At 38.5% G+C, this 144,179-nt stretch overlaps 7 protein-coding genes across 9 annotated transcripts; 4 read left to right on the forward strand and 3 right to left on the reverse strand.

The window, feature by feature from the left end:
- Window positions 1-41,982: 41,982 nt before the first annotated feature.
- On the reverse strand, window positions 41,983-42,846 carry rps29 (ribosomal protein S29). The gene is given in 4 exon segments (XM_041976285.1): window positions 41,983-42,090; window positions 42,202-42,301; window positions 42,735-42,807; window positions 42,810-42,846. Coding segments are annotated over 4 exon segments (219 nt in total). The 3' UTR covers window positions 41,983-42,081.
- Window positions 42,847-43,862: 1,016 nt separating this feature from the next.
- On the forward strand, window positions 43,863-48,878 carry mgat2 (alpha-1,6-mannosyl-glycoprotein 2-beta-N-acetylglucosaminyltransferase). Its single transcript, XM_041976284.1, has 2 exons — window positions 43,863-44,032; window positions 47,081-48,878. The coding sequence occupies exon 2, from the start codon at window positions 47,330-47,332 to the stop codon at window positions 48,737-48,739; it is 1,410 nt and encodes a 469-aa protein (XP_041832218.1). The 5' UTR covers window positions 43,863-44,032; window positions 47,081-47,329; the 3' UTR covers window positions 48,740-48,878.
- A 3,185-nt stretch (window positions 48,879-52,063) lies between these two features.
- wdr20b (WD repeat domain 20b) lies at window positions 52,064-58,793 on the reverse strand. Its single transcript, XM_041976078.1, has 4 exons — window positions 58,494-58,793; window positions 56,460-56,642; window positions 54,943-56,337; window positions 52,064-53,779 (listed from the first exon to the last, which is right to left on the reverse strand). The coding sequence occupies exons 1-4, from the start codon at window positions 58,740-58,742 to the stop codon at window positions 53,723-53,725; spliced, it is 1,884 nt and encodes a 627-aa protein (XP_041832012.1). The 5' UTR covers window positions 58,743-58,793; the 3' UTR covers window positions 52,064-53,722.
- hsp90aa1.1 (heat shock protein 90, alpha (cytosolic), class A member 1, tandem duplicate 1) lies at window positions 57,820-65,189 on the forward strand. 2 transcript variants are annotated; one of them, XM_041976076.1, is made up of 12 exons: window positions 57,820-58,008; window positions 60,870-60,973; window positions 61,714-61,863; window positions 61,967-62,333; window positions 62,449-62,582; window positions 62,696-63,001; window positions 63,115-63,280; window positions 63,468-63,658; window positions 63,746-63,893; window positions 63,995-64,263; window positions 64,355-64,688; window positions 64,793-65,189. In XM_041976076.1, exons 3-12 carry the CDS (start codon window positions 61,714-61,716, stop codon window positions 64,900-64,902), a joined length of 2,175 nt encoding a protein of 724 aa, XP_041832010.1. In that variant the 5' UTR covers window positions 57,820-58,008; window positions 60,870-60,973; the 3' UTR covers window positions 64,903-65,189. The 2 variants fall into 2 exon arrangements, with proteins under 2 accessions (XP_041832010.1, XP_041832009.1); XM_041976075.1 differs by lacking the exon at window positions 57,820-58,008 and having other exon boundaries at window positions 60,783-60,973.
- Window positions 65,190-65,534: 345 nt separating this feature from the next.
- Window positions 65,535-70,705, forward strand: hsp90aa1.2 (heat shock protein 90, alpha (cytosolic), class A member 1, tandem duplicate 2). Its single transcript, XM_041976074.1, has 11 exons — window positions 65,535-65,692; window positions 66,982-67,131; window positions 67,277-67,643; window positions 67,727-67,860; window positions 67,997-68,335; window positions 68,448-68,613; window positions 68,706-68,896; window positions 69,217-69,364; window positions 69,474-69,742; window positions 69,833-70,166; window positions 70,288-70,705. The coding sequence occupies exons 2-11, from the start codon at window positions 66,982-66,984 to the stop codon at window positions 70,395-70,397; spliced, it is 2,208 nt and encodes a 735-aa protein (XP_041832008.1). The 5' UTR covers window positions 65,535-65,692; the 3' UTR covers window positions 70,398-70,705.
- Window positions 70,706-71,567: 862 nt separating this feature from the next.
- On the forward strand, window positions 71,568-97,840 carry ppp2r5cb (protein phosphatase 2, regulatory subunit B', gamma b). Of its 2 annotated transcripts, XM_041976079.1 has the most exons (16): window positions 71,568-71,696; window positions 72,246-72,305; window positions 76,361-76,523; window positions 88,731-88,930; window positions 91,576-91,686; window positions 91,785-91,877; window positions 91,972-92,102; window positions 92,190-92,249; window positions 92,385-92,493; window positions 92,606-92,659; window positions 93,304-93,474; window positions 93,567-93,694; window positions 93,783-93,884; window positions 94,008-94,080; window positions 94,264-94,380; window positions 96,147-97,840. In XM_041976079.1, exons 1-16 carry the CDS (start codon window positions 71,670-71,672, stop codon window positions 96,279-96,281), a joined length of 1,734 nt encoding a protein of 577 aa, XP_041832013.1. In that variant the 5' UTR covers window positions 71,568-71,669; the 3' UTR covers window positions 96,282-97,840. The 2 variants fall into 2 exon arrangements, with proteins under 2 accessions (XP_041832013.1, XP_041832014.1); XM_041976080.1 differs by lacking the exons at window positions 71,568-71,696; window positions 72,246-72,305; window positions 76,361-76,523 and adding an exon at window positions 84,116-84,303.
- A 29,503-nt stretch (window positions 97,841-127,343) lies between these two features.
- Window positions 127,344-129,136, reverse strand: LOC121634145 (thyroxine 5-deiodinase-like). Its single transcript, XM_041976641.1, has one exon. It carries the CDS (start codon window positions 128,700-128,702, stop codon window positions 127,896-127,898), a length of 807 nt encoding a protein of 268 aa, XP_041832575.1. The 5' UTR covers window positions 128,703-129,136; the 3' UTR covers window positions 127,344-127,895.
- Window positions 129,137-144,179: the final 15,043 nt, after the last annotated feature.

A 144,179-nucleotide genomic window follows, 5' to 3' on the forward strand; every position in this document is an offset into this window, starting at 1 on the left:
GTGCACAGTACAAATTCTAGTGTGGGCGATCTGTATAACTTTCACAAACACTGCCTCCGTAAAAAATAATATCCATCCTTTGTGGGTATGTATTGTCTACATACAATGCTCATTTTACTCCCCCTTGAGCTAAAGGAAGTTATCAATATGCATAATGAGTCAATCCCTTGGCCCCCATTAGAACAGAGCGTCTGCCTGATCAACTGTACTGCTGAACTCTACACTTCTTCAAATCAAGCTGCCTCCGTTTCCCTCCACGTCTCCACAGTGCCATCCTCAGGGCTCTGCTACACCCTTTTTATAGCACGTCTTGACAAACCATCTCTGGAGTTGTGGTGTCCATGTGAAGATGCTTTTCAATGCACAAAATACTAGCTGACATAATCCCCTCAAACTGACCCAAATAAATAAAAGAAGTTTATACAGAATGACACTTCTATGTTCCCTTCAGTCTGGTGCTGCCTCCGAATTTCACCCTCCCCATGTTTCATTACTGCTCACTGTGTAACCATGGGGAGTTAAGCGTTGCTAAGTATGTTTGTGTATGCCTACTGTGCTCCATCTTTACAGACAGAAAACACAGATTAAGTAGCGAACTTCCAAATCTGTACAGCCACATCATGCAGATTGTGTTTCATCCTCCATGTAAACATGGCAAACACTGAAACCTGTAATACACTGAAAGGATTGAATTCAGAGCTTAGCTTATGCTTTTGTGAATAAAGACCAAACTCTACTATTGACAGTCTTTCATCAATACAGCATGAAGCAATAACTTTAATAATCCTGGGTGTTGGCTTGTTTTGAACAACCTAGAAAAAAGGAAACCTTGGCATTTGAAGTTATTTCAATGCCCATCTTTATTAGTAATTCTTAAACACTGTACTTTTAAAGCAATACAAGCTAAAATGTTTACAGTACATATGATGGAAATAAAATGTGGTGTGTGAATGTTCAAGTGAGATCCCCAAAGTAACATAATCTGTAATCTAATTAGCTTGATGATAATTGTAATAAACTGGAACTATGATAATATTTAATAAAAATATGGATATTCCAACACAAGAAAACATATTTATCAATGTTACAATCATTTTATAAAAACATTTTGATTTAACTAAAATATATTTGAGTTGCTCTACTGGATTGAGAGCTGGTAACTGTGGAGGCCGTTAGGCTACAGAGAACTCATTGTCATGTTCAAGAAAGTAGTTTGAGATAATTTGAGCTTTTTGACATGGTGCATTATCTTTCTGGAATAATGTTGTGTTTAGATGTTACTCAGCTGGCATTAAAGTGCTCAGATGTTCTAAGGAAATATCCTTCAACACCATTACACTAACTCTGCTAGCCTGAACTGTGGCTAAAAGGCAGGATCCATGCTTTTGTTGTTTAAATCAAATTCTGACCCTACCATCTGAATGTTGAGATTAAGATTCATCAGACCAGGTACCATATTTCCTATTTTGTTGAGCCTGTGTAAAATGTAGCCTCAGTTATGTTCTTAGCTGACAGAAGTGCCACCCAGTGCTGTTTTCTGCTGCTGTAGCCCATTTGCTTCAATTTTTTATATGTCGTGTGTTCAAAGATGGTATTCTGCATACCTTGGTTGGAACCAGTGGTTATTTGAGTTACTGTTGCCTCTATCATCTCCAACCAGTCAACCAGTCAGACATCAGCAAGGCGTTATGGTCCAACTGCTGCTCACTGGATATTTTTTTTTTCGGACCCTAGTGATGGCTGTGTAGGAAAATCCTAGCCCATCTGACATGATGTCACGTTCAAAGTCACTCAAATCCCCTTTCTTCCCCATTCCGATGCTTGGTGTCATCTTCAGCAAGTCATCTTGCACATGTCTGCATGCCTAAATGCATTTGGTTCCTGCCATGTGAATGATTAGTTATTTATGTAAAGAAACAACTGAATAAAGTGGCCGGTCAGTGTGAATTGAGATTATTAAACCAAGTTATCGGTGAAGATTAACGTACAGGACTTACAGGCCTTAACAGTGACTTATAAGCCTTTATTAACTAAATGCCAATATAAAATTTGATGAGCAAATTGAGTCTCTAAGCATCATTAATTCACATGAATTGCATTGCAGAAGCATATAAAACACAGTGGCGACAGTTGTGCTTTGCATCCAGTTTATTTGACAGCCTTTTGGGGTTGAAATGTGATCATAAGGTTTAAATAATATGTGGTAAATGGTGCAAAACAACAACAACAACAAAAAAGGCACAGAAATATCTTTATTGAAAACTTTTGTCTGGCTGTTTGCCATCAAGTCAACCTCAACATCTAACTGCAAAATCAATACAAAGTCAATAGTGGAACTGGACCTGTTTTATCAATACAGACAGCTTGTCTCCCGATAGCTTCTCTGACTGTCATTGCAGAATCATTTAATGTATTTAAATGCCACTTGAAGACTGATATTGTATAACTGGAATGGTAGGACTTGGAAACTGAACATGTTCCTACTGACATTAATAAAATATATCTACTCACAAACAATTACTGAAAATCAGTCAGTGCTCCAGACGGTCAACAGATGCTTTGTGCATATCATTTTGCCAGCTAAAGAAATAAGCCATGGTTTCACTGTTTTAGTCAAGTGCTTAAAATTGAGGAAAAAGGTTTATTCTATTCAATACGTGGGGTTATGCCAATAAAATTACTAACGTGTAAAATGATGCACATCTGGCCAGCCGGCTGTTCAGATGTGTCCTGCTGAAAATGTATGGCACGTTCTGAAGAAGAGAATCAGAAAACAGCCACAGTAGAGATTTACATTTAGTATCTGAAGCTCTTATGATTAAAGCATGTCATTAAAAGGAAGTATGTGTGGAGCGATTGAAGGTGCCCTGTTTCTTGGGGTGTGCAGCCAGAACATTGGGGTGGCTGCTAGCCTGTACCGGGTGGTTGTCTGGAGGGATCCTCCGGGGCATGGCACGCGCCCTCTGCCTTTGAGGGGGATTTCCTCTGCTGTCCTCTGGTTGGGTCTGGGGTGGTCTTCATGGTGGGGTGGCTTGGGCTCATGATGTGATATATATTGTCACATCCCAGTTATTGTATATTGTATATTGTGTGATATCCCACAATATACTATATACCAACCTTTTTTGTGTGTGTCTTGCTGATATCAGATTCTTTTTTTTTCTAAATAAATAAGTCTGTTAATGAACTTACTGACCAGCTTAAAAAAAGGCATGATTCAAATTATTCAACAAATTACAGGTTTAAATATTTGTTCTTAACCTTTCTGAAAATTTGTTGTTTAATAATGTTTGAAGAAATAAACCTGAATGAAAGTCTAGTTGTCAAGGAGGCACTGTTAGAGCTCACTCCTGCCTCCATCTGCTAGCTGACTCTCAAATCAATCGGCCATCTGAGAGCCACATAAAAAGGATACTTATTACTCAAGTAATATTGACATTTCTGCACCTGGAAAAAAATCTTCCCCCAAAAACTGCTTGATTGCCTGCCTCAGCAGGACTTCTTTACAGGAAAGTTGTTATATGTTTGGATTTATATATTTTTCAGCCAATTCTGTGACGGTTCTCAACATGACTGCTATAATATCTGCAAAGCTCCAACCCTGCTTTATCATACAATATACATCGCCTGAATCTGCTGTTTTACCTTCTCCATATTTTCTGCCTTTGTTTCAGACTTTCTATCACTTATCTTTTTCTCTGACTTGCAGCCCCCCTCTCAACTATCCATTGGCAGCTGGATTACCATGTATCAATGCCATGCCAGAAACTGGCTGCCAGATAAAATCATGTTTTGTCTCATACTTGGCAACAGCAGCACAATGAGGGACAACGCCGTGTGACATTGTGAACAAGCGAGAGAGAGAGCCAGGTGTGTCCAGAGATGAGGGTGACAGGAGGTTCACATTGTCCATATGTAACCATCTGTACTGTATGTGTGCAAGTGAACAAAATTCTTGCTGCATAAATGTTTCTCCTTGATAATGTCATAGAACCAAAAACATTTAGCTGGAAAATTCTTTAGGGGATATTTAAAATCAATCCATGACTGAGTGTTAAGCCAGAGTGAGTCATGTGTGTTTGGATGCATATATACAATACATCATTGTCTGCACAAATACATCCACAGAGATGTCTGTATGTGAATGCGTGTGATATCAGTTTGAGGGTTATAAATGCTTATTGTCCCAGAGACCATCGTGAAATTGCAGCACGATGAGAAAGATTCTCTCTGCCTTGCAGGCTGAATATTGGATTTTCCAAAAAGTCAATAAAAGACCTGATAATTAAAGTGAATAAATATTCTCTTCCCTCAAAGCTATTTCAAGACTTGCCGTCTTCAATCACAACTGTGGCTCTTTTATTATTTACAGTATTGTGCTGACACACACACACACACACACATACACACACCGCCTGCATGTTATATGAAAACTGAAAAGAAGTGCACAAAAGGGAAAGTTGCCAATAATACAGACAGCTCTATTAAAATGGATTACTTCTCCCCTCAAAAAAAAAAAGAAAAAGAAAAAAAAAGTAGAAGATTTCTGTCAGGGTTCTTTTTGGAATAGATGGGCTTTTTGTTTTCAAGAAGAGGAGGAGAAGTTGTTTTGGAGCCTTCGGGAGATTTGGAAGAAGAAAGTTGCTGAGGAGGGAAAAGTAGCATTATGAGGGAATATATAGTGCTGGAGTCATTATCTGCAACCCATATATAAGCAAGAGACATTATCCTACTGCATTCTGACATGAGATAACCTGTTAACAACATAATTATCTGGTAAAAAATTAAGACTTAAAAACTTTAGAAATATTGCATTCTTAAATTTAAATTGCTTTCTTAAATAAATGCATTTGCATTAGAACTTGGAACAAAAAGCCAAGTACCTAGTTTATAATTAAAGTTTTATAAACCTGAACGTCTTAACGTACACCTAAAAACGAGGATATAAAGATTACTTCTGGCAGCCATTCATCTTCCTCCAGACTTTTTGATTTCTCATTCTTCTCTCCCAGCTCCCTAATTGATCCTTGATCCTATAATAATTTAATTAAATGATTTATTGATAGATAATTAGATTATTTGTGTACAGATTTCCTGTAGTCCTTGCCTGTCCAGTGAGAGGGTCAGTGAAGGTATCTTCCTGAATGAATAAAATAGCTAAACAAGATCTGAGTGTCTAAAAGGTAATAACTAATATCCATTACAAAAGTAAACAAGAAGTACATCTTTTTGATTGACTTATTCAGTTTACTGTATTTCAAAAAATGACAGCCTCTTCTAGAAATGAGTCAAAATAGAATTTGATAGTGTTACAGTTCAATGCTGTTTAGCCTGAATCATTAAGCTTTTCTATTCCTAGCAAAGTAGTTCTATGGCTTAAACACAATCAAAGCAAATAGTCCAGGCAACAGAGTTTAAAACTTATACTTGATGTTACCAGTTGAAGAAACTTTGGATGTTGGATGTAGGAATTCATGTGAGAGCTTCAGACAATAAATGTTTGATAAGAATCATCATCCCTGAAAAATATTGCTCTTGTCCCTGTAGTTGAGGTAGGATTTCTAGTCCATCATCTTCCCACTGATGAGTAATAGTGTCATGGGAGCTGCTCAGCTGTCCATCCCCTATCTGTTAGTCTTTTTTTATATCTCTTATTTTTCTCACGTTGTTTCTGATTATTTACCAAGCTGCAATCCTTTACACCTAGACAGGAGAAGGTAGATTTGTATTCATCTGGACCTCCACAGAATATGACAGTATAGAAGGACAGGTAGAATTAGTGGGCAGGAATATTTTTAGTGTACATATATGTGTTTGATGAATAATAGTGCATGTGATTGTCTGTCTGTGTACATCCATGTGAATATTTGGATGTTCGTGGGAAGTTTTACCTCCCTTCCACACACCCAACACTGCCCAGACAAAGTTAATTAGCTTATTCATAAGGGTGGGAAGCTGCAAGAGAAGGTAATTGAGGACGAAGCATTCTTACTGATTCTATTAGAACATGATAGTGGAGAGATTAAACTGTGTGGGTCTGGGATTTGTCTCATGTGGACATAGACTCCTGCAGCAACTGGAAGACAGACTCAATGCCTGACACTTACAGTCAATTTCCACCAGGTCCATAAAATCAAATCAAACTTTATTTATAAAGCAGTTTTCATGATGAAGGAAACACAAAGTGCTTTACATGAAAAAAGCAATTCATGCATATTAAAAATAAAAATAAATGTTTGTGTACCACCTTCCAGCTGCTCTACAGTTTCATTCCGACTCACACCGGGAGTGTGTCAGATACAGAGTGCCCACGAGTGCAGTAGGTGTAACTGGATTCGCAAGATCACAAAATCACAAGAGAATTGCAAGATCACGCGTGATGTCGTCTGTTTACGTGATAACAACCATAAAGAGGGCTGCACGTAAACAAAAGGTCACTCTGCCTGTCTGACCCCTGACTGGTTGTCTTCTAACCTGGTGTCCCCAGTAATGATGTAATATTTACATAGTTTAGCGACTGCAAGTCTGTACAGGGGCTCTTATTTTGAAATTTACCAGGTGCTTTACATCGATTCCATGTCTGTTTTCCTGTCTGGCCCTATACGAACTGCTGAGCTTGACCTGTTCCAGAAGCGTGCTCCATCAAAAACAGACCCTTCAGCAAAGAGCCGTGCACACCCAGTGTAAGCCAAACCATTGACTAAAACAGCATTAACTCCAGAAGCTGCAGCGCACACGGACCCAATGGAAATTGTCTGCCACAAAGTCAGGTCTTAACTTTAATTACTTTAAGTTTACATGAGTATAGAAAGATCTATGTTTGTTTTCACACCTAGTGTAAGTGCTAGACACAGGATGATTTGAGGACCCAGTTCTTTTGGGGGTTGCAACATTCAGCTGGTCCGAGTTTACATTCACATTGCACTTATCCAAATGAACCGAACCTTTTAATAACACATTTCCCTCTTCACCTGAGGGGGGTGCTGCATCAATAATTATTGAGAGGGAAGACAAGACAAACAACGGACAAGCAAACTCGCTCATCTATTGCTTGACCTAGAGCAACTTCTGTTGACATAGGTCATAGTCTGCTTCCTGCATTTGGTTCACTGCAAGCAAACCAAGACCTACCTTTTTAGGTGGGCTAGAGTTTGCTTCTTTGATCAAAGTTTGGTTGCAAATTCACACCTCCCCAAACGAACCAGACTTTCTGAGCTAGTAAACTTGGGTTTGATTAAGAAGTGCTGGTGTAAATACATGCGTTGTTAACTGTAAAATTAGTATTGAAAGTTAAAGCTTTTTTGTTAAATCGGGCTCTATTTAGGATTTACATGTAAAAGCTAGTTAATAAAAATCTTTCACGTATGAGATAAAGATAGCTGGGCTGTTTTAATTCATGCATTATTTCAAAATGTATTATTTCATAATTATTATAATACTTTTTGTAGATTTTTGCTTTAAAGGAACATTGTGTAACATTTTTATGTTATTTACTCACCAAAATCGATGCATATATGTGTTATCATTGGTGTATTATGACCTTTTGTGTTTATTCTAATTTTAAATGTCTTCACTTGGTGTTGATTTTCCCTGACTTTATTCATCCAAATATTTTTGTAGTTAAATGGTAATAATGTATTAACTATCATTGCAGCTAACCTCATAACAGCAAAGTGATGCTTGAGTTCTTATAATGCATTTGCAAGAAAATATGCTAAAAAAAATTACAACAAGACTTTACCATGCCACCTGTTTACCATATGAATTTATCATGTTGACCTAAAAACAGATGTTGGTTGAAATCATGTCCAGTCAATTAGACTATATTGTGTAATAAATGCAAATCCATTTGAATCATTTCCAGCAAATGTATTCGTTTCTTACACATTGAACAGATGCCCACCTCATTTTTTTGAGTGTAGAACTTTGTTCTGATTTAGATCAAATGTATATTATTATAAAGGCCTAAAAGCAAAAACTGGATGGACTCTTAACATAAGCTGAGCATGAATGAATGAATGAATGAATATCCATGCGTGTGTAAGTTGGCATCTCTTTTAAACTAAACATTTATTTCAACCACATTAAGCCTCTTTTGACATCATATTTGTCCCCAGTTCAAGCTGGATTTGACGTTTGGCTTCGGTTTACATGTGTTGCATTGTAAATCATGAAATGGGCTTTTTTTTCCCCCTCTGCCGTTATTCACTTTCTTCATCCTTCACCCACCATGTCATGTCCTATAGTTGCAAGAGGCTGTTAGCCAGCTGAATGAAGAAAAACAATCTGCAGGCAACAGAGCATTTTTCTTCCCCGATTCCCCATCTCTTCTATCAAATCCCTCTGCAATCAAACACATCAGTTCTGTCTTTGCTAATATAACCAACCCTAGCACGATGTAGTTTGGGATTTTATAGAGACACGATTGATATGAAAACCTGCAGCTGTAAATCCAGTGAATCAACTGCTGTGGTGGCTTTCATCTTTTTGGCAATTGGTTTTGTGTACTGTGCTTTTACTTTATGCTGCTGAATAATAATGTCCTTTTGATATGTGCTGATATCTTGAGACTGGTTATGTTTTTTCTTTGTGAAACCCATTCAGACAGACATAATGTAAAAAGACATATAAGGTACCAGTTACAGGTTTTAATTCACTCAGCTACATATTTTTAAATGAATGGCTGTATTCATACTATTACTACTGCAATAAGTACTGCAGTAAAAATAGTTGAATGTCATAAAAGAAAAGTGTGTGAGAACATTGCAGATTGTATGAAATAGAGTACCCCTTGTCTTTCTTAACTCTGATTCAAATGCACTTTTCTTACAACATGGCACTATTTAAAAGGGAAATAAACAAGCTTTCCTACAGTCTAAGATTTATTGCCCAGAAGCATTGTTACAACAAAGACATAATGGAGCAAACACAATTTTAATTTTCTTAAATATAATTTTATTCATTTATCTATTTAGAGGAAATTGGAATGTCTATATTTTATGTTTAAGTACTTGAGTGAAAAGTTAAAAGATAATTGGAACTTATGGATATTATTTACTGGTAAATTAACCAAAGATTTTATTGCAATAATTGGAAGAAAAACTGTTGTATTAATCAGCTATAATATTCTATTAAAGTAATTGGAAAAAAGCCATCAATAGCTTAATTGATAAAAAATAAAATGTAAGCAACAACCCAAGAATTACCCAATGTGAGTGCTTGGATAAGAGTCACACACGTGCCATAGCAAATTAAACTCCCCCTATCCACCCTGCATTGTTATAGAAAACTTTGATGATTTCTGTTGATTTTTTTTTTCTTACAAACCTGAGACAGATATCATGTTGGCGACAATGTTGAACTAAATTTAGTTACTGTGGGATCTAATAAAGGTAAAAAAAAGCCACAGCTTTGTATGAGGTCAGCTCAAATTAACAACACTTATTTAGTATTTGAGCCTCTGTAGGTTCCTCCAAATAAGTGGATTTGGGTTTGCTTAATGATGTATTAATAGGCTCATTAAACTAGGTGAAGAAGGCACTGAGTCATTTCATCCAAACACCCTGAGACATAAATAACAAGACCACTTCTGCAGGGTGGACAGATTTTATTACACAAACATGTTTAAAAAATGATTTTCTCATATATTTAATTTTTTTTATCTTTGGAAAATTCACTGAATTACCACTCAGTAACTAAAGAATTCAGATTTTATTCTTCCAAGTTAGCCCACAGCACTCACATCAGGCAGTGATTCACATGGGGTTGTGACAGGGTTACAGGGTTAGGGAATGAATAATTTCCGTGTTTGAATCATTAAGTTTCGTGCATTTCTTTTTAAAATATAGCATGATTTTTCACTCAGTCTTTAGGCTGGTGAGGGTTAAAAATGTGGCTCAGGCAAGCTTGAAAGAGACAAGGAATATGCTGTTGTCAGTGACTGCAGATTAAAGATGTAAAAAAGATGCAGCCACAAGTCTAAGTCATTCTACATTAAAAAAATATTGGTATCATCTCCATTTGTTCAAGTCTGACTAAGCTATGGCTCCAGTATGGAGCACAATTTTTGCCTAAAATAAAGTTTTTAAGAACCTCTTCAGTACGAATAAAAACAGGCATTGCTGCTTAAAAATTCTTATTTAAAAACCAAAAGCTTGGCCAAGTTTAGTTTTTTGGGGGAATATCTATGTAAATTCCAACCGGTACACGGTCCCATATGTGTACTAGAAAAAAGATCAGGAGACATTCAGAGTCCTTACTGTTTGAATTATTGATTGTATTTGTGTCACATAAGTTATAAAATGTATCAAAGATTTTTAAAAGAGGTTTTTCTTGTAAGTCCCAAGAATTTTTAATCAGACATGGACTAATACAACCACTGAGTTCAGCGTATTAGGCAGTTTGTTTATTTCTTTCAGGCTTACTGTGGCCAACAAATCCGACTCAACATTAATAAGGGCATTTGGGACATGATAGAAGTGTTCCCTTTTTGAGTAGGACAACAGCAGTGTATTTGAGTTAATGCTGTTAAATAATTATGCACCCTGGTGAACACACTCAATAGCAACTGCCACAGTTTGCAGTCAGATCGTTTGCCAACCAATTAGTCATCATGCAATGACTTTAAGCAGGGCAGCTCTGGGTGAAATGATCAATCAGTTTTGTCCTTGCTAAGCACTGAGACCCAGCTTACTAAACTATATACTGGATACTTTCAAAACTGCTTGGAAAAGGCTTTTTGTTCACTATGAGACATCTAAGTTTAGTCAGTGGAGGAGTTAAGTGTTCTGTTAGCTGTTGAACTGCAGGAATAGCAAGTGCAGTGCTTTTCATATCCATTATCTGCATTCAGACTGCACAAGTTCTCACATATGCACAAACACACTCACGGTGCTGAGTGACACAAACTCTTCAGTATTCTAGGCCACTGTCACAGTCTTGACTGAAACACCTTCACCACATTTTTACTTTATAGAAAAGATAGATTTTGAGAGCATAGTTATCCTACCATTCCCGTAACAGTGCCTGATGTCTGATACACTGGAGCCAGGTAATGACATGCAGAATGCGGAGGCAAGGTAATGGATAAAATCTATTTTCTTGTTTCGTACATGCCAATTTGGAGTTGCTGGAGAGAGCCTGCTCGGCTCGACCATCTTCGGTTGGTATATCTGACAGTAATGAGCACATCAATAAGGATCCTAAGATCTGCCTCCTCAGCCATCCTGTCCCTCCCTCCTGATGAATTGAGGTTTCCAAAGACACTCACATCTGGACCAGTTTATAACCATTACCATACAGGGCTTTTTCTGGTAGTAACCCATACTTCTAAGTGGGTGCTTTGAATGTCTGTTTATGAATGAAAGAAATAAAAATTAATGTACTGTTTCCTTTCTAAGGTTGGAAAACAGAGGAATTTTACTGCATCTGGACAATTTCTGATTGCAGCACCAACTACAACTACACCAACTGCGAAGGATGTTGGAAACAGTTAGACAGGGTTTCTTGGAATGAAATGTCTGACAAAAAATTACATTGATATCCATTTGCAAACATAAACCCACAGCCAGCAGCTTGTTTGTGTCAGCTAACAGACATGACAATTCCAGTCCATTTCTGCCCCAACAACACATTTTTCAGCCATTGCATCTTTTAAAAAACCATACACAGTTGAAAAAACATTGCAAGGTCTGGTAGCACCTGCGGGAGCATGTTTCAGTAGGATTCATGCAGATGTCAGCACATAGAGTGTTGAGTCAGTGTAGTTAGATTGCTAGCAACTAGCAGCTGGCTTACCTGAGTACCACAGTAACTAATGGAGTAAACTGGCTAAGAGATTGAAGGTTTTCACACTGGCACTTTACGTCTCATGATTCAACAAAATATCCAAACTCATTTAAGGTTAGAATTTGACCTCTAAATTAATGAGATGCACAGCTTGTATTTGGACAAAGTTTGATGGTCCAACTCTGCCGTCCCGCAGTTCCCATTGAGAGACTAGTTACCCAGCTCCGTAATATTAAATACTGACACTATAATGCCAGGTAACTGCAGAACAGTTTTGTAATGCATGAGCATGATAAGAGCCATGCAGCCAACACAGAGACATTACTTGAAGAGTCTGTCTGTGTAGCACAACTCTCAGCTGTAACTCAACAAAATAACAGTGACTTGTAGTTCTCTTGAATTGTGCAGGTGAACAACATGACTTAAACTAGTTATAGAAAATGTATTATGGCATGTTGCCTGCTGGGACAGAAGCACCATCTTATAGGGAATGCGGTTCCATCATCTCTGTTTACAACCATTGTTGTCTGATTATATTTAGTTTTGAACATGCTGAATGCAAGATCTGCTCATTAACAAGCAGATACTGTATCAAAGTCTGAACGCACTCAGAATCCGACCTGTTTTGAAGCAAATTCATTAATTCATACACAATACTGCAAACATTTGTGTTTGTTGCTGTATTGAGGTAAAAAAAAAACTGCATGTTAGAACTTTGAGCTCACAATGCACTATTTGTGCATTTGTGTCAGTGAGTGTTGGAATATTTGTTCAGCTTTGAGCATTATTACACCATGTTAATAACAAACTGGCTCACGATTCATATTTACATCTATAGTCTGAAAAGTGTCAGCCACACACTGGCTGGTCTCACACTAACCACAAAATGATGTGCTCACACAGGCAGAATTAACTGTTCTAGTCTTGACTCTCAGCAAGTCCCTTGACAAGAGAACTCAGGTCAGTGCATGCAACCTGTGTTAGTGTGTGTTCTGTGAACGAGGGTGTAGATATAATGTACAGACTAAACCACACACAAAGGTAATTGCCACACAAATAACAAGTGAAAATGACATTTCATTTTCAAATTGGATGGCAACAGAGCAGTAATGCAAAATAAAGTCATAGCTATAATGAAATCTCCAGCAAGGGCTTGAGTTGAGGTTTTGCGGCTATATGTGTGATTGTGAGCATTCATCCACTCATGCACTCAGGCCCACTGTGGGCACATCTGAGTGAAATTAATATCCAGACACAGAGAAGCCTCCAAGGAGTTCCAGCAGGGTCGGTGTCATTCAGAGAGGCATGTGCAATCAGGCACACTGTAAAAAGTGACATTTCACTTAAGCTCGGCACCATGCAGCCGGCTAATGCAGGCACGTATATCAGATGGCACCTGTCACAGTGTTCAGCAGAAAGCAATATCACAGATTCAGGTGAATTCTCATAAGTGGACCAGTTCAGATTAGCTGGTGTCCACTACAGGGCTTCGATGAAGCTTTATAGGAAAGGTTTCATGATAGTTCTGTGCAGCAACAGCTATAGGCTGATTACCATAAGGGAAAATGTATTAAGATCTGGATAATGTGGTTCTCTTCTACCAGAAAACCAATCTGATTAAATCCTTTCTGTTCACTGTTACAATTTAGGCGAATGATAAATCTAGCCTATACTGTGACTGAACTTCTTGTCTCCAGGTGACGTGCAGCGCCGGTTATTATCGCCGGTCTGCTATGCAAATTGGAAACTTATCTCCATTTCGTTGTCTTCCGTTTAATAATGATCCTAATTAAGGATTCGGGTCAGGTAGGTGATCGAGCTGTTGTTATCTCCATTGAGTAAACAAGGTTTCTTTCTTCTCATCTCTCTGCTTCATTAGCAAGCATAACACACGGCTGCTTTCTGGTGGCTATAAAGACACAAATCTGTAGCTTAGAGTGGAGACCAGTGAACACAGACATTAAGAAACATACATGGCTTTTGTTTAAAGAAGGGCTATAAAAGCAGTGATTATCCTAGGGCAACGCTTGATTTCTACACCAGCAGCAGTGTGTTTACCCCACCTCAATCTAACCTAGCTCTAGATGTTTAAATCCCATCCTTTTTAACCATGAAAGGGTTGGAAAGGCCCCTTCAGTCATGCTTGTAAATGTTTGCACTTATTTCATCACAACAAAGTGGGAATTTGCTTTATGGGTGAAAAAGAATTACATATTTTTATAGCTGCAATATCGGATTCCCTTCCCACTCCATCTCCATCAAAGAAATACTCTTGCAGATAACAAAAGAAGTCTGTGTGTGTGAAATGAAGCTATACTCATGAATATGTCAACACACACATGGGATTTTAAAAGAGTGGGGGAAAACTGACAAGATTTCTGTGATGATTTATTGGTTGGTTTATAACCCTGTTGTTAACTATTAAAAAGTAAATCTTGTAAAGACTAAACAACACTTACTATCTCTCTTCTTGGTTTTTCTTATCAAATAGCAACCCTCATTGAAGTATATTCAGATAAGAAGAGAAAACACATTTTCTTTCATTTCCAAAACTGATGAAAAGAGGCGTTCCTTCCTCTTGTATCACTTCACCCTTCATTCCCAGTCTCTGTCTTCCTGTGTAAACTGGGAATGCTTTTCATGCTTCATTAAGACTAGCATTGACTTTCCATTCAAATCCATTACCTCATATAGCTCAGTGACACACAGCAGTGATGATGTTCTCATAAGCCCATTTAGGATTTCATTCCTGCCAAAATGAGCTTCAGTGTAATTTGTAAGTAATAATGACATCTGAACCACTGTGTTGCTGCAGTTTTGTTCCTCCTCCCAGTTAATGTTTTTCCAGCTAAACCCAACAGGGATGCTCCATGAGGACTTTTTATAGGCATCACTGTTAATTCTGGATATGACCAACCCTGTAAAGGGATGCCTGTGTTGAAAAATACACATAAAATTAGCACTTACTCCCAAAACTGAGCAGATGTAATACATCAGATCACACATAGGCACAGATGAAGTCCATTTAGGTGACTAAAGGATCCCCGGATCCTCTTTGATAGAGTCTGCACAGGAGGAGATGGCCATAGCATTTATTACCACTGATGAACATCTTACCTGTACATTCTCAGACCTTTTACTTCTTAATAAGCTCAGTTCATCTGAATTCCATTTGGCTGCAATCAGCCATGGTGATTCCAGCGTGTGTCTCCTTTCCTAAGGCTAAATTACGCCTCGTACATCATCATTTCCTCGAGCCTGAGCAGATGCTCTGAGCAGAATGAGGTTGGGAAGGGTGCATCAAATTAATCTAAATAATTGTTCTTAGCTTGTTTTCTGTGGCACTGATCTCAGACACCATAATGAAGTTGTGACCTCCCATGAGCCGAGGCTGGCCGGTGGGCCCCTGCTCATGTTTAACATGTGTCACAAGCATGGTTATGTCGTTACATCTGAGATTAGGAGAGATGCAATGACAGCGCACCCCTGACCCCCAACACTCATAAATCATAAACTGCATGTTGTTTCCTCCAACCTGGTTATAAATCATGCCATAAGGTTTAGAGGTGCTGAATTATTCACATTTTACAGATGAAGCCATTTATAGAAATGTTACAGTTACGTGTATAACGGAAGCACTTGGCAAAAATGAATTAAGGAAATGACTCTTGGGATGTTTAACAAATAGGCATTAGCAGAAGCTAACAAGGTAATCCTGTTATGAAACAATACAGGATAAAATCATACTGAGCATTCAATTTTTATTATTCAGAATACAATATTGATCATTCCTGATAATCCAGTACTAAGGGATGGAGGCCACTGGATCATTTCTAGTATTAACTGAAACTATTTTGTTTGCAATTTGGTTACCTAAATCTAATAAAATAAAATAAAAGTGAAAGAACAAATGTTGCTTGAACAAAAGTCCACCAACTTTTTCCACAGTCACATCCAGCTTTGGTGACTTTTCTGAATTATCAATGCTTCATCAAGCCAGTCTCAAAAGAATATACAAAATGAGCTTTACATTATTTTAAAATATGATTTGCCAATAAAACTTGGTGCAACAAGCTTCTCCTCCACTGATTCAGTTACCCAAGCAGTCTTGATAACATCACTTCCTCAAAAACAGCCTGGGTTTAGTCATTTAGAGAGCAGAATTCAGGCTGTCCAAACTATATATTTTTAAATGAAGCCTGGTACACACATAACGATATTTGGGCTGTTTTTATCCCGATTTTGCCTCTTCCCGACCTCGATCATCGTGAGATTTTCCTGTCCAATCATCATTTGGTTTGCGGTGTGTTACGAGCCGATTTGTCCCGATAATCTGCTCCGAAAGGGGTTGTAGCCGACAATTAGGAGTATTGAACATGTTTAATATTTCATTGCTGATTTCTGAGGAAAGCCGACTACTCGTGCATTGTGGCTACGTGGGTGGTGACGTGGTACGGAATGTAGCCAATCAGAGAGCGAGCTGGCTGGGGAACAAGGAAGTAAATAAAGTTTTTTTTTTTTTTTCTTCCAACTTTTATTCAAGTAACCACATCATAATGCAGCATGACATAAGTATAGTAAACTACAAGTACTAAGAACAAGTCTGAGCAGTAACGATATGAAAGATGAAAGAATAAGAGTTGAAGGTATGAAAAACATTAATTATAATAAAATTAAATAAATAAATAAATAAGTAAATAAAAAATCGGCACAGATTATTGTTACCCCCCCCCCCCCCCCCCCCCCCTTTTCTCCCTTCCCTCACCATTCCCTTCTTTTCCTTTTTCCCTTCCCTTTCCCCCCTTCTTCATAAAAATATTAGGGGATATATGTAATCAATCATATATACATACTCACATGCACCTGTTAAATTGTGAAGTATAATTCTTTATGTTATTCAGGAAGTTGTTTCAAATAATCATCAAATGTATGGGCTTTGCCGGATTTGCAATATTTCAAAGCTTTTTTCAAAAGGAACATTTCCTTTTTCAAAGATTGGGTCAATTTTCAAGAATCTGCGTTTGTGAATTTAAAATTTTGCTATCATAATCAGATTATTAATTCCAAATTCATTTTTTTTATTTTCCGTTCTCAAACCAAATCTAATTATTTGAAAAGTTAAGGGGAAGGAAGTAAATAAAGTCCGTGTTCACACCGTCTCCAATCTGTTATTTTTTTTTTTCAGTTCTGGCTTTTCTGTTAACAATACTCCCAGGACCACCATCATTCCCTCATCCTATATATCCTCTTTCATGCTGTGTGTTGTGTTTTCCAATTGTTACTATGTTTCTTCTTCTTTGTTTCTTGCCGGTTGTTGCTATGGTTCTTCTTCTACGTTTTTTGCCGCTTGTTGCTATGGTTCTTTTTCTACGTTTTTTGCCGCTTGTTGCTATGGTTCTTCTTCTACGTTTCAACGTTTGTATGGCTCGGAGGACTAGATTGTAGATGAGTTGCTGGACAGAATCGTCATGTGTGTGTTGTTCCGTGATTACATTTTCGGAGCACACCACACAGAGTACGATCAAAACAGATTTTTTTATCTTCACGTGTGAGGTCCCGACCAGATAAAAAATCTCACAAGATTAAAAAAATCGTGTGTACGAAGAGCTCTAACAGTTTCATGTCAGTAATGTAAAGAAGTGAACTTCTTGTTATAATGACAAAATCTGTTTTAGTTTTCATTTGTCTGATAGGGTCTCTAAAAACCAGTGTGAGAGAGTTTTGCTTCAAATTTTAAGCAACTCCTTCCTGGTTCTTCTTCTGGAGACACCTGGATAAATTCCTTTTGCTTCCTGACTTTGCACCTTTTGTATAATTCTCCTGTAGGAGAGGAACTGGAGTGAGCCACATTTTACGTGGTGATTTTTTTCTTTTTCATTGTTAGAACATAGACATTCTCTCCAAGAGATCACGCTGTCACACGCATCTTCATGACCAGCACAACACAGAAAGAAGAAGGCAACGTTTCATGTATTGTTCTGTATCATGCTAACCCAAACCATGTAGGCCTATGTTACTGAAAACCTCAATCACGTATGTTTTGTTTTGTTTTGTTTTTTTTTCTTATGTCTAACCGCTATGTATTTTTAATATGTAACCTAACTGTGTACTTTTATCCTCTAAAACTAACCAGTTGTAGGTGACAGCCCTGTGAATGTGAAGGGACTTTGGAAACTGTTGGGTTGAAACACGTTTCCCCTGGCTTCCCCCTCCTTCCTCCTGTTGTGGTCCATGTTCCTGATCTGTTGTGTGTGGCTGTGATGGGCATGCTTCTCCGTTTCCCTGGCGACCAGGATCTACACCTGTACCTCATCTGCAATCAGTGGCAGTATTTATTCCTGCTTGGCCTTCCAATCATCACCAGATTGTTGGTTTACCCAGTGGAAACAGCACTTGGCCAGTTCTAAAATCAGTTAGTCACAAGTATTTACCTGAGCTTTTTCTAATTGCTATTTGTCTTCTCTTCTCAGGAGGCCAGACCTGTCTGCTGCTACCTGCCTGCCTTTCCCAGCAATTCCATTTCTCTGCTCATCTCCAGTCTGTTCTCCCCCAATGGATGCTAATAAACAATTTTCACTTGTAATCTGCTCTGTGTCTGTGCTTGGATCCTGATCTCACCCATAACTCAAAACATCTCCAAGTGTCTTTGTACATTTTTAAAAGCAGCAATCACTCCTTTTGTGATGTGACATGAAGTTGGAGCGTTAAATAGTCATAATTTTAAGACTTTTTACCCCTTTATTTAGAGAATCTGCAAAATTTTTCACTCTGAACCAAGAACTACAAGTATATTTTGATTAAATCAGTGACCTTCTGTATTTATTAGTAGTTATTTGAGATCATTCTTCTGACTTCTGTTTTTTGGACATTCGGTATTTCAACAAACTTCCTCTTAATTCATCATATTAAAACCATCCAAACTATTCAGCCCATTTATAAAGGTGCTCAGAAAAAAACTTAAAATCTTTCATCATTTCAGAAATATTAAACTTTATCAAAATTTTCTGAACCTTCAAAGCTCCATCATGCAAACTCAACTTCAAAATGTATCTCCTCCCACAAAAAAAAATCACCTGGAGACACCTTTCAAATTCAAAATGTTCACAAGACTTTTCAACTATGAACCTGACAATGAGATTTTTGATCGAGTCAAAGGTTTTTGAGAAGAAAAACCCATTCAAATATTATTTTCAGGCATTTAAAAAGTATTAAAGAAAATTCTTTAGTAAAAATTTATCTAATGAGAATCTTCTCTTCAAATAATTCTTTAAAGTTTTCAGTTAATTCAGCCTAAATCACTGAGCATCGTGAGCATTCACATGTTTTATCCTAGAAAAAGCATTTTCTGGTTTCTCTAGATATTAAGTCTTTTAACATTTCCCCCTATTTAGGAGACTAACTTTAAACAAAGTCATCTTTCAAAACCATGCACTGCATATAACTAATGTAAAGCCTATTATGCATATGCCTATTATGTTGGGCTATTTGGCTGAATTTATTAAAGAAAATATTCACTTGTCCTGTAATTAATTTGTGGCTATGTGAAAGACTGTGGCTGGCTAATTTACATTTCATACAAAGAAATTTGGTGAGAAAGTGGAACAAAACTCTTCACCTCAGCTCCATCTCTCTGTGGGCGTAGGAATAATGCTGGTGGTTTAAAACAGGAAAACAAGAGTTTCCCATTTGCTTTAGATCTTTGTCGGAAATCAAACCCCGACCTCTGCAGAGGTTGTGTGTTGCTATTTTGCCTCAGAGCAGCATTTGATAAAGTATATATGAAACAGCAATTGATATTGAAAGACTGAAAGTGGAGGTAGAGGTGAGGACAAACTCAGATGATCAAAGAGATGTAAAGCGGAAGGAGAAATGGTCCCTTCACAGGATGCATCCATACAAAGAGCTTTTATAAATAAGACCTTTAATTCCCTGAACCTTTTTGTTATTATCCCTCAGAGATCCTTTGTGGTATTTATGAATTGATAACAAAAGACAGCAGAATGTCATCTATTTATGGGCTTGTCCAGAGAGCATTTATGTACAATGCACTTACCTCTCGTGCCACGCATTTAGAAAAAACCCAGGTGCACTCATGCACACACATGCAGATTGGGCCAGACAAACATAATCTCCACTGGTTTCAACACATGCACACACACACACACATACACTCTCACTAGCGCACAGCAACACAACATCAGCTGCTCCAAATGAGGCCACTAAATGGTGTGTACCAGATACATAATGAAAAACATACAACTGTGAATTCAGTGGAAAAAAAAATATGTCCTATTTTTTTTCTTGGACTATGGAGTTTGAGAGAGGGAGAGAAAGAGAATGTGTGTGTGGATAAACAATGAGAGATCTTGCTGTTCTCTTTGCAGAAGCATAGAAACATGGTGAGAGTTGCTGTGATTTGCTATGACAGCCATGCCCCAATGCAACATTCATTTAAAAGCACAAAGCTCATTTGTTTATGTGCTTGTGTGTGTGTGTGTGTGTGTGTGTGTGTGTGTGTGTGTGTGTGTGTGTGTGTGTGTGTGTGTGTGTGTGTGTGTGTTAGGGTGCGTGTGTAAAAAGAGTACATGAATACAGAAGAATGTGTGCATTTCCTAGCCAGGTGGAATCAGACGGTGACTTTGTTAAATGACAGATGAGCTTCGAGACCATCTACATACATCATGTTGTGCTACGCTGATCAGGAAGAAGACTGATGGCAAGCCAGAGAAACCCTGAAGGATTTTGGACTTAATTTAACAAGAGGTTGAATACTGTAAGAAACAAACCAGACAGAAAAGCCTGCTTTTTTTCAGCATCATTTGGTTGGTGTTTTGCCTCCCTCCCTTTTGTTGTTGTTTTTGAAATGCATCCCTAGGTCAGACATACAAGCACTGTGCTATTCCCTCCATTTGGTCCCATCTGTTTAACATGGCACATTACTGACACAATCAACAGATCCCAGCGCAGTGAGTGCCAAACACGAGTGTACCAACTGTCACTCTGTATTTAAAACACATTTTCTTTCAACACACTTTGGTGTCAGAGAGTTTCAAGATCTTATTACCACTATAGGACACAAACTTGTGTCTAATGTGTTTTGGTGTGTTCACCAGACTGCCAGGATTTGATCTCTTTAATGTTCTGGTCTAAGTTTATACAATTTTAATAAGTAAATCCCTAGTTAATTGAAAGGTGTTAATGTACAAAATTTGAAAAACTTTACAAGCTGTAAGTAATTACATATGTATTATAATGATATTTTAAGAAAGAGACACATGAAGAGAGGCTAAGCTATGGCCTGACCAAGCACAGTTGGGTTAGCAAGGAGGAGTCTGATTGTAAGACTCTCCACACTACAAGCGCACTGGTTTATTGATTGATTGTAGAAAAAAATGATCTGTAATAACGTCAAATATTAAGAAATGCAGGATCCAGTGGTAATGATGAGAGCAGCTGCATAAATGTGTCAAATTTAGAAACTGGCATGGGTCTCTGGACTCAGTTGTCTGCCCTTCTGTTTCTCCTCTCTTTTTCCCCTATGTGTACTCCAGTGTGAGTGTGGGTGTGTTATGTTGCTCTAGCAGGTTCCTCATCAGTTCATCAGCCCTGCAGTGCATATACCCTGGTCTTTCCTTCATTCCGCACAAGATCGTTATGCATTCAGCAGTGGGACAACTGGTCTTGTAGTTTCATGTTTAACTTAGCTCAGTCTACCCTGCCTTATAACCTGTGTTTATCCTGTTGAGGACTTTAACCAGCTGCAATGCAGAACCCGTTGTTGGTGAAGAGAAACCTTCTCTGGATCTGAAAACATCGAGCCACACCCAGAGTCTTCCCAAGGCCATTCATGGAATTTCCATCTTTGGACATTCAGACCCTTTACCCTAAAACACCATCCCGTCTCAGAGCATGAGACGACTTGCTTGCTTGTGTTCTTGTTTGCCAATCTCTTTAAACTCTAACCAAGTAAAGTTATTTTCTAAACCTAACCCAGAAATATTTTATACAAATAGTGGTGTTATAAACCACATGTAGCTCAGAAGTAAAACAAAACATTGTCAGCATATCTACATGTTGAACTTGTTGTCAGTGGTGATCGTGTGGTGCATAATTGGAACATCCAAGCCCTTTTCCCCACCCCACCACACCCCGTTTCACCATATGAGAAGTCCATAACTGTGTTTTAGAAAAGGCATCTAAGTGGATTCTTAGTGACTGACCAGGAACTGATCAGTCACCTCATTAATAAAATCCCAAACAATTATAGAGTGAAAACATTTAGCTTTAAAAAGGTTTTGTAGAGATCAAGCCAGTGTAGATCCAGTAAAGTATCTTTGGGGGGAACAGAAAATGGTTCTGCATTGATGCTTCCCATCAAACCGAGTAAAGAGCTTAATTATTTCCACAAAACACAACGTGGGAAACTTCCAAAGGACATTATTCCAAAAAAGACTTGAGGCTGTAAGATGCTTTAACAAAGAACACCTGAGCACAGATGAATAGGATATTTACCTTGTTTATTTTTGTACAAGTTAACAAAACACACCAATAGCTTGTTTTTGCTACTGTGTAGACTTAAAATTTGATATTCTAAGAAGTTTTTGTGTGCACCACCAATAATCACACATATAGAAATATAGATGTTTTACAGTTTTTGTTTCTATTAAAACAATTTAAAGTGATTTATTTGCAATGCCATTTTGTAACTCAATGTCCTGTGTTTTGTTTAATATAATGATCTTTCTAGTTTCCATCATAATATAAGCCTGATGTGTTGACAATATTACTGCCATGTGCTGTCTGACGTCTCTTGAAAAATGTTCAAATTATTTTTAATATGAATCACTTTCCTTTTTTTTTTTTTTTTTGGATCTTTTTTTTTTGGATCTTTTTTTTCCTAATTTTGTTTCCTATGTTTTGTTGGTATGAACTCCTCAGCTGCCCTACCTCTGACTGCACTGGCCATGTCTGTGACTCTGAGAACCATTTGTTATGCAGGGTTATGAGATCAAGTGGGTGTTTGTCACTCCCAAACATATTCCTTCCCAGTGGTTGGCTGCCTGTGTTCATGTGATACCTCAGTGAGAAGAAAACAGCATGACAAGCATGACACCGGACATGGTCGTCTGCCTCACAGAAAAGGAATGCACAGAGGCCGCTTCTCTGATTTGCCAACAAGATGGTCAGGCAGACGGTATTTGCTACAGCAGTTTGATTCCACTGTCAGTCTTGCAGCAGCTGCTTGTGCTTTACTGCAGATAAGCAAAATGCACATTGGGAAATGGGGCTGTCTCCCTTTAACACACTCACACGCACATTAGCAGTCACAGCAGGCATGAGTGTGACCCCACACACAGTGTTCAGGCCATCACAAGTGACACAGCTAGGGCTGGAGCCTGGAGGCTGTGCAGTGGTGAAACAGAAGAGAGTACAGCATGTTCCTCACAAAGGCCAGAGGCCACAATGTGCTACTCCCTATGCTTGTCCTTAGCAGTGGATACAGAGGACGGGGAACTGGTGACATCACACGGGGCCACTCACAGTGACTTACAGATACTAATTAAGGTTTCAACCTTCTGCTCTCACTGAGTTTGACTCCTCTCCACCTCACTGCTGACTCTTCCACCCGCGACATTTTGACAATCTCTCTCAAATCTCTTGTTCTCTCCTGCTTGAACTTTCTCTCACCGCTCTGTCAGAGTGAATCTCTCTTACCCTGTTGCATACATAAATATCCTGCATGCAGTGAAGACAGGTTCAAGGGTGAGCCTTAGAGTGCAGATTCACAGCCAATATCATTTTCCTACTTATAGAAAGTTACGCGCAATATATATATATATATATAATATATTTACATAATGATGTTAAAGTTGAGAAAATGATCAAAAACATTTCCACTTTTCTTATTTCTGCCTCTCCTGTCCTTTCAATCTACATTGTAAGAAAAAGCTGTATAAATACAGCATAGAATCCATCAGTGCACCCTGTGTGTATGTTATTTGATCCTCAAAAAAAAACAAAGTCTTTCATTTTACTACAGACACAGGTTGTGCTTTGTTTTTGTTTTTTTTTGTTGTTTTTTTTTTTTTTTTGTCATTTTTAGGTTTTCAAATTGCATTTTTAAACATCTTTGACTGGTAATTTGGCTTCTTGCAGACACTGCAATGATGATAAGAGATGTCGAGTCGTGCACTGTCCGTGTGTCTGACACGGACATCTTTTAACTCTTGAAGATTTGTTTTGCTGCATCACTCAACTTCTCTGGTGTTTAATCCTGAGCTTTTCAGTCTGTCCTTTTATATTTATAGCATCCATTTTTATCCTTTCCAAACAACTGTAAATGGTCAAATCAAGAGAAGAGTTAAAATAACTTGTAAGGTCAAAGCCAGAGATACCAAGGCTCAACTTCACGAGTGTAGAAAAGGAAATATGTGTAAGAGTCATCCCTATGAGCTACTCAGACTGGTTTTACATTATGGTTGTATTATTAATAATGTTGAAATCCTAAAGCAAACTATGATGTGTTTATAGCAGTATTAGCTATACTAATGCTGTGAGAGCATAAATAAAATTGAATAATCAGGGACTAATGTGCAAAGCAATACTACACAAGTTTCCCGCCCTAAAACTGCTTCTGATTCATTTTGTCGGTACACTGTGATACATTCCTGGAGCCATCATTGCCCTGCAGCACCCTGGGGCTAACAAACAACACTTCACAACTTTACTTTCCAGCCAGCGGCAGCTGCATTATGTTTTATGGCACTGTTGCATGCCAGCAACTGAATATCATAACACAGTTTTTAATACGCACTATTGGCTGATTCAGCAAAGAAATCCAAAAGGACATTATCAGAGGTGGAAAGGAAAAGAAAGAGAAAAAGCATCTAAGCAAAAGATAACACAAGAGTTAACATCAGACTGACTTTTACTGGCCGGAGAGAGCTCAGAGAAGAGACAGGATGCAAAACGGATGCTGAATTAGCCTTCACTAAGGACACCAAAATGTGTAAATATGCTAAAGTTCATTAGTGTTGCTTTAAGCCTGCCACATATGAAAGATGGTGAGTTTGATAGTGAAATATAGATTCCTCCAATACACCCGTTTATGTTTTAGAATTGATTTTTGTGTTAAAATATTGACATTTTAGTCATTTGTGGCAAATATGTAGTTTATCACTGACAGAATTACAGCGGGAGGTAACTATAATCTAAAAATCTCATCTTGATTATAGCCATTTGGCAGAAGCTATTACTACTACTTCTTCCACCCACCATAGACATTTTTAAATAAGGCGAGGCGTTGCAGTACAGCAGCGTATCACAGCAGCATGCCACTCGTTCACTATTCAAAATTCACTCATTCTAGCACAGTCCCATGCGAAGCTCAACAGAAATAGCACTGTATGATGTGAGGGAAGACTAAATATAATCGCCACACCACAAACCTCCTTAAACATCTGAGAATAAGTCATATCACAGAATATAATGAGGTTCTGATGAGGCTGAAGAGGAGAAGAGGAGAAGGACAGGTACTGCAAGGGCATGACAGACCTCTTGGAGTCCTTTGATGCTGCAGGCAGGTACTATCAGGTGATATCCAGGTATAGATGGAGACAATGCGGGGTTGTGTAACACTGATGCTGATTTTGAGAAAGAGATTTTCATCTAGCTTTTTTGTTGATGTTTCAAATAACAGGACTCCCCCCTCTTCTTAACACTGAAGCAATAAATATTGTTGTGAAATCAGTAAATGCTACAATAAATAGCCATATTTCTTTTGGTTAAGTCTGTTGATATCCTGTTAAGGGAGGATTCACTCCACATCCACTCCAAGGCATCCCAATCAAGAGTGTTGAAGGGATTAGAGAGTGATAGGTAAGCTGTGAAAGGGCAACATGTGAAATATACCAGGTAAACTTTGTGAAAAAGAAGTTTATTTGGTGAGAGAATAAAGCAAAGGAGAGGCTTTGGTTTTCAGCTGTAGCAGCGGGCGGGTTTCTGTTTGTGCTCCTGGTTAGCTCTCAGCTGGCTGATATGAAGGAGTCTTGGCAGAGCAGTCAGCCAGCAGCCAGCACACCTGAGGAGTAAACATGACGGATGCTGATAGACCCTGACGCAGACAGATAAGCACGCTCCCACAGTCCCCCAGTGCTGTCCACAGCAGTGCAGAAACCTTATCGGGTGGTGCACCATGCCAGGCCCTTCCCTACACCGCCACCATCACAGCTACCGTGATAGGCAGACTTTACCTTGTAATCCCACCCAGAGCGTGACGTATGCTGCGTGGCTAAGCCTGGTGGGGCTGGAAGTCAAACTTGATTCCTGTGATCATTCATCTCATCTCAGTTACTGGCTTATTACATTAATATCCTGAAGGTTGACTACTACACTGACATCAAGTGTAATGATAAACTGCGGATTATCATGGAAAAATGAATGATGAGATGCCAACATTACACCAGTTATATGCTAATCTTCTGTAGGCTGTTTGGCTTTAAGTAATTAAATCAGACACACAGACTTGTTATTGTAAAATATTATTTGCAAGTGAAGGCAATATAAGTTGTAAAAACATGTATATTATCTGCAACAACACAGTTTGGAAGTTAGGTTTCCAAGCTACAACAATGATCGGAAGGTGCTGGCTCCAAGACAACTCTGGCACAAATAGGCTGTCATTCAAACAATACTAATTTGTTTTAAGAAAAGGACAAGTTAAAATATTTGCCTACAAATTACTATGGTCATTGTGTTAAAAAAAAACAACTTTAGTTTGGCCTTAGTGGATCAATCCTAAGCAACTTGGAGTATGAAGTATTTTGATTTCATGCACATTAGCATGAAGACAGGTAAGCGCTACTGACCCAGTGAGCTGCTGATTCAACAGCTTTGACCTATTGTTTTAGATATTATTAATACACTGCCTGCCCAAAGCAAAAAAAGACGCCACCAAAACAAAAAAAAAAAAAAGGTCAAACACTCTCGTTGGACCGCGTCTCGTCTGGACTCATCAGACCACATGACCTTCTTCCATTGCTCCAGAGTCCAATCCAGAGGCGGTCCTGGCTAGTTTTGCACCCTGGGCAAACCACCCATCAGCGCCCCCCACAACTAACCAACCCCATCAACACAACCAAATACAGTTGTCTTCTGTGGCTAAGTAGCAACATATTAGCAAGAGGATAAATAGTGTATAGGCTAGTTTCGTTACATGCATAATTAACGTCACTCATAGAGACCTGCATACCTTTATCTTTTGAGTGTTTCTCCTCTTCTTTTCTTCTCTTTCTGGGCACCTGATGGTTTCTTGGTCTTTTGTCCGTGATACACCCTTGACTCAACGTAACATCATCACCTTTTCCATTGTCAAACCCAGCAGATCATCAGGCCCCTCCTTGCTTTTCCTCTTAGAGTGAGACTCAACCTGCTCACAACCTCTGCAGTTGCGAGTTGATCCCCCGCCCGTCTCCCCCCTGGCTTTTCTTCTAACACACACACAACCTGTATACATGACTCTCAGCAGCAAGTTGACACGATAGTAGAGGCCCATTAACTTAACGTGGAAATTAGCCGTATTAGAAAACTGGCGATTTTTTTAGGGCGCTCGTGTCCCCCAAATAGATTGCACCCTGGGCGGTCGCCCACCTTGCCCATAGCAAAAACCGTCCCTGGTCCAATCTTTATGCTCCCTAGCAAACTGAAGTCTTTTTTTCCAGTTAGCCTCACTGATTTTCTTATGGCTACACAGCTGTTCAGTCCCAGTTCCTTGAGTTTCCTTTGCATTGTGTGCATGTGGAAATGCTCTTATTTGCACTATTAAACATAACCCTGAGTTCTACTGTTGTTTTTCTTCTAACCAGTCACGATCATTTTACATTAGGAATATTTTACAACTACATTTCTTCCTTGAAAATTATGGTTCCCCACCATACACAGTTTTTAATAATGCATTGGACAGTTATTAACCCAATTATAATCGTTTCAACATCTCTTTAGATGTTGCATGGCAATGATTTGGCCCTTCTTAAACAGATTTAAACATCTTTTCCATGACCACGGGATGTATCTTTTGACATGGTTGTTTAAGTTACTCATCAAATGACTTGTTGCCAGCTGAAAGATAATCGCCCTCACAGTAATTATCCAATAGGAGACTCATATTTGCTTAGTTAAATCCAGGTGGTGCCTTTGTTTTGGCCAGGCGGTGTATATTCAAGTGCACTGCAGCATATTGCATTTATACGTCAAATGTATAAATAAAACTGATTTGGCTACACTAGAGGCTTACACAGTGTGATGCAGGCCTCCCCAGGGGTTCTCCAAGCAGCTACAGGAGAGGATTAGGGAATGGAGGCAAAGAATCTACTCAGATTAACATGACAGACCTCTATTATTCTATGAATCTGTGATTCAATTGTCAAAAGCCTCTGAACATATCATGTAAAATTCATTTCTATACCCTGTGTGTATGTGTTTCTACTATACCGCCATAATGTATATTCACATCTATTGCTTGAGCTGTAAAGCCTTGTCCTCTGAGTTAGATTTTAAATGACAGATTTTGTGGTCATTATTTTTAAAAGGTGTTTGGGTAATTTGCTGCCTGAAGGCTACAAAAGCAAAGGGGCTAAGATCTTTTGTTTGATACGAAATTATGTCTAAGGTGCATGCTATTCTGGGTGTTGGGGAGGTGAATGAAAAACACATTGTGAAGTGCTTTGGCATTTAAAAGGCACTCTCTCTTTGGACTATTTACCCAGACTCATTACAACCATTGTGTCTGTCTTTACTTTGAGTAGTCAGTTCTGTGCCTGTTTCTCCTTTTGGAACATATCTGTTAATTTCCCCCATTTGGCTACAACACCCATTAACACATGTTATTTTTACACCTGAGCTTTTCAGCTCCTGATTGCAACTTAAGATTGTCCATTTCCTGTTCTTTGAAAGCCTTAACACTTGAATTGAACTGAAAAGAGCTTGTTAAGTTTAGACTATATAGTCTCATCCACCTGAGGGTTCACAGTTACAAGTGTATAAAGTTAAATATTTCCATGTTGAGCAGATTAAGAAGAAATAGGAAGTCAGATTCTTTACCTAATACTAACAGCAGATGAACTGTTACCCATCCCACCAGTAAGACTTCCTAAACTCCCATTTGGCTTTGTTTTTAGCTCAGAAAAAGCCAACATGATAATGGCTGAATGCCAAAAGCAGTTCACAAACAAGTAGGTGGTATCACAAAAGATTCATTCATTTTCATATATACAGTCTGTAATGGAACTCTGGCATCTTGTCTGAAGTTTAATAATTGTTAATGGTAATCTAATTACTATCATAGTTTGGTTGAATTTCCTTTTTCAGCAACATTTTCATTATGGTAAGGGCTACAAAATGTGCTTAGTTAAATTAATAACTCAATGACTAGCAAATGACTCAGCTTCAGGAGAGGCTTCGGGGATAGAGGCGAAGAATATACTCAGATTAACATGACATACCTCTATTATTCTTTGAATGCTCCATTTTACTTCTTTTAAAGAAGAAAAAAATGACTATTAGGTGAATAAAGACAAAGTAATGCAGATCTGTGATAGCCCATGGTGATTGGCTGCAGTAAAAGATATCACCACTAGCCCTAACCAACCAAAGACTAAAACTGCACCGTAAGACTCAGTAATGCTCAATTTCAATTGAAATAGGTACGCTGTCAGACGTCACTGCCCCTATATTCACCTATGGTTATAGGCAATACATCAACTAGAGGGCAGTGCAGGATTCAGAGGTCACTTCCTAATTTCAACATCACTTTCGTTAGCAATATACAAAATCAAGCATGGTGACAGTGGAGGAGGTCATGATAATGCAAATTCTCAGAATGAGACACGAAATACGGCAGCGCAGAAGACAGTGGTGGTCTTTGAGGCTCTTATATACGTTGCAGCTTCCTTTTCTTCTTTCTTTCTTACTTTCTGCACAACACTGCCTCCATGATTTCCAGTGGTACTGCTCAGTTTTCTGTGTTTAAATACATATATGCAAGCTTGCTGATGATGTACTAAAATATCAAGGAAATGAATGCAGGGGATGGACAGAAGGTTACGTCTGTGTGCACACACTGAACATAAATCAGTTCTTAGGTTGAGAATATACTTGCTTTTTAACCTCACATTTGTATAGGCAATCAGCTCCATTATGAGTGTTTATTGTTACCTCTAGTCAAATTGATCCTGACATTGAACTAGCAGTTATTCACATTCTGCAGCTTACAAACACATAGTGTTTATTTCTCGGGACATACACAAATGACACTTCAAACAAACAGAAAATATGCAGGGCAGCCATGATGAACATGTGTACACTTAATCAAAAGCAATTTTTTTACCTTAGAGTTAATCTAAAACCACTCATGAGTAAAGAGGTCAGCAACACTGATTCAAAGATATTTAGCCTACTAGCAAATCTTTTCCTAACATTACGTGATATCATATTCTGTTCGTTGGCAACCTATTGATGTTTATTATATGGTCCTTTATTCAGAATTATTGTGAGAAATGATTTTGTGAAATCATGAAGGTTGCTGTAAAGTAAGGCCTTAACATTAATCTATAACTCCTTTTCCCTCCTGGTGTCACTAGTGCTTATTCAGACATGTTGAATTTCTATTGACCTGTCTCCATTGATCTCTTTATCTGTTTATACACTCACACCAAATCAATGGTAACCTGGCTCTTACTGATCCCTATCACTCTCAATCGCTCAAATCAGAGTTTGGTCTGCTGATATCCTTTGGCCTCTAAATATGTGGACTCTGCATCATGTTAACTGGTATTGGATCGTCTGGTAGGTGGACAGGCAGCGATCAATAAATCTAGAGACGATCGCAGGATGGCAGCAGCCCCCAGCTAAGAGAGGGAAGGCCAGGCATACTGACAGTGAGACTAATGGGAAAGGTGCACAGCACAAAACAATTCACTACTGTATAGTTTGTTGTAGGTAAGAAATGACTCCAAAATCTCAGCTCTTTTGAGGTTTTTAAAGACGCCACTGTAAAATAGAAAGAGGTGGAGTAGTACATGAATCTCCCACAAGAACACATCGTTACTACTGAAATGACAGCTTTTGAAAAGCTTAGAAATCACCTCTGTCAGTTTGACTGTGGAAAAGACATGCTCTTAGCTCAGGTATCCATAAAGGGAAGCTTTTTACTTCATAAAAATATCCAGCAGCAAGTGCTGAAAGGTCAAAATGGCTGTTCATGCAGTGCCAGTACGAAGCATGCCACATCCCATCCTGAATGTCTGATGATCTGCATTTCAAATGCAGCTTTGAGTGGTGACCAGTTCAAGGGGGAAAAAAAAACAAATAAAAGGAAACTCCTCAACCCCAAGACAAAGGTCATTAACCTGATAGACTTCAAGAGTGAATCTGCATCTGAGGAGGCGGTGGTTTTCTGAAAGCAGAGCAAGTGGAACTGGAAAGCTGAGGAATTTAAATGACTCAAACACTGCATGTTTGTCAAAAAAATGTGTTTATATCCGTTGTGCACCATCTCCAATTTCAATCAAGAGGAAAATGGCCCTATCTGCAATGATGGCATGAGGACTGTGTGTCATATTTAATGCCAGTCATTTTCTGACATGTTGGTTAGTCTACACAGATTTTCTGCGTAATAGCCAGAAGCATAATGGTGATGGCAGGAGTGGGCTTAATAAAAAAAACAAAAATAAGTAAGAACTGCTGGAATTGGGTAAAGCTGCCTCCCTGGTTTTTTCACTGTGCTCTCTGATCCCCCCCGGCCTGTGTCACTCCTACATTATTCTGAAAACACAGCTGCATCTGTCACTTTGTCTCACAGTCCTCCCCCAGAGTTACCCTCCTTAAATATTCAAAAGATAGAGAAAAAAAAAGGTCCAAATTAGAAAGCCTGACAATTACTACAAACTCGACCCAGAGAGGTGTTGTCATGTTAAGCAGCTGCCACTTTTTTCAATCAAATGCGTGACAGTTCATTTTCCCTCCCGTATTAGAGGTGCGACAGAGACGGCGAGGTCGAGCAGAGGCAGGGTGTGACAGTTGGATGGCAAAGGCAGACATTTCACAACTTAGAGGCACAGTGGGAAGAATTAGCAGCCGCTAACGAGATCAGCAGGCGGGCAGCTGTTCACTCATCATCTCGAACATCTGTTTATCCCATCAAACAATTCAGGAATTCACAATAATTCTGCAGGGAGGCACATAACAAATGTTTACATGTTGCTATAGCAAAATGGAAATCATATATCAGTTCCTGCTTCTTCTTCTCTCACCCGAATGGACACTATCTCCTAAATATCAAATTTGCTGAAATGTCCTTGCAAATCTTGTTATATATTCAATCCCATGCAGAATGTCTCAGAGATCCATAGATGTGGGTAATGGAAAATGTTAGCATGGATCATATTCGGGCCAAGAATTGAGAATTTAAAGGTTAACATCTGAAGCAGTGTACATTGACAGACATCATTACTTGCAGGTATTTCCAAAAAGGGCTATTTCTAGTCTCTGAGGGACATTAACACCAAATGTGCCTATGCAGATAGGTGAATACACATCACATGCGTGCATGTCTATAACAGAGGATGATAGCAAGAAACCACCTTGTAAAATAAAGTATATGGAGTGATTGCAAAGCCATGACCTGTGTGAGAAATAAATTACATTCCAGACAGAGCATCACATCCTCTTAGCCTGAGGAGAGCTAAAAGATGAGGTCTTCTCTGACACCATTCCTCTGCAGACTGTTAAATGCCACTATTTGGTCTTTTCCATTTATGAGTAATAGTTTCTTCTGTTGCCCCTGAGCACTGCGCCTTGCTCGGCTACATATGTCAGGCCACTGGCCTCTCTAATTTACAGCAACTCTCCGTAGAACAGTTCGAAGTTTCTGCTTCATCTCTATGTTAGTGCTGCATTCCTTTTGCTTTGGAAACTGGTACTAGAACCGGGAAATAGTTGATTGAAGGTGTCCCATTTGCTGAATGTTTACCAAAAGAGGTTAAAAAGTCTTATGTTTGTTATGGATTTAGTGAGACAATAATTGGCATTAGTGCTAATACAAAGTTACCACTTTTTATTCACAATGCAGCCGTATTGTATTTTGAAGCTATGGTTTGTGAGGTTGACATAAATAATATTATATAATCAACTCTGTAGATTTTAGGAGCCAATCAGAATTCAGCAGGGGCAAATGCCCTGGGATTTAAATAACAGGTTAAAAATTATTTAAGTGATAAAATTTGAGTTTTTTCCTCTTATATATATATATATATATATATATATATATATATATATATATATATATATATATATATATATATATAAATACTCAATAGTTGCAGCCCCTCTTCCTCTGACACATTCCTGTACTGCCACTTAGAGCACATGTATGATGACAGACATAGATCTCAAACACAGCAAAGATCAGGGCTATTTATGTGAATAATGTGTTCACTTTGATTTTTTGTTTTTCCTTTTTCATGTTGGTTGGTGAAAGCTGCTCTCCCGCTGCGCCTGCCCTACTCTTGCTTCACTTTTCTGCTCTGTTAGTACTCTCCACTTCAGTGGCATGGCACGTTCAATTAGACACAGCCCAAGCTGACAGCCTGATCAAGATTGCTTGAAAGCATTCTGCTTTTCTCTTTTTGAGCTCCTCTCAAGGGAACAGCTCAACACCTCCTGTCACCTCATCATCCGTCGGCTGCTCCATGCCTCAACTGTGGGGCAACACTGCCCCCACAGGTGAGTTTAAGCCTTGCGGCATCTTGTGACTGCATGGTTGAGAACAGACTTTGATTTACTGACTTCACAAATTGGCAAATCATGCATGATGTGTGTGCCAACCACCTATTTTTCTTTTAATTTGTCATATCTAGAAAGTAACATATTTCTATCTTCTGGCTCTTTTCTGGTTTATTTGCTGAACTTGCAGGAATGTTAAAATGCTTTCTGTCAGTTTTATGTTGCACAATACAGCCAGTCACACTTCATGAGTCGATACACTGCTCTCTAGTCTGTTAATGGTATAGGTGTGCACTCACCACAGGGAGAGCTAATTGGGATGCACATCCTCTCTTGTTTGACCTTTTCTCTAACTTGTATTACAGCTGCATAATTTAAGTGCTCTTAGTTATTTTCCCATGACTGATTTTCTGTCTCATTGCATTGCATTTAAGAAGCCAGCACTGTTTCAGTCTCATCCTGGGAGATGTTACTGTTAAGTATCTTTTCACATTTGTACCAACCTGAAATTACATGGTCCTGGCTACATCTCCTTGACAATATTCAAGTTTCTTCGTTTTTTATGTGCCTGTTTTCTTTTCTCTGTATTTGTGAAGCATGTGTCTGGCCTTGGCACTCCAATCTTCTCTTGATCTACAATCAGCCTGAACACTTTTCCACCACAAAAGCCCTGTATATCTACCCTGGTTTCTCATCCACTCCTCGCCAGGTGGTTGTGTAAACCCATTTGGTCGTACATGATCCACACAGTGTTATGTTGTTCAAGTCTCTTTTTTTCCCCTCTCTGAACTTTCTTGGGTTTGCTCGTCTGTTCAGCTCCACGCCCAGATGGTCTCAGCCTCTCCCCCTCCCAGCTGAAGCTAACTACAAGCCGTGCTCCTTCTGCCTCACCTCAAACTCATCTTAACCACAATTTAGCTGCAGAACTATAACAGCATTTGTCCTTTTACACCAAATTCCACTCCATTTTTTTTTTTTTTCCCTGACGATACCATATGTCTCAAAACTGAAAACACAAACAGGTGAAAATTCTCACATATTTTGTGACATTCATGCTACGTTTGTCGCCCATTCAGTGGTTACCGCATGGCATCTTGTTAAACTGTTGCCAGCAGGAGCCAGCAGGGCTTTTTATAGCCTTTGGAGTTTAACAGCATTTCATTCAATGGGCTGTACTCATCAGCTTCTATCTAAGGGATTCCTTTGTCCATATCTGAAACCTGAAAACAAAAGTGAAAAATATCATTTCAGAAGGTTCAGCCTTTTACAGATGGCACCATGTGGATTTTGCACCCCTGTAGATTCACACTATAACACTACTGTTATTGATCTTTTTTTCTAGCAGATAGAAACTAAAACAGCAGCTCTGTTTACATAAAAGCCAGCCAGCTAAAATGCAGAAAGACCCCTGGGTTTTCTCACCTAAATTGGTAAATGAGCCACCATTAGTTATATTAACGATCCTGTTGTGATGTGCCAGCCACATGGGGAAACGTTTCTCCTTTTGCAATGAGTCTGTCATACAGTGCTTTATTATTTCATATAAGAGAGCAAGTGAGTCAACCATTTCCCTGTCACTGTGATGGGAAAATATCCTTCTTTTGTCTGTTTGGGTTTATAGATATTGTTCTCTGCTAAGGTGAAAAAAGAACTGAGTCAACAAAACATTGTGTAATAATTAGAAATGATGCTTGTACTATAGCTTGCAGGTTCCAAATGAGCATGAACTAAACATGCCTTTACTTCTGCTTTCTTTATTTTTTAACCCTTAAACTTTGTTTTTTTTTTCTTCTTCTTCTTCTTCTTCTGGAAGCTACACTTTAAACTATATGTATACATATTTGATTTTGAGCATTCTTTTTCTTAATAGAAGAATTGCCTCTTGCTCTAACAATCGAAAGCAGGTAAACCCAGAGGAATGTTTCCATGCCAACAGTGTGCTGTAACATTTTCAATTCTTTTCTTTTCTCCATAATCCATTACAAGGAGGGGAGACCTCTGCGTTGTACCTGGCAGTCAGTCAGAGCAGCGCTGAGACTTTGGGTCCTAAGCCGTCACACAGCAGCTCCCTTCTGATTTGTTCGGACTCATGTTTTAGTCAGTTTGCACACAATAATACTTTTATATACATGTACTAGCTTGACTTGCACACATGGGTGCTCTTAGAGTCTTACAAAGCCACAAAAAATCAATTTATCCACCGTGTACCACCGCTGCACCATACGTGTCACTTGGGGATAACAAAATGGAAGTGCACATCTTCCTGCTGCTGTCACCAAACTGTCTGCAGCATAAAATCCTCAAAGTGCAGCTGTAACACACAAGCTTTCACTGGCAGCAGAAATGCAGCACCCTCATTGTGTCACTAAAGCAAGAAGGAGTAAGAAAATATGTTTTAACTGTCATCTTTTTCCCAAAAATGACAATGATACTTAACAAGAAGTATAAAACTGATGATTTGGATTTAAAGCAAAAAAGGGGGGAGACGGGGAAGGTTTGAAAAATGATGCAATCCTGCGTTTTGGAGAGCAAAACCCACTTTTGATGTTTTGATTTTGAGCATTCTTTTTCCTAATATTTTATTTGAATATATATATTTTATCTGCTGTCGGTGGTTCTCCAAACTTTATGGAAATGCAAAACAAATTTGCTTGAGTGCCCTTTTAACAACACTCCCAGCAGGAGGTTGCTGTTTACAACAAATAGGCTCTAACAAACCAACTGTAAAAGTGGAATTAATTGGAAAAGCGGCACTGCATTAAAAACAGACACAATTCTGCAGGAGAACTTGGGGAAATCATTTTTCGTAAACAAAGTTGTAAAAACTCTACTGTTATCAGTTAAACAAGGATTAGATCATTTGCAGGTTATTTTCATCTCCCTGTATTTACATTTTGCACAATGACAACCTCTTTGGAATCAGGATTAGACAAAAGGTAGCAACGAAAGTTTAAAGCTTACACATATTTATATATGAACATGCTCAGGCTGAGGATTTCTGAGCTGATTTATGGACTGTTTGGCTCCTGTCATGCAGCCAAACTCACTGAAGAACATAAAATCATTCAAAAACTTCAAATTACTTTCATGACTTCTCCAATGACCCTCGCTCAACATAACTGACACACATACACACATATGGACACGCACAGAAAATAATATAGCTTATTGGAAAACATCACAATAAAGTCAAGTCAGTGAATTTTCTGTAGCACATTTAAAAACAACAGCTTTGACCAAACTGCTGTACAAAAGATGCACACAAATCCAGATAGTTGCAGAAAATAGTTTAAGATGCAATAAAAACAAATCTAGAAAATAATTTTAGTCATTAAAATAAGAAGCTAAAGGTTTTATCCTTACAGAAATTATAATAAGCTTTAATACTACATTCTGCAGTCCCGACCTGCCTGCAATACATGAGGTCACCAAATTTGTGACAAAGACTATTCCCCCTTCTGTACACCGTAATAAATGTTAGCAACAAAAACTAACACGTGAACCTCTTAACCACTTTATATCCTCAATGCTAGAAGATCTTTTTAAGTGTTGTCCGAGGGAATGGCAACATCACAAAGTGGTTAAAGCTTTAACCAACTCTCTGCTCATGTGTTGCTGGCCTGGGTTCATATTGTCTGCAATGAAAAAAGGTCAAAGTAGATTACTGTAGTTTTTCTTTTTTACATACTCTATCATACTTCCCCAACTTTTGCTTACTTATGCTAGTATCTCAGCTTAATTTTAATGTCTCTACTGTTCTGAGGTAGTGACAGCAGAAACTCATAACAAGCAGAGACTTGCTGTGTTACATAAAAGGCAGACAAAGAAAGTCTTTTTTTAGGAGGCTCAGTTAAGATTAATTACTTTCCACCATGTCCTGTCAATCGGTCGTCTTGACAGCGCAGCAGAACAAGCTCTTTAATGCAGCGGTGAAACAATTGCAGCTTAGATGAACATCAAAGACAAGACCTTCCACCTCCACAGTGATGCAACATGAAGCACTGGTGTGTTCAGCTCCGTGTGCACAAACAGCCCAGCTTCTTATAGATGCACATAAAAAGTAAGTTCCTAACAACGCACTCTCCTGGATGCACATGCTGGCACTAATAAAATACACTGCTCAAAAAAATAAAGGGAACACTTAAACAACACAATGTAACTCCAAGTCAGTCACACTTCTGTGAAATCAAACTGTCCACTTAGGAAGCAACACTGGAAGCAAATGGAAAAGACAACAGGTGGAAATTATAGGCAATTAGCAAGACACCCTCAATAAAGGAGTGGTTCTGCTGATGTTTTGGTCACTTTTGAATGCTGGCGGTGCTTTCACTCTAGTGGTAGCATGAGACTGAGTCTACAACCTACACAAGTGGCTCAGGTAGGCAGCTCATCCAGGGGGGCACATCAGTGTGAGCTGTGGCAAAAAGGTTTGCTGTGTCTGTCAGCGTAGTGCCCAGAGCATGGAGGCGCTACCAGGAGACAGGTCAGTACATCAAGAGATGTGGAGGAGGTTGTAGGAGGGCAACAACCCAGCAGCAGGACCGCTACCTCTACCTTTGTGCAAGGAGGAACAGGAGGACTGCCGGAGCCCTGCAAAATTATCTCCAGCAGGCCATAAATGTGCATATGTCTGCTCAAACGGTCAGAAACAGACTCCATGAGGGTGGTATGAGAGCCTGACGTCCACAGGTGGGGGTTGTGCTTACAGCCCAATACCGTGGATTACGTTTGGCATTTGCCAGAGAACACCAAGATTGGCAAATTCACCACTGGCACCCTGTGCTCTTCACAGATGAAAGCAGGTTCACACTGAGCACGTGACAGACGTGACAAGTCTGGAGACGCTGTGGAGAACGTTCTGCTGCCTGCGACATCCTCCAGCATAACTAGTTTGGCAGTGGGTCAGTAATGGTGTGGAGTGGCATTTCTTTGGGGGGGCCGCACAGCCCTCCATGTTCTCGCCAGAGGTAGCCTGACTGCCATTAAGTTACCGAGATGAGATCCTCAGACCCCTTGTGAGACCATATGCTGGTGCGGTTGGCCCTTGGTTCTTCCTAATGCAAGACAATGCAAGACCTCATGTGGCTCGAGTGTGTCAGCAGTTCCTGCAAGACGAAGGCATTGATGCTATGGACTGGCTCCAAATCCCAACCTCCATGGGTTAATAAATTTGATTTCCATTAATAATTCTTGTGTGATTTTGTCGTCAGCACATTCAACTATGTAAAGAACAAAGTGTTTAATAAGAATATTTCATTCAATCAGATCTAGGATGTGTTATTTTAGTGTTCCCTTTATTTTATTGAGCAGTGTACATTAGTACAGATTCAGGTCCCCATTAACAGGTTAAACTCACTGCTTTACACATTAGGTCTAGTTTTATGTCTTTTGATGGGATGACGCCCATATATTTATTTTGAATGAGTAAGTTGTATATATTTTTTTTTATTTACTGGCATTTATTTGTTAGTTGTGGCACCCTTGTTAGAGTGGCTACAAAGTGATTTGACCAAAGCAAAGGTTACATGAAATCCTAAATAGTCTGAGTTCTTTTGAGGGGACTTTTAATTTTCCCTTAAAGTCTCCAGTTCTGAAATTTTTGAGGATATTGGTCAAAAGATTGGAATGACCAAGAGAAACACCTTCGGCCTGCACCCTTTAAGCATTAAGAGATGTAAATCAAAGTATTGATGCAGAAGCTGTGCAATTTTCATCTTCATTTTTTCATAGCATTTTATTGAACATATTCTTTTGTATCAGCACGATACTGCCTGGTGTTTGATTTGCCTTGTGTCTGCTGGATCTATCAGACATCAACACAGATATTTTATTTAACATTAAAGTCAGACTATACAGATTAGCGATTAAAATAAAAATGAACTATTGTCCAAATTACTTTCTATGTGCCTTTACAATGCTTGACTTCTGAGCGTGCAGCAATGCTGCCATCTAGTGCCTAACACATTTTTTTAAAGGGACAAAAGGAAACTAATTACATCAATAAATTCAAGCCAAGATCTATATATGGAGCTGCATGGAAACCTGCCTGACTGAGGCTTGTTCAATATTCAAATTAATAATAAGTCTTTATTTGTATAGCACTTTTTAAAAACAAGGTTTACAAAGTGCTGAACAGCACACAGTAAAGTAAGGTAATAAAATCAACAATGAAAAGATATATGCACGAGTACATTTTGAAAATAAAGCAAATAAAAATGTTATAAAAAAGCCAGTCGATAAAAGTGTGTTTTAAGAAGTGACTTAAAAGATGAAACTGATGGTGCCAGTCTTATCTCCTCAGGCAGGTCGTTTCAGAGTCGAGGGGCTCGAAATAAAAAAGCCCGGTCACCTCTGGTCTTGAGTTTGGACCCAGGCACAAATAAAAGGGACCTGCCTGAGGATCTAAGGCTGCGGGAAGGCTCGTGTCAGTAAATCTGTAATGTAGCCGGGTGCCAGACCTAAACGAGCTTTAAAAGTAATCAGTAAAACTTTAAAATCAATTCTAAAACGTACAGGAAGCCAGTGCAGTGAGGCTAAAACAGGTGTAATATGTTGTCTTCTGCTAAAACCAGTGAGAAGCCGAGCTGCTGCATTTTGAACAAGTTGGAGGCAAGATAGGGATTTAATGTCAAGACCAGATAGGAGGGAGTTGCAGTAGTCGAGTCTGGAGGAAAATTAGTGCATTGATAACTTTTTCTAAATCAGGCCGGGAGAGGACAGGTTTGATTTTACTGATGGTGCGGAGGTGAAGGAAACAGGACTGGATGACTTTTTTGATGTGAAGATGAAAATTAAGATTGGAATCAAATATGGCACCCAGGTTTCTGGCAGACGGGGTGAATTTAGAAGAGAGAGGACCGAGACTCTTCAATATGGGCGATGGAGTGAGGAGGGTTGATTAAGATCATGTCAGATTTAGAACTGTTGAGTTGTAGAAAGTTTTGTGCCTTCCAACTGTTCACATCATTGAAACACTAACACAGCAGCTAGGCTTCCAGTGTCCTCTGGTCTCAGCGGGAGGTATATCTGTGTGTCATCCGCATAACAGTGGAAGGACACATTATGGCGGCTATAACGTGCCTAGGGGGAGCATATAAATAGAAAACAAAATGGGACCTAGAATAGAACCTTACGGTACACCACAAGCAATGGGGGCAGAGGACGTAAAGTTATCTATGGTGGCCGCAAAGGTTCTATCTAAAAGATAAGAGTAAAACCAATCAAGTGCAGTGTCTGTGATGCCAACCCAGGTTATAAGACGATCAATTAAAAAAGCGTGATCAATGTTATCAAATGCAGCACTCAAATCTAACAGAATTAAAATGATGCTCTCTCCTCTATCTGAGCCTAAAAGAAGGTCATTAGAGACTTTGAGGAGAGCTGTTTCAGTGCTGTGTAGTGCTTTTTAAACCAGACTGAAATTTCTCAAAGATATCATTTCCATTTATAAAACCTAAAATCTGATCAGAAACAACTTTCTCTAAAACTTTGGATAAAAAGGGAAGCTTTGAGATCGGTCTAAAGTTGTTAAAATCATCAATGCTTAAATTAGGCTTTTTTTTAAAAGAGGTTGGACCACAGCATGTTTAAAACAAGGAGGGACAACACCTTCTGACAAGGACAGGTTAATGATGGATAAAATGCTGGGCCCAACTGTGCTAAAAACGTCTTTGAGGAATTTGGTGGGTATGACATCAAGACTGCATGTGGTTGTTTTCATGTGAGATAAAACATCAGCTAAAGAGGAGAGAGATAAAGGAGTAGAATTAGTAAAACAATTAAAACACTTGGGAAATTCTCTTCTCTTTAAACACCTAAGTCACAGGGGACTGCACAATTTGTCACACTATAGGGGACCCATCTGAATCCATTAACTTTGAGTAGGACCAATATCTCAGCACATCACTGTCCTTGAATGTGACAGGCATGTTATTTCATGTGAAGGCATGCTGACTTGAAAATTAGTCCACTGCTCTTAACTGCAGTGTTCCATTATGACGTACAGCTCAGATTTATCCCCAACAGAGGGTTTAAACTACTTAAATAATCCTAATAAAGTTAATGTTTTTAAATGTTTTGTGCAACTACATAACTTGCAACAGCTCGCTCAGTTTTATCCTGGTATTAGAAAACTAAATAGTTAACTTTGCACTACAGATCATAATCCAAATACACTACTGTCGGTATTCCTATTTAAGTGCACATATTTAATAATCTTTAGGCAAATAATGTTTTTTAATACATCTGGACTGTAGAGCTGAGTAGTCTTTATAAGCAGGTTCTGGAGCTCATACAAATTTTAGAAAATCCAACTAACTTGAAACATCAGTGTAGAAAAAAAGTTATAACTTCTGTTTTTTATATATAAAAACATTTTGAGAAATTCAACTTTAAAACTTTGAATAACCACACAGCTCATTTTAACTGGACAAAGAAAAACATTTATTTATTTGCAATGCCGAATTATCCCATCTTGACCAGCCTTCCAATGATCCTTTAACTCATCCAATGAGACGTCTAATCCAGCTGCACAAAACAGAGACAGAAGCATTAACTGGGGTGAGAAGATAAACAGCATCCACTGCCTATGTAGTGGATGTAAGCAAATAAATTAAATGTATTTTAAGTTCTACTCACCTTAACAAAGCCAATGTCTTTCGCGTACTGCCTGAAGCACTGTCGGCACATGTTGAGACCGTATTTACGGATCAATCCATGACGGTTTGAGCACACTCGGCTGAAATAAAACAAAACATGCCGATTAACAAGCCAATTCTCTTGTTAAAACGAGCCCGTGGAAACAGGCAATGCGATACAGGAAATTACAGTTAGCCTATTAGCATTTGGTTCTATTTGACCAGGACTTCTGTTAAACCCCAAATCATGGAGGATGACACAGACCTACTGCATGAGTTTATACTATTTTGTCTTTTGCAATAGGTGTCATATTCATTAAAAACAAGTAATTATTCCATAATCACTGACTGGCTAACCATACAAAGCCATTAAGAACCGACTCGCATCATATGCCGCCATATTAGTGCAGGATAAGCGCCCATGTGGTGTTGATTTTATCACTTTTTTTCTATCTCAGATATGACACAAACTTCCTAAAAATTGCTCCTTTGTGAGCATTAATCGATAAGCGATAAATCAAGGACAGGACTAACCAGGAGCGGGATCCCTGTCCGAATTTTCTAGGGTGACTCCAATAGAGCTGTTGATGGCCCATCTTGTCTCTTTTCGCTCGAGTGTCGGAAAGGAAGAACGACGGCTGCGCATGTGCGAATGAGGCCTGCAGGTACTCTATTTCCGGTTAGGGATTTGTTAAGTAGCGCCCACTGCTGGCCAAAGTACGGCAGAACATCATGCAGTTGCGACGAGTCAATCAAGAGTGAATCAAGACTTTAAACCAAGGATTGTAATGGAAAATATTTATATGTTTGGTTACCTTATTTAACCTTTAACCTTACCTTAGACTATCTATGTTGGGTCATCTAGGATAAGGATTTTTTTCAGGTGAAAATAAATATAAACATGTAAGTAATGACAGACTTGTTGATAAAGTACCTACAACATAGTTCTGATACTATTTTTTGCATTCTTGTTATTAGACAATTAAGAAAACTGAATGTGGGTAAAAAATAATCCCTGAAAAGCCATAATTTTACGGAGAAATCTCTGCATGGATGTATCTGTAATTATTCTCAGTTGTTTTTTGTTTTTTTTGTTGTTTGTTTGTTTGTTTTTTTGTTTTTGTTTTTGTTTTAGTTTTTTTTTGTTGTTGTTGTTTTGTTTTGTTTTGTTTTTTGTTTTTTGTTTTTTGTCATTCTAAAAAAATGTGTGTGGGCTCTATTGTCACTTTTTAAAATGATGAAAAAAATTAATTATTTTCCATTTTTTTGTTGTCTTATTCCCGCTTCTTCTTTCTTATTATTACCATTATTTGTATGTTTGCATTTGTTCGTTCATCCAATTAAAGGTAACCTGTGCTCAATGCGACAGAGATTATTTTTAATCCCTGTGACGTTGCTATTGAGTTTCATTAAACAAGACATAATAATAATAATAATAATAATAATAATAATAATAATAATAATATATTTGCAATGTTTGAAATATGCTCTGAAAACAGTTTCAACTAAATACGATTTTATTTTCACGTTTTAGTGAACTTGATAAATTAGAGTTTAATTTTTTAAACCTAAGACCAACTTAAAAAACTGTGCAGTAGCTCTGAGATCCCAGATATTTAAGGTATGTACAGACTGCGTATAAGGGTGCCCCCCGCTGGACCAGTGCATTGTGGGACAGTGGCAGGCGGTGGTTCTGGCTCCTTATTTGTGATTTTGTACAGCTAGCCGTCATTTGCGTTTCCATGCAGCTGGCTGGAAGGTATGGAGGAGAATGGGACACCACCGTTGTAATGTCTCTCCGTGAAAGAACCTCCGGACTGCTTTGGTTTTAGGTGAGCGGTGTAAATATTGTTATTGTGTTTCGTCTTGAACGCTGTTGCTGTGGAAGAGGTTGGGTCTAGACTGGCTGCTTGGAAGTTGCTAGCTGAAGCAGTTGCTAACGCGCTGCTAGCATCTTGCTGTCAAAAAGGACCGAACCCGAAAACCCGTCAGTGTATTATTATTGAATTTTTATGTTGCTTTGAAAGCACTTTATGTAAGTGTGCGAAAATATGATAACGGTATGTCGTAATAACGTCGACCGAAGCTGTGGCTGGCATGGTACGTGTTGACAGGCAGCCAATGTCCAGCTGAGGAGAGAAAAACTAACGGGTTGCAGGCTGCGTTACCCGCAGAGAAAGATGATTAGCTCAAACGTAGATGGAGTTATGCGATTTAGCTAATTGCAAAATACATACTGGGATAAAAACTGCTAATTTGGCACGATGCAAGTGTGTGGAAACTATTCGGTTCAGGCTACCAACAGAATGACAGGTACTCTGTAAAGGTGTTGGGCATCTTTGTGTCAAACTGCTGTGGTGTTAATGAGGCATCCCTTCATATTCTTTTAGTTATTGGCAGTTATAGATTGTTTTCACAAACAGTGTTAGCACAGGTATCATAGACCAGTCTCGTATCATTTTGAAGACAGTCAGCTGAGTTTTGGTCTTAAAGGGAAGCTTCACGACCGGCTGAAGACAGATTGTAGGAATCCTGAGAGAACACTAATTTAATAACAAATGAAATATGGTGGTTTGCTAAACAGATCTGGGCAGAAAGAGCCGATCAATATTGATAACGTAGTTAAAGACCAAATGTAATACAGGAGAAAACAGTCAGACTTTTAGCTTAATTCAATAATGATATAATCAAATATGGAGTTTTCAAACCAGTGGCCAGCATTATTTTCCTAAAGTCAACCTTACTACCTGTGCAACACTACAGCATAGACGTTTTGGCCATTCAAAGTAAACCAGAGCTATGATCAAAAAATAAACCTCCAAGAAAGGATAATAAACCGAGAGAACCAGATTTTCTTTTCAAGAATCTAGGAGAAATTTCCACTGTTCTCCTGTGGCTTTCAGCTCATGTCTATTTATATAATCTCAGATAGTCTTAGTGGTGTTGACACTATATTAAACTATCTCAAGGATAAAGCTGGGTCATGACAATGGAGACAATGGAGAACTGGCAAAAATAAAGATTTTTGATCCAGACTTTTTGTTCTGATGGACTGGATTGTAAAGGGGCAGTGGTGAGATCCCCTAGTTTACATGTTAGAGTGTGGCAGGACGCTGAACCCGATGTTGCCCCCATGGGTTTCAGAATTTTGACCGGCTTTTGGATTAAAGTGTTTAGTGAGTAGCCCCCTTAATGCAACATTTCCATTGTAATCAGTATTAGTTTAGTTTAGCAATCTCTTCCTGTCTACAGTAGTCTGTAGATGTCAGCCTATTCCTGAAGTTTTGCTTCTTTAGTGTGATTTTAAAAATGTAAAACAAAGAAAAAGAAACATCAATCCTGAAAGAAAAGCCAGAGAGCAGCTGTGTGAAGTTAATGGGGCTGCAGTTAGTAATTTGTGCTTTTTTCCCACTGCTTTCCGTTAATGTGGTGCCAACTGAACATGTCAGTATCATGTGTGAGTCACCCACATGCTGTTTTTCCATTACATTTTACAAAAGGAATATGGCTAGGTCAGGTCTAGTAAATATAAATAAATCACTTTCAACTCAACACACGTCTGAACTGCTGCAGTTACATGAACAGAGAGGCACACGCAGAAAGGGAGAACTCATCTGAAACATGAGCTGTTGTTCGGAGGATCATAAAATGCATAAATATCAGAAAGGTCAAAACTCAGCTCCTCTTGGGTTTTACCTGCGATAAGTGAGTTGTACTTTCACATCATCTGAAAGAAACAAGCATAAACAGCTTAAAATCTTTGGGATTTGACGTAGCCTATCTCATGTCTGAAAGGGTCTTTGAGCGTGCTTCCAGAAAAAAATAGGAACTTTAAAATTAATAACTGCATATATTTATTTTATTTAATTTGGCTTTCTGACGTTTTTTAATCCACTCCATCAACCCAAAAATTCACTCTGCAGCACTTTATCTGGTGGATTATTTATTGTTCATTAAATCTGGTCAACTTGAAACAGTTTTGAGGAGATAAAAAAAAACACCTAATTTTGTTCATGGATCGTAAAATCCATCCATCCATTTACATAAATATGGATTTTCTTTTGTTTGTTTCATTAAGATAAGAAGAGTTATGTACAGAAGGCTAAATTGGAAATTTATCCTGGGTTTAAATTACATGAGTTTTGTATCCTGGACAGTAATGAGAAGCTTTAGAGAAGAAGATTCCTAATTCCCACACATTCACAGTTGAGATTTCATAATAACCGTGCATTAATCTACAAAGTAAGCTTATCTCAGGTCTATCTGCACTGATCTCATGAAGAAAAAACCATCTGGACGAGATGCTTTCTGGTAGGGGTTGTTTGTTTATGCTGCAACAAGAACTAGAGGTGTAATTTTGACTGGAGGTTTTAATGCTGGTCAGCTGTTCTTCACTTACCTGACCTACAGAGGCGAGAATATTTCATCTTATCCAGATTTTAACTCCTCAATATCAAACATGTTTGATAACTTAACAAGTTGTGAGTAGGGTATTGATAGTGTCTCTTTTCGTGACTCCTGCTAGTTGTTTTATACTACTAGTTGAATTTTAGACCAATCGGATACCTTCCTGATGGCACCGAGGGAAGGAGATCAATCCAAACATTTTAGCATTTTTACTCAGTTTTTTACTGTGTTTGTGAATAAAAAGATAATTTCTGATCTTTAGAAACAGTATAGTTGTGTGTGATGTGACACAGTTCACTGTTAAACATTAGTTTCATACATTATTTTGTGCACATTTGCAATATTCTGATGGTCTAGATATTTTTTAAAATGTTACTATTAAAAATTCTGACACTGTTTTTAACTATATTGCACAGACTTTACTACCATGGTGGACTCAGCTAATTTAGTTTTCTGGTCTATTTTTCATCCAGGTGGCTAATCCACTGCCTCCCAGCAACCATCATGCCTTATGGAATATTCATGGGCCACCAATGACATTCCAGCGGGATCAATGTTTACAACAGCACTTATTTTTTGCCAACAATTAGCCTCCTAATAACTTCTTTTTTTAAATCAGATTTTCCCCCTGTGCACAACACTACAGGTTTATTTAATTTTTTTTATTTTGAGTTTTTCTACGGAAGTCTTCTCTCCTTTTTGCAAGAGGCTGATCATCTATCATGAGATTCAGAATTTACAAGAGGAAGGTGGTGATACTGACTCTGGTGGTTGTCGTCTGTGGCCTTGCTTTCTGGAGCAGCGGAAGGCAGAGAAAGAACGAAAGTGCATCGTTCCCCAAGGAGGTGGAGGTATTGAGGAGGAGCAGCAGCATAAGCAGCAGCAGCAGTAGCATCAACAATCATATCCAGGTGCAAGCTACACCTGCAGTTACCCGAGCACCTGTTCCACCACCTATTATTATACAAGCAAATGACACACACCAAGAACAAGCGAAGGAGAAAGCCAAAATGACTAAGCCAGAGGTAGATAACTCCACTTTAGTTTATCGTGGCATTGTCTTCCAACTCAACTTTGACCAGACAATAAGAAATGAAGAAAAGTTTAAGACAGTACGACAGAAGAATGATCTGGTCGTGTTGGTCCAGGTCCATAACCGACCTGACTACCTGAAGCTGTTGGTGGATAGTTTGCGAAAGGCTAGAGGAGTAGAGAACATATTGCTGATATTCAGCCATGACTACTGGTCCCCAGAGATAAATAAAGTGGTGGCCTCTATTGACTTCTGTCAAGTCCTTCAGATTTTCTTCCCCTTCAGCATCCAGCTGTATCCCCAAGAATTCCCTGGAAATGACCCCAGGGACTGTCCCAGAGACATTCCAAAAAAAGACGCCTTAAAATTGGGATGCATCAATGCAGAGTACCCCGACTCTTTCGGCCACTACCGGGAGGCCAAGTTCTCCCAGACGAAGCACCACTGGTGGTGGAAGCTGCACTTTGTGTGGGACAGAGTCCGAGCACTCAAAGACCACAAGGGTCTTGTTCTGCTGATAGAGGAGGACCACTACTTGTCTCCAGACTTTATCCATCTCTTAAAGCTGATGACAGTTCTCAGGAGGGAGCAGTGCACCGACTGCGACATCCTTTCACTGGGGAGCTACAGCCACATCAGCTACTCCAGCAAAGCAAATAAGGTGGAGGTAAAAGCCTGGAAGTCCACAGAGCACAACATGGGGATGGCTCTGAGCAGAGAGACATACCAGAAACTCATCCAATGCACTGACACGTTCTGCACTTACGATGACTACAACTGGGACTGGTCCTTGCAACACCTGACAGTGTCCTGCCTGCCGTCCTATTGGAAGGTCATGGTGAGCGAAGCGCCGCGGATTTTCCACGCAGGAGACTGCGGCATGCACCACAAGAAAGCTTCTTGCATGCCTGTCAGTCAGAAAACAAAGATCGAAAACATCCTGCAGAGCAGTGGAAACCAGCTGTTCCCAAAAAGCCTCCTGATCACGAAGAGACTGCCAGCCAACGGGGCCGGAGGGGTGGCCCCACATGTGAAAAACGGGGGCTGGGGAGATATCAGGGACCACGAACTTTGCAAGAGTTATATTCGATTACAGTGACCTTAATTGCTAATATTATATAATATTGTCTCTTTTGCATCCTATATTAAAAAAAACTAAATCTTTATGGACTATTCTTCATATGCCTGTTTTATTGGACTGTTTTCTTGGATTGTTTCAAATAAAGACGAATGTTGGATTTTTGGCCTCTTTAAGACATATGTGACATTATTTAACATGTTTCCTGTAATTCAGAGTGGCTTGGAAGTAGGTTGGTAAATAGATGGTAAATGAGGAAATCCAGCTATGTGTTCATCAGGGTGGTCACAAGATCCAGTGGACAGTCCCACTGCACACATGATTAACCTGAGGATATTAATGGCACATAAATTTGCTGAGATTAGACAAAGCTTATTAAAATACCTTGTTCCATTTTAAATAATCTCCCACTTGGCTTTAATAGGTTTCCAGAAATGACCAAAATACTACAGAAAGAATGTAACTGCATGATTGGATGCACAGATGAACTAATATTTTTCATCTAGTTGCCTTGTAACAGAGAAAGCACTGCAGCCTGCAGGGCATAGTTTCCTTTCTATGGCAGTGCGTCACTGTCCTCAGTTTAGTATAACATGGAAAATAAAGCCATAGCATCTCTGCAGCATCTATTTTTTTTTACTGAAAAATAAGCAATACAGCTAGTCAAGATCCCTCGAGAGTGAAACTACTTTCTTATTTCTGCTGTTGCTATTAAAGATGTATTTACATTTTAAGTTCTTCAACCACGACTGCGTATCGATGGTTTCCACTCAGGTCAAAGCTCAATTGATTTTCATCCCTCCTCTCAGTTCTGTGCAATGTTATGTTCTGCCCTCTATTGAAAATCTAGAAAAAGTTCTCATTGAAATAGGCCTTCCACACAATTCACATGCTGCGCATCCTTTTGAGTACTTTGCTGGTGGGCTTCCAGAGACACCGCATTTAATGTGAGGCGTACATCCTCTGCATTGTTCTTTAAGAAAAACGTGTTAAAGTGTAACCATAATGGAGCCTAAGAAAGGTTCCCCACAGACCAAGAAGTCTCTGCAGGGTAAGAAGCCCCAGTTAATTTCTTAAGTGTGAACTTTTAATTCCTAATGCGGTGCTGCTGTGCTGAGGTCATGTGACTGGCACATTGTGCAGCTGCTCTCCTGGTGGAGGCTCAGTAATTGGGCCTGCTCCTCAAGGGAAAAGCTGGCTTAGAATAGAAAAGGGAATAGAGGAGATGCTATGTTGCTCCTACTTGGTCAGTAATAGTTAACTGATGTTAGAGCCTTAAAAACTCTAATGACCTATAGTCTAAGCTTTGAGAAAATCACAGAGATATTTATTCTTATGAAAAGAGTATTGTAGAAGCTAAATGTGTGTACAGTATCACTATAACCCTCTCAGGCATAACCTGGACTTCGAAGAAAAACTATAGGCTAAAAATCCACTGCAGGTCTGCAACAAAGTAATTTAAAGAAACCTTCTATGACAGATAATAAAGCCTCTGTGTCATTTTGCAACCTCATATGCACTCATTACTTTTTTTTCCATCCATTATCTTTAACTATAAAGCTTTTGCAATTCCTGCAGTGCAGCTCATTCTTTATCGAGCTCAGAGGCTTTATTAATCATTCATAGCTGCTGCACTCGTTGCTACGTAAACAAAACTTTGGGTCAATATGTGGTAGTACAAGGATGAGAGTTTCAACATTGTGGGATGATGAAAGCAGCAGTGGGATTCTTTCTCACTTTATTGAATTCCCATTAAGCAGGGCCTATTTCCCTGAAGATACAAGAGGGATGCATCTTTCTTTGCCTGACTTAATTGCTATTCAAGCCCCCTGTTCAATCAAATAGTGGCACATATTTTTTTTTTTTTTTTTTTTTTATTACAAGACATCTCACTGAGCGCCTCTCTTGATTAATGCCTACTCTTCATGGATGGGAGAAGCCTAATCAGTCAGTCAGAGTAGTTGAGTGACACCCTGACAGGCTGATCTGGCCAATCCAGCCTGTAAATCACACTTCCAAACACCTTTCCTCAGCCTGATGCCACAGGCAGAAGGTTTAACAAGGATGAGTGATTCATAAATTATAGAGTGATTTTATTCATTTAAGAATATGAAATATAAAGAGTATAATCTATATGGACAGTGGTTTGATCAGGTGATTAATTGTTGGAGAAGCATTGCAATGCTGCACTTACTGAGCAGCGGTAGATAAAAAGAAAGAAGTTGAACGGCTGTATAAGTGGGTTGTTCTACTGCTTGTCAAATGGTTGAGGCAGTGGTCCTTAAGGGCTTCTGTCCTGCAAGTTTGATTTTTACTAAAATTAAAGAGTTATTGTGTAAAACTTGACAAAAAAAAAAGATGCTGGATCCATTTAATTTGAATCAGGTTTTAAAACAGTGAAGCACCTAAAACCTGCTAATAAGGACCAGAGTTTGAAATCTCTGTGAGTGACAGGCAGCAAAAGAACTGAGCCAAATATTAAATTTGTTAATGTCTGCTTTCAGAAAAAGTTGCCTTTATTTCATATCTGTGAAGCTTCAACAATTGAGTTAGATTGTTTAATTTTCCATTTCAGCTGGGCTAGAATTAGCACGTACTAATGGGGTCAATATGATTATGTTTTCATTGGAGATTTATCAGTTATTCATTTTTTATGGATTTGTAAAAGATAGGTCAAGCAATTTAAATAAACAAGAAAACATACGTGTAAACTGAGATGAGATAAATTGAGGTTATTAACTCTTTAAGGTCCATAATGATTATCAGAAACCCAGAGGTACAAGATTTCTGCAGCTACTTAGAATCAAGGGAAAGAACAGCAAGTAATAATAATAAAAAAAAGCATTATTTGTTATTACTTATGCATTACACTAAAAGAAAGTTACTTAGGCAGCTGAATGAGATGGAGCTTATTATGAGCCATCCTACCACAATTAATGATTATTTTCTCCATGAACGGATTGATTCAAAATGAAGCCTAAAGAGACGCATGCATGTATTGTTCATCCAGAGGTCCAAATCTCATTACTTTGGGTTGTGGTGAATTTCCTTTTCTGTGAAGCTAAAGATAAAAGGATAATTCATTAAATGTTAACATTTAATAATGTACTTGTATTTCTTTGCACGAAAACAAGGGAAAATAAATGGGAATTTACATTATTTATAGGTTATTTTGCTATTATTTTACTGGTCTGGCCCATTCAATATAAAATGTGGCCCCTAAACTGAGTTGCACACCCCCTGCTCTAGAGGTAAAGCTTGAAAATAAATTACAAAGTGCCCCATTGTCAGGGCTACATGGAGGCACGGTCTCATGTGGTGAATAAACAGTAAACACAAATGTAACACGTTTCTGTCAAAGGTGTTTTAATAGGTGTCACATGAAGGAAAAAAAACCCTCCTCAGTCCTGTGTGGGTGCTTGATAAACACCCTCATCTCAAGCACCCACAGCGCCATCTAGTGCCGACATTCAGTCAGTTAGAAATCAACACAGTGTCAAGTTTGTTCACAGGTTCAGGAATCTTAACTCGCAATAACAGGAATTGAGAGATTTCAGCCCTGCCTGAAGAACACATTTGTAAGACGTGTTTGTGTGAATTTATAAGCATGTTGCAGGATTGGGTAAAAGCCTACGTGGGCTGAGTGGGGGGATATTCTGCCTGCGTTAGTCTTCCTGTGGTTTACCTGAGCTTGGAGTGATGGCTGCATCTGTGCCTGGAACCTGCATAGACAGGCTGGCTTGCATTCAGCACTATCTGTTAGATAAGAGGATCCCGACATTTCTATACCAAATGTTTCATTAATAAAAATACACCTGAATTCTCTTTATATACAGGAGAAAGAAACATGATCATCTGCATATTCAAGATTCATTTTAATATTTGACTTTCTGTATTAGAAATATCACTATTTTCTGAAATGAAAATCTTTGAACTAATGTCATAATGTAATAATTTCACCCTTAAATCATCAAAGTACAATATTTACATATATTACAGAGCCCATTTAATCAGAAACAATATTAAAATAAATGTTCAATAGATACAAAGGTTTTTTTTCTCTATTTTATACACACACACACACACACCTTGTCAAGGACTCCTGACACACTCCAAAAATGTAAAGCCATTCTCCCCAAACTTTTTTTTAAGTGCAAACAATTTTCATATAAAAAACTATGACTGCAGCATCCAGCGTAGAGACCGAGAGCAAGAACGAGCCGTTCCCCCCAGCAAGTGCTTCCAAAGCTGACGTCAAAATCTTTTACTTCTTTTGCGCCGCCATGAATTTAAAAGGGGGAGAAAAAAAAAAAAAAAAATAGGAAAAAAAATATGTGCAAAATTCAAGTGTGATACCTCAGATCCTAACATTTCTAAGTGAAGCTTCTCTTGAGCCAACGATTGAGGACTTTTAATCTTGTCTGCATGTGGTTGCACATGAGATGGGAACGAGAAGAAAGACTTGGTGTTGGGGAGATGCTGCTGCTCCAGAACAATCCCTCATCTTTATCCCTTTTATCAGTGAATACATGAGAACACAAGGTGTTGAACTGAGTCCATACGCAAGGTTAGGTTGAGGTATCATCACTACACTGTGTCTAGTCTCTGAAGATCTACAGGCACAAGAGATTGGGTAATAGTTTATTTAGTTTTTTTTTTCTTTAGACTAGACACAATTTGATATGACCAAACACATAACTGAGCCAGTCAAACCCTCTCACCTACCTCCTGAATTATTTAAAGCTTGCCCTCTTTCTTCCAATAGCACCCGCATGAAGAAGAGTTTTGTTTCTAACCCTGGCTTGGCCAAAATCTGTTGTCTTAAAATGAGCAGTAACACAAAGACGACGACTGGGTGGCTGCAGCCATGAGGATGACGGTGACACCGAATGTCACGTGGTGTGTGAGAGCATGTGAAGACGCGCTGCAGGGACTCGGTCTCAGACCATTAGTCATCCTCGTCTCTGATACACGGAGCAGCCGCTAGCAGCATCAGCACTGGGGCTATACCACTGTTCCACTGGGAGAGTTGGCTGGGTTGTTTTGAGATGATAGCAATCCCTGTGGAGAAACAGACGTGGTGAACACAGGAATACAGTACCAGAAGCAAAACAGTGAGGGCATTAGGATTAACCCTTAAAACTCTGCTAGATTACCGGCGCCCCCTGAGCACTATAGCAACCATTTCTCAGGAACGGTAGTGTGCAACCTTGTGGGGTAAATTGTGATCAATAATTTACCCTTTAGGTGATCTATGGGAGTTATCCAGGCATTTATATCCTAACCAGGAGGTTTACAATCCAGCTGCAAAATGAGTGTTTATTTGGAGACTCAATATGGTAAATCCACAATGAGTAATCCATAGTAACACCATTAATATCACATTTTCATCATTAAAAAAAATAAATAAATAGACTGCCATCATCTCTATTTTGACCTGGAAATTATAATAGAGCCAATTTCTGCCAAACTTGTGAACAATTAAGATAGCTTAAATTGAAATACTGTACAATTAGAAGCAGCTAAAGATCAACAAAGGATAATATGTCTGTATGAAAGGAAAAAAAATAATGATCTGGATTAAAGAGAAGAAGTTTTTGACACATGGTGGTGGGAAAAAAAAATAGGCTGAGGTGGAGTTAGTTCTGTGAGTATAGTAGGTAAATAGTAACATAAATAACTGTAAATAGCAAAAAAAATAAAAAAATAAAAAAATACTTGGAGGAAAAAGTGTAAATATGTAAAACGTCTGTTGTGTGTTTGTTTTAATGCAAAGATTGTTTTCTCCTGAAAGCTTAGACTTGAGAGAATGATACACTGATAAGAAAAGGCTGGGTACTGTTATTCTGTGTGTTTTTTCTACAAAGTACTATTAGTAATAAATAAATTCAGTTTTTTCTCTTTTGTTTATGGTGCCACATCTATTAATACACTCAATAGCATAATTTTAGCCTCTTAATCATACAACAGAGGCAGTCCTGAAAAAAATAATGTCTGTATCTGCACTCTGCTAAAATGGGTTGAGCTTTTACATGCATTTTTATATAAAAAAAAAAAAAAAAAAAAAGACAGGCAGACCAAAAATAGCTACAAAAAAGGGCCCTGGAGTTTTAAGGGTTAATGTCAGAGATGATGTGTTAACCAGCTAAATGTTCCCGATATAGATTTATAACCTCTGCCTGGTAAATATTTTAAAATGTCTACATGACAGTATCACGACTCACCACTTTCCCAGGCCTTGCCCATGTGCAAATGAAACCCTCCTGACAAGCTGTTACCAGACAGTCCTCCAGAAAGATTAACACAGTGAGTCTTTCGTGAGCGATCTTCTTGCACACCAACGGTTCTAGCAGTGGTACTTCCTCCATGCGTGGGCACAACGTCGTGCCCAGAGTCTTAGCTGCCTCAGCTTTTGCCGTCCGTGACGAGCTGAGCTGGTTCAGCTTATCGCTGCTCTTGCTGCTGATGTGGCCCATGCTGTGGTTGCGCTTGTGGTCCTTCTCATGGCGCTCCTTGCGCGAGTCGTGCAAAGACAGTGTGGCAAACTTGCTGACGCTGGTGGTGATGAAAGCGCTGTCGATGATGCTGTTGCCCTTGGTGCTGCTGCTGTTGCTGTTACTGCTGCTGCCTGTGTGGCTGTTGGGGGTGCTACCCCCTGCTGGGTTGGAAGTGTGAGGCAGGCTGTTGGACCGAGGCAGGCTGCCAGGGAGGGAGTTTGCAGGGTCGCCACTAGTGCTACTATTGCTTGCGCTGTCTTTACCATTGGTTCCACTGGAATTGGTGGTGATGGATACTGTAGTTGTAGTTTGTCCAGTGCCTTGAGGGTTTGTGGCAACATTAGTGTGAGTCCTAGTTCGTGATAATGGAAGGTGAGGAAAGAGAATGTCTTCTGTAAGATCCCACAGACACAGCTGAGTATCCTGTCCCACTGAGCCAAATCTGTAGGTCACACTGACAGGTCGACTGTCTGTAGAGTTTCTCTTAGAAAGGCGGGAGTGAGAGCTGTTTGCTCTGTCTCTGCCCGCTCCAAAATGAATCTGCTCATGGAAGTCCTCATCACTGCCACTGAACTCAGCAGGGGGGTCACCACCCTCAACACTGGTAGTGCAGTGGTCGAATGCCACCACACTCACCCATGATTTGTGACCATGCCCCCGAGCAATGACTCTGCAGTCCAGAAACGACCACACAGACACCAGGTCGTCCTCCCCTCCTGCCACAATATACCGTCCATCTGGGCTCCAGCACACGCACAGTAAGCCACCAAAGTAGCTCTTCATCGTTCCGTGGAGCTCTGCAGCATCAAAGCCGAAAACTCGCAGGAAGCCATCTTGGCTTGCACAAGCCAGGAACTTGCCATCCGGGGAGAAAGCAAACTCATTGAGCGCCCCTTCACCGACCGTCCAGCGCAGCAGCGGGTTACGGGCCGTCTTGCTCTTGCATGTATGCACGGCATAGTTTTCTCCCTGCTTGAGGAGCTGATATTGGGGTGCCGTGGTGCCACAGGTGTTTTCGACGTTGTACAAGTACATGCTGCCACTGGAGTGAGCCACAAGAAAGAGGCTTTCTGAACCAGGAACCCATCGTACACATGTAACTCTGGACTTGTCAATAAGTCTCTGGAAGGAGAGGCAGGAAAGAAATTGAGAAAAACTAATGCAATGCAAAAACGATTAAATATCTAGTCTGTTTCAAAAGATGCAAGTTGGCTTTCTTTAAAGTGATGTTGACTGGAACCCACCTCCTCATTGAAGAGTTTGCTGGTTTCCTTCTTGATTGGGTCTATGAGTTGCACCTGGCCTGCTGAGAAGCCCACTAGCAGGGAGACACTTTCTGCCGTCGCTGTGAGGGGGTTAAAATCGTGACATGTAGGCTGCGTTCCTTTGTATATCCTCTTGTCTATGGGCTTGCTAAGATCAGCAGCCTACAATGATAAATATAAACATAATATAAAGATTTAAAAGTTTTAGTATGTTTTTTTTCATAGCATTTTACTGATGAAAAACAAATTATTTGTTGCAGCTTGTAGACATTATTAGCTAGAAATAGAGGAAGTGTAATTTGGAAAAATTAGACATTTCTGGCAGCTTAATGCTTTGCAAAGGGTCAAGAGAGAAAGTTTGTTGTTTCTGCAACTACAAATGATTGCTATTTTTTAAAAGCTAGTTCAACTAATTAATAAATATTCAGACAACAGTAATGACCTAAAACATTAAACAAGCTGGGTCTGGATTCTTCCATGCACTGCAGTTTGACTCTGTAGATAAGTTAAGATGTCCCCTCCCTCTATTATAAGTGGGTTATCCATGGAGTGTGCAACAATCATCCAGCATGAATAACACCTATACTGTCCTGCTGTGACTTTCATGAAGCAGCATGAGTTTTTCTTTTTCCTTGTTTTTTGGTCAGTAGAACAGCTTTAAACACTGCAGGTGGAAAACAGTTCTGAAAAAAGATCTGTCTTAAATTATATTAAAAAACTGAAATTTATTTTCTTTTCCATCACACACCGTCAGCCATAAGTACTTAACTGGCTAAAATCACTGTCCCTAATTTGTCTGCAAGGCTGCTCAAAAGGTCTTCCATCCACCTCTTAAAAACCTGAAACACCACCTCTAAACATTAAAACTAGTATACCTATATTTTGCATCAGGCGTTAGAGGATTGATTGGAAAACGTATGGTTTTATCTGTAGCATTTAAAATGTCTTTGACAGGAACTGCCTGTGTTGTAAGTAAATGAAAGAATAAATCAGTTTAGCATCTCAAATGAGATCTTTAGGATAATTTGTCTGTACTACTATAAGTAATAAAGTTGCATCTGTTTAAAACTGAAGCAAAACCAATGCTGTTGTTGTGCTTCGTGGAAAAATACTCTGAAAACCAATATAAGAGGCCAAACTATGACACCTACGTAAAACTCCAACACATTATCATTTGAATCTAAAATCAAAAGAACACTCAGCTAACATGAGTATATTCATTCTGAGTAGTCTAAAATCAGATGCTCTGTTTACACCATAGATCATTTGAATTTCTATATTTTAAATAGCCGCTGGTGTATTATTACACTCATTAGCAAATTACAACAGAAAAGCATTAAGAGTTCTTACTGGGAAGCTTGCCTGCCACTGGATGCTCTTCCAGGGACAAACGCATCATCAGCATCATCGCCTGTGTCACAGCTACAGTCCCTAATTTTCAAGACCAAACTGACGGTATGCAACCAAACAGTAGCTCACATTGCATCGCATCCAAACTCTGACAGTAAAGTATACACATCATTACACTGTGAGTAACAAATCCCTTCACTTCCAGTCCAGTGGCTTAGATTAATAACACTTAGCTAGATCTCACATGGGAATAGTGATTTCGCCTCTGCTGGTTAGGACAACTTGCTACTCGCTCTAAGAACAAGAGTTGCATTGCCATGTAACTAAGAGATAAACAAACACCATATGATATGTCAAGCACTTTCTTGTCTCTGCCAGTTTATGTGAAATCTCGTGTCATAACTCTTTACGGAAAAGTCAAACATCTAGCGGACTATGAAGAGTCTTCATCGAGCAAAAACAACTGTGACGATGTTAGCCAAGAATGCTAATTAGTCCCTAACTTAGCTGGGTCTGCTACATGGCCTTAGGTTGACAACCTGCGCACTTTAGTGACAGCAGCTAAGAAACTTGACAGCCGGGGTGCAACACATTATAAGATGCCCAAGCAATGGGCTGCTCCCGGGTAGGAACCACTCTGTCTCCGCTGTCAGTTTTGTTTACCTTTCTCACGCCTTTGTAGATATAAAAGTACAGTTCCCGGCCCACATTGAAACAGATCCTATCGCCGTTGCCGGACTGGTCGTTTACATTGACGAAGGAGACCTTGACGGGGTTGGAACCCTGGGAATTAAAAGGCACCCTGTTTGGGCGGCTATATTCGGAGTGAGTGAGGAGTTTGTAGACGCCTTCTCGTGTTGTGAACTGAGTTTTAATTTCGTTCATCTCCTTCCCTCCTCCCTCCGCCGCCATCTTGGAAATTGGCGTTCATCCTTGTCCCATCCCCGGATGTTACGAACTGCGCATGCGCTGAATTGTTGAAGCCAACTATCCATGCGTGCTAGGATTTATAGAGACAAGACTAAAAACAGAGTAACGTGAAAGGACATACGAGGGGGACGCGATAATGCCTTATGTATACGCATAGTTAAACATTTTGAAATCATGCAAAAATAATTTTGCTGATACATTTAATACATTTTGATACATTTACTTGTACTAGACCGGAAATAAGAATTAAAAGTGCTACTGAGTCACAATTAGATAATAATACACAGAGCCTATGCTTTATATTTAGAGTAAAAAAAATTACAGTTACTGAATGTATCATTTCCTCTTTACACTAAAAATAAGTACATAAACCAGAAAAAGAAATATGATCTCTCACCCTTATGCACAAAGTACATCATTTCTTGTTATAAAATCCTCTTAGCCTACTGGGACCAAGTATAATAATCCATGTAGCTCATAGAAGCTAGAAAGTTCTCCTACAGAGACTGAGGACCCAGACTGCAAACCACGAGGAGTTCTGTAATTAATTTAAGAACCACCCAAGGATAAATACACTCACACTTTCCAGCACTACATTCCAGAAACATCTATCTCTGTGACACTTTTTGAGTCTCAAAAGCACACAGTTTATTCAGCAAAAATATTTAAAAGATTGGGAACCTGGCTTCCCCATTTTATAAAATATCATCTTACAGTGATTGCGACAGTGCTTGGTGTTTCTTGGGGACATGGCCAGCTTCTAGTAGCGTCTCCTATCAGCTGGAAACGTTGAGATTACATAACAAAATAGTTGAAAGTGGAATATACTGCCATCCGCTGGTCCGATCATGCCATTAAAGCCTACAATGGACTAGAGAATTCTAATCCTCTATAATACAAAGTTTAAATTAGGATTTTTATACTTTTATAAAACTGTTGCTGTATTTTACAAGCTTAATAAAGTGAGTTTATACCTCTCTCGTGACCCTCATGACATCTTATCAATGAAAGATGTGTACAGTTCACATGTTATATGTCAATTTAGCAGAGGACTTCTAGGAGTCCTCTTCTATCAGTGTGTTAGAACCTCACTTTCACTGGTTCAAACACTGACAGTCACAATTTGAAAACCATTCATGTTTCAAATACACAATTAATGTCAGTAGTTTGTGCTCTGCATCTAGTGCTAGTCTGATTTATATTCATATCCTCCCAGTTACATTATTGCAATGTATTTTTAGGTTGTAAAATATGTTTTAATCTAAATTGCTGCAGATATAAACAAGTTATAACTTTATAATTATGGGACTGTAGACACTAATTAGAAACATATACTGTAAAGTTATATCATTCCTCATGTTTCCTTTGATCACTGAGGCAGGGAAAAGGTACATGCCTTTTAAAAAAAAAGCTAAAATTGAAAAACAATACATTATTTTATCTGTTTGGATTTTAAACTGATTTTATGTGCAGCTCCATGCTCCATCCACCAATGAAAGCCATGAGATGCACCAGAAAGATCTAGAACATTTCTAACCTAATCTCTTACAAAAAAAAAGCTATAATTAAAGTCAAAATATAATTCTTAACAGACTCAATGATTTTGAGGGCATATAAGGCCTCTCTGAGGGCCACAATAAACGACTTGCAGTGGTCAGTCCAGCTGCTCAAAATAAGCTAAATCTTGCATTCCAGAAAAAGGGCTTAGGCCTGCTGAAGTGTGTGTGAGTTCATGGCAGAGACATAGCAGCAGGTGATTGCAAAAGCCATGCACAGCTGTAGCGCTTGCAGGCAAAGTGTGGGGGGCCTAATGGCCAGACAAGCTATCAGGAAAGCTCTTGTTGTGAGTGACAGGCACTCCTTGTGACTCTGCAGCCCTATATGGGCACATTAACTTTGGAGCTTTGGTGCCACGCTCACCTCCCCCTTTCCGGCCTTTCCTTAACGCCTCCCCTTACTACTGTATAGTGGACGTATGTTCTGGAAGTTTCTGAAGGAAAGCTTCGAGAAACCCACCCTTAAGTATAAAAAGACAGCGGCATGTCCTGAGGTCTGCATAGAGTAAAAAGGTACTCACTCGAACGCACCCAAGAGACTTAACTGCCACAGGAGCAGCAGCAAAGCACACATTTGAAGCTCTTCAAGAAGAGAAGATTACCTCTGCGATTCATTTGATTAACTTCAAGAAGTGATAAAGACAAATATTTTATAAGGTAAGCCTGAAATAAATCCATCTTTTTGTATATCAACATTAATTATTGGACAATAGGTTGTACTATTACAAGCTTAAGTAATTTTACGTCAAAGGAAGTGTTTCTATTTCCCTTTTTTCAGTCCAAGTTTCTTATGGACTGGCTGAAAAGTCTTTATATCTTTAGTATCGCAGTCAGACTGACATGTATAAAGCACATGGCGAACAGGGTGACCCTGACCCTCAGCTGTGGCTGGTGAGCAAGGCAACAAATTGGTACAAAACGACAAATTAAGCAAGTTCACATTTTCAAACGGGAGCATCAGTTAAAAAAGAAAAAGATGAGGAAAGACACAACTTTAACTTGGATTAAACCTTTTATAAATTTTAGTTAGAGATATCATTTGAGGGAAACAGATTTGTTAACTGCTCATTCAATCATTTTACATTTTTCTTTCACACTGCATTGTTTTCAAGGAAAAAGGATTTTAAACTGGGCATGTTAAAATGATCAGAACTCCACCCATTTTTCAAAGAGAATTTGATTGACAGATGAACAGAAGGAGCATGTGTTCATCTACCACCAGCACTAGCCCCCTCGTGTGAGCCATGTGGCTGCATTAACAAGGAGGAAGAAGATATTTAGAATTTAACAACAAGGGGGAAAGACACATAAAATACAAAGAACATATTGATTTTGATTTTATAGAATGTAAATGTGAAAATAAAAATTTTTAATACATGATATCTGCTTTCCTTCAGATGCCTGAGAGTGCAGGACATGTTATGGAGGAGGAAACGGAGACCTTTGCTTTCCAGGCTGAGATTGCTCAGCTTATGTCCCTTATTATTAACACTTTCTACTCAAATAAAGAGATCTTCCTTAGAGAGCTCATCTCAAACTCCTCAGATGTAAGTAAAATAATAAAAAAAAAATGTGACCTTCACTTTTAAGGAACATCCCCTACATGCATGCAAACATCACTACTCTAACACATTTCTCTCATTTGGATAGGCCTTGGACAAAATCAGATATGAAAGCCTAACAGATCCCAGCAGGCTGGAGTCCTGCAAAGAGCTGAAGATTGAGCTCACACCCGACCTGCATGCTCGCACCCTCACAATCATTGACACGGGTATCGGCATGACCAAAGCTGACCTGATCAACAACCTGGGCACTATCGCCAAGTCCGGTACCAAGGCTTTCATGGAGGCTCTGCAGGCTGGAGCCGACATCTCCATGATTGGTCAGTTTGGTGTGGGTTTCTACTCTGCCTATCTGGTGGCTGAGAAGGTGACAGTCATCACAAAGCACAACGATGATGAACAGTACGTGTGGGAGTCTGCAGCTGGAGGCTCATTCACAGTCAGACCTGACAGTGGTACGTTTTATTGTTTTCACATGATGCATTGCTTGATGCAATAATTTGCATGATAATTACAGTTTGATTCATGATCCAGCACTGCTCTCATTGCTGATTTGATTATTAATTTCAGGAGAGTCCATTGGCAGAGGCACGAAAGTGATCCTTCACCTGAAAGAAGATCAGACAGAATACTGTGAGGAGAAGCGCATTAAGGAAGTTGTGAAGAAGCACTCACAGTTCATTGGTTATCCCATCACACTTTTTGTAAGTTCCTTGCATAGGAAAAATGATCATCATCCATATTAAAACCTAAAAAATGACAACTTGAACATTGGTAACGACAAAATAAAGCAAATATTCCCTTTTGTATATTTAAGGTGGAAAAGACGAGAGAGAAAGAAGTGGACCTCGATGAGGGAGAGAAGGAAGAAGTAGTTGAGAAAGACGCCGCTGAGAACAAGGACAAGCCAAAGATTGAGGATGTTGGCTCGGATGAGGATGAAGACACGAAGGAAGGCAAAAACAAGAGGAAGAAGAAGGTCAAGGAAAAGTACATTGATGCTCAGGAGCTTAACAAGACCAAGCCCATCTGGACCCGTAACCCAGACGACATCACCAATGAAGAGTATGGAGAATTCTACAAGAGCCTCACCAATGACTGGGAGGACCACCTGGCCGTCAAGGTGAGCTACTGATGAAAAGCATACAAAAAAACTGACGCCTCTTTATCCTCATGCTTCGTTACTCTATATCCCTATGTGGCTAACAAAATCATGCATATATCTTGAACCTGCAGCATTTTTCCGTGGAAGGTCAGCTGGAGTTCCGTGCCTTGCTTTTTGTACCCAGAAGAGCTGCATTTGACCTCTTTGAAAACAAGAAAAAGAGAAACAACATCAAACTTTACGTGCGCAGAGTTTTCATCATGGACAACTGTGAGGAGCTGATTCCAGAATATCTCAGTAAGTAACACATTATTAACATATTACCTATTTATAGATATTACCCAGTTTAAGCCTTTTAAAGTGTTAATAGCTTTTAAACTCTGCAATCTAACTCTCATAAATCCTTATCATTAGGCGGTGTACTTTTAGGAACATGTTTGTCTTATTTCAGAAGACTTGAACAATGTTAATCTTCTCTTTTCAGATTTCATCAAGGGCGTGGTTGACTCTGAGGATCTGCCTCTGAACATCTCCAGAGAGATGTTGCAGCAGAGCAAAATTCTGAAGGTGATCCGCAAGAACCTGGTTAAGAAGTGCCTGGAACTGTTCACAGAGCTGTCTGAGGACAAGGACAACTACAAGAAGTTCTACGAGCAGTTCTCCAAGAACATCAAGGTCATTCATCTGAGTAAATGTTCTAGACCTTAGTCATTAATGCTTTATTTCAGTCAAATTTAAGTAACCCTTTATTTTATGCTTCAGCTTGGAATCCATGAAGACTCACAGAACAGAAAGAAGCTGTCTGAGCTGCTGCGTTACTACACCTCAGCCTCTGGAGATGAAATGGTCTCCCTGAAAGACTACGTTTCTCGCATGAAGGACAACCAGAAACACATCTACTACATCACAGGTAAAGTTCTTCAATTTGATTTCTATTCCTTTATTTTTCAAGCTTTGTCTTCAGAATTATTTATTCAACAAGGTATTAAATGAAATCAAAATAACTTTCAGGCGAGACCAAAGATCAGGTGGCCAACTCTGCATTTGTGGAGCGCCTTCGCAAAGCCGGCCTGGAAGTCATTTACATGATTGAGCCCATTGATGAGTACTGTGTGCAGCAGCTGAAGGAGTATGATGGCAAGAACTTGGTATCAGTGACCAAGGAAGGTCTGGAGCTGCCTGAGGATGAGGAAGAGATGAAGAAGCAGGAGGAGCTGAAAAATAAATTTGAGAACCTCTGCAAGATCATGAAGGACATCCTTGACAAAAAGATTGAAAAGGTAATCTTTATATTCTAGAAGTCAGTCAGTTTTATAACACTGATTAAGTTGCACTGAGCAGTGTCATAATACTGAATTTAATCATCCACAGGTTGTGGTGTCCAACCGCTTGGTTGCTTCCCCCTGCTGCATTGTCACCAGCACCTATGGCTGGACAGCCAACATGGAAAGGATCATGAAGTCTCAGGCCTTAAGAGACAACTCCACCTTGGGTTATATGACAGCCAAGAAACACCTTGAAATCAACCCCCTGCATCCTATCGTTGAGACTCTAAGGGAGAAAGCAGAAGCTGACAAGAATGACAAAGCAGTGAAAGACCTGGTGATCCTCCTGTTCGAGACGGCCCTGCTGTCCTCAGGATTCACACTGGAAGACCCACAGACACATGCCAACCGCATCTATAGAATGATCAAACTGGGTCTTGGTATGTTATATTCTTTATATCAATATAAAAATGATCAGATTTAATCAACACATGGTTCAGTCACAAGTGAAAGTGGTTGTTTACATATGCATCCTTGTTCACAGGAATTGATGATGATGATTCTACAGTGGAAGACCTCCCTCAGCCTGCTGATGAAGATATGCCAGTCTTGGAAGGAGATGATGACACATCAAGAATGGAGGAAGTTGACTAAAATATTTGCTAGACTTTTCCAAGCTTTCTTAATTTTTATTTTTGTAAGTTATATTTCCTTTTCAGAATGCATTTTATTTAACACGTCCTATTCTTAAATGTCATTTACCTGTCACTACAAGTTAACTTTAATAAAGGCCATAATAGGGATTAAGTCTCAGTTATTTATATAAAATAACTCAAAACCATTAAGACTAACAAAGAGGCCACTGAGGGATTTGATATGTCTCTTTTTGTAACAGTTACATTTTTATATGTAAAGGATTCAAATTTTTAATAAAATATGTTTACAAATACACTGTCTCTTGATTAATTTGATCACTTTGTATGGTTCTTACAAATTATAAGAAGGGGAAACTGAAAGTAAGAGCTCGCAATAATAAAAAAAGTAACTTATATTTTTCGCCAACTTCCTTAATTTTATTCAATGTTCTGGAATTTTCACTGAATACCTCATGGTTCATTCTAGCTTTCGCTCCCACGTCCTCTTCAGTGAGAAAGCCCACCACTGTTAGTCCCGCCCTCTTTTTCCCAAAGAAGGACAGAGAGGCGGTACACTCGCTATAATTGACAGGTCACTGGGCCTGTCATGGGCCATTTTCGAGCTGTGGCGAGGAGCATTCCAGACGGTTCTGGAAGCTCCGGTTAGGACCTTCTCGAACGCTCCGGGAGAGTACAAAAGCTGCACGAGCGCTATTGGCCGGTGTGATACAGTACAAGCGAGAAGTCGGAGAAATAGGAGAGACTGCTATTCGTCTCATTCCTGTTCTTAGAATTCATTGAGGACCAAGGTAAATAAATGGAGCTTGTTATTATGACAGACATCTATATAAACTACACGTTATTAGATTAGTTGTAAATAATAGCTTAACTGTTATTACGCTGCTGTTGAAACTGACAGTATGTTAATGACAATTTTCTAGGTTTTACTGGATATACATTAACTTCGTTTAAATCTAAAAACATTTAATATGCATGTGTTGCTTTATATTCTCATCTCGTGTCCTTAATTTTTTTTAACTATACGTATGCATATTACTAAGTGGCTAGGAGGCATTTGCTGTTTCTTTCTTCTTTTTTTTATCGGTTTTAAATGGTTCAAACCTTCAGCCACATGGATATTTGAAGCTTGCATGGTGCACCCAGCAGCGAGAAATAACGTCTATTTAACCTCTCCCAGGATTAGTTTATATTGTGGATTCTTGTCTGTATGGCTCAATATAAGATTTGAGATACTAGGAAGGCATTGACTTAATATCCACAGATGGCAGAGAAGGAGGGGCTTTCGTTTCCCGTGGAAGCTGCTAGAGAGTTCTCGCATCCTGGTAACCTTCTAGAAACGTGCGAAAACCGGCAGGTGGAGGCATTTCTACTGACGCTAATTGGCAATTCATGCCACGTGCTGATCTCTGAACAACCAATAAGCAAACAAGACAGAATGGCAGCGATTGTAACTAATTTTATATTAGGCTTGAAACATTAAAAATATAATTTCTGGGAGTTAAAAGTGTATACCCAGAGACACACACAATGAAGATCAATGTGGAGGTAAAAGCATGTGAGTTTAGTCTCACTTTCAGAAGATGGCTTAAAGACAGGGAGTGTAGTGAAGATCTGCACAATCTGTCACCCCAGCTGGCTGCAAGCTTTACTACTTGCATAATCGGCCATAATAAGCATGCGTCACTATTTTATTAGATGAATTGCTGTTAAATGTTTTCATTGGATAACAGCACATATTATGAACAATTTTAAGGCGTGTGCATGTGTTCACTAAAAATGACACATGAATGAACACTCTTAATGTAAGTCATTGGTTTGGCTTGAGTGCCTATCAAGACTGAACCTGGTAGTAAGCCTGTTTAATGATATTAAAGACTCAGGATAAAAGGAAACTAGAACACACTGTTTGATGCTGGGGCATTGCGCTGCATTGTATTTAAAGACCAATGTGTAAGTTGTACAACGCTGTAACTGAACATTAAATATTGAACATTTTGATTGTAAAATATAATTTCTTTTTTTTAATATATAAGTATACCAGCTCATTCTTAAGGTCTGTATTTGTGTCTATTACTAGATGCCTGAACTACATGACCAACCAATGGAGGAGGAGGCAGAGACCTTTGCATTCCAGGCTGAGATTGCTCAGCTTATGTCCCTGATCATCAACACTTTCTATTCCAACAAAGAGATCTTCCTTAGGGAGCTTATCTCCAACTCCTCAGATGTAAGTTTGCCATAGTATTAGTATAAGTTTGTCACCTAAGTCTTGTATTAAAGATGTTGGTAGTCTTTTAAGAGAAGTACTGTTGGATAAAATAAATATATTGTTTTTATTTCTAAACATTTGAATGAATTTTCTGTTTTAACAGGCCCTGGACAAAATCCGCTATGAAAGCCTCACTGACCCCTCCAAACTTGACTCTGGCAAGGAACTCAAAATTGAAATCCAGCCTAATAAAGAGGAGCGTACCTTGACTCTGACTGATACTGGTATTGGAATGACCAAAGCTGACCTGATCAACAACCTGGGCACGATCGCCAAGTCGGGCACCAAGGCATTTATGGAGGCTCTGCAGGCTGGAGCCGACATCTCCATGATTGGTCAGTTCGGTGTGGGTTTCTACTCTGCCTATCTGGTGGCTGAGAAGGTGACAGTCATCACAAAGCACAACGATGATGAACAGTATGCCTGGGAATCCTCTGCTGGAGGCTCATTCACTGTCAAAATTGATAATTGTAAGTGCTGTTATCATTACTCTCACTAGTATTTGGTAATCTAGCATATTTAACATGCATTGACTTTTCTTTTTCTTGTGCAGCTGAACCACTGGGGCGTGGAACTAAGGTAATCCTGCACTTGAAAGAAGACCAGACAGAATACCTTGAGGAGAGGAGGGTCAAAGAGATTGTAAAGAAGCACTCACAGTTCATCGGCTACCCCATCACACTCTATGTAAGTGACTTTATTCAAAATCATTACATATAAGTTAGACTATGATTTTGAATTAAAGAGAAGGAAGGCAAGAAGTTTAAGCAGTAAATTTGGGAATCATGCTCAGTTTGACTTGTGACGTTTTTCCACTTGTCAGGTGGAGAAAGAACGGGACAAAGAGGTGAGTGACGACGAGGCAGAGGAGGAGGAGAAAGAGAAGGAGAAGGATAAAGAGAAAGACGATGAGGAGAAGGATGAGGACAAACCTGAGATTGAGGATGTTGGCTCAGACGAGGAGGACGACCACGACGACCACGACAAGTGTTCAGACAAAAAGAAGAAGAAGAAGAAGATCAAGGAAAAGTACATTGATCAGGAGGAGCTGAACAAGACCAAACCTCTGTGGACCCGCAACCCAGATGACATCAATAATGAAGAGTATGGAGAGTTCTACAAGAGTCTCACAAATGACTGGGAGGACCACCTGGCTGTCAAGGTTGGTTGTAGTTTTGATTCATTAAGCTTAGAAAAGTGTCTATTAGCAATTTTAGGCACTTTAAAATTCTTTAATGTTGCCTATAAATGAATAAAGTTGTTTTTCCCTCCAGCATTTCTCAGTTGAAGGTCAGCTAGAATTCCGTGCCCTGCTCTTCGTGCCCCGTCGTGCTCCATTTGACCTCTTTGAGAACAAAAAGAAGAAGAACAACATTAAGTTATATGTTCGCAGGGTCTTCATCATGGACAACTGTGACGAGCTCATCCCAGAGTATCTCAGTAAGTATTAAAGTATGGAATTAGTCTTTTAATAAAAAAATTGAGTCAGCCCCTCATGAACAAATGCACTTTGTTTTTCCCCCCTCTCGCAGATTTCATCAGAGGTGTAGTGGACTCTGAAGATCTGCCTCTGAACATCTCCAGAGAGATGTTGCAGCAGAGCAAGATCCTGAAAGTGATCCGCAAGAACCTGGTCAAGAAGTGCCTGGAACTGTTCACAGAGCTGTCTGAGGACAAGGACAACTACAAGAAGTTCTACGAGCAGTTCTCCAAGAACACCAAGGTAGGCGTCCACATCTCTTAAATATGTTGGCTATTAGTGTTTCTAGTTTTGCATCTGAATGCTTGTTTTGTCATTTTGCAAGCAACTGAAATATTAGATTTTCCAAAGCAGCTTAAAGCTAACGTCTGTTCTTTTGTTAAATTACATTTGCAGTGCACGCCTAATGGGGCCACTAATGGTGATTTTTAAACATACTTAAGCCTTTCTGCTACACTGGTCTATATGGGGGAAATTTTAAGCTGTTAAAAGATTTAAATGCCCCCTGAACTAATGGCTGGTTTTAACTGCACTTCACTGACAGTTTGTCTTGTATTTTTCAGCTTGGCATCCATGAGGACTCCCAGAACAGAAAGAAGCTGTCAGAACTGCTAAGATATTATACCTCAGCCTCCGGCGATGAGATGGTTTCCCTGAAGGACTATGTCACACGCATGAAAGACAACCAGAAGCACATCTACTACATCACTGGTGAGGAAGGGTTTGCAGCTTGAAACTGTCAACATTTACAGTAAAGCAAAGCAATGAGTGGAGTAACTTGATGCATGAATGTTTGACAACACTGCTTTGTCTTTTTCAGGTGAAACTAAGGACCAAGTTGCAAACTCTGCCTTTGTGGAGCGCCTTCGCAAAGCTGGCCTAGAGGTCATTTACATGATTGAGCCCATTGATGAATACTGTGTGCAGCAGCTAAAGGAGTTTGAAGGAAAGAACTTGGTCTCAGTAACCAAAGAAGGCCTGGAGCTGCCTGAGGATGAGGAAGAGAAGAAGAAGCAGGAGGAGAAAAAGGCTCAGTTTGAGAACCTCTGCAAGATCATGAAGGATATCTTAGAGAAGAAGGTGGAGAAGGTGAGCAGATGGAGAAATGAAACCAACTACTAGGTGTTTTTAAACTTCATGTTGCTAGAAAACAATATTAATTTTCACACCTGTCTGTAGGTCACTGTCTCCAACCGCCTGGTCTCCTCACCCTGCTGCATCGTCACCAGCACGTATGGTTGGACAGCCAACATGGAGAGGATCATGAAGGCCCAGGCACTGAGGGATAACTCCACCATGGGATACATGGCTGCTAAGAAACACCTAGAGATTAATCCTGACCATCCCATCATGGAGACACTGAGGCAGAAAGCAGAGGCAGACAAGAATGACAAGTCGGTGAAGGACCTGGTCATCCTCCTGTTTGAGACTGCTCTGCTGTCTTCAGGGTTCACACTGGAAGATCCACAAACACACGCCAACCGCATCTACAGGATGATCAAACTGGGTCTCGGTAAGTGAGGCTACGTTTAAAAACTCATCTTCTCCTTATATTTCTGAGCTAGATATTTCTTTAATTGGTCAGTGCATAAGCCAGTGGATGAATTGGAGCAACATCTAATGTCTTCTTCCAGGTATTGATGAAGATGACATGACAACAGATGATAGCCCCTCTGCTCCTGCTGAGGACATGCCTCCACTGGAAGAGGATGATGACACATCCAGAATGGAAGAGGTGGATTAAGCCTCCAGCTAGAGTTCAGATGTAGTGCATTGTACAGTTCAAAGTTAAATGTTGAAAAAGAGCTTGGAATGTCTCCCCTCAAGCTTCCTTCTATAACAAATTCTTTCTATTTGCATTAACCATCTGCAATTCAAATGATTCCTTCTTAGGACTTAATTTTCTCATTTTGTTTTTGTATGAGTTGTACCACTGCATTTGTTTTTGTATTTATTGACATTCTAAAGTTGGTGTTCTTTAACTGTAAATATATCAGAGTTGATACTGTCATTTTGAATGGTTGGGCACAGAAATAAAGGTTGAACAAGTTATGTTGTGTGTTTACTGTCGATTATTTGTCCAAGGAAAAATACACTTCTACTGCTAGGTTGTAGTGATTATATACTGTAAAGTGAATAATGAATGAATAAGCCAGGATTCAAACTGTATTTTATTTTTTTAGATATGGACATAAAGGGTCTGCTATAAGGCTGTAAGTATTCAGCTTTTTACTTATTAAAATGTCTTCTCTACAGAAGCTGAGTTTAATCAAAGTTTCTGGGGAGATTGGACAATGGGGAAACTACAAAACTCCAGCAGGTGGCAGCAATAACACAGCTACAGGGTTGCTTGATGTTTTCAAACTTCAAAAGTTCAAAAAGTTCTCCAAAGCTAAATAGCAATCTAGTATTGATATTGATAGTATATATATGAAGAAACTAGCACTCCGATAGATTTCTAGGTGAGATAAACACAATTTTGCATGAATATGAAAAATATTTTAGTCTACATCACTTTGGATAAAGATGAATCACAATCAGATGAGTCTAGCACTTTTCCAAATATTGTATAAAAAAACAGCTGAACCAGTGTAATGTGATCTATTATGAGTGTTTGCTTTACTGGCATTTTTAAATTATGTGTATTATTTCTACAACAATTGGGCAACAATATGCCCCTGATAATTTACCAACTCCACGGCTGAAATTTTTAGTCTTTATTATAAAATGTGCCAGAGTTGTTGAATGAAAATATGTGGGATATAATTGAAAGTGCAAAAACGCTGCCAGTTCAACGCGTTTCATGCCAGTTGTCTCGTGTGTTGTAATAGCCTCGCTGTCACCGACAGGGAGCTCCCACATCCATTAATGTGAGCCGCTAGAGTCAGCTGACAGACAACAGCCAATCACAGCGCGAGGACAGGCTGAACCGCCTTGCAGTGGGGTGCCCTGAGAGTTGTCAAGGTTTTGGTTGTGGAGTATCCGAGAGGGGAGCAAGGGCGGCCACGGTTGTACAATGCCGAATAAACCGAAAAAGGATAAGGTGAGTTTGAAAACTTTCAAGAGGTTGTGCCTGTAGCAAATATAATTTCAAACAGGTGAATAAAAGAGCATTTATCCCTTATCCGGGCGTATACATCTTACTATCACTGCAGTGTCCCATCACGTTAACGTTAGCCAAACAGGAATCATTACAAGCTAGCCGCTATCCTGCCAACATATTAGTACTTGGTACGCCGTGCTGTCATATTTATGTATTTATTATAATTATGTGACGGGACCCTTTACATAAAATGAGGTACTCCACTTTGAAAATATGCGCTTTTCCAAATATGTGTGTATTACTTGGGTGTAAATTGCAGGACCTTTACAGCTCACATTTAGGGTCGTAAGAGTGATAATGATTGTCAAGTAACGTTGGCTAGCTAATAGCGGACTTACCATTATGTTCATCAGTGGAAGCCTTGGTGGGCAGGCTTACGCAATATAGATTGGATTTAACATGGCAACTTGTTTGCTTACTAATGCCAACTTATTAATTTATTTAAATTAAACTGGAGTAAATCAACCCCCTATCTCTCTCATTTTTTAGGATTCTCCTAAGTCTGGTAAAGTGGGAAAGGGAGGAGGACAGGAAAATTCAGAGCATGAGGTAAGAAAACCAGAACACTTCTCACTCTCTGGAAGTTTAAATGCCTCTAAAAATAAATAGTATTTGTATCAAAATAGTCTATTGCATCAGTGAAGGAATATAAACACAAAGATTCTCAGATGTGGTCAAGCTAGAAATACCAAGGAATTGGTAAAATACTAATATTTATCATAGCTTAATGAAACAGGCACTGGTGCACGACACAGGAAGCCCTGTGTAAAGTGGAGCCCCACAGGCCTACTTGAATTTAAATCTATTTTCTTCTTCTGTCATGTCAAGGTTAGCTATCATACTTTTTTTGAGTGAACTATGTAAGTGTGCTGTACTCACAAGGTGTTACGGCAGATTTAATCTAATGTGACAGAGGAAAGGCAGGTTTAGATGTTTCATATAATCTGTTGTTTGGCTGTGGAGCAAGCAAAGAAGAGCTGCTTCTAGGAAAATTTTGACTGAACTATAAAAACTACATATATAACTGAATTCATCAATGTGTCTTCCTAGTGTGAAGTGTTGATTTGTCATACAATGCATGTCAAACAACATTTTCATATTAGTTCACCTTCAGAAGCCTCACTAATATTTTGTATTTTTGCACTGCCTTTACACAAAAAATGTTTATGTATGTAGGAGCTACTTGTTGCAACTATTGCACCTACACAAATAATATGGTGTAAAACAAATCACTTAAACACAGTAATAGGTTAAGACCTTTATGTATGTGCTCACTTTAGGCACATCTGGAAATAAAATTTAACTCACATTTAAAATGGTTTTGAAATGCTATAGCACAGACATCTGGTGTGGATCACTGTGTCACACTGCTAAATAGTTGTATATCACATCTGTTTTAATTCAGTGGGACAGTGGTCTTCCATTTATATATTCTGTTCCAAGATAGTCACCTGTTGTAAACAAACGATAGAAAAAAAAGATAAAAAAAAAACTATTCCATTACCTTCACAAATGCCTCATTTAAACATAACCAGATTATTTTTAATCTTCAAAGAACTTGAAACTTTTCTAATTAAAAATGTCTTGACTAATTTTGGGTCAGCTGTGACACCTGTTAGCCGTTTGTGCTGTTTGAAAAGCAAAAGGTATTTCTCTTCCTGACAATATTGTCGTACTCACAATGTCAGGGTTGCTCAACAATGGTTTGTATTTTGCTGGGTCCTAGTTAGAAGTTTTGCAAGAGAAATCTGTGTTAATCTTTGCTGAAACAAAGATTTCAACAGCTCATCAGTCCATCGTAGTTTTCAGATTATTCTCCTCCTCATGATGTGTGCCATATATTTTCAGTAGGTAACAGATTTGGACTGCAGTTAGGCCAGTCAGTGAAGAAACACTGCTAAAAGTTGTGCAGAATGAGGTTAGTGTATCCTGGTGAAATAGCCACTGACCTCCAAGGAAAAGACATATATATTATGGTATCACTTCTCTCCAGATTTTAAGCATATATCTCTGCATCACCGTGATGTCATTGGACTTGATGCACAGATATTTCTCCAGACTTCCTGAATCCTTTCACAGTATTATACTCTGTAGATTTTAAAAGACCAGAGTTCTTTGTAATTTTGCATTGTCACTAAGTTTGACATGTAGTAATGATAGATGACCCATCTTCGCTTAGAAATATTAAGTCTTTGTGTATTCTTATTTTATACCCAACCCTGACACCCTCACCTGTCACCAGTTAATCAGCTGATTGTATCATCTTCAGAAATCATCTTGCTTGTATATTCAATATATTTTTTGTTTTTCTTTGCCTCTCCAAAACATTTTTTGTATTTTGCTTAATAAATTTGTTTGTAAAACAATAAATTTTTCAGTAAAGACATTGAATCATTACTTTAGACTTTGTCTGTGAAATAAATGCTAAAAAAATAATAAAAGATTAAAGTTTTTATTGCATGTTGGAAAACTTATCCAACTTTTCTGGATTCATTTAAAAAAATCTGTGTTATTTTAATTTCTGTTAAATGTATTCCCTGCAATATACATGCACTATAATGCCAAAAGTATTGGCTCACCTGCCTTGACGTTCATATGAACTTAATAGACATCCCATTCTTAATCAGATAGGTTCAATATGACGTTGGCCCACCCTTTCCAGCTATTACAGCTTTAACTCTTCTGGGAAGGCTTTCCGCAAGGTTTAGAAGTGTGTTTTCAGGAGCTTTTGACCATTCCTCCAGAAAAGCATTTATGAGGTCAGACAATGATGTTGGCCTGGCTCTCAGCTCAGTCAAATTCATCCCAAAGGTTTTCTATCGGGTTGAGGTCAAAACTCTGTGCAGGCCAATCAAGTTCATCCACATCTTTGTGGACCTTGCTTTGTGCACTGATGCACAGTCATGTTGGAACAGGAAATGGCCATTCCCAAACTGTTCCCACAAAGTTGGGAGCACGGAATTGTCCAAAATCTCTTGGTATGCTAAAGCATTCAGAGTTCCTTTCATTGGAACTAAGGGGCCAAGCCCAGCTCCTGAAAAACCAACCAAACCATAATTCTCCCTCCACCAAACTTTACACTTGGCACAATGCAGTCAGACAAGTACCCAAACTCTTTCATCAGATCGCCAGATGGTGAAGCGCGATTTGTCACTGTTATGTCCCTAATGCAGGTCTAGGGGAAGACAGAGGCCACCACCTAGCAGGACTAGCACCTAGAGAGGCAGCACAAAATGAATCACAGGAATCAACCACATTCCTGTAACAATCACTCCAGAGAACATGTCTCCACTGATCCAGAGTCTAGTGGTGGTGTTCTCTACACCACTGCATCCAACGCTTTGCATCGCTTTTGGTGATGTATGGCTTGGATGCAGCTGCTCTGTTGTGGAAACCCAATCCACGAAGCTCTCTTTGCACTGTTCTTGAGCTGATCTCAAGACCACATTAAGTTTGGAGGTCTGTAGCAATTGACTCGGCAGAAAATTACAGACCTTTCCACACAATGCGCCTCAGCATCCGCCGACCCTTCTCAGTCATTTTATGCGGCCTTCTACTTCATGGTGGAGGAAGGGGAAAAAAATATCTCATTCTGGTATCTGCACCAGCCCACAAACCTCTTACTGGTTAATAATCTTTCATGTTGTAGTATGTCAGCACTCAGCAGCCATGAAGCAGATATCCTATTGCACAAACCCTTGAAATTAAACCATCAGCTGCAAGCTGCTGTTACTACCCCTCATATACTTTTTCCAGAGGTAAGTTATAGTGAAAGGCTTTTATATAATCAATACAAAGGCTGTTTCCTGTGCTGGTAACAGACATAACCACAGAAGTCAAGTGTTAGATTAGAAAACAAAACATTGAAAAAATGTTTCCTCTTGGGCTTACCTAAACATGTTTATTCCAAATTTTGTTGTGCTCTATGTGGTCCATAACAGAAGCCAGCTCACTTTTACTCTCCACTGTGTTATACAGCTTTCCAGTGGCAAAGCCTATGCCTGTGTTATGTTATGCCATACAGACTGTGGTAAATTTTATGCTGGGTCTTGAATTAATTTGAAAAATCTCCTGTGACTCAGCCTGACACAAGTTCACAGCTTTGTATGCTGAAGTCACTTCTCTGCCGTCAGGTGTTCATTGATGAAAGGACATCAGCAGGCAGGCATGACTAGCTGTGAGAAATGTTTGCATTCAGGTGTTACCACACCAGGATTAGGTCCTATTTTACTAATCTCTGTTTTTAGCATTATTGGACACACAGCTGGTTGGATTGAGGAGTGGAACAGAAGAGCTCTTTTGTCCCCATGTGAACTTGATATGTTCCCTGATACATGTACTGTTGTAAATAGTGTTTGTACCATGATTACATTTTGGTTTATCACCTCAGAGAATTCCTCTTGAGTGAGAAGTAACATGCCATATATAATTAAATGTACCCTTCCAGTGTATGGCTTGGTTAGTGGCTACATGCAAGAAATGTATGAGATTCCTGAAAGGGTGCATGCACTCTCTTTCACACTTTGTCCACTTTTGTTTAGCATGTGCTTGCACTTAGTGCAGTGTAACTAATGTGTTTCTCTTTTTTTTTATTGTTTCTGCAGAGCTCCAACAGGAAGACCAGCAACAGTGTTCCTCCCACCACTCAGCTGCTAAAGGGGAAGCAGCCAGGTTCCCAGACACCTGTCAAAAAGGACAAGAGGCAGAGCTCCTCTCGCTTCAGCTTGAGCAACAATAGAGAACTGCAGAAACTGCCTCCTTTTAAAGGTACTTACCTATACAACAACCCCAAATCCTTTATGGTAATCCCATTAAGAAGTAGCTACCTAGTGCTCTACATTTAGTAAGTGTTGCATATAGAGACAATACTGTAAACACTACATATAGAATCCAATTCTCTTTCTATATTGGGAGGTTTTGTTTATTGCTTAGGAACTATGATCCAAAAGATATAAATCAAGATTCTGTAAAAACTGGTACAAAATGAGATGTTTCCTGTTGTAGGCAGGTGGGGAAAATCACTCTGTTTGTGTTTAATGTGTCATAAACTCCTGTAATCTTGGCATAGATGAGTGCAGCCTTCACAAACACATTTATGTGCAAGCGCATAATCAGTTATTTACTCATTCTTTCCCCTCTGACATGTCCATGAACATCCCCTTCTGCATCACCCTCATTTTAATACTAAGCTGAGCATGACGTTACGCAATACGTGGAAACAAACAGAGGACATACATGCCATGGATTTTGTGCTGGATTTAACCCAAGTGTCTATATTTAGTGGTAATCCAGAGATAAAGCTTTAATTCCACGGTCACTGTGTTCACAACGATGGCAGTGACCAGATGAAAAATGCCTGGCAACTATACCACTCGTCCTTTTCTTTTATGTACTTCTCAACTTTAGGTGTATATTGATATGTGCCATAGTGTATAAGGTCAATGCCAACATAGCACCAGATGGAAAAGCAAGGAGTGGACACTGCCACTAAGCCTGTGGGCATGTTGTGTGTGCATGTTTCTGTTTATGCATGCATGAATACATACAACAGTTCTGCCCCCTGAGTTTCCCAGTGCTTTAGAAATGATCTAACATATCGGTGAGCTTAAAACAACCATATATTAGGCTATTACTATGCTGAGAAGTATTAAAAGAGTAACAGCTGATATTAATAAGCAAAAGACTGAGGGCACGTTTGTTTCTCCTTTGGAGGCAATTAATTGCGGTTTAGTTTTCCATCTAAAGTTTTTAACAGCCTGGAGATTTGTAAAATCTAATGTAAAATGCTTAATTTATCCACTGGAGGAAATTATAGAAAAGTTTTCAACTGTCAAAGGTTTTATTGGAGTAAAACTTGACAGCACAAGAGAGTGTAGGGAGAATAACAGTTCTTTTTTTTTTTTTTTTTTTTGGATGGTTTAGATCGGGTGAAATATCAATGAGTTTATTAGAATGTCGTCACGAGATCTGTAATGATTCTTGCTGATTTCTGTGGTTGGCAAGGGCAGTGGTGCAAATGCATCTGACCTTGTAAAAAGCATTATTCTGTTCATTTTCTGAGGAACAGCTTGAACATATAATGTTTTGCAAAGTGTGATAGTGTTGCTTTTAGTTTAAATATCCATGTGAGAAATTTGCTCTGCTGCACTTGAAGAAATGTAGCATTTGTCTTTAGTGGGAATTTTTGGATTGTATTGCTCTCCTGGGAAGACTTGGCAGATACAAGGTTGAGTGTTTACCTGCCAAACAGCTGCTACGTTAATGGTAGTTATTATGTATAATTTAGTCTCCATTCAACTTTTTCGTAAGATAAGATTTTGTGGAAACACAGAAGAGCTAAATTTATTATTGTGAAAGTTTTTGTCTGTGTAAGCTCTCACCAATGTGCTGCATCAAGAAACCAATAACCATAACCTAATTTCTGTTAAGCCTGTTCACTTCCCACACCCCAATGTGAGCTTTGATATCATTCTGCAACTTTATTCCACAGTGGCCTAGTAGATGTTATCACTTGGTCCTGTCCAAACAGGCTCCTCGCTTGGCCTGTTTTCATTCCAGGCATGTTAACCACCTCCTGATGGAAACACATGTCCATGAGGCTGTTCTGCAGAATCACAATGTTCAGGCGAGACTAATGCTAGGTTCACACTGCAGGGCATAATGCTCTATTTGGATTTTTTTGTGAAATCTGATTTTTTTTGAGAGTCTGTTCAGATTTCCAATTAAATGCGACTTGTATGTGATCTCCTGTATGAACCTTATGCGCACCAAAAGTGTCCTGCATGCGAAGACACGATGACGTGACATGTGACGTCCTCGTGTTTGCGAAAGTAAACATGGACGGTAACAGCAGAGCTTATGTAGCAATTTTTAATTTATTATTCAACCGTAGCCAGCACATTGCAAAAGAGGAGAGCCAGATTTTTGGCCATGACATTTTGTGGAGCAGTGGCAGCAGCGTCTATACAGGGAAACGTGTGGGTAAGGAGTCGCAGTCAGGAGTGATGGGAGAGTGATGTGAGCGCCTTTACAGATAAGAGTTTATAAACAATGATGTGTAGGTCGGATTAATGCGACCTGGCCTTCAGACTGAAGTTGCATGGCAAAAGATCAGATACGTATCGGATTTAGGACCACATATCCAAGTGGTCTGGGTGGCATTTGAAAAAAACGGATCTGTGTCGTTCAGACTGTCATGAAAAAATCAGATACAGGTCGCATAGGGGCCAAAAAAATCGAATTTGAGTCACTTCAGCCTGCAGTGTGAACCTAGCCTAAGAAGCCTGACCAAAAGCAGCCCTTTCCCATTAACTCACCCACATCCATGGCTTTTTTTTTTTTGTGTGACTGCAGGTTTAATCTACTTTAACAAAAGTTAAACTGATTTTTGCTGAAGAGTTTGTGACTTGATCTGGCTATGGGTTTTATATGGCAAAAAAACAAAAACAAACAAAAATAAAAACACATTTGTATTTTGCCTAAATGTTTTTGGTGTAAATAATCAGGTATAAAGGCCATAAGTGTCATTTCTATCTGCTTTCATCTTAAAATGATCGTGCCAAAAATGTGCAAGACAGCAACAGTTGTTGCCTCTGTATGTGTTCTGTGTTTAAGTTGTGCATCAAGTGTCATTCTCACAGGGTTTGGTGCCACCTGCTGGTAAAAGATTAAACCTGAGTTGATTCAGACAAACTGCAATAATTTTTATTAATAAGTTAGAAATATTTGTATATTATCTTGCAGCAGTGGTTTATTATTACTTCTCTAGCTGAAGTTGTGTTTTAAGCTCATGTCTGCAGGTGTTCTGCAGGTTTGTTTCTGCACAACAAGATTTAATGTGGTTTAAGTTAACTGTATGAGAACTGCAGCCATTTTTTTTTTTTACATAACCACTCGTTTAAAATGTTCAGTTCTTGGCAGTAAAATGTACGAAGTACAGAATATGCATTTTGTGGCTCTTTATGAGAGCTCACTATTTCCAAAGAGGTGACAGTCCAGTTAACTAAGTTTGTTATTGGGCTTAAGAGAACAAAAACAAAATGCAAGCAAACTTGTCACTTTAGGAGTGGCAGAAGCAATAATTTGGTTGTTTTTAAAAATTAGAAAGTGAATGGTGAGCTTAGCAGCACAACAGATACAACTAGGAGACGATTGAGCAGATCTTTCCTTCTAGAGGAGAACGTCTCTGACAACTTTTAGTTAGTCATCATCACTTTAGAGGAGGCAGACTTCTCAGTCAGTCTCCAAACAGGAAGATGACTCTTTGGTTTTCTGTATCCTTCACAGAAATGCATCATATTACTTAATTTTGCTATAATATTTTAATGTTTAAGTCAAAGTCTTGACACATATTCGAAGTTTTGACTGGCTCTCCATTGGCATTTGGAATATTGTAGTTTTTAATAACTTGGATTTATTGACAGGAAAATAGTTTTTAGGTGTTTGAAAGTGCAGCTAATTTGCAGGTGCAGTGTTTGCATGGAAACAGATCTAGGTTCGTCGTTTTCAGTGGTTATATTTTAGGTCAGATGAATCCGGTTTGTGTGAAAAATAGAAACGAAACCAATCTGAAGGAATACTAATCTTTTCAGGAAACAATCTCGGTGTTACAGAAGTTACAGAAACTGTGTCGCTCACTATAGAACAGTGTGTCTGTAACCTTTGTTTAAAGTAGAGTGTGTCCCATAGTGATTGCTTAACATGTGCAAGGCTCGTACTGGGTGCACACAAACAACCAGTCCTACTGGACAAGAACACTTGATAAAACCCATCTACCTACAGCTCTTTGACTTTCTGATTAGTGCCAACCTCAGCTGATTCTCTCCTCATTTCTTCATTATCTTTTTAATGAATTCCAAATTGATCTTATTTCTGGCAAAGTACCAGGACTTGAGGGAGGCACAAAGTCGTGCAGATGCATTTAGTTCTTTTTTTAATTGTATAGTTTTTTCTTTCTTTTTTATTATGTTTGCCGTACCCTTTCTGTGGTATAATAAAGGCCAAGGCTGGTGTCTGGGGAGGATTTCCTCTTCCATATCTGTAGATGGGAGAGGAAAAACTCACGCACTTCCTGATGCAAAAAAATATGTAAGCAAATGTAACTTGATGGCTTTGATTGGGCTCATCAACCTCCAAAAATAAAGCCTTGATTGATTAAAAGTATTCCTGGATTGATATAAAAACCTATTTTAAAATATTGGCATTATGTCATGCTTATAGTGACTTTGTAGTTCACACTTGAGTCAATGCTGAATAGTTGCTCTTCTAGTCAGATCAGGCAGCTGTATTATTTTCTAAATGAGTCCCAGCTGAGATTGTGTGATCCTTGCTGTCCACCATTCCGGCTGTGATGTAGGTAATTCAGATAAGATGAGCTTTTTAATCTACAGTATTGTGTTTTTCTGATAAAAAGGCATCAGTCTTTTTTTTTTTTAAACTCAGAGCTCAGAATAAAGTAGTAAATCTCATGAGTTGTCTTTCAAAAGTGATGCTAAATATGAGTGTATACACTGACAACTAGTTTTGACCTAGAATCTGAGCTTGATATTAATTTCTAACCTGAACTTGGTTTTATTAGTAATGCATGGCCTGTGATTTGCATTTGAGTAAGCAGATAAATGTGAATCAATCTAGAATTTGGACAGAGCTGTATTTCTACGATTAGAAACTGCTTCTGGCAAAAATGTAGTGGCGTTAAAAGAGGCTGTGTTCTCAGCTGTGATGATTGGTGTATTTCTCTAAATAGATCTGAGCCCAAAGCACTTGCACAGGATCGTGACATTGAAGATCAGCAGACCTGTAAATGACCCACTCATCTGTGTATTTCAGGCTTCTGAAATACTGTTGGTGGTTCACACTCTGCTATAACACAAGCAAACTAGTGCACTGACTTATCCATCCTGAACAGACTCTCGACTTCCCACAAGTTCACTCTCTTTCCACAAACAGAGAAAGCACAGGCGCAGCACAGTACTCAGCTCTAAAGAATATGTGCACCGAGGGAGGAATGGGAGAATATTAACATGTGGTCTTGTTTAGTGTTCAAAATAACATCTTTTGATGCGAGGTTGCCCCAAGACCAGGGAACAGAAAGACACAAAAGAGCCCTCTATATTCTTAGACTAATTCCTAATGCTGAAATACCATTCTGTTTTATATATTGGCACCAAATAGACTGATGCTTTTGTTTTTTGTGACTATTATATCAGTCACATTTTGGGAAATGTAGTTCAGTTCAAAGCCTGTTTGCATGTTTAAGGTTTTGTAAGAAATAAGCATTGAAGGCCTGCATAGGACATCTCTACTTGCACCATCACAAGCACCACCAGCATCTCCGTAGCAGAAGTACAAACCCCTAGGGACGAGCTGTAATACGCTGTTATTTGCTAGAAACAGTTGTACTTTTTGAAGTCCTTGCACATACACTTTAGATAAAGCAATTTAACAGAGGCACTTTGACTTGAAATCACACTGCTTTTGTTGTTCAGTTCTCTAATTTGATTAACCAATATATATATTTCTTAATCAAAACCCTGTTTAGTTGCATCTGCCTATATGAGCAAGAAAAATATTTTGTGAGGATAGAAACACGATCCATGCATGCTATACATTTAAAATGTATAAAATCATATTCTTTCGAAGATGTGTGTCATTCCCTAAAGGAAAATTGTGCAGCAGGTCCACGTTTGCTATTATTCATATCATTAAAAACATATGAAGGACAACTTATTTGCGTGTGGAAGATTTGCTTTTGTTAGTTTCTGTAAATTGCTAAGCAGTTAAAGATATTTGACGTAACTGATTTATTCAGTTTATATGTTTTTGTTTTGTTGTTCTGCCACAGCTCTTTTGACCTTTGGGGGATGCACATGGTACACATCTTGAGCTTTGCTTTGTCTCTTACACTATAAACATTTCTAAGTGTGTTTATGTGGCTGTGACTTTGCTTTCTGTGTAGCTTTTTAGGTATAACTTAACTCTTTTAGGCTTATGTTTAAGTTAGAATCTATAATGAAACTATCAGGTTGCTTCCTATTAAGCTCACTAATGACTGATTCACTTTTCAGGTTGGTCTCAAGTCAAAAATAATATTAAAAAATGTAATTATGAGATTATAAAAACAGGCATGCACCACATTTACAAAGAAAATGTCTGTGGATTGTCTTCATTTGTAAAGTTCTGGTTTTTAAATGCTTTTGGATGGGTTGAAATAATTTTGCAAAGCACTTTAGTTTTATCACTTACCAGTATGCATATTCGTCATGGTTGAATTTGTGAGATTTTGCTAAGTGCATAGCTGAGTTGTTAAATGACTTTAGCTGTATAATTGGGGCAAAGAATGTGTGTGCATGTGTTGGAGTGACAACACCTGTGGTTAAATGGGGCTGTTGTGAGTAGTATCATGATTGAGGTTTTTGTGAATTGTGCTTAGTAATGGTGCAGTGATGACCAGATTCTCTGGGCTAATTCAAGAGAAGAATTTTGTGACGTTGATCAAATTTCAGTTTTAGTGTGCTGTTGTTGAGTCGTCTGCCTTATTGTAGACGTTTTCCTGTAAAGCTTTACAGAGCTGCAAAGACAAAGTGTGGCTAACTGCACATGCACATCCTGTGCTGCTCGCATTGAAGGCTTCCTGCCTTCCTGTTTCTCAGTCGCATACACCTGGGCCCAGGCTATGCTCCTGGAGAGCCATCTGTCATGTACTAAAACACACACACACACACACACACAAAGAAGGCACATAGATTTGAAAATGATTATATCTGACAAGCAGTACTAAGTATCTAGATAGATTTATAAATAAAGCAAAAATCATTAAGTCTAAACTTCTTGGATTTTTCCCCCTCAGTGTTTAAGGAATGGGTATTTTTTGTTTTATGTTGTATGTATTTTCACCCACCCATCTATTTTCTATACTGTGTAGTCCAATTCAGGGTTTATTTCCATTGGATTTTAATATCATTTCCTTGTGTTTTTTTTTTTAATTTAATTTAGAGTTGGATTGAAAGAGAAATTAGTTTTATCATTTAACTCCTCCTGTCTTGTTTTGTTTTTTAAAGCAGCCTACATGTTGGATAATACTATGCGTTTCCTGGTATTATTCTATTTGTTATACATTACAAAACAGGCTGATCTGTAATCTGCACTTTGGGCTTTAAAATTCTTGACAGATGTAGCTGCTCTTGCCCCAATCACAATAACTGCCCAACCTCTTTCACGTCAGTCCACCAGCCAATCCCTTCCCTTCTGTTTGTTTATGCTGACATCCCGCCCATGTGATTGTAGCCAGCCAACCAGGTGGCTGCTGTGGGGGATGACGTCACTAACTAGCTGGTTCCCTCCAGCAGCAGGGGAGCTTCATTTTCTGCTCAGTGTTCGTGCTAAAATGGAGGCTGGCTCCTCGCCTTAGCCTGGGCTGCCCTCTCCTCACCTGCCTCCTGCTTCACCTCACTGATGTTGGCATGCACTAGACCTGCCAGTGGGATGGTTCTGGAAACACAGAGCTCTAATGGGCCTTTCCAGCCTGTGATCATCTTGCATTTTAGAGGTGAGGATGGGAAATCTCTGCTGTTCTGTGTTTGTGTGTTTCAAGAGGTGTTTGACAAAAATGTTGTCATTCATCAGCAGCTAACTTGGATAAAATCTATTTCTGTCTTAGAAACTGAGGACATTTATAGTCTGTGCATCTTTATCATCTGTTTGCATGAGAGTGTTTGGGAGAGGGAGCAGGTGATTGTGTTTGTATGTCTAAGAAGAAGCTTTTTGCCAAGACGCTGCAAAGCTCGCTTCAATCCAGGAGGGAGGGAGAGGGTGAAAAAGTGCTAGTTTTAGTCTCTCCCCTCCCCCATCTTTACTATTGGTGTCATATGTAGGAAGTGAAGTCAAAGTTTGTTGTATTGTAAGGTGTTTGGGAATCGGGTGTAATTTGACACACAGAGGTGGAAACAGTTGTTTCTGTATCTGTTGTTGACTTCTGAGATACCGCTACCACAGACATGCTTTGGATCTGACTGGCAACTCTTGAGTTTGTAATATCTACCAAGGAAAACAGAAACTGACTGCATTATTTGCCACCAATGCTTCTTTAATAACTTATACAGATGGTAGCTATCATTGGACTTCAACCAGGGCATGTAATTTGTTAGTACAAAGCCACTTGTTCTGTTTAGCAGTGGTTATCCTGTAGTAGAAAACTGCACTCAGAATCAGTGTTGTGTTCATGACCTGCTTCCTGTGTGCAAGCTGGAGCCTTTAGAAGAGGAAAGGTTATGTTCTCATCCATGCAGAGTTGCCTGCGTGTGAAGTCTGCAGTTGCACAGCGCGTCTCTTTAATATTTTAGGCCTGCTCAGAAACCCTAGTGCTGTTGTGTAACAGTAGCTGTTAGACCTCTTGACACTGGGTGCTAGATGAGACGAGGTACTCATGGACCTGTATTTTAGCGTCTCCTTTAGGTACAGGTGTCCTGAAAAAAGTTTACTTACTTTTTTTTTAGTTCTTGGAAACTTTTTTTTCTTAGATTATACCTGTTGCTTAATTTTAATCACATCAATTTTCTTTTCTTCTAAGAATAGTAATTAAATAAATAGGCAAATATTTCTGTACCTTGTCTTTAAAAATGTTATGAAAATATCTGCTTAGAGCTTTTTTTGGTCATATTAGAAAAAACAGAAATGGACAGTACTGTATTATTTTTTTACTTACTATAATTATAGCTTGTGGTTTACCAAATCAGTCGGAAAGAAGCATCATTGTGTTTTATATTTTGCTTCAGAGATGTTTATCTGGATTTTCTTGTGTGTGAACATTTTGAAGGATGTAGTGCGCTTCGTGCTTCAGGGAGAAATGCTGCTCTGTGTACACATTTGTATCGGCCACTGAATTAAATAAAGAATAAATTGAAAGTTGTGTGTCTTTTATAAATCACAGTGAGGTGTTTCCTTTTATGCAACATAGTTGGTACTGATTGTGCATCTCTTGTGTAAATTTAACTTGCTCAGAAAGATTTCTGAAAATTGGCCCATCACAGGTCAAAGCTGGTCCAGCTGATTGATCGGCGCTTCTTTGATGTTTTTGGAGAGCTTTGACTTTCACATTGAAGAGTTGGCTGTAGCTTTGTTTTGAAAAGAAGACAAACTGCAAGTCTATACTTCACTGTGTCTCACATAAACATAGTACAGAAACATAAAATGGATCAGTGTTTCTCCATGGATGTGGTTGCCAAAGCTCAAAGGTGAAGCAGATTTCCAGCCTTTTGTTCTGTAATTTGTCAGCTGAATCCTGTTAGTCACTTTTAAAGAAAAAAAAAAGGCTTCTATAGAATTGTTGTTCCATATTATACTATACAGAGAAGCCTAAACAAATATACAGTCAGAAAAAAAAGTCATAGACTGGTGCTAAGATCTGCACCCAGGCAAGTCCGGTTAAGCACTTCAGAAAACTGAGTTGTATTAACTCTATAGAGTAATCTTTGAAATTTCAAATAAATCTTTTTAAGTAATGAATAAGACCAAAAAAAAAAAAAAAAACCTTCTGAAGTAGTAGTGGTTTTTCATGAGTGCTTAATACCAGCTTTGACTGAAGTAAGATGGCCCGTGTCATGGTGTCAGGTTCAGGTTCAGGTCTGTAAATGTGTTGACAGCTTTTAGATCTGTTCTAAGTATTAAGAATCAAATCTGGTGTCTAGAATCGGATCTGACTCCAGGTATGTTGTAGAGGCTAATTTCAGACGGAGCTATGGATAACAGTATTGTAGGTCAAAGGATTGTTTTTCTTCCTTTTTTCCTAAAGTAGCTTTTTTAAATTTAGATAAGATTATCTCAAGTTTATGAGGAAACAATGGATTATTTAAAAAAAAAAAGGTTAAATACCAGCTAAAAGGTGTGATTGACACAAAAAGTATCTTAAAGTAAAGATGCATTCAATTGTCCTGTTTATGTACTTAAATAAAGCATGTCCTTTTGCTAGTTGAACTTAGACACTATTTTGGGCTGTTTAATTGGCACTTTCTAGGTTTGAGATTTCAGTAAATGTCACAGATTACTTTCCCAATAAGCCTTACATGTATTGTGTGCAGAGAATTTTAAGAAAAGCTGATTTTGTTTTTAAGCGGTACCAAAGCTGGTCACTAAATTGGCTTTTTAGATGCTATTTTAAACAAGTTTGTGAGCTTTGAGTGCTTTTGTTCTTCGATTTAAGGATGTGCTTCAAAGAAGTCTTGAATTTCTTTGTTTGGGATTAGTTCTCATGAAGATGACACTAACTCTGCATGTTGTAAATCTAACCACAAACCAAGTCTGCTGAATTATAAACATGTCACAAAGGGGATTTATTTACACTAGCATTGACTTTTATATCCTGTGAAAATTCTGTAGAGGGTGTTGACTGATTGCTGTTTGTTTTTCTCTTCATCCAAAATTAGTATAATTCATTCAGTTGACTTTGGTTGACATCTCCTGGCCTCAGCTGATTGGATCTGCAGCGGTAGCCCACATGCATCTCTGATTAGAAGTGGTCACCCCTTGTCCAAAGTCCTGACTATGCCTGCGGTCACCATGGTGACATATGGTACACATGCAGCTTGTTAATGGGAGACTGAGTCATGAATCACAGGCTGTGACAAGCAGACTAATGCTTCACCACAGGAAGGTTTTGAAAGGTGATATTTTGATCCTTAATCCCCATTTTGGATGAAAGTAAATGAGCATTTTCTTCGGTTTCATGGTTCTTTTTGTAGCTTGTGAATCAGACCAACTGAGGCTTATTTGCATCATCATTTGTAGAAGGAACTGCTTGTCTGTGACTCATGCCATTTCTTACAGGCTGCTACTGACGGTTTAATAATGTTAAAGCAGAATTTGATTTAAAGTTGTTTGTTCGCGTGCACCAATGTAATACTGCTGGTTCCTCAGTGCAATATTTACTGATATATAGTAACACTGTTGTATCTTGTCCTGCAAGCCAATTACACTTTGCTTCCTATATACTGAGGAGCTGGAGGGAGAAGACACATTTTAGCCACTTTAGAACTGCTATAAGGCTAATATATATAAGGCTATACAGTGCCTGTAGCTTTAGGATTGAGTTATTTGACTTGCTTTTAAAGCCTCACAAAGCTTTATATCTAGAATACGTGCAAAGGCTTTGTTGTACGTCTCTAGAAAGCCCTTCAGGGCCCATGCGAACAGACTTGAAACTGTTCCAAAGTGCAGAACAAAAAGCTTCATCCTTCCCATCTGACTTCAGGCTCTGCTCCTCAGATGCTCTGACAGCTGATCCAATTTATTATCTCTTAAGATATTTTCAGTTAAGGTAGATATATATTATGGCTTAATCATTAGATTTTTTTGTAAATAAATTTAATAAATTGGACCTGTAACAGATGAACTGTATTTTGGGCTGTTCTGATAATTTTTAACCCATTTGAGGGAACTGCTATTTGGTGATAAAGCTTGTTCGTGCACTGGGACAGAACAGAGGGCAGTTTAAAAAGTTTACACTGAATTTTAATTATGTTACACACAGGTGTGGCTCCATATTCCCCCGGGGTCGATTTGAAGCCTCTGCATCATTGATGTGGTGGTGGCACAGTCTTTGAAATGCTAAATGATTGATTTAGCTTTCACATTTGAATTTTGGTAATGATTACCATAGCAGCATGCAAGTCATTACCTCCTCAACTGCAACAGAGATCAAATAACAAAATGATTTATTTTGCTTAATTATTGTGGTATAATACTGATTCATTCAATTTAAAAATCAATTAGATTGAATTTATATCTACTCATCTGGGAAGATTTGCTGATTTACTTATCATCATTAATAGTAAATTGTATATTTTTGTATAATGTAAATATGTTGTATTATGTGTACAGTAGCATTCTGTTTTCTTTCCTTTTCTTTACAGACAAGGTTAAAATCTTCATACTAAGCAGCAGATTGTGTTAATTCAAGCCTTTCATCCGTTTGTTTCCCAGACGTCCCCCCTGCAGAACAGGAGAAGCTGTTCATCCAGAAGCTGCGTCAGTGCTGCGTCCTCTTTGATTTTGTCTCAGACCCCCTGAGTGACCTAAAATGGAAGGAGGTGAAACGAGCAGCACTGAGCGAGATGGTGGAGTACATCACCCACAACAGGAACGTCATCACCGAACCCATCTACCCAGAGGTGGTTCATATGGTCAGTGTCAAAGCGTGGTGAATTTATTTTATTTTTCCAGTAGTTAGAGAAGGGGAAACGCTCCCCTTGCCTACATCTTGTACTTCTTTCAACTCTCGGGAAGACCTAAAGTCTCTGTATGTAACCCAGTGTTGTCCATTATTGCAGTCTACAAGACTTTACCATGACATATTTTCTATAAAACTTTGTTTTGAATATTTTATGTTCAGGTGTCAGTCTTTTTGTACATGGCACAATCACTTAGCATGGACTCTCATTGGTTGTTGCAGCCTGTGGACAAAGTATAGAAGCATCTGTTGTCTCGAGTGTTGCCTCAGTGAAAAGATGAGAAGCTGTGACTGTTTTCAAAATCATCATCATGAATGTTTGCATGAATATTAGCCACAGCTGCTCGCTCCAAAAACAAAAAATTTTGGGGGTTAAAGTTTTATTGAACTTCTTTATTTATCATTGTCCTGGCAAAATACTGAAATGAGCAATAAAAAGAAAAGACTATATTTGTCAGGAAAATATCAGTCAGGAGGTTGTCAGGAGGCTTCATAGTTGAGTTGACTTAATTTTGCTCATTTTAGTGATTGATTCTTGACTTAGATTCACCAGCTTTAAAATACTTTGCGTCATTCGTATCACAAGAATTTGGCTCTGTAGTAGCAAGTTGCATCTGCACCCACATCAAATACTTTGATTTCCTTTTAGAAAAATGGTATCAAACCCATTTTAGTTTTTGTTTTGATTAAGTAAATTGAGCATCACCAATCTCAGGAACTCAAATGTTGAAAACCTTTGAGTGATTGACTCAGTCAGTGCAGCTGTTCCTACTGTGCTTACCAGAAATGTGCTTCTCCAAGCTTGTAGTCTGAATGTGTTTATGTTGCCAGATTTGTTTTCGCAAGCCAAATTATAAAGCCTTTGATGTAAATCAAAAACCTGGTTCTGTGCAACGCGGTAAACTGCAAATGATCAATGTGCAAATCCCCCCGACCTCCTTGTTGAAGCTGTATTTGATCAGTGCAGCACTAAATGCAACTGAGCTGCCAAATCAGCATAAAAATATACTCTTATTCCTGGCAGCCCTTTCTCTGACCCCCTTAAAGACAAGGGCTCTTTGAAGTCCGCTAATGGCTTTTAACATCAAAGTGTGGAGACTGACACGACAAACTCCTCTATGGGAATAAAGAGTGTATTCTTATGTTAACACTGTGCATGTGGGATTTTTTCATGGGTCCTTGTTCATTCTGGGCATGTTTGCCACCTTTGTGTTCAAGGTCTACCTCGATATTTTAGTGAACCTTTTGGATGACAGAATAGTAGTTGTTCCATTAGTCCCACTCTCTGGGGGAAGTAAGAAATGGTGTCTGCTAAGAATGTAAACATGCTGGTGAATGGCTGTATTTTGATTTGTGGGCAGGGGGACTTCTAAATGTACTGTCTTGAAAGTGAAAATGGACTCAGGGAAAATCCACTGATGCCTTCCAGTATGGGGAATTGCATTTCCATTGAAATGTTATTTTTAAACTAGCTCAAGAGAGAATTTTTTTTTTTTTTTTTTTTTTTTTTTTTTGTTCATGAGATAAATACTAAACATTTAAAAGAGAGATTTGTATTTTGTTTCTTAACAGTTGTCCAAATTAAGCAGATCTGAACAATCATTTCTTTGCAGACTGCTGGAAATCTTTAATATAATATAGTATAATATAAAGCTGTTTCATCCTGCTCTGGGTTATATTAGGCTGGAGGTTATCAGCCTACCTGTTGACATTGAGATGTAAACCACTAAAGCTGGATTTTTACTTTGGTACAGTAGGCCGGTGCCACTGACGCTAATGAAATGTGCTCTCATCGCTTGAGCGTAGGGCTATGCCGTTGTGTTGCAGTTTCTCTTCCGAAGTTACCGCAAAAATTAAACGAGAAGCTCCAGAGTTCTGGAAACACGCCATCATAAGCCGACCAATCACAAGGGAGTACTTCCAGGTAAACAGGCTGCCAAGTATAGGTGCACGTCAGGTCTGGAAGAGATCTGCATCAAGCCTCCTTGGAGCATACGGTGATGCTGTAACCGACCTTACGCGGAAGCCGTGCCAGTTTAAATCCAGCTTAAGCCCTACTCACTTCGCTTGCACATAGAGGGACAGCAAGAAGAGGCAAACCAGACGCAGGTTTTAATTTGAACCAGGGACTTTCTGCCTCTGAGGTCACGGTTATATGTTGCAAATACCCTAAAATGTTTTCACTTATAAGTATAATTACATAATTGTTGTGTGAGCTTCCTTTTACCAGTCAGACTGCGGTTAGCTGCCACATTTAAGTCTGTATTGTGGTGAGCTGTGTGTAGCACAGAGGGGTGCAGGTGGGTTCAGCTGAACCCCTGTACATGCATGTAGCTCTTCATTTGTAGATTTCACTACTGAGATTGTAAAAAAACTAAAAGTACATTAATGGGTTGTCTGATATTTTAGGATGTTACCATTCTCTTTGGTTGTAGGTTAGTTTGCATGTTGCTCAAAAGTAGGTGTGTTTTGGAAAGACATCCTTTTTTTAAATGAAAATGGGAAAAAAAAGAATGAGCTAAGTCACTGTTTTTAAAACGCTTGTTCACTATCTGTTACAGTTAGGTTTCTTATTTTACTGTTCTGTCTGTTCCCCAGTTTGCTGTGAATATGTTTAGGACGTTGCCACCGTCATCCAATCCGACTGGTGCAGAGTTCGACCCAGAGGAGGATGAGCCCACGTTAGAGGCCGCATGGCCACATCTACAGGTATGCGAAACAAACACAAACCAAGAGTTAGCATTTGTAAGTTGATGAGACACAAATGTTAAGTCTAAAGTTGCTTAATTACTTCTCTCCTTTCACAGCTCGTGTATGAATTCTTCCTGCGGTTCTTGGAGTCTCCTGACTTTCAGCCGAACATAGCCAAAAAGTATATTGACCAGAAGTTTGTAATGCAGGTGAGTGAAGGTGCATTTCCATTTAGGTGTGAACATTTGTTGTATGCTTTTATTGTTGAGCTCGCTTTGTCTCAGTGCCATGTTTCATTCTCAGCTCTTAGAACTGTTTGACAGTGAAGACCCCAGGGAAAGAGATTTTTTAAAGACCACTCTGCACCGCATCTATGGCAAGTTCCTGGGCCTGCGAGCATACATTAGGAAGCAGATTAATCACATATTTTATATGTGAGTATATTTTGGTTGGATTGTTTTTTTTTTGTGCTTGTTTATGGAAGTAATTTGCATGATCATGTTTTCTTCCTCTTCCCCCAGGTTCATTTATGAGACTGAGCATCATAATGGAATAGCAGAATTACTGGAAATACTTGGCAGGTTAGATTGTTTTATGGTGCTGTTGTTTGTTTCTGAATGTGGATTTGTTTTTGCTTCTTTTCAGTTTGCAGCTTTAAGATTTTATGTTTCATGTTGATGGGTGGTATTGTTGTATGACCGCATTTCTTCTTCCAGCATAATCAACGGATTTGCGTTGCCACTGAAAGAAGAGCACAAAATTTTCCTACTGAAAGTCCTGCTGCCTTTGCACAAAGTAAAATCTCTCAGTGTGTATCACCCACAGGTAAAAACACTTTCTTCCTTACTGCCCTAAACAAACCATTATATCTTTTTTTTTTGTGTGTGTGTGTGTATATCAGAAATAGAAAAAGTGATGCTTCTTGTTTCTTTCTAAGCTGGCCTACTGTGTGGTACAGTTCCTAGAGAAAGACAGCACCCTCACAGAACCGGTAAGATTAAACTCTTTTCAGTCATAATGTTGATGTAATCATACCTCAGTATCCTGTCTGCTCATAATAAGTTAGTTATACAAAAACCCAAAGATGTCTTTTTGATATTTAATGAGGAAGTTGCAGTTTTGCACAAACAGCATGTCTTTTTCAATTTAAGTATATTTAATAGTCTTTTGTTGACTTGTACAATCAACAGAGCAGTAAATGCATGTGAATGAGTTAAAAGGGACAAAAAGGGACCAAAAGAAGTTGCAGGAAATTTGTTAGTTGAGTCTGGTGTGACTTTTAATCACAGCAGAGAGGAAAATAAGCTTTATCTGATTTTTAATGGGTTCAAATGAGAGGAAGGAATGGTGGGATGTCAGTTTTTATAGACAAAGATCGACCAAGCAGATTTTTTCTTTTGTCTTCTGAACATGTTGCTGCCGTGTCTGAACTTGGTTATTATTTTATTTTTTTATTTTTTATGCTAACTCCTGCAATCCACTGTTAGCAGATAAGCAGTTGAACAAATCAGCTGTCCAAGCAATCTTCATCCTTCTTAAATCATGTTGGTCCTGTATGTGTGTGTGTGTGTGTGTGTGTGTGTGTGTGTGTGTGTGTGTGTGTGTGTGTGTGTGTGTGTGTGTGTGCGTGCGCAGACGGTTATGGCTTTGTTAAAGTATTGGCCAAAGACCCACAGTCCGAAAGAGGTGATGTTCCTCAATGAGCTGGAGGAGATACTGGACGTTATCGAACCTTCAGAGTTTGTCAAAGTCATGGAGCCGCTCTTCAGACAGCTGGCCAAGTGTGTGTCGAGCCCACATTTTCAGGTTTGGTTCCCTTGCAATGTGTGTTTGTGCACGTGTTCAGTGTGTTTGCTGTCTGTTTACATATGCCGCATTGCTACAAACTGTGCCGTCAGGTTGCTGAGCGAGCTTTATACTACTGGAACAATGAGTACATCATGAGCCTCATCAGTGACAACGCTGCCAGGATCCTGCCCATCATGTTCCCGTCCCTTTACCGCAACTCCAAGACCCACTGGAACAAGTGAGGCTGTGAACAGGCTTTTGCTGTGTCTGTCTGATTTTTAAGGAGGTTAAACAAAAGTAATTCAACCGCATCTGTGTGTTTGCAGGACAATCCACGGTCTGATCTATAACGCCCTGAAACTCTTCATGGAGATGAACCAGAAGTTGTTCGATGACTGCACCCAGCAGTTCAGGGCAGAGAAGAGCAAGTAAGTCATCAGGAGAGATGTCACATCCTCATTTACAGTCACAGAAAAACATAATCAGAAAATGAAATGACTTAACAGATGAGTTAAAGCACTGACTCACCAGAAATCCTTTGTGTCTGTTAGAGAGAAAGCCAAATGGAAAGAGAGAGAAGAAGCATGGTTAAAGATTGAGAATCTGGCCAAGTCGAACCCACAGGTGAGTAAAACAACCGGCAAGTAGTTTCACTTTTATGAACCTCTTACTGTGTATGGAAGCACTAAATAAAATGGCAAATATTAAAAGTCAAAATGTATACCAGAAGGAAAAAATTACAAAACTTAAAGTAAATGGAGTCTCTAACATGGCTTTCCATAATCTTTCTTTTTTTTCCCTGGACAGTTTCTGAAGCACATTGAGTCTGTAGGATCAGACAGTCCAATGGACATCGAGACGGACGGGCCGCTGCTTGACGATGTCGGCTTGCTAAAGAAAGCGATGGCGGAAGAAGCCACCCAGGTCAGTGAGCAGTAAAGATAAACACATGGTAGCAAGAAGAGGAAGCTCTACAGGCATGAAGTTTTTTAAGATTTTTAATACAAACATTTGCATCAAGGTGTTCAACAAAAATGGAATAAACCAAGACAATTAAGTAAAATCCCAGTAAAAACCAATAAAACAAATTGATTGAAGTCCCGGCTCTCCACTGGGGTCCCAGGATAATTTCAGATCATTGTTAAAAATAAATAAATAAATAAATAAATATATGACTTTTATTTAATGGTGTCAAAATTAACAAATTTTGACAGCATTAATGCATAATTAATTGTTAAAGAATCTTGGGCTCAATCTAATAAATAACGTTTATTTGGTTGACTGTTTTATTTCCACTTCAATTGGTCACTGAGTGTGAGTGGTTGTTTGTCTCTGTGTTGGCCTTGAGATGGACTGGTGACCTGTCCAGGGTGTCCCTGCTTCTCACCTGCTAAAATGCTGGGACAGGCTCCAGCTTACCCGCGACCCGTAATGGACAAAGCGGTACAGATAACGAATGCATGAATAATGCAGCTTTACAGCGGTGAACTGAATCAACCAAAAACCACTTTATCCTCCTTATTTATTAGGTTTCTAATATTTTTCAAGCCTTACATTTAGAATTTTTATCATCGGGTGTCCAGAAACGGGTGCTATTTGAAAAGTTTTAAACAAAAATTAAAAGAAATAAAAAAGAGCTCAAAATGTATTTTATTTTAACAAGAGGCCAAGACTAGTGTGAAATGATCCTGATTTGTTGCTCCAGTTGGATGCTGAGTAGCTGAATATTACAAAGATTTATGATTGTTACCCACATGCAAGCAATTACAAAAATCTAGCTAGGTCAAAATCAAGGCATTAGTAACATTATCAAAATTCAATAGGTTTTTTATAAGACTTGATTAGATGTTTTGTTCATGTTTTCCCATCATAATCCTAAAACATTTAGGGAAAGACAAATAAAATGTTTTCAGAAATAGTTTTTAAATGTCACTTATAAACCGTGGTAACTGAAGCTAATTAACATCTGAACACAGCCAACGTAAACGCACACGTTTCCACATCAGTCCTCTGATCAAGCTTGGCACGCTGAACCGCTCCGAGTGACTGGCATTGACAGCTGCTGTACCGCCGCTGTACGGCCACCTGATGATGCTCACGTGCTGCGTGAAAGCTGCTCGCTCGCAGCAGCTGATGGATTCGTTATGTTGGAATTCATCTGTGCAACCAGAGTGCATGTCGAGGCTAAGTTGTGTCTGCAGACCTGCTTTTCATTTTAGTTTTCTCTCCACAATACATGTATGCCACACTTTTCAGGTTTTTACATTTATTTATTTTTTAGTGGTTTTTTGTGTATTTTATGGATTGTTAACACATCATACTGTGCATGTGTGTATACACTGATCAGCATACAGAAAGCAATCAAACTGGATGGAACACATTACAAGCAGCTCAGATGTTACAGGCTGTTTCCAGGTCATGTCAGGCACTGAGAAAACCAGTCTCCTTCACTTTGTTCCCGCTTTGTGCAGCTGAGGGCGCAGAAAATGTATTAACTAGGGTTTTTTTTTTTATTTTTTATTTTACTTCTCTTAAATTAATGTACATGTAAGCTTGCATACATTTAAACCTTCATGCTGCAGAATGAGGCTTGTCCATGTCCACTTATACTCTTTTGACTTGGGTGTGAGCGAGTAATGTGTGTGACTCTGTGCTGCAGCGTGTCATCCACCCTTCGTTTCTGTATGCAGATCCAGAAAGATCAGCGGCGAGAGCGGCCACTGATGAGGAGGAAATCAGAGCTCCCGAAAGACATCTCCACCGTCACAGCAATAGAGCTCCATCGAAGAGCCGAGGAAATGTTGACAACGCACGACGGCCACTAAAAGACCATTAAGGATTCTATGGAAACCAGCAGCATCCACAAAGGAACCAGGTGCCCGCAGAAGAGGGGCTAGCACAACAACAGAACTCTGGTATCTCAGTCCAGCCCAGCACAATACAGAACAGAGCAGTCGCAGAAATGTCTAAAGTCACACATCTGGACACTCCTGCATGACCGAGACATGCACCGCTCCCAAAAATGATCCAAGAACAGCTTTCATCTTATCTCCTCCCTAGTTTTTCTCCTTATCCTCTCAGCTAATGTACTTGCTTAGGTACTCTGCTGCCCCCTTCTGGTCATTCTTCTCAGGTGCTCTGTTCTGCGTGAGAGCTGCCGAATCTTTTTGCCTCTTGGATATAGATGTCAGGTGCTTGCACAAACAATATGAGCCCCTAGCTGTACCCTTAACGGAGGACATCTTTGATTTAATGATTTAAAGAAAAAGTCTGAGACAATGTCAGCTGTTTCTATATATTAAATATTAGCTATTTTTCTCTTAACAAACAAGACAGCTCTTTATATTTGAACCTATTTAGTTCATGAGGATCTCATCTGAGTTAAAATAAAAAAAGAAAAGAAAAAAAAGCCACACATACCGTCTGTGTAACTGTTTTGTTGCCTGCTATTTATTTATTCTTCATTAGCTGTATAAAGACAGGTCCACCCAAGACTCAAGTGTCTGGATAAAAATGATCACAGCACAGTTCTGTTCGTCAAACAGGGCTGACCTCGGAGAGGTCTAGGTTTCAGGTTTTTCCTCTAACACCGCATTACCCCTGTATAGAAACCTAACTCGGTGCCAATTTGTCCCATTATCCTCGCTCCTTTCCTAGAAGAAATAGAGTGAAAAAGTTCTTTGTAACTGTAGGCAATAAGTCATCAGCAGTTACACGAGAGGTGATTGTGGGATTTATTTTTAGTTTCCTGTTCCCATCCAGTCATTGTAGGAGCACGTTCAACACGGTCATCAGCATTCAGAACAAGTCGCCGTCATTCATGGGAGGCTTATATGAGGGGTTAAAGAGATGAAGTTGCTCATGTGGAATTTCCACAGCGTGTAGAGAGAAGTAAAACAAATTCCACTGATTGGGATTGATTATTGTGCTCCTGTCAAGCAAGACCCCCCCCCCCTTTTTTTTTCTTTCTCTCTTTTTCTATTTAAGAAACTCTCGGTAGAGATTAGATTGCTTCATAGAGGAGGTGTGTTTAGCTTGACGAGGTCAAACATAAGCCTTTCTTTTAACGGTGCCTTCTGTAGCGCAAGGGGATGTTTGCTCAACTGAGAATCAGCAAGTATTAGCAAGAGGTAGGATGCCAGATTATCAGATTTTTTCCCATTTTATTTCTAAAATTTAAAACAAAAACCCAACAAACAAAAATAAAATAAAACAGATGTGTTTTAGTTCATATTTAAGACCTCAGATCGCTTTGATTCCAGCACTTGCCTTGTTGAAGCTGTGTTTTTTGTAGCTAGGAGCGTAGAGGCAGCGCTTTTCCCCAAGCCACTTCAGCAGTTAAGCACTTCCTGATAAAACTTGAAAAACACAGAAACACACCTGAGGAAAAAAAAAAACTGAAAAAAAAGTAGTGCAGAGTTGAAATCCGTGATGCTGTTTGTCTTGGCGTGTGGGGGTCTCCTCCCCACAGTGCCTGTAAAGAGCTTGCCTCCCATCCTTACTTTTTTTCCGCCCTGCAGCCCCATTCCACTTTTAATTTGTACCATTGTTTGATCTTTGTTGCCCAGAACTTTTCTTACTAACCCCCGTTACACTTCAGTACAAACCTGTCTGGGCTCAGTATTTGGTCTGATCTGCTTCTGGATGCGTGCGAGTTGTTTTTTCTTGTTTTTATTCCTTCTTTGCCTGCAGAACCTCTTCATTAGTGTTGCAACTGAATGTGCGAATTGTAAATGATCCTGCAACCACACCGTTCTCTTCTGTCCATGTTTGTTCTGAAGAACAACAGTCATCACAGGGCTTGCATAAAAACCCCACCCATCTCTGCTCTGGTTGAATAATGAAAGGAAAGTGACTCCATTCCTTCAGCAGTTGTCTTGTAGTGTTGCTGCAGCACAAAATGTCCCATTGATGACTATTGTTCTTCCTCGAATGGCTTTAATACTGGCTTCTTTGGAGCTCTCTTCATTTTACATAAGCTTTGTTTTCTTTTAAGAGTTATTATTGCAAGTGTCCTTTAGTATATAACTCATACTAAATGGCTTCATCTAATATTGTACATATGATGTACTTTATGTTATATCTAATATTAAATGTTAGATTTCATATTTTGTACAAAATACCCTGTGTACAGAATACAGAGGTTATTAGCAACTGCAGACAGTTGGCATGTGGCACAAAGTGCAACACATGCAACTATTTGCATCTAGAAACATAGTTTTTTATCTTTGTAGTTCCACATCTTCTCCATTTTTGTTTTTCACCTCCAGATGTGTTGATCCTACGTACATCAGCTTTTTGTGTATACTTTTATCCAAATCTCTGGTGGTGTACATCTATCTATATACAACAAATAAAGAGAACATGTGAGTTTTATATTTTCATCCTAAAAAAAAAAGTCTTGTCATTATTTGTCTGATTTTGGGTTTTTTTTCTTTCTTTTTTTTTTAAAGTAGGTTTTAGTTGTCATTTTCTAATATGGATTTAGAAGCTGTGCAGATTAATGGAGATGTTTTTGCCTGTTTCAGAGGAGACGTGATGCTGGTTGGAGGGAATAGAAATGCTTTAGCAAATCACATCTGACCTGTTAAAAGTGGCAAACAAACTCATGACTGACTGGCATCTTTCATGAAATAAATTCTCCTAGAGATTAAAGTCACTCCTAGAAAAGGACTTTTTCTGACGTGTTAAAAATGTGATCATGAAACTGTCGTGTGGAGTCATACTTGCATTTGGTGCTTGGAACCATCAACATTAGGCTGAAAGTGGTCAAGATGCTCAAAATTCATCAGTAACTTCTTTTACAAGCAGAACACACTCACTGGCCTCTTTATTAGGTGCATCCATACAAATTCTTGTAATACAAATAATCTAGTCGGCCAATAACACGACAGCAACTCTGGAAGAAAATGTCTTGTTGAATGTCGGAGGAGACTGGGCAGACTGGCTGGAGATGATACAAAGGTAATAGTAACTCAAACAACCACCGGTTCCAGCTAAGGTATGGAGAATATCATTTCTGAACACGCAACAGAAGATGGGAAAATCTTGTTTGGTTTGATGATTTCAGCTGCAATATTCAGATGGTAGGGTTGTCACATACGTTTACGCATTTTATTGATCACTATATATAAATAAAAGTAGTTTAAAAATTGAGAAAATTATACAGTTAATTATTTTAATACCTCACACTCTTTACCAATTAGTCTTGGTAGCAAAAATTAAGAATAAATTAGAAAAAGAAAGAAAGAAAAAAACAAAACAGGGTTACTGAACACTGATCTGTTAGGGGCTGAGTGGGGAACTTTGCTGCCGCCTGCTGGACGAAAATGGTAAATGTTCAATATTATAAACACTTTTTTTTTTAACTGATAGCTTTTTATTTTCTCCTCAATTTCATTCCAAATATTTTATCATTGCTTTATCAAGCAAATGAAGTATTTTTCTCCCCCATTCATGAGGGATATTAACCAAAATTTCACAAAGAACCCTTCTCTACCCCCCACACATATCAAGAGCATGTATGTAACAAGATAGACGGTTAAAATAAATATACACAAACATCTACATGTGCATACACCCACATATATAAATACACACACACATATACAATTGCATACCTATGAATTTACACATACAGAGATTAAAACAAACAAAAAAAAAACATAAATAGATCAAATTACTTTTCATAGTTTTTCGAAGTTCTCATCCTCAAAGGCTTTTGGGTTCTTCAATTTGTACTTTATTTTTTCTGGTGGGATATAAGACAAGAGTTCATTCAGCCACATATGGATGCATGGAGGTGCAACACTTTTCCAGTTCAATGCAATAAACTTAATAGCAGATATTTAGAATATAAAGGTAATATTGATTCATCTCCAAGTAATACAAATCTTGGTTTTAAAGCAAATTCAGAACTAATAACTTTTTTAATGGTATATTTTACAGTTTTCCAAAACTTCTCTAAATGGGAGCATGAACAAAACATATGGATTAGAAGCTTAACATTTCCCCATTTCTTTTATTATAATAGTCACTGCATTATGACGAGCCGTATCAGCCCAGTACTTAATATATTATTGAATGAATTTCTAAATTTTAAATCAAGTGTTCCTACATCTAAGTTTAGTCAACATAGACTATCCTCTGCACATAAATCTTTTAATAAAATGCCCTCAAAGCTTATTTGCCTCTGTGAAAACATTCAAAGCGTATCCAATTGTGATAGAAAATACGGATCACATGTTGTATTAAAATCTCATTCTGAAGACTGATTTTAACTTGCTGTTGGGCCATTTCAGGGTTGCTGTTATTTTGTCTCGTACAAATCCAGTCTATTTTTGACCATGTTATAAAAATAAGCCTTGCTGCATCTCTTCTGAATGGCTTCTGTTGTTACTCTCTTCTGTGTCTGCTTTTGTTTGCAGTTGGGCTTTTTAATGCATTACTGACTATAAACAAGCATCATATTCTGGTTTAAAACCTCAGATCCATATTTTCATACAGTATCATCTAAAGGACGCTGCTTTGGTTCTTCAGAAGATGTTGCTAGGTGGCATCAGCCATTCACAACTGACCAAAGCCTCTAAACTGGCTTCTCTGAGGTCACTTTAGTTCTTTTCATCCGAAGAGGTTTCGCACCCGCCCACCCTCTTCGTCTAGCACCCCTGCTGGGATCTGTACTGAACCCAAATGAACCTGCAGGGATTTAGAAAACAAATAGATTTGTTCTTTTTTTTCTGCTTCTGAAACACAAATGTAGGACGGTTGTTGAGATAGGGATATGATAAAGCACGTCGGCTATTGATTTGGTCTTTGATCTTGTTAAAATCTTCCTCCCTGCATGATTTCTTTGATGGATTCACTCTTACTGCTGGATCAAGCATCAGTTTCTACATTTGCTGTGGAAGAATAAAACACTGTCACATAACAACCCTTGTCCCTAAATACCTTTCCTAATGAGGATGCTACACTGTCCGCTACCAAAAAAAAAGAGAGAGAGAGAGAAAGGCCAAGTTGCCTCATTATCAACACAATATCCTCCAATTATCTAAGAGGAAATATTCCTCTGGGCTGGATGCGTCACTGAGTATCAAGATACGTCAGTGGTTTTTGTGGGTGGTTAAAAGGATCCATGTAGCCCTCCCTTTCCTCTCAGACAAGGTCACACGGGTTCACTGATTTTGCCTGCAGTCGGAGTGTGTACCGTGGCTCTCTGCTTTAAAAATATGATGTGTTGCTTTTTTGCTTTTTTTTTTTTTTGCTGTCTTTCTTTTTTGATCAGGACGTTCTGACAGCCTGCCTTGACTGTCAGTGTTCAAATCTTGTTGTGCAAAGCCCCCCCTCCCGGTAATCTGCAACTAAAAAACATCTCGTCACGACAGGAGATGTCAGAAACTATTGCCATGGAAACAGCGCTCAAAAGTTTGGAGCGTCAACCCCCTATTGTGACTGCATCCAATCAGATTTTAGGGAAAGCGTTCAGTGCTGCATTTCTTCAGTTTGAAGTCTGGTGTGGGTACATCTGTGTGGACCCGAAACTGCATCTGTATGAGGATTGTGTGTGTGGATGTGTATGTGTTGTGTGTGTGTGTGTGTGTGTGTGCCAGAAAGTGACTCATCACACTACACGTATCCGCTGCTTCATCTTTTCGCTCACGCAGGCGCTCTGTGACACTGAAGTCATGTTGAGTGAAGTGACGAGCCACACATTGCACCCTCAACCCCCCCAAACTTGAGGATGGAGGGACTGGGGTGAGGTCCAGTCCTGTTCTCTTTGATGCCTGACACTCGGCTTCAAAGTCCTCGGCATCAAAGCAGAGGACTTGGGATCAGGCCCAGCAGCACCCTGGCATCCTGTCTTCTGCATACACACACACCCACCCACAGACACACACTCATATGCGCACACACATAAAGCCAACTCTCCTTCAGGTTCTTCCGGTTTTTCACAAATCAAATGTCCTCACAGGGGACAGAGCTCTGCAGTTTCAACACAGTCTAAACAACCTCAAAACAAAACAAACAAAAAAACTCAGTTTTACTCATAGTACTTTATTTAAAAAAAAAGAATATGTCATTTGATAGAATTATCTAAAATAAATAAATAAAAATCACCTCCTGAAGCATAAAATTTAATTTAGTTACTGTATGATCATCTTAAATAAACTAAACCATCGGGGGTGAAATAAGGCAAATCCATATTTGAATCAATATTCATGATAAACAGCACTGCCCTGTGGCTTGATAATTGAAGTAAACTTAATTTGAAAAAAGCAGTTACATTAAAACATTCCCTGTTGTCAACATTTTTCATTTACATATTTATGTATTTACAAGTGTAAGTCTGTAATTTTGTATTAAGATCTTTTAAGCTCTGAGCCATGTATCTCCACTGTGTTTGCACTTAAACACACCAAAGTTTCCACATTTATTCCTCTTTATATTAGGAAAGTTTTATTTAGGGTTTGTTCATATCTCATTCTGGCCATTTTATTCCAACAAAACATGTTAAAATTTGATTTTTCCTCCTCATTAAAAAAATAATAAAAGAGATAAAAATTTTAAAGTTTTTTAACTCGCCTTTAATGTCTGTATTTGTGTTTGAAGAGTAATCAAATGACAATATGTTTGGATAGATAATACATTATTTACATATTTAATTCAACATTTTAAAATTTTAATTTTAAGAAATCATTATTAGACCTTGTTCTTATTCATGTATGAATATGGTTAAAAAAAAAAAAAAAAAGAATATGCAGCTGTAAAAATGCAGTACTGTCTAACTTTTAGCCACATTTTTCCAGTTTTAAAACATTAAATTTCACTTTAAATGTTTTTAAAACCACCTCAAAAGTTTTGCTTCTTCATCAGAAAGGGCTGTTTGTCTAAATAAGCTTTTTTTTTTTTAGTATTGCAATGCGACATTCAGTTTCAATGATGTCTGTGTTTTGACTCCAGTGGAATGCTGCTCTCTCACAACTAAATCACTAAGCCGAGAGGGAGCACAGCCATGTGGGCATTAACTGATTAACTTTAGTTGGAACAGATTACCAAGCTTTTGAAACTGAGCATATTGTTTATCTTACACTCGGTGGAACGAACTGGTAAACACAGAGGCAGAATCCTTTAATGGTGCATTGTTGTCCTGAAAATCATCAAATAAGCTGTGAATGATAAGAAAAAGCAATTAATTACAATTAGTTCTGAAAACTTTACTTAAATGTGGAAATGAAACATTTCTTATACAAACCCCATTTCCAGAAAAGTGGTGAAGTTTTTGAGCATCTTCATTGTATGAAAACAAATCTAAAATTTGATGCCAGCAAAAAAAAAAATAAAAAAAAATTTATGAAACATGTACAAATAACAGCATTCTGGAAGATTTTACAATCACCTGATTAATCGGTAAGAGGTGAGGGTGTCAGGACTGGATATAAAAGTAGAATACACCAAAGCATGGGTGTTTTTTTCCTCTTTTGAAAACAACAACAACAAAAAAACAAAAAACAAAACAAAAAAACAACTATACAATCACCTGATTAATCGGTAAGAGGTGAGGGTGTCAGGACTGGATATAAAAGTATAATACACCAAAGCATGGGTGTTTTTTTCCTCTTTTGAAAACAACAACAACAAAAAAACAAAAAAAACAAAACAAAAAAACAACTATACAATCACCTGATTAATCGGTAAGAGGTGAGGGTGTCAGGACTGGATATAAAAGTATAATACACCAAAGCATGGGTGTTATTTTCCTCTTTTGAAAACAACAACAACAAAAAAACAAAAAAAAACAAAAAAACAACTATACAATCACCTGATTAATCGGTAAGAGGTGAGGGTGTCAGGACTCGAAATAAAAGTAGAATACACCAAAGCATGGGTGTTTTTTTCTCTCTTTTGAAAAAAAAAACAAAAAACAAAAACCAACTATAATCTTACAGCCTGAAACATTACAGATTCAGGAAGATTGGCCTTTATAGACTAAGATTTTCCCAAAGATCAACCTACTGTTATATATGCATGTTTTTTTGTGCCCTAAGGCAGAACCACACAATGAACCATCATGCCATTAAAATGTATTAGCTGCCATTTGGGCTCAAAAGCACTTTGGAAACCATTTTCCCTCAACACAGTCCACAACTGCATCCAGAATTATAACCTGAAATTGTATTACAGAAAATAAGTACAATAAACATAAAAAATAAACATCACTCTGTTCTGCAAAGTAATTTGGACAGGGGTTCGTCTCAGAGGGACAGAAAGACAGTGGTTGTGTGTTCTGAGGTATAAAAAGTGTTCGGTTCTTCCAGGCTGCTGCAACTAAAAGGTGATGTGATGGGGATGCATAATTTTTCATGGCATGGATGACTTCCTGGATATGTGTGTATATTGGAATTTTGGAGAGTTATGTTACTGTCAAGACAAATTGTGTGGCTATTAAGTAAGTGGTTGTTTCATTCTACATTCGTTTACACACAAAAGCCACCGCAGACTGTTGAGCTGTTGAAATCTCAACATCAGAAAGAATGGAAGCTGATTCTTCTTGCAGAACTGCAGTGATTACTGTTGGAAATTCCTAAATTGAGCAGCAAGGTGTTGTGGTGGTTAGCACCGCGACCTCACAGCATGAAGGTCACTGGTTCCAACCACAAGGGCTTTTCCCTCTGGAGATTATATGTTCTTCCCGTGTATGTGTGGGTTCTCTCTGGGTACTCTGGCTTCCTCCCACCAGCCAAAGAGATGCATGTTAGGTTAATTGGTCACTCTAAATTCTCCCTAGGAGTGTGAATGTTTGTCTCTCTGTGTTGGCCCTGTGATGGACTGGTGACTGGTGTCCTGGGTGTACTCTGCCCTTCGCCTGCTAATTGCTGGGACTGGTTCCAGCTTCTTTGTGATCCTGAATTGGAATAAACTGCATAGAAAATTATTTATGTATTTATTTATTTTAAAAAAATGCAGTTAAAAGAAAAGGCTAAAACATGTTATCATAAATGTGTCTCTATCCAAACTTTTTTTTGTGTGTCTCTTGCGTCAAATTCTGGATTTACTCAGACTTAAAAAAAAAAAAAAAAAAAAAAGGTTGAATTTTTATACAACTTTTAAACTTTTCTGGAAATTAGTTTAATATTTTTATATTTTTTAAAATAATAAAAGTGATAGGTCATTAAAATACCTGAGTTTGAACTTGTCACAACTTAACATTATTAAAAACCACATAATCGTATGTAGGAAATTATACTAGTACAGCAATGACTGAACACTTGGTATATTTTAGTGGTGCTTGAGAAACTTCATTTTTTGATATACACATTTACAAGTCTTTATTCAGAAATAGGACCTTCAAAGGTTATGCAAACTAGTGATTACAAAGCAGCCTGGAGATTACTCTGATTATTTATAATTAGCTATGAATTTATATATATCTTCATTACTATGCGCCTGCCTTTAAAAACACTGTGGCTAAACAATGTAAGTTAATTCATATCTAGAAGGCCGTTTGTCTGCATATGAATATAACCATGATAATGTAGTTGCCTCAAGTATGAGGTTAACAACCAAAAGCAAATATATCTGATAGGAAATATCTAAAGCTGAAGGTTGAAATCAGGATTTTGTGTTTGCGTTCCCTCTTCATGCATATTATGTAAATATATAAAACTACAGTTACCTCTGTTGAAGTAATCCAGTTGTCTTGGCACAACAAAGTCATACCAGACAGTCTTCCTCTGTCACTGTCTGGAACATGTGCTCTTCAAACCTTTATTATCTTGCAGTATCTGGTGCACCTGGGGACAACCTCATTGTCTGCTGAAGCCACGCAGACACTCGGAGGCTTGTTCTGTACAACAGACCCAGGTAATTGTCTGAATGTATATAGGGCAGATGAACTGGAACAGAGCAGAGATGATGGCCTCACCTGACTGTCTGGAAGCTGGATGCTCTGAACACACTAGGTCAGAGTATATGTAAGAGATGTGAAGGACAGAAAACAGTGTGAGCATAGTGCTGACTTTTATCAGGTTATAAAGCAAGAGGAGGAAGGGCTATGAAGGAAAAGATACCGACAAGGAGAGAAGCATGCACAGTGCTTTCTCTGTTTTGCCTTTTTCCCCACTTAGAGCTGCAGAGCTCAATCAGATAAGTTTTTTTTCCTTTTCTCTTATTTTAACACATGGATAGAAATGATAAACTTTACAGTTGCACATAAATTTTGAGAGCACAAGACTCATTGGATGTTTGGTGACAACTTGAACTTTAATAAGGACAGTTAAAAGGAAACGTTCATGCAAGTTTATTAAATAAAACTTCATGAACAAAGAATTAGAAAAAGGTTTGGCTGTTAGACTCCAATCCCACATCAATGTGGAACGTGACAGAAGACTACAGGCAAAGCCCAGAGTCTAGATGCTGGTGGTGGGTTTCAGGGAGGCAGACTTCTGTTAAGGCCCCATCTTTAAATCCTGCAGACATTCTTGCATGTCAACTTAACCCAGCGTAAAATTTGTGGTTAATTTTTTATTATTTTTTTTTTAAAAAAACAAGCAAAACTGTAAAATGTCTCAAATAAAATTATAATTTGTGCTTAGTTTTAGAATTTGGTAAGATCCTTTGACCTTAGATGGAGTTTTGGGTTAATTTTTTAAGAGAATCTATAACATAAGAGAGCAATGAATGAATGCTACGCTTAAATAAAAAATAAAAAAAAATAAAAAAAATCCATATTGCTAACCACATTCATTCATTCTCTGAACCGCTTAGTCCCTTACAGGTCGCGGGTAAGCTGGAGCCTATCCCAGCATTAACAGGTGAGAGGCAGGGTACACCCTGGACAGTTCACCAGTCCATAGCAGGGCCAACACATAGGGGACAAACAACCACTCACACTCCTAGGGAGAATTTAGAGTAATCAATTAACCTAACATGCACGTCTTTGGACAGTGGGAGGAAGCCGGAGTACCTGGAGAGAACCCACGCATACACAGGGAGAACATGCAAACTCCACATAGAAAGGCCACCACCCTCAAGGTTCGAACCTCCCCCCCCAGCTGAGATTCAAACCTTCTTGCTGTGAGGCTGCGGTGCTAACCACCAAACCACTGTGCAGCCTTACTAACCACATAATCCTGCAAAGATCAGATACAAATATTTAAAAACGATTAAAAACCAGCTGTAAAAAGTTAGGAGATTCTGTAAGTCTCTTAACGTCATGCAAATTCAAATAAACCAAATAAAGAGCAGATTCTTGGGTCTAACTTAATTGTGAATGTTACGCTATGCTGCAATAGAGTTGAACTGACGTAGCGAAACTGTCTGTAAAATGACTTACACAAATGTAATGATGGGGGCTATGGATAAACAAGGACTTTTGCTATGGACTGTGGAATGACCAGGTGAGAGCACACTTTGTTTTTGTCCTCATTGGCAATACAGACAGTTTTTAAATGAAAAATTCATCACAAATTATTAAAATAAAATGTCCACAAAAAAATTAAACTACTCAACCTAAAAATCTAACAAAATTAAATGCCTCCAAGAATGAATAAAAAAAGACATTCATCCTAAAAGTCCCATAAAAAACTAATATAAAATAACCATTAAAAAAAAAAAAAAAAAAAAAAAAAAGGTAGCACCATCCAGGGTCAAGGGTAACTAAAGTATGGGGTAAGGCAGATCCTCCTCCCAATCCAGGTCTGTAGGTCCACCTGGGTCACAGCCCAGGGTCAATCTGGAACAATAAACATATGCCAGCATGGGGCTATGACACATCAGGGCCTTAGGCTAAGCAGATGGAGTGTGGCAATAATACCCACGGCAGGCAGAGTTCCCCTCTGCCCCTGCATGTATTCAGTGTCACACTCCTTTACTCCTCTCGATCCCTCCCAGCCGGCTCTAGTCTTCGGCTTCTGGCCCCTGGGATACCTACGCAGAATAACACCACGAGGAGGCAATACATGCTCCCAATTACACTTATCCTCCGTTTAGCCTGCTCCAAACAGCGTTACTTCTTTTGTGCTCAGGTACTCACACGGCAGGCAGGGTCCTTTCCCTGCCTCTGCGTGTCAGTCGCCTCGTAACGCTGTAGTCCCAGCTGCCGTGGTCCCCGGTGCGGGTGGTTTGTGTCTTCAACTTGGTCCTCCACTGCTCTGCTTCCTTGCCTTTATATACCTGTGTGTCTATTATCCGGAGCAGGTGTACTGATTGCATTAGGGTGTCTAATCAAGAAGTTGATGCCAGCACAAGGGGTGGCCAATTTACATGCATCAAAACAGGATTCAAAGCAACTAAAAGCAATTAGAACAGCACACAACTAAAAATAAATACCACACCACTTGTGCTAGATCACACAAACAGACAAATCTGTTCTTATTGATTGGGTTGTATGCAGTGGAGCAAGGATAATCAGCTGAATGTTGACCCTAAGCAAGAGTGGGGGGCATGCCTGATGGACCCTGCACAACCACTGTGATAGTCAAGATTTCATGGAGCATCAAAGGTCTGAAGAGTGTCCAGTTTGGTGAAGAGAAGTTTGTTCATTTATGATGTAGGAGTAACAAATAAGCCTTTAAGCTTTGAAAAAACACATTGCGTGTAAAAGTAAGCAGCTGCAATACAACAGATATTGTTTACATGCTGTGTGCAGACCTGTAGGACATGTAATATTGTGTAATATTAGCCAGCAGATTATTGTTCCACCATCACAGACTGACACCTGAACTGGAACCTTGACATCTTGGATTTTGCACAAAATAAACAAGACATGCCATGTGTTTATAACTGTTCATTAGTAGTAATTAAATCACTGCATGAAACAGTGGCAGCTGTCAGGGATTGTTTTGGTTTTCCAGATTTGTTATTGCTTGCTTAGAATCTGCTGCCAACCTTACTCATCTTGATTTACGAGCCACGCTATCCACATGCTCACTTACAGAGGCACCGTGACAAGCTGCATTTACTGTGGATAGTGGATAAGAGGGAGACCTGGGATGGAGTCCATATGCATGTGTGTTGATGCTTGAATTCCTTTAAAGAATAATCTATGCATGCTGATAACACAGTTAGTTCAATAACAGTGCTGTTAAACTGACAAGATAACCAGATTTTTAAGGAGCTTTCAGAGAAAAGTTCCTGAAAATGAAATCCAGCAAAACAAGAACTGTTTCATGGCGTTGGTAATTAAATCTGTTCGCATGTGACTACATATAGACGCTGGAGGATTCTGTTGACATTATTTGAACTTTATTTGAAAGTGAACTGAAGTACTGGGATACCACTTGAGAAAAAATAATTGCTATTTAGCACAGTAAGGATACAGTGAGCATGTTTACACGCACAGAGACAGAACATCCTCTTTTCCCTCTGACACTATCAGTTCCACTCATGCCTTTCCACATACTCTACTGAATCAATTTATTACTTGATTAGACCACTAAATACAATGACAACTGAGAAAAAGGACCAATCTCAGCTTCCATTAATACATTACTTGTGATGACCACTCCACCCCCTAAACCACATGGTGAATGTGGCTCCTCCAGATTGGTGGTTGGATCCCCTGCCTTTACAAAAGTAAAAATGTCCTTGGTTTAGAGATTGTAGAAAAAAGTGTTGCATATATTTCTTTTTTTTAAAAAAAAAAAAAAAAAGAAGCACATTTTCAGTTCTAAGATTTAATGTTTTAGGACATAATAATACAAAAAAATTAATTATCTGGCAGATGAGGATCAGCAGGTAAAGAATAAAGTCCGGTGTTACTTTTACACCCCTCAAAAGCACAAATCTGTCCAGTTGCGGGAATATTTATTCAGAAACTGTGAAAGAATAGAAGTCTGAAACTAGCAAATCTACACCATATAAGTTGACATCCCTTCGTATGCGATTGTGGGCATAGTTTTCTATACCTGCAAGGCAAGAACCCATCTATCTGCATCTGGAGGGAGGGGCTGTGGGGTTTTTAAAATTTTGACGTAGATAACCTCTCTACGTCACGAAAAACACAACCTGGTTACAGCTTAAAAAACACATTTTTGGGTGCACTACCCCTTTAAATACATTACCACCAAATGTGAAATGTATATTAAAAACATTCAGAAAATACAGGATAGTAATTTTCCTTTGCTGATTTTGTGAAATTTAATTTACAGTTTTTGCATAAAGTTCCTTTGACATTGTTATTTCACTGTTTATTTTGTTTGAGTGCCTTCTTCAAACCCTCCATGAACCAGCTCTAGTGACCTGGCCAGACTATATCCACAATAAATAAATTGGATGCAAAACTGAGAAGGATGAGTATCAATATTCATTGGGGAATTACAAGCTCTGAAAAAAAAAAAAGAAAAAGAAAAATCAAAATGATGTGCAAAACTGACCACATAAAAAAAAAAAAAACATCTAAACATCAAATTTGATATACTTGGGACTTCAACTTTACAGCTGATCACACCGTTTTCTCAGAGTTTGTAACTCTCTTGCAAAACATTGCACTTTCCATTTATAGTGTAGTATAAAGTACATTCTATTAGCGGAAGACACACCATAACAATATTATTACATGGACATGAGTTATTATGGTACGTTAATGTGGTAATGTACCATAGCCAAGAGTTAGTACTGTGTGGGAACGTGCGGGTAAGTCTAAATAATGTATAGTCATGAGACAGGGAATCTCTTGATCACAGATAAAACCCTGTCAGCTCTGTTGAACTGTTATAAAACATGAAGTTGGCTAAATTTGATTACATTTTAAATTAAACTACTTGTGAGTGTGAGTCTTTTTTCTGAAATGTAGATATTTCTTTAGGAAATCTTTGTTAGAGTTTAATCTTAATGCTTAGTGGAGTATATGTTTAGACACACATTGATTAGGTGTTTTTAGGTACAGTTTTGAAGTGCAAAAATCTTGTACCCCAATTAAACCTGATAAAATAGAAAAACAGGGGGTTGGAATCTATTCTCTATTAAGGTTTTGTGCTAAAAATGCTAAAATCTATATAAACTGGACATTTGGGTCCCATGTAAAGATGGTGCATTAAGTACACACAGATTAGGCAACATGGTGGTAATGGACATGTGGCCATGAATTAATGCAATTTGTGAAGAAGACATTATGACTAAGGTTTGGCTGGGTTGCAGAGGGAAATGGCAAAAGCTCCTCACTAGTGATGTTTGTCTTCGTTTGCTCGCCAGGAAAGTGACAAATGCATTTTAGCAAAGTGTATAATTAAGTAAAAAGTAAAAATCAAATAAGCTGGGGATACACCGTGTCAAGGATATCACAGCTTTGTGCACAATGACAACTTTTATTTTGAGATAAGTCATGATGATGAAATGAGAACATGTTAATACGACCATCTTTTTTAATAAGACAACATATGTAGAAATGGCTTTAATAAGAAAATGCTTGTGGTCGCACTTGTGCTAAAAAACATGTTTGGCTAACCGTGTAACGTTATGTGTACACAAATAAAAGTAGCTATGTTATCAGTGTCTGTACAGCAGTTCAACCTATTTTTAATGGTGGTAGTCACTGGTGGGTACTAAAGTACTGGAGTAGCTCAGCAGTTTCTATTTGGCAACAATACAAATAAATATTTGTCTGTGACAGTTCTGATATATTAATTTTTGAATAAGTCACTACTCTGTATTGGCATTGATGAAAAATGTGGCCTTCAGCTGGAGATCGCTGGTTCATGAAAAAAAGGTTGAACTATAACACCAATCTGCAGAGTATCAGCCCTAAAGACACATTTGCTTGTTTTATTTTTAATGACTTTTCAGTAAAAATGAAGAAACCACAAGATGTTGTAGGGATAAAGCTGATAAGTTTTTTTCTTCCCTTCTTAACCAGAAGGCTAGAGAAAAGAAAAGGGCTTGCAAAAATGAATAATTTTATTTTGAATATGGATAGCAACTTACCCCTTGTCTGGCAAATCTCTGCCCTCTTATGGTGATCATTTTAAAATATCAATGTTAAAAAAATCCACCTTTAACAGGTATGTTTACACATGCTTATTTACAGTCCTGATCAGAACTTAAGGAAGGTTTTAGAATGTCTCCATTTCATCCCGGTTGTGAGACATAACAGTAATCTTTTCAACACTTTTTCTAAAATTCCTCTTGAAATATTCCTCTAATTGTCATCTTCCATCTGCAGAAGTGCAGCCTCTGTCACCTCCCTGTAGAATAACTCAGCAACTGTTACCCAGCACAACTATGTGCCTCGTGATGTTCAGCTGTTGAACTGAAAAATGATCTTACAAGATCAGCTGTAAAAATCACAGGATAACTTCTAACCAAAGCTGTAATCCTTTTAAGGAGAACAACTAAACAAGACCACATGAAAACTATGAGAGAATAATAAAGAAGTTGTTACTTTTTTCCCATTTAATCAATTTTATTCTCATATCAGTCACTTCTGAAACAGATGTTTAGGAAGCACACAATCAATTTTTCTTGATATATGTTCACAAAAACACACAACTATTAATTTTTGTCCTCTTTAAGCACCATCTATGAAAACTGTTCAGACAGAAAATATCTGCTCATACAAATAAAACTAAATGTTGTGTAAATCTTTAAAACTTTTAATACTTTAAAAAAAAAATGTATTTTTATGCTTTTAAAATCCTAGCTCAACAAAGGCTGTGATCTGTCTGGCAAACCAGAGAAAAAGTACAAAATTACAAGTGTAATTGAATGATCTGTTCTACGACCCCAGAACAAGGCTTCTTGTTGAGCTCGTAGCCAGAGAACAAGACCACTTTTGGAATCAGTAACCAAGAAACAGGCCTGGCTATAAATTTAATTAACTGATCCTGAATACAGTTTGGCAGGCCTCACTTCCAAAACCACCAATATGAAGAGTATTTAGAGCAACCCATGCAACCTGCAATCGATTTTCTATATGATCTTAACACATCTTTAACCCTTTGATCAAATCAAAAGGTTTCCAACTCCTTCAAGTTGGTTTTCTTATAGTCCAGTAATATCTAAATCATACCATAAATTTTTAACTGGATTGAAGTCTGGGATTTTATAAGTTTGTTCCAATATATTTAAATATCTCCCTTTAAACCACTGAGGTGTGGTTTTAGCAGGATCCTTGGGATTGTCATTCCCAGTTTCAAATGGCTGGAAACTGGAACTGGTTTTCTTCAAAAGTTTGCATTCCCTCCATTGTAACTAGTTTCAAAGTCCCTACTGTTGGGAAAAAAACAAAACAAAACACACACACGCACACACAACATGGTAATCATTGTAAAGTAAATGTGGTGAAGCTTCATTTAGTGTCTACGCTTCCCAACTGTGGAACTCCTTACCTGAAAATCTTCGTCGTGAAACAGTGCTCAACACTTTTAAGTCTAAATTAAAGACCTACCTTTTTAACATAGCTTATGATTAATTTTTCTTTCTCTCTTTTTTACTTGATGTCTGTATGTTCAGTATTCTATTGTATTTGGGTATTTTTAGCCTTATTTTATGCTTATTTTTATTGTAATTTTTTCTTAAATTGTTTTTTTTTTGTTTTGTTTTGTTGTTGTTGATTATGTCCATGTAAAGCACCTTGAGTTGTCTTTCACATGAAAGGTACTATACAGGTAACCCAGAAAAATGTGGTTCTGGGTAAAAATGATATAGATTAAAAATCATGGGTACGGATGTGAGTGGGTTGCAGATGATTTCTTTTTCTTCCTTTTTTTCTTGCATATTCTTGCAGACATGACAAGTGCTTTACCTCTCAGGCCCCAGGGGTCACCTTTATTGTGAAGCCCTACAAAAGTATTTCCAAACCTTGTGCTTATTGTGAGGAATCTTCTCATGGAAGCAGACCAAAAAGTGGCCGTGTGAATGCACCCTAAACAGAGTAAACATTACTTCTGAGGCACAATAAATAGGAGTATCTAGGTCCGGCAGTCAGAGCAGACATTAAACCGAAATCCAATTCTAGGTGAAGATGTACTCACAGAAGAAGTCCTGGGTCAAAACTGAGCAGGCAGTCAAGAGTCCACAAATCCAGTCAGAAACAGGCAGAGGTCAGAGATCAAACGTACCCAGAAGGGCCAGAGGTGGAGAACAGGTCAGGTTTAAAACAGGTCAGATTAGGCCAAAAGGCAGATGCGGAGAACAGATGGCTGGAAAGTCACTGTCGTGCAGGTTTGCAGACAATCTGTCAAAGCACTAGGCTGACAAACCTGCTTATCAGGACAGGAACAGGTGAAACAGATCAGGGTAATCAGGGGCTGAGTGGAGAAGGTGACAAAGAACATGGCCAAATAAGGTATGAGCATGGCAACTGTGACATGTCCCATCACATAGGAGCACACACACACACACACACACACACACAAAGCAACAGTAGCCACATTTACATGAAGTGCTTTTGATTGAGAGAAAATTGAGCATCTTGATGGTCAAAATGTAAAAACAAAACAAAAAAAAACAAACAAAAAAAAAACTACATAACAACATATTCACCTAATTCTTCTCAGTTGGTGAACACTGAGCATGTCAAGAGTGTTACAATCATAATAAATCTTTCCATCATGTAAAGACAAAAGACAACTGATCGCATCACTTTATCTAGCTTTTATGTAGACATGTCAGCTGGAATCTCTGATCAGATCAGATTGGCAAATTAAACCCTTCAAAAGGCTTTTACTTTGAAAGAGACAGTAGTAGCAGTATAATGAACCTTGGCCCAGACTTGTTAAAATGACTCCAGTTCATGAAACAAGAACACGACTAACAACTAGAACAAAAAAATGGAAAAATAAAGTCATCATTGATTTTTTTCTGAAATTAATATCTAAAGAATAGCAGGAGTTGGGATGCCCAGGTTCAGGACTTGTCCTACTTCCCAGCCTGCCAAAGTCTAATGTGGGTGGTGGGTCAGTAGGACGATTATTGAAACAAATTACCTGAAATAAGTTTTATCATGGATGAAAGCTTGGACATATGGAGACAAATGAAAATACAGAGGAGGCATCAGCTCCCATGCCATGCATGCAAAAAAACAGCCTAACGTGAGTTAATGTTCTTTAGTCTTTTGCTACATTGCTACTTAGGACATTCGTGTTCAGGTTTCAACCTCCCTAAACTAATAACTATTTTAATTTGAGACACCATGCCATCTATTTAATTACACCCTGTTCATTTAAGATTGTTGTTGGGGCAGTAGGTGGTGGGTGGGGGAACTTTCATCCTGGGTGCAAGCCAGGACTGCCACTGTCAAAGGACCCTGTAAACCTTTGTTTTCTCAAGATCATGTAATGACCAAAATGAGCTTCAAAGTGAGTAGTTTGTGTGTTACCACCTTCTTTTATTATTCATTGTCACATTTGGCAAGAAACTATAACAGTAAGTTAAGGCCTGCATGGCTTATTCAGTTATCATCCAATGTTTCCTGAACTCTAACAAAGTCCTATTTGTTTTTTTTTTTTTATCGAAATAATCAACCTGTCACCTTGAGAAAACAAACATGTTATCTTAACATATTTCATTATCTCACAAAAACAATCCTTATTATATGAAAAAATAACAATTGTTCCATTATGACACTAAGCACTGAATAGTTCATGGACAGGCGCATGTTTCAAACATTAGTTTTGACCTTAAAAATGAGAGCTCCTTGTAGTTTCAGTTATTTTAGTGAGTTACAATGTTTTCATTCATTTAAAAAAATATGTTATCAGACATCAATCTTTCAAACTAAATCTAAGCTTTCATTAGAAGAAAAAAAAAACCCCCATCCAAGCACACAGCATGGCATGACATATTCTCTAATGAATATATTGAAACAACTGTCAGTGAACAGCTGTTTCACGGTGCCCACATTGTTGTATCTTGCACGCAAATTTCTCAAGTGACATGCATTACAACCTACCCCTCGACATTTTATGTTTTTTTTTCATATATGGTTCTGTACATTCATCATACATAATTTCTTAAGTTCTGCCCCTTTAATAAGTGCCCTCATTAATAAGTGTTTAGTCACTTCATGGCTGAGAAGTGCCAAAGACCCGCAAAAAGCACCTTTTCATTGTAGCCTGCAAATCACATGATGGTCTATTCTGATTAATATGCAGCGTGCAGCATCTGCAAAGTACTTTGAATGCCCTGTGATGGGATTTTTGAGCACCATATAGTGCATTAAAAAATTCCAGCAAACTTTTAAAATGCACTATGGCTGATTTAAACATGGCCATATTGTTTTTTGAAGAGAACAGCAAACACTGGGACATGGATTGTGTCTTGGGAAGACAAGCCACTGCAGCACTGCAGGTTACCGAAGTGCAATTTCTTTCTCTGCCTAAATGTCAAATGACTCTCAGTTTCATGCTGAAGTGTGGAAAGGGAGAGGAACTGTGGAAAGCTCAGTGACAAAATCACGCATGAAAACAGAAACAAGCTGAAAAAACAGAGAAGGGTCTGTCTCTATTTTCTGAATAAGGTTTAGTTTTCAGAATCAAAGATACCCAAATAAATTTTTGCATTTTTCCTGCTTGTGTGGTTTATATTACTGATGTCCTCAAAGCAGCTAACAATTACACTAGGTTGACTTTTGTAGTACTTGCACCACGTTTGTGAAACACAAGTTAAATGAAAAGAAGTCATTTGAGTGCACCCAAACCACTCTCAGCTCGTGCTATGAAAACAGTATGACTGATATATTTGTAGATAACTAAGTGGTCACGACATTTCTAGTAAAAAAAGAAAAAAAGATGTCCCCTCTACAATAGCATCTTAGACCAGTTCTCAGTCTTTCTTTCCAGGAAGCCCTGCCTCACTTGTATACTTGCATTTACAAAGAAACTCTGTCCCCTTCCCCTTCGAGAAGTTGTGCAGGTGCTTGCACTCATCATAATCTCCAAAGCTGTTTTGACTCCTCTTTTCCCTTAACAACACGTCTACAGCAATGGTGCTGAATCCTGTCTCCATAGAATATGAATTTTAGAATGGAAGAATAACCTGAAAGGTGTTTTGGCAATTTAATACAAACGTATATCTTTTGACTGCTCCAAACATTTTACTTGCATTCTCATGACTTTAATTCTTTGACACTGAATCGGGTTAAAGTTGAGCCAGAGCACAATTCTACGTATTCTATGTCCTTTAAGCTGAAAATGAGGTCACCAACTCATGATTCCTTTGCTAGGTATGCAGCAGCATGAAAAAATGTGACTTTATTTCTTCCCAGAGAATTTTCATATTCTCAGTAAATCAATGCACTAATCAGTATGAAAAGATAAACACGTAGTGTCATCAGACTCTTTCATCTCCGGAGGTCATTACTGAAGCTTCTCCCTTTTCTAACTCTGCTCTCGAGTTAATACATTTAAGGCACCTTTGCACTGCAGGATGTTTGTCAGTCTCACTGTATAGAGTGAACATGTTTGCAGGGTATTTGACTGAAAAAGCATCGGGCTGCTTTTGGGAGTTTTTAAATGATTTTATTTCATACAACAGTCTTTAAAAAGGACTTTAAAACCTGAGCCACTGCTATAACTTAACTTAACTTATAATCATTGTTGTATTTATCTGCATTTACTCCTTTTTGAGACTTAAATAGATACAAAACCAATAGGTCATTTTGTCTTGCTTTTTAGGACTTTTAACTGTGGCAAACAAGTGGATTAAATTCCCACTTCTGGCTAGATCCACATTTGAGGTGCAGGCACATGCGTCATGCAGGGGCAGCACTGTACTGTGTATCAGAGAGGCTGTGAAGTGAAACAGGAAGGGAGACAAGCGTGAACCTGGAGGTTGGCATCTTAACAGTTTTCATCTGGCATACTCAATACTTCAATGTGAGAATTTAGGTTCCAAAGTGACTGAAACAGAGAGGAGAACATAGCAGAGGTGAAGGATCCGAATGGTTCCAACAACCCGATTTATGCCTTTTGATTTATTAAAACCTCTTCTAGTTGGGGGTCAGACAATGAAGAGACTTTGAGTCTTAACTGTCTGAAATTTGACCATGTCTTTGTTATTGAGAGCAGCCCCCAGTGACATCTGCAACTGATAGATCTCCAGATAAATTGATCTCATAGCAACCATATCCCCATGGCAACGAGGATACAGATGCCACACTGAGGTGATATGCTGAGCGACTGGCTGCCAGGCATTTTCTTTCTCCCATAAGAAACTTAACTGAATGATTCATCTAGTTTCCATCCCTAAAATATTGTCTGCATCACTGGCCTCCCACAACTTCCTGTGTTTTTTTGTTTCTCTAATTACTGCCTCTGAAGCAGCCGCTTCTCAGTGGGATGGATGTACCTTGTACCTACAGTCATGTTTCTGAAAGTTAGTGAGCATTGCTTCTGGCTACGTTTTTAAATATGTCCTTCCTGTATTTTAATTCTGCTTTTAAAATTTAATTCAAGCTTTTGTCCTCAAACTACAGTAAAAACATTTTCAGCAAGACACCAACGTTCAAATCTCTTTTATCTTTCTGGCTTTCAAGTTACTTTGCTGGTTTCTAACTGAATTTAGGATCCAGTTCAAAATCCTCTTGAGCAATATGGCCTCCATCAGTAAACTTTTAATGCCCAATGTCTTTGTTGGACCCTTCAGATCTTCTTAGCAGGGCTGGCCAGTAGCACCTCACTGTAGACAGAGAACAAAAAGGGAACCGTATATTCGATGCCTGGTTACCAGGCTGTCAAACACTGCTGAGAGTCAAGTCAGCAAACTCTCTTGGGTGTTTTGCATCACAGGTGACTATGACTAATAACTATTTGGTTATGTGTCCTGTTTAAAATGCAATGATTAATAGGAGTTCCACAAATAATTATACATCTGTGAAATAAAACAATTAATAATGATAAATTAAATAATAAGTGTGGAAAAATAAAGAGCAGGGTTGGGTTTAGAGGGGTGCACAGATCAGGAAAGGAGTGACACGTGAAAATGAAATACTAAGAAAAGGGGCCTAGATTTTATGAAATAATGAACTCATTTTTATAAATGATGTGGTCATGTAGTATAAAAATTAAAGCAAAATTTGTAAAAGTAAATGATTTTTTAATCAAGAATTGTTTTCATAATCCTGCATGAAAAACTTGCTTTGAGCCAAATGACACATTTTTTTTTTATCAGTATTTCATTTTATTTATTTATTTATTATTTGCTTTGTTGGCCCTGTTGATGTGATGTTTACATCCTCTTCTTAAAATATAAACAGATTGGATGAACAAATGGTCCCCCATAAAATCTCACTCCTCACTTGTAAAACAAAAACAAATCAATAACTATTTGTGGACTTTTTTGTCATTTATCTTTAATAATCCATTTATATTTATTTATTTTCTCCCCCTTTTATATTGTACCACTTCGATTTTTCTACTGCTTTTGTGATTTTCCAATTGCCTTTAAATTTAAAGTGTTCTCTATCATTTTTTCTGTTTCTCACTTGCTTTTGTGTTTTTTTTTCCATTTGCTTTTGTTATTTCCCTTTGCTACGAAATATTTCCATTTGCTTGTTTTCCATCTCTAAATTTCTTTTGATATTTCATGCTTGGTCATACCCTCTTGGAACTTGTAAATCGAAGAATTACCAGGAACACCAGATGCAGAAAAAATACAGCAGTTGAAGCAAGTAGCAAGAGCAAAACTAGTGTGAAGTAACAAAAGTTTTTGAGAAATAGCTAAATTAAAAAAAGAAATATTAGAAATAAAACTAAACTAAACTAAGATATATATATATATATATATATATATATATATAAATTTTGTATTTATACATTAATTAGTAACAGTGGCCTGAATCATAGTTTGTTTTCGCTGCAGTCTAAACATAGACTGTAAGGGTTAGAAATAAAGTTGAGTCTTTGCATGTGACATCATTGTCATACTGATCCATGAGTGGAGTAGTGAGAGAAATGTTCATATGTGTGGCCAACAGAAGCACCTCTGAATGATGATGACATCACAAACCAATCCTCACAATGCTGCCTGCAGCATTTACTGGAATGCAGACACATGACATGAGCCTGCAAGGAAACGCGCACACAAAATTACACACATAATGTTATTGAGACAGTTGTTAGACTTTTTTTCACATGTTGTTACTGTTTGGAACAGGCTTTCGTTTTCAGGCCATTTTGTTTTGACTTAGGCTACGACAAATCTATGTTGGGTATACATGTAGAAAAAATAGACATGCTCACACACACGCACACACAGACACACATGTGCACAGACACTTTAAGAACTAGCGAACCAACAAAGGAGCATACACAATCATATAATACATGCAGTTTGTTTTTATGGGAAACACTTTAGCTAAATTTTTGCTTTTTTTTATTATTATTAATATTAATACAGTCATGTGTAAAATGTTTTTGTGTGTAAAATGTATAATAATAATAATAATAATAATAATGACCTATTTTACTTCTGTTTAATGAACAGTTTTAGTTTTTGCATGGCCTCTTAATTACATCATGTCCTGCTCTTCTTATTATCTTGTCTCATAGTCTCAGTAGAGCGAAACCTACTGTGAACTGCACTTTGTTAAATGTAGCATAATCTCTTAAGATGGTATTAACAGGGGATTTCTTTACTGAGAGCTCGGAGAGAAGGAGTGATATTGTCTAAATGCGCTGCCATGTGAAAAACAAAATACATTGTCATTTAATTAAAAGGTTTTATGCACCGGGACATTAGAAAAATGATCCTTATCAGATTTTAAAGAGGAGGTGAATACAACCTCAGGTGAACAGTACATGACTTATTACACCACGTCATTATTTATCCAACACAAAGTACCACATCAAAATGCAGACAGTGTTTGATGATTCAGCAGTTGTAGAGCCACCTTTGGTTAATAATTGGACGTTTTCATTTTTTGTATGGAATGTAAGTTTCCATATTAATGTGGAGGAACTTTCGTAATATTCTTGATTCTTATAGAAGCAATGAAGGTGTACTCAAGTTTTTCACATGTTGCTTATGCATTTAAGTTCATTTTTTTTAGATAAATATTTGATTTTCCTTGTTGTTTGGCTGAGGTTGTATTTACGTAACTTTAAACCCTTTCGGCTCTGTGCCTGTTTATTAGGGCTCCACTTAAAAATTGCACACCCATAAAGAAATGATTATATCTCTGCAAACACAAGGTCTATTTGACTCCATTTGGATTCATAGTAAAACAATAAGTAGAATAAATAAAATGACACGAAGCACAAATGAAAAAGTTTTAGGCTTGCCTAAAAATAACTTTCAGAATGAATTTCCCTTTGGAATGATGCAGCTGTAGCTCTAAACATCTGTCAGATCATAGTTCAATATAAACATTTTCTCCTCAAAGGCTAACTCTGATAAAGTGAAGGAAAACAACAATTAGAGAGGTTTTACTACAGACAGTTCAGACAAGGTCTCCAAAATGGCCATTTCGGCACAGTTTGGCACCATCTGTTTGACACCATCTTAGCCCCCCACCTACTGGGGGATCTTGGGTTTTAAAAGGCTGAGATGTGGTAGGGGCCATGTGATTTTATTATATATCCTGGTAAGTAAACACTGGAATTAAAAAGGGTATAGTTTCTTTTTTCATATGACTGCAAATAGACACAGTGGTGTCATCTTTTGAAAATAGAAAGCAATCTGTATGTCATATATTTATGTGAACGTTATGATGATGTGAAGCCGTATCAAACTCTGTTATCCACCATGCATCATTTCTGGTAGCTTCTAACATGGAAATGACTGCTCAGTGCCTCAGTGATCCTCTCAGTCTCATCATTCTTGTGTATACTCTGTGCATAGTTTACAAAGCTGACTTAAATCCCCCTAGTGTTATCGTCCATAAAGTTTATTACTAGTATATATTGTTTCCACAAGACATATTGCTTGTACAACGCCATACCCAATATGAAACTTTGTCATTAATATCCCTGCTTCACAAGGCTCAGACTTGGTTTTATTGTTCTATTGTTTAGAACAGTGTTTCTCAATCCAGGTTCTCAGGACCCAATACCCTGCATGTTTTAGATATGTTCCTACTCCAACACACCTGAGTCAGATTACTAAACTTAATCAAGTTCTTTGCAAGCCTGTTAACAAGCCCTTCATTTAATTCAGGTGTGTTAAAGCAGGGTTACTTCTAAGTATGCAGGGCAGTAGGTCCTGAGGACCAGGACTGTGAAACAATGCTTTAAAAGAAGGGTGAACCCCTAAGGAATACTTACATTTCTGCTTTCAACACATGAAAGCTTATGTTGTGATGAAAATTACCAAGAAAGGGCTGCTGAGGTCAGGACTAAATTGTAAAGACTTTCATGGAACATCCTTCCCAATGGCTACACAGTCCCATGGTTACAAACCTTGTTTTCTCCATCATATGACTTCAGCTGCTTGCAGCCAAAAGAAAAGTCATGGGGTTGAAGAGATGAAGAGATGCAATTTTAACAAGGCATTTAATGTCCCGCCGAGCAGTACCTTGCCTCAAACAGCATGATGATAATAGCATGGGAATATTTTCTTAACAAGTGGCAAGTCATTGTTTAAGGCAGAGTTGTAGGGGGTGCTATTTTTTGTCACAGCAAATATGTGACAAAGGTGGGCTTGTTCTTGTATCTGTTATGGAATAATTTGGAAGGCAGGGAATGGAAACTTGGGTGGAGTGGAATGCTTAAATCATCACCTTAAAATAATCGGCTGTTATACAAACAAAAAGGAAAAAAAAAAAAAAATTGCCACCAAACAAAAAGGGCAAACACGAATATTTTGTTGGACCACCTTTAGCTTTGATTAAGGTAGCGTTCACTGTGGCATTGTTACAGGAATATGCCTGCGCCATCAGGGATAAAAAAAATCCATTGGGCTCATTAGACCACATGACCCTCTTCCATTGCTCCAGAGTCCAATCTTTGATGCTCCCCAGCAAATGGAAGCCTTTTTCTCTGGTTAGCCTCACTGATTAGTGGTTTTCTTATCGCTACACAGCTGTTTAGTCCCAGTTCCATGAGTTTCCTTCACATTGTTTATTTACAAATGTTTTTACTTTCACTGTTAAAAATAACCCTGAGTTCTACTGTTGTTTTTCTTCTATTTGAATTCACCAAACATTTAAGTGAACTCCGATCACACCGTGCAGGATATTTTTCTGACCACATTTCTTCCTGGAAGATGATGGTTCCCCACTATCCTTTCAGTTTTTAATAATGATTTGGACAGTCCCAATTTTTCAGTAGCTTTTGAATCTCCTTACATTTTCTCTGCTTGATGCCTGCCAATAATTTGACCCTTCTTAACCATGGGATGTGTCCTTTCCCATGGCTGTTTAGGAAATGAGAAGCTACTCATTGTATCCAAACGAGGCTCATACCTATTTGCTTAGTTAAATCCAGGTGGTAACTTTTTTTTTTTGCTTTTTTTTTGGACAGGCAGTGTAATTGATCATATCAGGTTGACCCTCTATGGAATTTCCCATTGAGTTACAGGAGGGATTTGTAAGATGAGACTGTTTTGCTTGTTATTTAATAATTAATAACTTAATTTAACAAGTGAATGCTTCAGTGAGATTAAACATGTTCTGCATGCCGCCTGAGGCAGCAAAGAAATTGATTGTTCTAAATCAAATTAAATTTTGTAATACTGTAAATGTCTTAACAAGGATATTCTTGCACCATCTCTTTGGTGCCTGCTTGTCTAGGAGATAAATGTAGAAATTAAGCCACATAAATGGCAGCATCTGAAAAAAGCAGAGCCGCCGTCATAGTTAAAAGTATTTATAGGAAGTTGGGAAAGGTTTACATACACTTCTCCACAATCCACCAACAGCAAGTCTTTTTTAAAGCATATTTCTAACCTTTGGTGCATCCTACTTCTGCAACATTCTTAAGTCCATTTGAATTTATTTAACATAATTATCAAACTCTGCTCCTATTATGATTATCGTTGCAGACCTCAAGGGCTGATGTTTTGCAGGTTTTGATCAGCTGACTCAAATGAATGGGTCTTTAAGCTTGTGTGGATCTTGACAAGAAGTTGCTGGAGAGCCATTTCATTTGATTTGTGTTGCAGCAGAGAAATGTGCGGATCTGGTCCAGAGTTGGTGATCCTGCTGTACCTACCTCAGCTTCATACTCACTCCTCGCTGGCCTGTAGTTCAGTCAGAGTGATGCTGCATGTTCTTTGCTCTTCAGTTAATTTGTGCATTTAGACTTAAGCTGTCTTTGCAGTTTAAACCACACCTTGTTCTCTTCCTTCACTCAGGATGACTACAGCCTCAACATTTTGTTTTTTTTTTTGTGCATATATAGCAAAATGGAAAATGATGCATTACATTTTAGACATCTTTTACTTTTACAAGTTCAGTCTATAATCTGGAGAGATTTGCTTTTCTTTTTTATATACTTTTATTTCATTATTTTTTTTAATGACAAAAACCTAGTGGCAAATTTGCATTGGACCTCTAGGCCGATATTTGAAACACTTGAGTAATGTTTGTGCACTGATGTAAATTTTAAATTATTGATAGGAATGGATGCAGTTGTTCCAAAATGCAGCAAGACACAATAGCTCTGCTCAAGTGGAAATAAGATGTAGCAATCACATTCAGCAGAAATATACCTAGAACATTAAAAAGGACATTACCTACATTACTTAATGTGGCTGATTTTATTAAGTGTTATAGGTAAAAGTTCATTTTCTGATGTTAACCTAATTTCTTCTAGGTTTTAAGGCTTTTTTTTTTTATAATTTTAGATTCACTGAGGAAGCACATGAAGGCCATAAATGAAAGGAAATCAGGTGGAAATCTTAGAAAAGAACGATGCAAATGGAGGTAGCAGGAAGGATGAGAGGTTGGCAGTTAATTCTGCCAAAGGCAGGATGGCATTTCTGAAATGCAGGGTGGCGTAGAAAGCAAGCGACACACGTCAGTCACACTTGGTGACTCATGAGATGCAGTCAGGGCAGTGCTACTTAGATAACCTCATAAAAGACGATAACTGTTCTCCAGCTCGTCTCGCACGCATGAATCATCTCAAAATCTTTCTAAAGCTCTGAGCTCCTATTCATTATGCATTTAACAAAACAACTGAGCATTAAATTGTTTTGTCCCATGGTGATGGAGAATGAAGTCAAAGTCTAAAGTGTGTGAGGACAGTCAGCTTTTGTCACACAGACATGTCTGTATTTATTATGAGCACTTGGGAAAAATGTGTTAAGTTTACTTTATGGTTGTCTGTTACAGTGTCTTGGTCTCGTGTTGTTTCAGGTCTGTGATCAATATTTAAACCCTTACTCTGGTGGGATCCATTACTCACCCAAGAGCAATGTGGAAAAAGTTTGACTCAAGTACTCTTCATGAATACACGGGTTGACTTGAGTGCTTTCATGTTGTGATACCCCACACTTCCTCTGCACTGTATAGAGAAGAATGCTGAAGCTCTGCTACATTTATTTGACAGCTTTAGTTTGCTTTAAGATAAAGACTTTACAAAATGGATAATTTAGCAAGCTTTTAAAATACAACAACTTGTTAAATATTGAACTGGTGGTTTTAGGGTGTTTTCATGCACTGTTATAAAAGCAGTTGGAGCCATGTCCCAGGCTTTTTTAACAGGTCCATCAAACGTGCCACATACAAAGCAGCTCTACCTCCAGAAGCTACAAACTGCTCCACTACTTCTGTTTAATATTTCTTCCAATACTGGCCTGCAATACTGTCTCTTAGCAGTGCCTTCAAACAGAAGGCTTTTCTTATTGGTCAGTTGTCCAGATAAGACAAATCTTATCTCCACGGGACACAGTGTTCTCAATAGTCATGTGCTACTTTTTCTAATAGTTATGTGCTATGTTTTTTCAAGTGTTTCAAATGTTTTTCCTAATGCAAAACATTTTTGGACGCTGAAATTCTGATGATAAACTCAAACAACAAAGTGGTGATGGAAGTGTTTTTTTTTTGGGGGGGGGGGGGGGGGGGGGGGGGGGGGGGTCTTTAATCCTACCCAGATTGACCACTTTAGTCAGAGTTAACCGCAACTCAATAGCCAGTTTAACAAGTCAAAGAGAAACAATCATTCTCAGGTTAGGAAAAGAGCTCTTTGGCCAGACTTTGCTGATTGATTGACCTTCTTTTTCTTCATCATGGTTTTCACCTGAGAGTCTGCTACCTTTTTGTGTGAGGGAAAAAAGGGGGAAGCTTAAAGAGATACAGACTGTTTTTCCTTTTAAGCAGAGAAACAAGGTATGCTAGGGTGCATGCCAATTCACACTGTTCTCAGTTCACCCCTCACAGCACGTTATGTTAATGCCTTGGGGCACATGCAGCCTTATGGTACACACATGTTATGATATTGAAAGAACCAAGTGAGCCAAGAGGGAAAGTGAACACATTATAACCACACAGCAGAAATCTTGGCCACATGGGATCTATGGCATTCACACTGCTCTCTAATCCTAATTGGGCAGTGTGTATATGAGCATGAGAGTGAAAATGAGTGCAGGGAATAATAGGAAAGTGAGAAAGATGGACAGATTAAAGATTCTGCCAGACAACATCTAACCAGCTCTTCTTTTAAAAGATTAGATTTAAGAGAATAAGCTGCAATGGCTGGACTGAAGTTCTGAAATTCAGTAAAGAGAATAAAATGATAAATTATAATTATTTCCAGTAGCTCCCGCTGTTATTACATATCACTTCTGACTAAAATGAAACAGCTCTCTTCTTATGAGTTGGATTATTTAAATTTGTTTCCTTTTTCTCCCACACATGCAGAAAATAAAATTTATGAAATTAATCGTTTCTATTTTTTAAAATTTAGAAACCGAATAAATCAATTAAAGAGAAATAAAAACACAAAATGACCAGAGGCATTATTTTCAGGTGCTTTCTTCTTCTTTTTTTTTTTAAAGTCTACTGGTGATCAATATGTGATCTGACATTTATTAAAACATTTGATCATTTACATCGTTTCGACATGACATTGTTTTGGCAATCGACCACTGAGGAGGGCATCCTGCTAATAAGGACCCGCTACTGGTGTCAGAAACATCAGTGTCGGTTTTCTGGATGCGCCTTTTAAAAACCGAACTTCACACAGACGCCAGAGTGAGATATTAGGCTGAACGCACGCTCTCATATACACACACACGCTCACACAAACTGTCATTGTAGAAAAATAGATTGATCACCAACTGAACACAATTGATTCAAAACTTTTCCAAAAAAAAAAAAAAAAAAAAAAAAAAAAAAAAGCTATGAGCAAATATTTAATGTCATGACGAGAACAATAAAACAGCCTACGGTCTATAGGCTAGACTGCAACATCAATTCAGCCTATATGTCCAAAGAGTCCTGACTATCTTTATGCAAGAGAAACAATATAATGTGCCATGTGTGAACGTTTGATAGCAGCATCTGGATCATTTTGCACTGAGACACTTAAGCAGAAAGGACAGAGCAGCAGCCAGTTCAGCATCAACTACACATGGAGCACCGCTGTTTGGGAATTCATCAGCTCCTTCCGGTACTGTTCCAGCCACTTTTTAAGCTCAGAGATTCGGTAACCCTCCGGACCCCTGCCCCCCTGATAAACGACTCTCTCATCCCTCACGATGTAAAGTCTCTCAAAGTAGGCTCCATACGCAGCGTTGGATGAGTTGTCCATATTATCCACCACCACCTTGCTCTCGGGCACCTCGGTGAGCATCAGCTGGGCGGCTCTCAGTCTGTCCTCCAAGCAGCGGTGCTTGGGGATCTGGTACGGCGCATCCGAGCTCACCCAGCCGTCAGACGGATGCGCCTCCTCTATATATACAACTAAAAAGTCCGCAATGTCTGCGTACTCGCTAACGACGCGCTGAAACGCCGCTAGACGCGTCATGAAAGGCGGTCAGGAGCAGCTGCCAAAGTTGAGAATGAGCGGTCTCTTCCCTTTCATGCAGTCCAGGATTCGGACCTGCCTCCGCTCCTGGACCAGCACCACCTCAGTGTTGGGTGCAGCGTGCCCAAGGTGCGCAGATTTAAGAAAGTCCAATTTCTGGCCATGCCACACGGCCCTCAGGGACTCCAAGGTGAACATTTTATTAGAGTCTGAGATGCACAACGGCGGGTCGTCCAGGCTGTCCTGTCTCTCCCCCATTTTCAGCAGCACTTTTTTCCTGATGCACAAGAAATCCAGGAGCCACAGCATGACGGCGGCCAGGAGGAAGCGGGGTAGCAGCATCAGGCACAGGGTTGCATGCTTCATCGCCCTCGCCATTTGGACACCACTGGTGTCGTCCATCATCTCATCCCCTGCCTATAAGACGAGACTGAGACAACCAGTATTTAATCACCTTTAGCCATTGGAGAAAACTATCTGACGCAGGCAGGCACTCTTTTATAGGTGCAGCAGCATTTGAATAATAGAAAAAAAAAAAAAAAAAAAAAAAAAAAAAAAAAAAAGCACGCCTCCGGTACCCGCACCGCCCACTCACATGGTGGGGATTACCTCCCGTCAACTCTGGGCTTCAAAGATCCAGAGACAAGAGAGGTAGGGAGGAGGTACCCAAAAACAGCCGGAATAACTGTCTCTTCAGTCCAGATGTGGAAATAAAACATCACGATTCATAAACGTCTGTATGGATGTGTTTTCTTTTCCAAGCGTGGTGAGACCTCCGTGCATTGAATTGGTCGCAGGACTGCTGTTAGACCTTAAAGTCAGAAAGACATCTGACTTCACTTCATTCTGCCCATGAACTTATATCTCCGAGTGAGGGTTGCAGGAATTTCAGCAACCGCTAGACGGCGCTGGATTCACGCAGTCCAGGCTGGATGAGTCACTCACTGGAGCAGAAAGGGCTCCCCGAACACCTTATGGGGATCAGAAGGCACTAAAACCGGACCTGATTCAGTACAGTATTAATGATGTTTTCCTAAACAATTTTAAAAGCAGATTTTTACACATTTATATGAGAAAATCTGAAGAAAAGTGAATGGAATAAGTTAGTTTTGTTGAAATGACACAATAAGGCTTTATTAAATCGAATCCACTAGATCTAATCCACAAGGTTGAATTTCAGTTTGATCCAAAATTTTATCACCTCACACTGAAACTTTCCATCTCCTTGCAGGTGTTAATGCGCAGCTGATTGTTGGGTTCTGTTTCCCTGACATAACACAGCCAAGTGTCTCTCCCACCCTGAAATATGTACCCCTTCCTCTGCATGTATTTACTCGCCTTCCCCCACTTTTATCTGTGGATTTCTCCCACTGCTCTCTGCACCAGCATCTTCCGCTGAAACGATCTTGTTATGGAAGAAATTTAACATACTGAGAGTAATTTCAAATGCTTTCATTGAAGAAAAGGAGAAAAGCCCTGAGGTGCTGTTGCCCAGTCCTGACCCTAAACACTGGAATATTTGTTAGGGTAAAATGTACAGATGGAGAGAGATTATTTACATATGTGAGATAAGTTTATTTTGGAAAAAGGAGGAAAGGAGGCAAAAAAATAGTGTAGGCAAAATGCTTGAGGGGTTTGTCTTCTATGTAGGTTGATGTCCTCCTACATTGTTTCTAAACCACATGTTCTTAATAAATAATAATGAATGAGATTTTTGTTGTTTGTCAGGTCAGTTTATTAAATGTCCAGTCCACAGTTACATTTAGAGTTACAATTACAGTTACACAGTTACAATTACAGTTACACAGTTACAATTACAGTTTCCCATTTTATTGTGAGGATGCATTCTGTAAGTTTCCCATAATCAGACTGAAAAGTAACCAAAAGATCACAGTTTGTATAAACATTCGCAGTTCCTTCTGGTTCATGTGAACAATTACAAGTCTAAGGAAATGCTGCAGAAACTAAAAACAAATACATTAAAAAAAGAGAGGAAAAGTTTGTGAAGTTTGGAATCCTAATACTGTCCACATTGATAATTCATACATGGCTCTATGTGACCTTACCAGTAATAAAAACAACGAAGAAATATTTTATTATATTATTTATTTCTCTGATTAATGTTTGTATTTTATGTGTTGCTTTGTCCATTTATGTACAGCACTTTATTTCAACGGTGGTTGTTTTAAAGGGCTTTATAAATAAACAGTTAATATACAGTATCTGTCCAAAGTTTGGACTCACATACTCATTTAAATTTAATGAGTAAGGGCTAATTTATGCTAAACATTAAATACGCATATGGATGGAACTTTCTGTCCTGTGTTTTCACTTTATACACAGATGTGGCAAAAGTACTCCTATTTGGTACTGAACTACAAATACAGTTACTTGTATGAAAAAAATACATATTTTTCATTGTTGTAAAAGTAGAAGTACTGATTAAGTAAAAAAAGTACAACTTCTCAATTGTACTTAAGTACAAAAGTAAAAAGTAAAAACGCATTTTTTGCCATTAATGAAACGCTTCTTCCCTTAACTTAAAATGGTAAATGACATAAATAAATGAACCCTAAATGTGTCCAAACCTTTCAGTGGTACTGTATGTCATAGTTATATAGGATTATTTCCTAAATTCAAATTATTGCTCTGCCATCAAAAGGCCTAAATGCCCTGACATAGCCAAGGAGCTATAAACCATCATACTCCCTCCACTATGCTTCAGAATTGGGAAGAGATGTAACCTATGGGGTGCAGTGCAAGTTTTCTTTGAAGAAACAAAACCTTTTTTTTTTTTTTTCCAAATATCAAACAGGGTCGTCTTTATCTATTTATTTGTTTTCTTTTGCTAACTTGACATTTGCAAAGATATTCTTATTTTTCTATTAGATAGTGTTGGTTTCTTTTGTAATGCTGTTTGATTAATATCCTTCTTAATCACATTTTTTCTTTCAAAGTGGACAGATTAACAGTTTTTTTTTTTGTCAAGTTTTTCAGACCTTTGCTGTTTCTTTCCCCCCTCTTACTCTTGGGGTCTTTTACATTGGTTGTGATATTTGCTGAAAACTTATTCAGGAATATCAACAACATTTGGTGATACTTTGAAATAATTCTGACAGAATGATATCCAGATCTTTCACATCAATGTGTTAAAAAAGAGCAGTCTATCATTAATCTGAGTTTGCATGCTTTTATATACTGTACATGGAAGAGCTTCTACAACTCATACTGTCATGGTTGCTGCTCTGCAATCAAGCCCATCTGCTCTACCTGCCCTGATTGCTCACTCTCCTCACCTGCTCCCCGCCCTACTTAAAAACTCCAGTCTCTGCTTCCCTGCCAGATAATCAACAATACTAACCTTGTTGAGATCCAGCATTTTTCCTGTTTCAGGCCTCCTGTTATTGACCCTGTCACGTCCTTGGATTTCTCTTGCCTGACCCAAGGTGGATTTATTCTTGTCAAGTGCCTATCTGGATATTGACCCCTGCTTGGAATGATTAAGGAGATTTGCCTGCCCCCCTTTGATAAGTAGCCTGATATCTGCCTTTTTTGTGTATGAACATTGTCTGCCCTTGACTACGCCTTTTGGATTAGTGGATCCATAATTAATGTCTGGAGTTGTTTCCGGATTCTTCTACACGCAGCCTCTCAGGATTTCCCCGCCACTCCTTAGCGGACTACATCTGGTTTCTCCCCACCATTCTCCTGATTTTAATAAACCATACTCTGTTCAAACCTTTACCCTCTGTATGTGGCTGAATTTCCGGTTCCTCAGGAGCTAATCATTATACATACTATTATTTAATTTCTTCAACTTGAGTGAAGCTCCAATTAGCTCTTTGAAAGTGGTTGAACAAAGGTTCATACAAAATAACCAACTTAGACTGAATGACTAACAGTTAGTTCAGTCAGACTGCATCCTATCTGAACTGCAATTCTGACCTAATATCAAATTCAATTTTAGTAATCAAGGGGCCACAGAATTCGCCAAGCACCAAAATTTGATGCATTTAGTTCTCGTCCTTGCTCATAAGCTTTAAGGCTAACCTGGGACAGTATAAAGCTGAATTTTATGAGCACAGATGCAACCATTTGTCTGGCTGAGATGGGTGAAGCTGTGGCCAGATATGGTTACAGCAATGGCTGTGGGTCATTGTATATATGCTGCGGTTAAGTCCAGCTACTGTTTTACCACAGAGTGCTTCTTCAAACACATCACAGTAACAGCTGTGTCATTCCAGGGCTGCAGCCATCATCAGAGCTACAGTCTGCCTCAGCAATACAAGGTGATTCTGTTTTTCTATTTTTTCTGCTCACTGCATGTGTACAGACTAACACCTGAGCAGACATAGATGAGGGAGCACTAAGTCTTGTTTCAGTCACAACTGCTGGCTGTCTTCAACATAAGACATGATACCCTATCATAATCCAGCTCAGCGCTTCTTCATGGATCAAAGGAAAACTGCAGCGTTATAGCTAAGCAACTCAGGAACGGTCCAGACAGTAATTCACATTATGATCTTTTGGGGGATCTGTGTATGATAAAGGCTGTTATATATCTTTATTATAATTATTATTATTGAGGGAATATATGCACTTCAGACCATCCCTGTACTATTCCTATTTAAGACACTTGTGTCTTCAGTTAGTGTCAAGGCTTGCCATGACTAGATTGATACCATTTACTAGATTGATACCATTTACCTTTTTGATCAGTTCTCCCTTTTGGAGAGGAATGCATCTCTGCTTATCTGGCTGACACAACACTTTATTTAATGCTAGCTGTCAACCACACAGCTTACTACTTTTTTGAATCCTGCTGGCCACTTTATAATAGAAAATGTGAAGATACATCACGCTGTGTTGCATACAGGGATGAGAGTGCCCTCTGGTAAGGAATTATCTCAGTTTACAACCATTGTTGCCCGGTTAGTTTTTCTTTCATTGGAGTAAAAACACTCAAATCTAGCAGAAAAGCAAATAAATGGAGAAAGAAAATTGACCATGCCAGTATTGTACAACAATGTTATGGTTAACTTTATATTCTTTATGGGCCTGAATGTTTGATGATCACAAACCTCTAACTCAAAATGGTTCTAAACAATGCAATGGTTTAGATTTTCTGTGTCTGCCGCACTAATGCAGGCCCTGCAGAAACGTGTATGTGGGCTGAACAAACCCAAGTACTCTGGTTTTCATGGTATCAGTTGTAGTGGCTTTCTGGTTGACACCTTTTTGAGGAAAGTGTAATGTGCCTTTAACTGCTCTTGCGCTAACACGGTTTGTGCTGCCATGTACAGAACCATCTAAGCGCTCATCCAGCTACTTGTCACCTCCGATCCTGAATTATAACAGCCCTTTCCTTTTAAGTCAACCCTATCTGCTATTAAATGTATTTTGCAAATCTGTACTACTGTTTCCTTTCATGATTTTCAGCCAGTTGTTCCACAAAACTCTGCTAGACGTGTTTCAGTCAGCATTTTTTACATGTATTTTGAATTTGCCAGAAGAAAAGGTTGATAGAAATAAAAAATAAAAAGAAACAGAAGGAAAAAAAGTTTACAAAAAGTTTTCTATGCCTACTTCAGGTGGCTTTTGCCCACATTGTTAAAAAAAAGGTGTTTATGTGAACAAGGACATGTGGAAATGAATCTGTTTTGATGTAGTGGGGCTGCTAATCACATGTCTGACTACATGAATGAGCCTCTGCCTCTAGCAAAATATTTTTACATGAAAAAATTATCACAACAAACCCAGCTCATCCAAATTCTTGAAGATTTTGAAACATTTCTATGTCAAATATATCTCAATCAATTCTGTTTTTGTCTGGTTTTTGGTATTTCAGCTGCCACTAATTTTTTTTATTAGATTCCAGCACAGTGTAGCCTGTATTTCTACACTAAGACCAAACTACATTGCTGAATTAATAGCTTTAAACTGGATAATTTACATATAATAGATGCACAAATTTTGCTTCTACCATGGTCTGGGTGAATACTTGATTCTGATTGGCTGGAGGGTGTCCATTAAAAAGTGATAATGGACACCCATGAAAGATGTTCCTGTCAAATAGACTTATCACTATAAATTATTGCGCTGACTAAACGGTAGTTGTAACCGTGGCAACAGAAACTCAGACCCCAGGCTGCAGACACACCAGATCATGTCTGTGACGTGAATTGCTGTGAAAGCAGGTGCAGGCTTATTGGGCTCCGTCAGTCCAGGAGAGACGAGAATGGAGCAACATTTTGTCGTCCCGCAATGTCCCAACCAGCAGTGGTCAGGGTCCACAAACGTTAAATCTCCATCCTTCAAACGCCACTATGGACATGCCAGTACTATAGACGATTAATGGCAATGTTGCATTTAATTTTAAATATGTCGTCGCCTGTCTTTCTGTCTTGACTACCTTACTTACATACTTGATACAGAGTGAATGGTGGATAACATTATGAAAACGATTTAGGATAGACTTACTTGCTTGGTACACATTTTAATGATCAGAGTGAATGGTGGATAATATTTCTTGCAATAAAAACAATGTAGGAAACTATCTGTGGACTTTGACTGTTTGAAACAAAATGTTGCATCATCCTCTGGACCCACAAGCTGTAAGAGCTGTACCCGCCTTCTGAAATGATTCTTCGTGTCACATAACATAACATTAAGAAAACATCTCCCTTAAATCCACTGATCAGGTTTTACAACAACTGTGGCCGACCGAGCTGCAGGTTCTGTTACTTTGGCAACGAATCACAACAAAATAGTCCACTCAGCCGCTTCTTGTGAAAAACTTATGATTTTAACGGTAAAAACAACATTAACGCATTAATAATTTATTTAAATTTTTTTTCTTTCATGAGTAAACATGGTATAAGCGGGATAATGCCCTTCATCGGATGGTTGCCTCCGCAAAGTCCATTAATTTATGATAATGGACACCTCGTCGGGCATTATCCCTTACTTGTTAGTTAAATGAGAGCCTATTGCTCATTGGACTCAGATCATTCCCATGGTGCAAGCTTGCAGGGTTGCAATGGGAACTTCTTTTCTATTCCTGCTTATCTCACCCCCAAGGCTAAGAAGTCTGTTTCAGATAGCATCTTAACATAGTAGGCTATGTAGTTTAAGCAGGGTACTGTAGCACTGAACAATATTTAGTTACCTAAGTTTACTTAAATTAGTTAAGTTTAAAATAACTGAAATATGATCCAATATCATCTTTACAAACTGTTAGGAAATTTCTTCTCAACACAAGCACTGCAAAGCTAAACCTTCAACACAATAAAGATCACAGAGCATTACTTCATGTATACAATTTTACTTGCAAGGAGTGTATCCACCATACAGGTATGATACACACACTGAGTTGTTTCATACATTACAAGGCGTTATAAAGGGAGGTTCACAAAGTCCTCCCCTCGTACATAAAACATTTTAGAATTACACAATTTCAGGTTTCACCATTTTCCACTAAAGATATAACGAGTCAAGGACACGGTGGTCTTGGTTTCTTCTTATCCGTGGTTCGACCTTGGTTCCCAAGCATAAACCAGCACACACACATGCAAAAATGCTATTGAGTACATTTCTGTCTCTTAATGATCACAATACAAAGATTGGTACAAAGTAGATACAGAGTATATAATAAAAACACAATGAATAAACGATTGGTTGAAAGTATAATAAGGAATCATTTATAAATCATAACATAATATAATCAACATAACGATATATGATTTTTCTTACACAAACCAACACAGTTTGAACACACATTTCGCTGCTGTCGGGCGCAAACCTCCTATGTCCAAAATTTGTGATTTTTATTTTCCTTCATAAATCTGTACTATTGGTCACTCTTTATGTCTGTCTGTAGTATATTTAACCAAAGATATATGATATAAAACACAATACCAAGTTTGATGACATTATGTCCAATTATTACAAAAACCATACAGTTTTATTCATTTCTTGAAAAATAACAGTTTTGGACATAGAAGGTTTGCGCCCGGCAGCAGTGATATGTCACTTTGGATTAAACGGTCATGCATTTATGTCACTGTTATCTTAGTGAGTAATCCCTTTAGCTCATAAAGGCCTCTGCCGACCAGCATGGTTAAAATAGCTACCGTTCTAAAATTGCTCATGGTCTTTAAGGATCAATCATATATGATGAAACTAATTAACAAACCAGAAGAAAAATACTGGAGTTGCATTGTATTTAAATGTTCATCTAACATTCTTTGCTGTGAAGTACACCTGCCAGCACATTACAAATGCCAGGACTAACAGGAGACACCTGGAAGAGTTTAGCAGCTGTTGCAGTGGAGGAAGGGAATTAGCAGAACTTTAAAGCAGACAACCTGGTGAGAAACCAGATGTGCATCTCTGACGACTCAGTTTCTTTCATATACACATCTGTGAGTGAGAGGTGGGTTTGTTTTGTAAACAAAGTTGTAGAAATGGATGCCAGGTGCATTCCACCACCAAAGGTGGTCAAACTGCACAATTAAGTCAGATTGTATGCATGCATTTTTGCAGAGTGCAACTTATAAAAAAAGACCATGTAAATGCGAATTATAGTCAGAAATGCTATACACAAATGTTCTTTGTTAGTACATTATTACGTAAAAATATTATGCAATATTGTGTAAATGTACAGAATGACAGAATATATATATATATATATATATATATATATATATATATATATACAATAATTAATAACATTAAGGAAAGGGCACTCGATTGAACAAAATACATTAGATTTGCTTTATTATGTCATGAATTACTTGCTGCTGACGTGGTTTTATCATTGTCCTGTGACAGTCTGGAACAAAAACAACTGATGTCTCAAAATGATTTTATGCCTGAGCTTGTAAGAAAATGTTTTCTGCCACATGTGGCATTCATTTCACAATGTAAAAATTCTGACTACATGATGACAGAAAAAAATAAAACAAAACACAATTTCCATTGAAATGGAAGTGACTCAGATGGTGCTGTGCTTTTACTGTGAAAAAAAAAAAAAGAAAAATCAAAACAAAAATAGCCTCTAGCTGACATGCATCCACATGACTTTCAGTTTTGCTTACCTTTTCAAAAAAATAAGCTCATTGTTACCAGAAACTTGTTCTTTTTTAATGTTATGTCATACTACTGGGGCGGCAGTGGCTCAGGCGGTAGAGCAGGTCGTCCAATGATCGGAAGGTCGGCGGTTCGATTCCCGCTCCCGCAGTCAACTGTCGTTGTGTCCTTGGGCAAGACACTTAACCCTCCTTGCCTCCAGTGTTGGCATCGCTGGTGTATGAATGTGTGGATGAATGTTCGGTAATGGTCGGAGAGGCCGTAGGCGCAGACTGGCAGCCACGTTTCCGTCAGCTTGCCCCAGGGCAGCTGTGGCTACGCACGTAGCTTACCATCACCAGGTATGAGTGGATGAATAATGGATTCACACAATGTAAAGCGCTTTGGGTGCCTTGAAAAGCGCTATATAAATCTAATCCATAATTATTATTACTGATCTAGTAGTAGTCCTCAAATGTCTTTGAAATGAAGTCAAGGTGTTTACCAGAAAAGGAAACGTCATCCCTCCAGTACAGAGAATGTCTGATCTTAAACTGAAACATAAAAAGCATTTAGAGAGATGGAGCTCTGTAATCAGAGGTTCCTGTGAGTTTGCTTTCTCTACACTCCTCTGTTTAGCTGCTGCTTTGATCTGGATTAGACCATTGGCATCTTTTGGTTGTTTACATGCAGGCTAAAGTAAGGAAACAGCATGTGTGCTGGCTTGCAGAGAATTCCCAGCCATGGGTGTTACTTGGGATGAATCTGATTTTCCTAGTATAATAAGGGCTTCAGGAGTTTCAGAGGTTTAGCCTCATGTGACCTAACAGCTTAAAAGGTCATCACAGAAATACTAAGTGGCCTAAGCTCATTAACTCTAGTAAAGGTTGTCAGCATACAAACACTCAATCCTGGTTCCTCCTCCTTCACATGCCTTGTCGTCTAGAAACACACACATACACACACACACACACACACACACACACACACACACACACACACACACACACACACACACACACACACACACACTGCTGAGTAGCCTAAACTTGTTAGGATGAACAATGCACTGATTTACCTTCACTTTAACTTCCTGGATTACTCTGACTGCCTGCGATTCTCTCACCACTTGACACTTTAGAAATCTTTCTTGTCAGTCTATTTAGCTGGGAAGTCTTAGCAAAAATTCAATTCCCAAGTCATTGATCCATTGATAAAAAAAAACCCTCTTATTGTGTGTGTGTGTCACCACAAATACAACTAACCAAACACATTTTTATGTTGAGAAAAAGGGATTAAGAAATGGGGTTCTTTTTAAATCACAGCAATTCTTATGCTTTTCTCTTTTACTTTTATAAAGCATAAAGATTTTTTTTTTCTTTCCATACCTCCCTGCAAAAGACACCATCTCACAGCAAATGCTACCTCTCACATTCTCAGTTACTGACTAGTCAAGTATGGCTAAATCAAAGTCTGGCGGCCTAAGCCCTGAATTTTTTTTTTTTTTTTTTTAAGTAAACGGCTGGATCCCAGCATTCATTAGACACAGCCTGGTTTTTGGCATGAGAGCTTGAGTCAGACAAGGACATCCCAGAATAGGAAAAACAGCCCGGACGGAGCCTGCAGCAAATCACTAAGAGTGGCAGGCGTCCAGCCGAGAGCACCTTTCGTACATGGTTTCTGGAGAAGTAAGCAAATACACACACCTCAGACAGGATGCACATGCATGCTTTACACTCTTTATTACAACATAAGGCTTATATGACATAATTATGTTACCTATCATGTTGTATATGGTGTAATGTTATGTAAGGTTGTAATAAAAAAGCACTTTTGACTATTTATGATCAAAATGCAGCCCTGCCCCTTATGTTCGTCAAACATTTGAGTAGGTTTGTTGTTACCAAGCAACCATCTTGTAGTTCCTCTCAGGCTAATCCGTCAGAGACACTGTGGCTGCATGGAGCCCCAGATGCACACTAATACATCACCTTGGATCACCAGTATCTTTTGTACATAACATGCTTTGATACGCCTGTTACACGCCTTATAGAGTTTTTATTTTTCATCCCATCTTGGTCGTTTGGCCCTGGAAAAAAAGAAGACTAATCTGTTGTTATGATAAAGAGCCAGCACCGGGAAGATAGGTCTGTTTAACACGATATGACTCGCTGCAGTTAATCAGTGTGCTCAGAAAAAGAGTCGCGCTGCCTCTTTTGATTTTTCAGCTACAGCTGGCACCAAAATATAACAGATAAAGCAAAGTACGTCAGTCAAGGCTTGATATGATACAGACAGTTTTTAAAATGTCAAAGAGCAGATTTATTATCCAGAAGAGATTTCCAGCAAGGACTCCAATGTGATTTTGATTTGGACAGGAATTTCATACATGTTTTGCTCATTTCCACCCCATTCCCCAAGACACTCTTTAAAACACATCAAAGGTTGCTTGTCAGTGGGGAATAATAACTGGGCCTTTCGTAGAATACATCTTCCTGGGAAAAAAAAAACAAACAAACAAAAATTAACAATAGCTAAATTCATAAAACAGACTTAAGATAAAATTCCTTTTGAGCTGCACAACAGGTTTCAGCTGAATTAAACTGAAGACATCTTTGTTGTAGTGTATTAGGAGTATAAGCAAGGTTACTGCAAGTGTACTTAAGCAGTGCAGAAATACAGCCTACTAAACTTCACACTTTTTTTTTTTTTAACTTTTTAAAACAGAATGATGGTCTGGCTGTTGTGTTGTGCTGAACAAATTTGCTTTGCTAAGAGAAGGCTCCTCTTGATAATCTTATGCTTTATTTCTTTCTTTAATTAAATATTTTGTTTTATCTTATTTATTTTGAATTATGGAATTTATGTAATCTTGCTGGACCTGACCAGAGGGGACAGAAAAAAAGGAGAGTAATAAAGAGAAGTAAAAAGGAAAGTAGAAAATAGGAAGAGGAGACAGTAGATTGAGGCAATGACCCTTCAATCCAACCTAACACCAGACAACCAACTGCTACACCTGTACAAAAACACAACAGATGATTTCTTACTAAATTTAACATCTGTACTTTTAAGAGGTTTGGGCAATTTTTACATTCTTCTGTTTCTGCTTCCTGCCTACTAAAGGCAATATGAAGTCATTTGTGTTGTGTGTTTGGGTTTGGTACAGCACAGATTTGCTGTGTCCAGTTGCTTATAGGGTAGATTTGTTACGCCAGCTTAGACAGATGGAAGCCCCTCACAGATTAAGCTACAGTCGTAATAGTGTAGGAAATAGGGATGGGCATATCGATACTCTGGCATCAATATGATATCACCATTACAAAATATCAGATTCAATACTTTTTTAATATCAAGATATTTGCTGATACAAAACATGCCATTTGTTTTCATTTGTGTCACTGTGTCACATGATTATGATGGCCTATCAGATGTCCCGATGATGCTGCTACGGTTGTAATGATGAGGTTTTGTTTTGATATTGTATTGGTTTTAATGCTGGTTATCACACATTATGTTTTATTTAAATTATCATATAACAATTACATATATATTTTCCATTTAATAAATGTAAATGACATATTAATATGTAGTTCAATTATTTAATAATAATAAAAATTTATTTTATTTCCCTAGTGGGAAATATATTTATTAACCTTGTCAAAAGTTTTACATCAAAGCTGTACTGTTGTCATAAGTTGCAAAACACAGCATTAGACTAAATACAACTTAAACAAGAACTGTATATAGAATTGCCTCTGCACATGGGGTGCACACTTAACCAGCTAAGCTACCCAGAGGTCCTGGATTGTTGATTTTGAAATATGTTTTTGGTTTCTGTTTTGTTTTAGCCCAAGGGCTGGTTCACAAAAGTAGAAATCAGTAATTTAGGATAACAGAAGAAAACAATACTTAACCAGCTTTGTTAGAGCATCCTGTCTTAATTGTTTTCACTTGAGTCAAGGCTGAGGAAAAGCAACTAAGTCACACCAGGTGTAAACAATCCTAAGGGCACACTCACAGCTGTCTTCAAAAGACTTTGAGGTCAAACACAGATTAACTGGTGCTGGCAAAGAAAAGTTGTGTGTGACAAAAAAAGAGCAACAAACTTCAATATCTGTGGTATAAAAATCCAGGACATTGGATCCACCACATTCACCTTAAAACATACCCGGAGAGGTTAGTCCCTGTGAATAAAAACTTAATGTTAGCATCAATGTTAGCAACTAGCTAAGCACCACAGCAATGTAAGCATTAGCTTCTTACTACCTCTGTACTAAAACAACGTTAACTAAATCAGATTGGCTTCACTGAATGTGTTCAGAAGGAAATATTTACTAAACACACTTTTTTATAAACTGTGAGTGTGCCATGATGACGTTAAGCTGGGATCACCAGCTGTAAATAATGCTGTTTTACATGGTCTGTTCATCTGTTGCTGATATAGGAATGTAAGGAGTATTTATTGGACGTGCAAGTAGTGGATCTAAATTAATTAAAATGTTTTTTTTTTTTTTTTTAAATTCAGTTTAAAAAAAGTTTAAAATTAATATTTTGTCTACTAATCTCACACACTTATTTTAAGCCCTTAAAATTTTTCTGATGCAGTAGTGCAGAGATCACCAGTTGTGGACCTGTTGAGCCACAGTCCTGTTTACCTGCTGCAATACACCTGAGTCAAACTATTAATGGATCATTAAGAGCCTTATGCACTTAACAACAAGATGTCATTTGAATCAGGAGTGTTGTAGCAGGGAAACATCTAAAACCTGCAGGACAGGAGGGGATCCAGAACTAAACTTTAACATATTGGTCCTCTTACATTCAGGAAAAATACTGACCTGCAGTATTATTTCTGAAAATTTCTCTGTGGGACCAGATGCACTTTTATACACATTAAAAACTCTTGGATAAGTTTTGTTAAGAGCAAATTTAGTTTGAATAAATTTCAATGTTCATCTATAGGTTTTCCAAATTCAGTGAAGGACAGAACTTGTCCAGAGGAGAGGGACAGAATGCTTGTTGGTTTAAGATAAAGATCAGTGTTGTTACAAAATGCTGGTAGATAAAGGGTGTGTGTGGATTTTATATTTATTGGATATTATAAAGCAGTTGTCTAAGTAGTAGCATCATGTTATATGATAGAAACTTTGACCAATTCTATTAACCAAGTCTAACAAATAACATCTAAGCCCAATCAAGCACAAAAATTCTAACTACAACCTTGTGTTTTTTCTTTCTTTTTTTTAAAACTCCTAACCAATATTAAGTCGAAAAACAAGCAACTGGAAAAGTAGAAACACAAAAAGAAACACATGACTTAAATCAGAAATCTTTTGCTTTAAGGGCTGAAGGCTCAATACCGCCCACCATCTGAATTTACATCCCAATAATGCATTTTTTGTTGACAAATTTTGAGGCATATATTGTGGAATTACTATGTATGTATTGTGGAACTACTATGTATGTATCTGCGACCTGGTTGGAACTTCACACATAAGAGTGTTGTCCAACTTACAACATTAACATGAAAAAGCTAGTCTATTAATAAACTACTTCCTCTAAAAATGTACAAATGTAATGTAAAAATATACAAAAAGGATCTAATAAATGCTACCATGTTAATATGAAAATACAAAATGGACAAAAAAAGAGCTGAAAAAAACCTGATTCTTTTCATATTTCCTCTCTTGTGGGCTTTGCCTATAAAAGTGACCTGATTTATGGGTCAGTCTATATTACTCTAGCAGGTCCAGGCACTCCTGGAAAGCAGGTTAAGAGCATAATATAACTTATATATGAAGCTTGAACACATCCATATATTTGGGGGGGTTACCAGCTTATGTAAACACAGGATATTTACAGTAGGAAACTATATTTCTGTGCCTTTCGTGAGATGAATGGTGAGCCTGTGTGTGTTTTCCTCTGGATTATAAGTCATTTCACTTTTATAGCCTCTTTGATAAAGTAAAACAAGACCTGCCACTGTACAGTTTTAGATTAGAATTGGGAATTTGTGAAAATATAAATAATACTGTGATTATAAAAATACTGCGCCTTAAAATTTTATACTGAAAAATATATTAACGTTTGTTGACTGTAAAAGAGTAAAATTCATAGGAAGCTTTAAGGTGTTCAAAATTTGGATTTGATAGCAACCAATACATAACAAGAAATAATTATATTTGTTTTGTTTTTATTAATTGTAATAATGTGTTTCATCCCTTTAATGTCAGAAGGGTTAACATGTTTTCACTTTGTGTTGTGTGACATTAATTTTTTTCTATGACACAATCTTGAACTTTTATGTTGAAATATTTGAGCCAATATTTGCTCATATATGTGTCCATGCTGTAGCTGAATTTATATACAGTTATCTGTGTAGATAAAGACAGAGATGGATCATGTGAAGACCCTAATCTGTCAATTACCAACAAGAAACCCATAGTGCTCCCAGAAACCTTTCCACTTTAAAAGCTGGTATGAATTTAAATGAGTTGAGTGAAGTTTTGCATAATTTAAAGGCCATTTTTGTGTTCCCTTGTGAACTGTTTTCACTTCACATGACCTGAAAAGTGGTTCACTGAGCTGATAATTCTCAGACTTGCAAGTTCTCAAACTTATAGAGGATCCCTTCCTCGGTACTATAATTCTCACAGCAGGAACCAAAAGCTAAACACAGCCCTTTCACACTAGCAGATTTTTTGTACTATTCAGTGCCCAAAAAAGGTAGTTTGGAAACCTAAAAGTTGGTTCTCACCTGAAGTCAACAATAGTAGTTCTTTTTGGTGACGGGGTTTACCCAAACGTCTGAAC

The sequence above is a fragment of the Melanotaenia boesemani genome, chromosome 22 (assembly GCF_017639745.1).
Source record: "Melanotaenia boesemani isolate fMelBoe1 chromosome 22, fMelBoe1.pri, whole genome shotgun sequence".
In the NCBI taxonomy this organism is placed as follows: Eukaryota; Metazoa; Chordata; class Actinopteri; order Atheriniformes; family Melanotaeniidae; genus Melanotaenia; species Melanotaenia boesemani.

Coding starts and splice junctions, on each gene's coding strand:
- wdr20b (XM_041976078.1), bottom strand. CDS start 58,742: ATGGCGGCGGAGGGAGGAGGGAAGGAGATGAACGAAATTAAAACTCAG. Junction 56,643..58,493: donor TCTACAAAGGCGTGAGAAAG/GTAAACAAAACT, acceptor TTATCATTGTAG/GCTGCTGATCTTAGCAAGCC. Junction 53,780..54,942: donor GGGCAAGGCCTGGGAAAGTG/GTGAGTCGTGAT, acceptor GTTTCTCCACAG/GGATTGCTATCATCTCAAAA.
- ppp2r5cb (XM_041976079.1), top strand. CDS start 71,670: ATGCCGAATAAACCGAAAAAGGATAAG. Junction 88,931..91,575: donor ACCCAGAGGTGGTTCATATG/GTCAGTGTCAAA, acceptor TCTGTTCCCCAG/TTTGCTGTGAATATGTTTAG. Junction 91,687..91,784: donor CCGCATGGCCACATCTACAG/GTATGCGAAACA, acceptor CTCCTTTCACAG/CTCGTGTATGAATTCTTCCT.
- hsp90aa1.1 (XM_041976076.1), top strand. CDS start 61,714: ATGCCTGAGAGTGCAGGACATGTTATGGAGGAGGAAACGGAGACCTTT. Junction 63,659..63,745: donor AGTTCTCCAAGAACATCAAG/GTCATTCATCTG, acceptor TTTATGCTTCAG/CTTGGAATCCATGAAGACTC. Junction 63,894..63,994: donor ACACATCTACTACATCACAG/GTAAAGTTCTTC, acceptor AATAACTTTCAG/GCGAGACCAAAGATCAGGTG.
- hsp90aa1.2 (XM_041976074.1), top strand. CDS start 66,982: ATGCCTGAACTACATGACCAACCAATGGAGGAGGAGGCAGAGACCTTT. Junction 67,861..67,996: donor GCTACCCCATCACACTCTAT/GTAAGTGACTTT, acceptor TCCACTTGTCAG/GTGGAGAAAGAACGGGACAA. Junction 68,897..69,216: donor AGTTCTCCAAGAACACCAAG/GTAGGCGTCCAC, acceptor TGTATTTTTCAG/CTTGGCATCCATGAGGACTC.
- mgat2 (XM_041976284.1), top strand. CDS start 47,330: ATGAGATTCAGAATTTACAAGAGGAAGGTGGTGATACTGACTCTGGTG.